This window comes from Buteo buteo, chromosome Z (genome assembly GCF_964188355.1).
Source record: "Buteo buteo chromosome Z, bButBut1.hap1.1, whole genome shotgun sequence".
NCBI lineage: Eukaryota > Metazoa > Chordata > Aves > Accipitriformes > Accipitridae > Buteo > Buteo buteo.
In genome coordinates, this window is record NC_134204.1 from 56,890,027 (window position 1) to 57,027,073 (window position 137,047).

Sequence of the window (137,047 nt, forward strand, 5' to 3'; positions counted from 1 at the left end):
CGGCCTCGGGTCTCCCCAGGTGCTTTCTGCCAGAGGCTCCAGGTAGGGCCATTCTCCCCAGCTGCAGTATAGAGCACGTTTTTAACATCTTGTCCTGTCCGGACTGGTCCAAGGGCTACGGCATGAACAATCTCCCTTTTAATTTGTTCAAAGGCTTGTTGTTGTTCAGGGCCCCATTTAAAATCATTCTTCTTCCGGGTCACTTGATAGAGAGGGCTTACAATCAAACTGTAATTTGGAATATGCATTCTCCAAAACCCCACGACACCTAGGAAGGCCTGTGTGTCCTTTTTATTAGTCGGGGGAGACATAGCTGCTATTTTATTAATCACATCCATTGGGATCTGACGACGTCCATCTTGCCATTTTATTCCCAGAAACTGGATCTCCTGTGCAGGTCCCTTGACCTTACTTTCTTTTATGGCAAAACCGGCATTCAGAAGGATTTGGATTATTTTCTTCCCTTTCTCAAAGACTTCTTCTGCCGTGTTGCCCCATATGATGATGTCATCAATGTATTGCAGGTGTTCCGGAGCTTCACCTTTTTCTAGTGCAGTCTGGATTAGTCCATGGCAAATGGTGGGGCTGTGTTTCCACCCCTGGGGCAATCGATTCCAAGTGTACTGGACACCCCTCCAAGTAAAGGCAAATTGTGGACGACACTCTGCCGCCAGAGGGATTGAGAAAAACGCATTAGCAATGTCAATTGTGGCATACCACTTCGCTGCCTTTGACTCCAGTTCGTATTGAAGTTCTAGCATATCTGGAACGGCAGCACTCAGTGGTGGTGTAACTTCATTCAGGCCACGATAGTCAACTGTTAGTCTCCACTCCCCATTAGACTTCCGCACTGGCCATATGGGACTATTAAAGGGTGAGCGAGTTTTGCTGATCACTCCTTGGCTCTCCAGTTGGCGAATCAACTTGTGGATGGGAATCAGAGAGTCTCGGTTGGTGCGATATTGCCGCCGGTGCACCGTCGTGGTAGCAATTGGCACTTGTTGTTCTTCAACCTTGAGCAACCCCACAATCGAAGGGTCTTGAGAGAGACCAGGCAGGGTAGACAGCTGTTCAATGCCCTCCGTCTCCAAGGCAGCTATACCAAAAGCCCATCCATACCCCTTCGGGTCCTTAAAATACCCCCTCCTGAGGTAGTCTATGCCAAGGATACACGGAGCCTCTGGACCAGTCACAATGGGGTGTTTCTGCCATTCCTTTCCAGTTAGGCTTACTTCAGCTTCCAATACAGTTAACTCTTGGGATCCCCCTGTCACACCAGAAATACAAATGGATTCTGTCCCTTTATAACTTGATGGCATTAGAGTGCACTGTGTGCCAGTATCTACTAGAGCCTTATACTCCTGTGGGTCTGACGTGCCAGGCCATCGAATCCACACAGTCCAATAGACCCGGTTCTCCCTTTCCTCCACCTGGCTGGAGGCAGGGCCCCTCTAATTCCGGTCAGAGTATTCAGTATTCACTTCTCGTAAAATTGGCTCAGAAGTCCCTTCAAGAGGATCGGAAATAAAATCAGCCCTTCTACTCTGTTTGGAAACTGGAGCGGCATTTTTCCTGGTAGAATCCCCTTTTGTGGTGGTTTTTCCTCGCAGTTCACGTACCCGTGCATTTAGGACCGAGGTAGGTTTTCCGTCCCATTTCCTCATGTCCTCTCCCTGATCACATAGGTAAAACCACAGGGCACCTCGCGGTGTGTACCTTCTATATTCTCTCTCTTGGGCAGAGGAACGCTCACTCCTAAGAGCTGAGACATTGGTCCTTACACCTGTGGAGTAGGACATATCCTCTTTGAATTGCTGGAAATCCTCAGACAGCTTCTCCACAGCTGCAATGCAGGCTTGTAGGGAGGAGGAGAGATTTTCTTCGTATTGACGGAGTTGGCGAGCCACTTCCTCCACTGTCGATGCCTCTTCATCCTTCCAGGCCATTATTGCCAATGCGTTGGCATAGGATGATGGTGCGCTCCGTACAAACTTCCGCCACATGGGTCGTGTGCATTGGACTTCATCTGCATCTTTGGGTAATTGTGGGTTGTCCGGGTCATGATGAACCATCTCTAGCACAGCTAATTCCCTCAGATATTGAATACCTTTTTCCATGGTGGTCCACTTGCTTGATTGACATATAACATCTTCCTTAAAGGGGTACCTTTCCTTCACACTTGACAGGAGTCACCTCCAGAGGCTGATGGCTTGTGTCCCTCTTCCAATTGCCTTGTCAATGCCACCTTCCCTGGCAAGCGATCCCAGTTGCTTGGCTTCCCTACCTTCTAATTCCAAGCTATTAGCCCCATTATCCCAGCATCGGAGGAGCCAGGTGATAATATGCTCACCTATACGGCGGCCAAAGTCTTTTCGCAAATCCCGCAGCTCACTCAAGGATAGGGACCGGGTTATTACCTCTGGTTCTGCCTCCTCCTCCGGTTCCCGTGATGACCCTGGTTCATCTTCATCCTTCACTAAGCGAACTGATTTTTTTGTTTTTCTGTACGGGGGCAACTGATGCTGGTGCAGGTTGGTCCGCTGGTTCAGTTGCAGTATCCCTCACCGGGTTTTAGATAACCGCAGTGTCTGTCACTGAGGTTTGGGTAGCAGCAGTACTCGTTGCTGGGGCTGGAGAGACCACAGTGCCCGTCGCCGAGGTTTGGGTAGCCCGAGTTCTCGTCGCTGGGGCTGGAGGGGTCACGGTGCCTGTCACCAAGGTCTGGGTGCCTGCATTGCTCCTTGCGGGGCTGGAGGGGCCACAGCGCCTGTTGCCAAGGTTTGGGTGGCTGCAGTGCTCATCGTTTTGTTATTAGATCCACAGACTTTCTCTTCCCCTTGAGGGTACTGAGTGGTGTTGAACAGGGCTCGATAGGCATGGGCCAGGCCCCAGCACGTTGCAGTGATTTGTATCTCTCTGGAGCTGCCGGGGTGACAGCATACCTCTTCCAAATATTTTACTAGCTCTTCTGGATCCTGCACTTGTTCAGGGGTGAATTTCCAAAACATTGGAGGTGCCCACTTTCCTAGGTACTTGCCCATGCTACCCCACACACCCTGCCACTCATAATTATCTAGCCTTGGGGCACATCTCTGGGTGATCTTCTTAAATAGCTGTTTAACCTTAAACAAGAGCTGAACCACATTCAGGAGTATGCTAATTCCTAGCAGTAGGGCTAGGACCATGCTAGTCCCAACATTCCAGGAGTATTCAAATTTTTCAAAATTCTCAAACACCATTGTAACTGGACTGAAGGAAGGGGACTGACTGAGGGGAAGAAAGGTACCCCACCCACAGACTGGTTTTCCATGGAGGAAAGGTAAATGGTATAATTATTAATAGTTTCCCACAGATGGCTCCCACAGTATAAAGGTGACAATGCTAAATGCAAATACCGGATTAATCCCACAGCCGATGACTTTATCATACCATAAACCAGAGTTATACCATACATCAAAGCGAAAACCTTAATCCACCTCCCACGGATGATAAGCTGTAGAAGAGGAACTACATACAGCAAGCGAGGAGATACATAACAGAGCCTTAAAAACCAGAGCAACAACTCAAAAAATACATAAATCAACATAATGAATGCTTAAAACAAATTTGTTTTAACAAGCTCTGGTCAGGTTTGTCGTTAGCTCAACCCTTTGTGCCCCACGTTGGGCGCCAAAAGGACTGTCGTGGTTTAACCCCAGCCAGCAACTAAGCACCACGCAGCCGCTCACTCACTCCCCCCCCACCCAGTGGGATGGGGGAGAAAATCAGGAAAAGAAGTAAAACTCCTGGGTTGAGATAAGAACGGTTTAATAGAACAGAAAAGAAGAAACTAATAATGATAATGATAACACTAATAAAATGACAGCAGTAGTAATAAAAGGATTGAAATGTACAAATGATGCGCAGGGCAATTGCTCACCACCCGCTGACTGACACCCAGCCAGTCCCCGAGCGGCGAATCCCTGCCCCCCCCTTCCCAGTTCCTAAACTAGATGGGACATCACATGGTATGGAATACACTGTTGGCCAGTTTGGGTCAGGTGCCCTGGCTGGGCATGAGAAGCTGAAAAATCCTTAACTATAGTCTAAACACTACTGAGCAACAACTGAAAACATCAGTGTTATCAGCATTCTTCACATACTGAACTCAAAACATAGCACTGTACCAGCTACTAGGAAGACAGTTAATTCTATCCCAGCTGAAACCAGGACACATACTTTCAAAATTATCCCTCCAGGTGTTACTAGTCAATTCATCATTAGTTTGCAGAATGTGGCATTTTTTCTAATACAACATCTTGCACTTTCTTTTGTATTCACTAAGTTGCCTCAGTGAGTGTATAAAAAGATACTTTCTCCTCTGTCAGGTATGAAATTCACTGCAGACTACATTTTTTAGCTACTGCTGTTTTTCCTTTGACATAATTTTATACACTTGTATACTGAGATAAAGGTTTGTATATTGAAATAACATTTTTCAAGATCTTCTTTAACAATGAAGGAAATAGTAAATCTTTACAAATTGTCAAGTTAACAAATATTTGTTAACTTATGAAGTACCAAATATAGTACTTGTCGTGGTTTTAGCCCAGCCGGTAACAAAGAACCACGCGGCCGCTCGCTCACTCCTCCCGCCCCCCCCTCCGGTGGGATGGGGGGAAGACGGAGGAGAGAAAAGAAAAAAAACCCTGGAACCTCGAGGGTTGAGATAAAGGCAGTTTACTGGGACAACACAAAGGAATTACAACAACAACAAAGGTACTAATAAACGAGTATACAAAAAGAGTGATGCACAGTGCAACTGCTCACCACCCGGGACCCGACGCTCCGCCACTTCCCCCACCGAAAGAAGGATCCACCCCCCCCGGCCCGCTCCCTATATATATACTGAGCATGATGTCACATGGTATGGAATAGCTCCTTGGCTAGTTCAGGTCAGCTGCCCCGGCTATGCCCCCCACCTCCCAGGTTCCTGTAAAAATTAACTCTATCCCAGCTGAACCCAGGACAGTACTTAATCCTCTCTGCAGCAGCATTCTTCCTAGTTATGAAAAGTTTTCTATAATTCATAGAGTCCTGAATCTCCCATGAATCACTATGTTGATCTCATAGTTATTAGGGCACAAAAGCGAAGTATCGTTGTTGTGGATACTCCCTTCAATTTTTGTAGATTCTAGATTACTTCTATTTTTAATTAACTATAATTTTAATTAATTAATTTTTAGTTGTGAAAAAAACCCCTTTTTACAATCCTGACCAGCTGTGTTTAATAGATTTTACTTCGCATTGTATCAAACACAGGAAAAAAAATTGGCAACTTATGATAATAAGAGGAGGGTGGGATGTGATACAAAGGAATTTACTGTAACATATAAAAATAGCTGCAAAGATTTAGGGCAATGCACATTTGTCTGATGAGACAGATCTTCTATTCAAACATGTCTCCCAGATTTCTGTTTAAATATGAAAGTGCTTTCTCCAAATCTACTTTGTTGTATTTTATACCTTTTTATATAATCTTGTATTTATCAAAAGCCCTGTAATTTGTCTGTATTTCCATTACACTGAAATTGCTTTTTTTCTTTAAGCAAATACTTTAAAAGATAGATACCTGAGTATGACACTTAAACTTCTATTTCTGCCTAATATAAAATACATATTTTATATTAGTTACTTTCCCTATACACTAAGAATTACGAACCAAAACTGGGCACATTGTTCTGAACTCTTTTGCAAAGCTGAATATTTAGACTCATATATTTGTTGAAATGAAAACAAGTGCTTTCGAGCATCTCTCCTAAGCAAAATCCTTTTTGATTTGCAAACTGCAGCCCAATATGAGTTGCAAAAGATTTGTTCATTCACCATCAGATAGCCAATGCTTGTTTACAGATGACCGATTTTATTTTGACATCAACATTACAATACTTTTGACAATCTTTTTACTCTATTAGGGTATATGCATGAGTATTTGATTCTTCCAATGATATTTTTTATGCAGAATGAATTGTCTCCTTGGTTAAAATCTTAAAATTTTGTTGGTTTTTTTTTCCCTTCTATTCTGTCCTTTTCCCTTTTGAAATATGACTAGCCAACTGTGTTACTTTGGAGTTTTGTAGTCCTAACTCCTAAACTAGTCCAGAGAAAAAGGATAGCTTTTGTTCCTAGGCATTATCCGAGTATTTCAAAGAGATGCTACATCCATGAGAATATCAACTCTGTTAATCTGGTTTTTTGTTAATTATCAGACCCTAAAAAATGAAAAATCTACTAATGCCAGAAAAAAAAATGTGGAAAAGCAAAACCACAAGGTAACACAGAATTAAATTGTAAGAAGCAGATATATCAGCCCTTTAAGACAAACTCTGCAAAGCATCTGCATATTCCTTCCCTACACCATGTAAAGGTTTCTTGGCTTGGTTTTCATTCTGCTTCTAGCACTGGTCTTGAAAGCAAATTAATTCTATCAAATTTAGCAGGTAGAATTATAGCCTTCTCATATTCACTTCTTTATTAACTGTTACTTCTTGTTTACTGTGTCACAGATATTTGCCTTTTGAGATAAAAGTCAGAGGGCATAATAATACCTGTCTTCATTTTTCTCATTCCCTTGAAAATGTTTCTGCTTTTAATTTGGCAAGCTAAATGAAAATGCTTTTTGATGTCTTTGATAGAGTCTGTTTGTGTCCACATATGTAATTAAAAAGTGATGATGTAACAGTAGTTTTAGAATGTTTGTATGCCTGCTAAGTTTTATTTATCTCTTACTAAGAAACTAGTATTTCTGTATAGAATTTGAAACCCTTTTTCTACACAGTCATTATCTGAAATTAAGACTAAAATAATTCAAGAATGTTGAATCACGCTAAGGACCAGAATTTGAGGCTGAAAAAAGTGAAAATAGTGATAACAAGTGTTTGTTTTGCACATGCATTAATTCTGTTTACATAGGAAATTGGGCACTTGTGTAAGTAGATGGGCAAAATTAGCTGTTCATCCACATAGGTAATAAGGCAAATAAAGGATATGCAGTATACATATGCAGCTGCAGCAATGACCATAGTCAAATCAGGTATGCAATTTCTTATGTATGATGTTGAAAATTCAGTATCTACATGATTTTTTACTGCTTGACATAGATCTATTTTCTAGTACTACTAGTACTGGTTTGTACTTTAACAACTGAAAGGAACTGATTGTAATATAAAAGCACTTCCACTTCTATGTATATGAGAAAAAACATCAATCATCTCACCTAGATTCTAGAAAACAGGAGATTTGGAAATACAAAATATTATTTCTTTGGTCTTTTTAATGTTCAGTAGAAATCTGTCAATACTGTAGCTGAAATTACCCTGAGCTAGGGAGGGCATGGCACTGTAGCTAGGATCAGAGATGTCTTTGTAGAGTCTTTAAGAGATTTTTTTTCTGACACATTGAAAGATGACGAGAAATATACAGAATCAGATAAATATATCTCAAAAAAAGGATGAAAGTTTTTCAGTTGACTGAAAATCTGAGTAGAAGAATTCATTCAGTCTCAGGTATTAAGTTTGTGCTCTGTGAATGTGAATGATTGTGTATTTTCATGTTTGTTTTATGATGGGGGTGACTTAATCTCTCTTAAAAGGACTCCTAGTGAGTTTCAACTGATAAGGAAGGATGTGCTAGACCTTGCAAGCCGAGAGTTGCACAAGATATGAACAACTCAGCGTGAAAGGCTCTGTACTGATAAGGAGCAAGGCCAGCGAGCCCTTGTCAGTCGCACAATAGCAGGATGCAGTGGCCAAGGGATACGCGGAGGGGGCCGGGAGAAAGGAGAAGTAATAATGAATTTTGTTGCTTAATTGCTAACCAATCATGAGCTCAGCTTTTGTAATATGTATTAGGTGATTAGCTGTTTTACCAATCAACTTAAGGCACATACTGCTCATTGTTTGTCTAAAGATATAAAAATGACTGTTGTAATCAATAAAGTAGATCCTGACTTGCATCAAGCCGGGTCTCCTTCTCTCAATCGCGGCAGTTTTATGTGATATACAGAAACAAGAGTCTTCAGCTAGGATCAAGCTCACCCCATTGTGGTGGGTTGACCCTGGCTGGGTGCCAGGTGCCCACCAAAGCCACTCTATCACTCCCCCTTCTCAGCTGAACAGGGTGGAGAAAATATAACAAAAGTCTTGTGGGTCAAGATAAGGACAGTTTAATAAAGTGAAAGCAAAGGTCGCGTACGACAGCAAAGAAAAACAAATTATGTTACTCTCTACTTCCCATCAGCAGGTGATGTCTGGCCACTTCCTGGGAAGCAGGGCTTCAGTACGCATAATGGTTGCTCTAGAAGACAAAAACACCCCCCTTCCGTCTCCCTTTACTTAGCTTTTATATCTTAGCTAATGTCATATGGTATGGAATATATGTTTGGTTAGTTTAGGTCAGCTGTCCTGGTTATGTCCCCTTCCAAGACCTTGCCCTGCTCCAGCCTACCATTGAGGGGGGGGTAAAAATGTTGGAGAGACAGCCTTGATGCTGTGCCAGCACTGCTCAGCAGTAGCCAAAACCCTGGTGTGTTATCAACACCTTTCTAGCTACTGATGCAGAGCACAGTGCTACGAGGGCTGCTATGGGGAGTATTAACTCCATCTCAGCCAGACCCAATACACCCATGCATCTAAGCAATATGCTAAAATTCAGTTTGAGTCTTTATAGCTATTTATGGAGAAAACTGCTGTTTTCTATCGTAAATTTTATTGGTGGTGTCCCTCCTTTCCCACATGCAAAGCTTTCTGATCAGTAGGCAGAATTGCAAGGAGGGACTCTTGACTCAAGCTTGGCATTATTTAGTAATTTTCTATCATGAATCTTGCTTGTAGATTCTTTGAGTATTACTTTACAAAGCATTATCTGCAAGTAGCTAAACTGACCTAATTGTTTTACTTAATTCTTTCTTTATGTCAGAGAGTAGAAGAAGAACAAATAAACCCCCTCCTTTTCAGTGACAGCAGGTGGTTCATTTGGCTCAGTTGCACTGTGGGTTTTAATTTTTAGTGTTAAAACTTGAAACAGATCCTGGGATTTCTAAATCTTTTCTGGTACCTGTATTTTGTGTGCAGAACTGTTGGTATGTCTGACAGAGTGACAAGCTTTGTATTGTCCTCCATAGTCGAGGCAGAGTATTCCAGAATGACAGCTGGGGTGGGAAATGAATGACAGCTGGGGTGGGAAATGAAGACAAACCCCTCCATTTCAGGCTGCATTCTGAGAATGTTCTAGAAAACTCAAAAGGGTATGCAGCAGGTATGATACTTCACTGATGGTTTTACAGAGCAATATTTTAGATCAGAGTGAACCTCATATGAAAATCAGGAAAAAAGTTAACAGATCTTCAGGCTGTATGGATACTAAAGAGATTATTGTATATTACACATCCTTTTTAGTCCTTAGAGATCCTGTTGGATTTAGCACAACTATAAAGATTACATATTTCTGCTACGTTCAGGAATTCTGTGTATCCTACTACCAGTGCATTCATTTGATACATCTATTCTTTGACTTGGCCAAATTCAGAGGGAGATGATACCCTTAAAGAATCAGAGCCCCACAAAACAATGATATGGTATATAACAGCACATTCAGCAGGTGGCTGAGGTGGAGTCCACTACCTTGCATGCAGCTGCAGTCACTGCACATTGTTGACTTTCTGTATGTGAAATACATGCCTAGAACACAAGAACAGGATTTGTGGATCATGAAGGCAATGTCTTGTTTTGGAGCAGCTGTACTGGTTCCTGCCAGCAGCTGTCTACCCATCCCATGGCAGTTGCTGATCCACTGCAGGTTACTGTCTGATGAGCTAGTATGGGTTTTTTCTTTGATATGACAGGCTGTAATTATAACACATCCAGTTGTTTTGGCACCACAGATAGGACAGTAGCCTGTGTTATGGAAGAATAGAGCAAAAGGGAGAAAACAAGCAATGAGAGATGGCTGAGGAGGGAACTCCACTATCTGGTGTGGCTGCTGAAAATCACATCTTCTGAGTTATGAAGCCATCCAGAATGCCTGGGATAGAGCAGTTTCAGGTCCATGTCTCCCAGTACTTGAACAGGTGCTCTAAACTTCCCTACCCATGCGTCAGAATAATGCAGCTCATCTGGAAGGCAAGGCAGACGAATGACCAAGATATATAAGCTGATTCTTGTCAGGCTTTTAGCTCAGCAGTCAGGCTTTGGAAAGCTGTATTATTCTTTTTATTTTGTGTATGATTTGTTTTGTGTAAATGGTATCACAAGCCACATCTTGCATCTAGCTATTATTTTTATATTGTTCCCTCAAGCAACAATTTGGTTTTCAGTTAGAAGTGTAAAAAGAGGGAGGAAATATTCTGTCTCAAAATCTTTCTCCTGAAATGCTAATGCATGTTAATATATTAGAGGTGAATATGAAACTTAAAAAAATTTTTTTTAAAATACTGCTTATGTTAATTTGAATATGTCAAAAGCTGATATGGATCTGTCACTGCGTATGAAAAAAGTTTGACATCCCTGTGCAGTTGCAAGTGTCTTCCTACAGATGTTTTCTTATGGTGAATTACATATATCTTCAGATACTTTAAACACAATCCTTCGTTTATATTGAAGTTATATGTATAGCCTGATACTTCATTTTTAACAATTTAAGTCACAAGAAAATATTTTAATGGGTATGTCATTAATATATATGTGTACACACACATGTATTTCTGCAACAGGTGTGTGTTTAGCCCATGTGGATGGCACTTTCCAAGATTTTAAAGCATAATTGAAGCCTTCCTCTGACTTGATTCAGAAATCCTCAGAATGCATGGGAATGCCAATTTAGTGTTTCAGGTTTGTAGGTTTTTCTTATATACATTTCTAAACTAATTATGTTAAATGAATTATACTTTGTAGCTTAAAGGGCAAATTTGATTTAACAATCACTGTTAAGCAAAAATAATAAGGAGGAATGGCTGCAGTACTCATTAGATCTGGCTTCTCTTGTGTAGGTATGTAACACAGAATTCTTGGATGTTCTCTTCAACCCATTTCCTATTAACTCATGTTTTAACGAATCGCTTCTTAGTATTTATACATGTTATGTTATATACTTACATATATATATGTTATACATGGTTTTGCACAAATAATGACTTTTCATAGGTTAGTGGTTTTATACTTTCTGATTTCACAAACACTTTAAAGGAATACCAAAAACCTGTTCAGATCCAAGTTCTCAATATTATATTTGTTAAATCTGATTAATTTTTCCTAGGGGGACCCCAGTAATCCTCTAAAATCTGCTTAAGCAGGACATTTATAGCAGCTGAACCAAAATAATATTATAGGCTTAGAAACATTCACGATAAGGAAATTTGAGACTTTCAATACAAACTAATGGATGCATAAACAAGAAGGGAAAAAAAAAGTTAGTTTATGCTTAAGGTTTTGGAGTAGAACTGCAGTGATTTTTTTACAATTCTTGATTGTGCCACAGATCCCCTGGGTAAGTTATTTGGCCTCTTTTTGTCTTTGCTTCTGCTCATCAGAATAGATGACAAGATTTACCTTCTTCCTATACCTGTTCTATTTAATTTGAAAACTCTTCACATTGATTGTAGACAGCTAGGTACGTAAGAAACTAATTTTGATTGTTTGCTCTGAGTGCTTCTGTCTTCAATAATGACAGCCATGAGTTTAGAAATACATGTTTGTTAATATGCCCTGTGTCATTCTGAATAACCTGATCTGTAAATCATACTTTTACTATTTATCTGCCAGTTTCTACAACGTCTCTAATTCTTTAAATTTCTGTTCTAAATCCATCAGGCAACAAAACACATATGAGTTCATTTGTGAAGGTGGTATCAACTTCAACTTTTAGAACTAGTTGTTGAACCAAATCAATTTACTTGCATCATAGCTCTCTGTTCAGGAAAAAAAGTCCAGTTTGTGTAAGTAGTATAACATTAATTCTAAAAACTAGTATTCTATAGCAATAAACTGAAGTACTAGCAAAATAAAGGAGATCCCTCTCCTAGAATATAGGGAAGATAAAGAACAAAATATTTAATAAACTTTGCTTCTCTGGGCTTGAAACAAGGACTTAATAACACCTAGTACTAAGATAATTAACTAGCAGCATTAAAATTTTAATTCATTTTCTTATGTTTAAAGTCTCATTCAGGAATATGCATAAGGAGTTTAATGGCAAAATTAGAAGCATACTGAGAAGAATAAGCTTCTTTATGTAGGAAACAGTGAAAATTGTCTTTAGAATGATCATCATAAAGTATTAATAAACACTTTAATTTTAAGCATCTATCTTGAATTTAAATAGTATTCATAGTCTACAATTCAATGTAATAGATACTGTGCAGAATTAAAAATATATTGTATATTAATTCCTGGAAATGAAATTTGGGAAATGTATTTTTCCTGTATAGTTATTCTTTTACTAACTAGCTGAGAAAGTAGGCAGTTGGTGCAGAATAGCAGAACTAAATTTTGGAGTGAGCCATGTAATAAGCTCATAATGCCAAATATTCTGTGGAAGTATTTCCTATGAGCAAAGAAAAAAGAAAAGACAAGATGAGGTTTCTGGTGAAAAGTGCTCTGAAGGATTCCTATTTTCTATTTTCAACCCTCTATTCAGTGCAAAGAGATAAATACTTTAATTATAATAATCCTTGAGTTGCAACCATGAACAATTGCATAAGGATCAGGAAAAAGCAGTGACAATATTTTTCAAGCACTTGCTAACACCATCTTGTCCAAACTTCCTGGTATGACAGTGTCACTTCTATCCTTCTTAGTGCTACTGTTCTATATTGTAAAGATTTTTGGCTAAGAAAAGTGAAAATCGGTTCACTCTTTAATAAACTCACTTCTAACAAAAGAGTACCTGTGGTGAAGCCAGTCTTATCTAATGAAATAGTAAATATACATATAACATATAAAAAGTCAAAGCTTCTAATACTCATGTAAAGTTTTTCTATTTTGAATGCTAAAAAGTGAAAAAAACCTTGATCATAATTCATGATTAACCCATGGAAGTTGTTGCATAAAGCATCATTAAGCAACAAATTCTCATTTGCGCTTTTGAACATCTTCACAAAGGTGTTTTGACTAGTGAATATGAAACACGTAAGATTAATCAAAACAGATTTTTTAAAATTATTTTTAAGAAAAGTGTTCTTTTGCTGAGTATAAACAACTGCTACACAGCATAAAGATCTGGGAGTAACAATTCAAATGCCTCAGGAAGTAAGACCTCCAGGGAGTAACTGGTTAAGAATGATGATTAAAAGCATACTACTGGGACAAATTTTAGTGTTGAAAGCCTCTGTCAAAATGGCCCATGCTGGCCAGTGCTGCAAACAGTATATCTGGCTAGATGGAACCATCAAAATAGGTGGGTGGGATAAAGCAGTGCGTTGGTTCTCGCTGACCTGCTGGTCTTGCAGGCACAACAGGGAATACATAGTCAGCAACAGATCACAACTTAGAAAAGCATCAGGAGAGAATTTCAATGCATGGTAAATTCAGTTTGTTGAGCACTTACTTTGGGGATTTTCTCAGTTTCCTTATTCAGAAAAACCTCCTTGCATTTGAGAAAATGGTTCTTAGAAAAGGGAAGTGCATGAAAAATGTGATTATCTTAGGTTCAACTCCTTCATTAGCTGAGCTCTTCCCATCTCTTCTGTTTTCCAGAAGCTACTGTTTGATGGGCCCACAAACTGTATGGGAAGAGAGAAGGGGGAATGGATTCCTGGGGCGAGAGCAAGCACTAGGCATTTTATGGTACAATAATAAAAGTCTTAGTGCTGGATTCTGGCAAGCTAATGGAACAATTCCCACCAAATTAGGTGAAACTGTATGCTGTCAAACACCAGGTCTCTGCAATACATCAGTGTAAATCGAAGCAGGCAAAACATTTCACCCGCATAGTTCTGGCTCCTGGGTGAGCATATAAACAGCTGTGAGATTTATGCATTTTAGGTGATGTGAGTGTTAAAATTTTCTTTTAGAAAATAAATTAAAATAAGAGCTAAGGGAATATGTAATAAAAGCTGTGTGATAAATTTATTTTATATGTATTTGTTAATCAAACCGGTTCTGTAGGCCTTGCATAGTGTGTTCGTTTTGCGGGGCAGTGCTAGCCCTTGCAGACAGGTGCGATTGGAAACATTGTAACTACAGATGATAGGTACATAGTTCCACTCTCTTTTTGCCAACCCAAAACCGGTTTTGTTGTTAGCTATCCAGGAGGATGTGTGTTTGGCCTCAGGGATTGCAGTGCTTGGGATCTTGATGGGCCATTTGTTGTATGCATTTGTTGAGGGGGAGGTGTACAGCCTTCATCCCTCGACTCCCCCAGCAACAGGGCGTGCAATCGCAGAAACAAGCCCATGTGAGCCCGGACCCTAGACTTTAACCTGGCAAAAAAAAAAAAACCTATAAAAAGGGAACTCGGGGGGGGGGGGGGGGGGGGCGCGTGCCGTTGGTAGAGCGGAGACTCCCCGGCCGCCCAGCGCTGTTTTGCCTGTTTGTCGCTTGCTTTAATAAACTTTGATTGGATTATCCGTGGGCTGGCGTACAATTTTTCGTCGCCCCTTATAACAAATTTGGTGCCGGGACTCGGATAAGGTTAACTTGGTTCGGAATCTAAACTCTGGGGAGGCGCCCCATCCTTGGATGGCCCCGGAGTGGACGATATCCTTTCCAAGACCCTTACCTCCGAACCCTAAATTTGGCAAGCAGGCAAAAGAATACTGCAGTACCCCATAATTTTTGTGCACGAAGATCCGGACGAAGGCTCCAGGTTAAGTGAGTATTGAAAGCGTTTCCCGTTCGGTCGGGGTGGGTTTCCCGAAGTGTGCATGAACGAGACGTCCACCGGGCTTAGTAGCTCACTGGGCGAAGTGAGTGCGGACCCTCTTGTAGTGCGGTTCTCACTGCCCGCGAGGGCGTGAGCCACGAACGAGGGGCGCGTGTGTTTGTGTGTGAGAAGGCACTTCGGAAGATGGGGCAGAAGAAAAGCAAGCCTTCTGACTCCATGGAGGGGGGGGCCGAGGTGAGGTTACCCGACATACCGGTAGATGGTCCTCTAGGATTAATGATTGCCCATTGGGATGACTGGCCGCTCAGTCAAGGCAAGAGCATAGAAAAAATGATATATTATTGCATGGAGGTGTGGGGTGGTAAACAAATCAGAAGAGATAGGGTATTTTGGCCTGTTTTCGGGACATTTGAGGATTGGATATGTCAGGCCTTAAACATATGTTATAAACGCTCGTGACAAATTGGAGGAGCCAATTTGTATTGGATAAAAAAAATCGAATTTATTAGCAAGCGATAAGAGAGCAAAACAGCACTGGGCGGCCGGGGAGGCAATGCTCCGCCACAAGCTCGCACCGAAACTGGGAAAGAGTCTCTTTATTTATACAGTCTTTTAGCCCCTGATACGTGACGGCTGGCTGGTATCTTCGGTATCTTGTGCCATCAGTTGTTAGGTGGTCGTAATCTGGCTTCTGGTGGTTGTTGGGATGAAGGCCGAAGTCTTCCTCAGCTGTTCTTTAGGTGACTCAAGTCCCATTCATGCTAATCATCAGTATGTAATTGTCTACTAAACTGGATACTTATGGTCTTAGATAAGTGAAGAACGTCCCTACCTTTACAGGTTTTAGATAAGCGAAGAATGGCCCTACCCCCACATGCGATTTCATGAACAAAGTTAACCCGTTCATTACAACATATATGTAAATTCTAAGGAACCCTTCAGTTTAGAAGAGAGTGAATATGCTAGTTTATGAATAAGATTAGATACCCGAATCCATGTGTTTGCTCTAAGTGAAAAGAACCATAGGAAAAAAACTAAAACCCCCGAGGAACTTCCCACACCTCCTCCCCCTTATGTTCCCCCTGCACTCGTGCCTGACCCCCCCCCCCCCCCTTCCTCCTCTCTCCCGACAGCCCCAGCCCCAGCCTTGTTCCCTCCTAGTTCCCCTGAGGAGATTCAGAGAATAACAAGGAGTCAGACTAGGAGGAAAGAGCAGTCAGAGGAAAGACTATACCCCTTAAGAGAAATAGCTATGGGAGGCCCACAACCCGGCATGGGATTTGTGTCAGTACCTTTGAATTCCGGAGATGTAAGGGAATTTAAGAAGGAGATGGGAAACCTTTTAGAAGACCCCTTGGGAGTATCTGAAAGTTTAGACCAATTTTTGGGTCCTAATGTATATACCTGGGAAGAGTTGCAGGCAATTTTAGGTATACTATTCACAGTAGAGGAAAGGGAAATGATTCGAAGAGCAGGAATGAGAGTTTGGGATCAGCAACACCAACATGGTCCAGGCGCAGATATTTAAATGGCCACTACAGTGGCCAAACTGGGATGACCAGAATGCAGAACATAGAACTCATATGGCAGATCTGCATACTATAATTGTTCAAGGCATTAAGGAATCTGTTCCCCGAGGACAGAATATTAACAAAGCATTTAGTGAACACCAGAAGAAAGATGAGACCCCCACTGAATGGTTAGAGAGATTGAGAAAGAATCTGCAGCTTTATTCTGGCCTGGATCCTGCCACTCCGGTGGGGCAAGCCCTGTTAAAAACTCAGTTTGTGGCGAAATCATGGGTAGACATTAGAAAGAAACTGGTAAAATTGGAAGATTGGCAGGAGCGAAGATTAGATGAGCTGTTGAGAGAAGCTCAGAAAGTGTATGTGAGAAGGGAGGAAGAGATTCAGAAAAAGCAGGCAAGGATTTTGGTGGCAGCTGTCCGAGAAGGACAGAGAAGAAAAGAAAGACCTCAGAGAAATCAGGGTGACATAAAGGATTTGAGACAGGTTGAGTGTTTCTACTGTCAAAAGAAAGGACACATGAAGAGGAACTGCAGAAAGCATATACAGGATGAACAAATGTTTAAGGAAGGTTAGGGGGGTCAGGGGCTCTATTTGCTGGGGACCTCCAGGAAAACAGAGCCCTTGATAAAATTAAAATTGGGTCCCCAGCATCAAGAAGTAGAGTTCCTTGTGGACTCTGGGGCAGAAAGATCTACTGTCCAGTTAGTGCCCCGAGGATGCACACTATCCTCAGAGAAAATACAAGTAATAGGAGCAAAAGGGGAACCGTTTCAGGTACCAATAATAAAAGGAGTGGAAATAGAAACTCCATCTCAAATTAGAATAGGATCCTTTTTGTTGATACCTGAAGCAGAATATAATTTATTAGGAAGAGATCTAATGATTGAATTGGGAATTAATTTAGAAATAGAAAACAAAGAAATAGCAGTAAAATTGTGTGTTTTGACAATGGAGGATGAAGCTAAAATCAATTCCGAAGTATGGTATACCCTAGAGTCAGTAGGATGATTAGACATTGCTCCCTTTGAAGTCACTATTAAGGACCCGGAAATTCCAATTAGAGTCAAACAATATCCTATGTCACAAAAGGGCAGATATGGACTACAACCAGTGATCGAAAGGTTGTTGCAGCAGGGATTATTAGAACCTTGCATGTCACCACACAATACCCCCATTCTGCCGATAAAGAAATTGGATGGGTCCTACCGTTTAGTACAGGATCTAAGAGAGGTGAATAAGAGGACTATTACTAGATTCCCACTGGTAGCCAATCCATATACCTTACTAAGTCAACTCTCCCCTAAATTAAAATGGTATAGTGTAATAGACTTAAAGGACGCATTTTGGGCCTGTCCTCTAAAGGAGAAGTGTAGGGATTATTTTGCCTTTGAGTGGGAAGATCCTGAGACCCATAGGAAACAACAGTTAAGATGGACTGTACTCCCACAAGGGTTTACAGAATCACCAAATTTGTTTGGGCAAGCTCTAGAACAAGTATTAGAAACTTTTGAATGAAACCCAGAAGTGACTTTAGTGCAGTATGTAGATGATCTGTTGTTAGCTGGGGAAGATCAAGAGGCTGTTAGAAATGAGAGCATTAGGTTATTGAACTTTTTAAGCCTAAAGGGATTCAAGGTTTCAAAGTCTAAATTACAGTTTACTGAAGAGGAAGTAAAATACTTAGGACACTGGCTAAGTAAGGGAACTAAGAAATTAGATCCTGAGCGAGTGAATGGTATTTTATCCCTCCAGGCACCAACAAGTAAGAGACAGATAAGGCAATTGTTAGGACTTTTAGGGTACTGTAGACAATGGATTGAAAATTATAGCAGCAAAGTGAAGTTTTTGTATCAGAAATTAGTAGGGGTAGGATTAATAAAATGGACTCAGGAGGACGAACAGAGTTTAGAAAGCCTCAAAGCTGACCTTGTAAATGCTCCAGTGTTGAGTTTACCCGATATTAGACGACTGTTTTATTTGTTTGTGAATTCAGAGGGAAGAACAGCCTTTGGGGTATTAACCCAAGAATGGGCTGGAAGAAAGAAACCCGTAGGCTGTTTTTCCAAATTATTAGATCCGGTTAGTAGGGGATGGCCTACTTGCCTACAAGCTATAGTAGCCACAGCCCTTTTAGTTGAGGAAGCTGGGAAAGTAACTCTAGGAGGAGAATTGAAAGCGTATACGCCTCATAACATACGAGGGGTATTACAGCAGAAGGCAGATAAATGGATCACTGACACCAGGCTGTTAAAATAGGAGGGTATCCTAATACATTCTCCCAAGTTAGAGCTTGAAACAACTAGCTTGCAAAACCCAGCTCAGTTCTTATATGGGGAACCAAGCGAGAACTTAATTCATGATTGCATACAATTAATAGAACACCAAACCAAAATTAGAGAAGATTTGGAAGAAGAGGAACTACTGAATGGGTTGAAATTATTTGTAGACGGGTCATCACGAATGGTAAATGGGAAGCGAAGGTCAGGGTATGCGATAATAGATGGGACCACCCTAGAGGTAAAAAATATCTGGCCCCCTTGATGCGACGTGGTCAGCCCAAGCTTGTGAATTATGTGCAGTACTAGGAGCCTTGCAGTTATTGGAAAATAAACAAGGGACAGTATTTACAGATTCTAAATACGCATTCGGGGTAGTTCATACATTTGGCAAAATTTGGGAAGAACGAGGGTTAGTGAACTCTCAAGGGAAAGGCTTAGTACACGAGGCCTTGATAAAACAAACTCTAAAGGCTCTAAGAGGACCTAAACAAATTGCAGTAGTACATGTAAAAGGCCATCAGAGGGGTATCAACAAAAAAGTAAGGGGAAATAATTTGGCTGATGAAGAAGCAAAGAAAGCCACCTTACTAATTGTAAGGGAAGTAGAACAAACACAGACTCAAATAAAAGCCAATGGTATCATGAGTTTTACCACTCAAGAAAAGGAGAAACTTAAACAAGCAGGAGTTATTGAAAAGGAAGGGAAATGGTTTCTCCCTGATGGAAGAGAAGTAATTCCAAAGGGGGCGGCATGGAGAATAATGAGAGAATTTCACAGGCAAACTCATTGGGGAATACAGACATTGGTAGACCAATTCGGAACTAAGTATATGTGTATAGGGATATATGATATAGCCAAGAAAATCATTGGGGAATGCCTAACGTGCCAAAGGGTAAATAAGCATCAGCTCAGGGAAAGAGTACCGGGAGGGCGTGAACTGGCTAAAAGACCATTTGAAAGAATACAAATCGATTTCACTGAATTTCCCAAAGTGGGCAGATACAAATATCTCCTAGTACTGGTGGACCATTTGACCCACTTTGTAGAGGCCTTTCCTGTAGCCCGAGCCACTGCAAAAACCGTAGTCAAGGTACTGCTAGAAAACATCGTACCACGATATGGAAACATAGCAGTAATTGATTCGGATCGGGGACCCCATTTTACCTCCAAAGTTATCAAAGAGGCCTTGGATCCCTTAGGGACTAAATGGGAATATCATACCCCATGGCATCCACAGAGTTCAGGAAAAGTAGAGAGAATGAATGGAGAAATTAAGAAACATTTGACTAAATTAATCATTAAAACTAAAATGAATTGGATAAAATGGCTGCCATTAACCCTATTAAATGTAAGGACACAGCCCAGAGCAGACACTGGGATCTCTCCTTTTGAAATGTTATATGGGATGCCTTATGACCTAGAAATGCCAATCGAACACCCAAAGGTAGAAGAAAAATTCTTACAGGATTATATCATTGAACTCGTGAAGAGACGACAAGAACTAATAAAGAAGGGACTGCCAAAAGAGGGTGGACTCATACAAGCAGAATCAAAGGACCAGTTCAGAGTTCTCACTGGGAGGCAACCAGAGACCCTGATAGTTTGAAAATTAAGTTCCGAAGAAAAGTGGATGAGTGAGACTATCTTTTGTAAAGATCCTAACTGTATATGTTATCCCTTTGTATGTTACAGGTGTAAACTCTGTAGAGAAAAGTGGTGGACACATTGCTCTTGTGGGTATTACGAATGGGAACATGCAGATGAACTGTGGCCAGAGTGAGGTGTGGAGTCTGGGCGGTGAAAGATAAGAGCTGGGAGAGCTGTAAGTCAAGGTTGACTAAATATGACAAAGGAGGTTCCCCTGAAGAATACAACTGCTGCCGAGAAGATGGTACACCTCGCTGCTCTAAGCAACAGAGTAGGCAGAGGAGAAGGCAGAGGCGTACTGCTGTAGGGATTGAGGTTGATGAACCACCTCCAGAAATGGCACACGAGGCCCCTTGACTCACAACTCCCAAACCCAATAACCTCAGGGCCACCCCGAAGTTCTTCATCTCCCTCAGGGAATAAAGCCAAAAGCCAAATTAAATGTATAGAAAGAGCAAGACCGCACCACTTTTCTCAATCTTATATATAGGTCAGTGGATAATAAGTCTGTTATATTAAATAGAATTGTTGGAATGTTATTAAGAAGGCAATGTGAGTACTTGGGGGAGGCCGGGGTTGTTGAGGGAAAAACTCCCAGTCTTTCTCTAGCTCGAGAAACTGTAGTTCGGTTTGACCAAGAAAATGATGAAAACAAAAAGGGGGGATTGTGATAAATTTATTTTATATGTATTTGTTAATCAAACCGGTTCTGTAGGCCTTGCATAGTGTGTTTGTTTTGCGGGGCAGTGCTAGCCCTTGCAGACAGGTGCGATTGGAAACATTGTAACTACAGATGATAGGTACATAGTTCCACTCTCTTTTTGCCAACCCAAAACCGGTTTTGTTGTTAGCTATCCAGGAGGATGTGTGTTTGGCCTCAGGGATTGCAGTGCTTGGGATCTTGATGGGCCATTTGTTGTATGCATTTGTTGAGGGGGAGGTGTACAGCCTTCATCCCTCGACTCCCCCAGCAACAGGGCGCGCAATCGCAGAAACAAGCCCATGTGAGCCCGGACCCTAGACTTTAACCTGGCAAAAAAAAAAACCTATAAAAAGGGAACTCGGGGGGGGGGGGGGGGGGGGGGGGGCGTGCCGTTGGTAGAGCGGAGACTCCCCGGCCGCCCAGCGCTGTTTTGCCTGTTTGTCGCTTGCTTTAATAAACTTTGATTGGATTACCCGTGAGCTGGCGTACAATTTTTCGTGGCCCCTTATAACAAGCTGTTTGCCAGAAAAGGATGGTATTTTCCCTAGTGGAACAAAAGATGTGTATTGCTGCTATGATCCCTCATAATGAAAATTTATTTGAGCAGTAGAGATGATTTTTCTTATCACTTAAGGCTTCCAAATCCATTTAGAAATACTGCTTTCTTTTCACAGTCAGGCACTGCAGTCAATATTGTGCAGTCAATATTGTACAGTCAATACACAAGCAAGTCAGGTACAGTCACTATCACACCATGTTTTTCTTGTGAACATTTGCCCTTGTATGCCTATAGGAACACTATTATTGGCTTTACCATAATTTTGAAGGCTTTTAATTTATTTCTGTTTTGTAATGCATTTGAAAGAGTGTAATCTTAACAGTTCAATATTTTCTGCTTAGAACATGATGAAAAGCATTGATTTTGGAACACCATTAGGAAACGCCCCTCAAGTTTATCTTTTATTTAGAGAATAATTTTTTAAAGCCAGTTCTCTGGTGACTGTGTAACTTGTAAAGTGTTAAATGCGATTCAAGAGTTGCCAGATCCACTGCCGAAATAAATTGGTATGATTCCATGACCTGATGTTTAGTTGGCTGACACAGTATGAGACATTTAGTTTGGGTGGTTTTTTGTCTTATTGTACATGACATGAGAGAGATCGATATCTCTCAGCAGAGATTGAGCTTCCCTACAGCAACATAGCTTTTGACAACCACATAGGAAACAAGCCCCTGCTGCATGCAAGGATTCTGCACACAGATACTGAGCAGACATTCAGAGGCAGAGTGAAGCTGGGAGGTAGATAGCTTGGTATTCCATCAGCTGTTCTCCTTGAGTGATGGAAATGAGAGTGCTGAGAGCTACTAGCCACTGTGCTTGGGCAGGAGGTGGATAGATTGAACGATCTACATGAACTGTTAAAAGTATGGCAGTCAAGTAGCTCATTTTGCACTGGGTGACAGCTGGTGTAGGTGTCATAATCTGGAGATAAGTTTTGAACTGCAAATAATGATTTGTTAGATTTGATTATTCCTAGCTGCCCTTCATCACAGAGTTAACAATTTTCATTACATCCTCATGTTAGAAATTTTTACTACGCTATAATGAAAATCTGAATTGCCTTCAAATTTATGTTTTTTTCTTTAAGAGAAGTCTCTGAATATTTACGATATCTCTCACTTTTACCATGGTTCTGAAATAGAAGAAAAGCAAAATGGAAAGTGGAAGATGCTTTTATATTACTCTGCTATTATACAAAGCTTTCTGCTGCTGGTAGTTGTTTGAACTCATTGTCTTAGCAACTTCAATGTCCAACAAACACCAAGAGATCTTTCATCCAGTCTCCATAGCAAGTACATCAAGATTCCAGTCTACTGCTTGCATATTATACAAATATTTTCACTTGTGTTTTGCAATGACTCACTGAATGTTCCAAGTTAATTTTACTAATGTGAGCTTGCATGGGTTCCATAAGTTGTTGGTGCAAATGCAAGATGAGTGTTTCCATACAAAACTGTAAATTAGATCTAGCACATTTTCTGGAGGTCCAAGTACTTGAAGCATTAGTTTAGATCTGTGGAAAGCAAAGGTTCTGAAGATCATTCAGAACAAAGATGATCTGCATTTAGATACTGAGGTGTGAATGTAGACACCTGCCTGGAAGGTCCCTATTTAAAATCACCCTTCTGATGCCCTTAAGAAGGGAAAGCAAGGACCCACATTTCACTCGATAGGTTTGTGCTTTGGTAGCTGATCATCCTTGATCTCAAAGCTATTTTAGCAATGCTGCTTGTAAGCAACAAAACCAGTGGGATTTCATTACATCCATTCAATTGGTAAGAATCATAAAGATGATCTGCCATTAATGTTTCTTACAATAGAAAAGTACAGGAACAAACTGGCAGGTATTGTGAGCTTAAGTGTTTCTCACTGTGCAAATCACTCCTTTATCGTTCATTCAGTAACTTGACATTTGTAATATTTTTACTGAAGTAATGTCTAATTCTGCTGTGAGTATAGACAACACAGTCTTGCATGTCTGTCTGTCTTTACCTGGAAACTACACTCACCACAAGTACAGGATCAGCTGAAAGCATGGCACCTGTGTCTTTGTACGTGTTTCTCAACTGTAGCTCTCTAGTAATGTCTATCACAGTATAGAAAGATTTTTTCTTTTTTCTTTTTTTTTTTTTTTTGTGTCAGTCAGTCTCTGTCAGGTACCTCTGGATCCACCCGTCAGAAGCGGTCCATCTCCATTAGAACCGAATCACAGGTCACCACGATAGAGTCTTTCTCGGTTAACGTTCTCCATGTAAAGTACAAACAGAGCAGTGCACAAGCCAACCCTACACTGCAGTCAGAAAAGAAGAAATGTATTCTACTTCTGTGTATGTTGTGGGGAGAAGAATTACCTGTCCAGATTAAAAAAAAAAAAATTACAGCCATGACTAGTATTTGTTAGCCTTACTTCTGAGACTATTTCATAAACTCAGAGAAGGTCTAGAAAGGATGGCTGAATGGGACAACAGGTTTAACCACAACTCATCATTTTTAGAGATGTGTCATTTCTTAATGGATTTTCCTGTCAGGAAACTTTCACCTTTACTCCTTAGAAGGTTTACAGATACTCAGTGATATTGGTGTTGAGCTTGGTTATGAATAAAATCTGATGTCAGCCAAGGGAGCTTGTCACTGCCTTGATGGGTGCAGTGTCTTGTGAGCACAGTAAACCACTGCTAAATATTCAGTAGATACACCCTGTACTTAAGATGTTCACTGTGCAACAGATTAGTACTCCCCTGTCAGGTACCTGCCATAATCTCAGCTCTGAGCTCAAGATAATACAGAACTCTGAGTGAGATTTCGTCTGATGCAGAGAAGAACTTTAGGAGCACACCAGGTCGTTCCTGCTGTAAGGGAGTTAGTATGTTGCACTTCTGGGAAGGTGTAATAACTTATTTGCTCTCTGCCCTTTAGAAGTGGTGAACAGTATGGCAAGATGCTGCCCATGATGAACACTGAACCCTGAACAGCTGGTTCTGCCACTAGCCAAATGCCCTGTTTCACTTGTCACATTTGTCTGTTTGGGAATTCCATCAGACAGACTTCAGTTGTGCCATCTGGAAAAACATATCTCAACTGAGAGAAACTACACAGTCTGTCTGAGAGCAAAACCCTTTGTCATCTTGCCAAGAAGACTCTACTAATATGTGGTAGAAAACATATGGTCACTGAGCTACAAAAACTGGAACTATTTTGTGCTGGTCGGTCAATGAGACAAAAGCCAGGCTTTTTTGATGTGTCCATGGGAAGGAAGCTCATGTCCAAATTTAAGAATAAAAATAATGACAAAAGCCACTATATAGTATTTTTACACCAAAACCTGTCTAAAATGACAAACAAGATTGTTGCTGTCCAATCATCCACAGTGCCTACTACTTCCATCTTTTAACAGCCATGGAAGAAAAGCATTGACAGATGTATGGTTGATTTTTTTTATTTTATTTTTTTTTTGTCTCATCCAGTTTTGGAAGATCAGTTAGTCTTTCTTTATGTGCAGACAAGCTACAGGCCCTGACATGCATCCCCAGGAACTGTGGAAAAGACATTTCTCCTTACAAAACAGGTGTGTCTCTCTCTCACTACCGAACTCTGCCAAGTTCACAAGAATCTTCAGTGCTTTGCAGATGCTTATCATTGACCCTTAGTTTTCCAAAAGCCCAGATTTTCACTTTGCAACCTTAGTTGCCCATGGTGTAAATCTGTCTGCTTCATGCCATTGATATCCTCCCACAAATACCCAAATACCAAAAGTTGAGACTGTTTTTTGCATAAGCAGCATGTTATTCTTATCCTATAGAGGCAACTGTTGCAAAAACATAGCTACGAATAAGTGGTCCACTTCTGATTCTGTGACAACATTTCTAGATCTTTATTTTAGAGCTCTTTGGAAACCCTCAAAGAAGCTATTGCTGATTTTGTGGTTATGTCAGAAGAGACAGAGAACACCTACAGTAGTTTTCTATACAATCAGGTTCCTGCTCTGTGGGCCAATGCAGTATATCCTCTGAAGGCTTCAGGAAGCTGGGTGCAAGATCTTGTCCTCAGGGTAGCCTTTCTAGATGGCCTAGGAATTTCATGCTGAACTTGATTTCTCTCAGTTTTAACTATGGGAGCTGCTCAGAGATATGAAAGAAGAGGCTGGCCCAAATTTGCTGTGTAGTACTTTATCCAAAGGTAATTTGGAATTAAAATCTAAAATTCACACAGCACACCCACTGAAAAGTCTGCTATTTGTTATTACCATTACATTAGTCTAGTCTATTTCTGGACACTTGGTTTCAATCTGCTGCTGTTCTTCAAGGCTAAGACTTCTGGGCAGTGGGAAGAACGTGCTGAAGCACGGCCCTTGTGGCCCATGTGGTAGTCAGCATCTCTACAGGCGATTTCAGGCGATTGCACTGCACCAATTTCCGAGATCAGGTCATTCCCTTCATCTGTCTGACCTGTCAGGGGCTACGGTTTCCCTTTCCTCTTTGAATAGCATGTGCTTAATGGTGCTTTCCCAGGCCTGTGGTCTAGCAGGTTTCTGACAGTAGCATTCCAATTTCCACTGATGTCACTTTAAGATAACTAGAGAGGACTAAGTCTCCAGCTGTCCTCCTTGTTACCACAAACACTACTTGCCTTTCAAACATCCCCTGCTGACAACCTGAAACTCTGGCTGTCTTTTCTGCTGATGTTACATCTGTTCATGCTGGCATGTGCTGAGTCACTTAATTGCAGAGCACATTCTTTTTAAATTCAGCAGCAGCAGGAATTTAGCAGAGAGATTTGGCAGTATGCAGTGGACACATCTTCAAAGGATACTCAAGGAACTTTGACAAACAGGGCATTTCAAATGTTGCATTTGGAGCTGGGCAAGTGCTTGAAATTCTGTATGCTACACAGTCCTAAAACCTCAACTTCTCCTGTTCAGGGTCTTGTCCACCCTATCACTAATGTAGAAACTTCCCTTTTGTCACTTCCACTTCCTTCTGCTTATTATTGTGTGCCTATGCTATGTAACATTAAGCACACTTCCACAATGAGAGTTTGACATTTGATTGCACATAATTATAAAATTGGAAGCTTTCAGAACTGGTGAAAATTTTTGTGCCTCATCTCTGACTTCCTTGTGGAGTCAAAGTATCTTAGGATTCAGAGTGCTGAGAAAATGCATTATAACAATATGCTGGTCATATGCAGAACTGTTCACATTAGCCATAAACATGTTTTATATTCTCAACTTCTCAACACATACCATGTGGCCTGTTAGATTCATTAAGGACTATTAGTTGCAAAGCTGTAGAAACAAATTTCAGTTTAGGAAGGCATAGTTGGATCATAGACATTATTGGTCCTGTTAGAAGTTGGATACTGGGCTAAAAGGGACTGTCATCCACCTCACTAAGGCTGTTTTAAAAGTACTTCAGATGGGCTGAACTTAGCCATAAACTTCTAAGTTTAGCAAGTATGATTTAAGTATGATTTAAGTACATGTTTTAAGTGTTAAATTTTGCAACTAACATTAACTAGAATGCTCAGATTTTATAGTCTTGGATCAAAAAAAGGTCACCTAAAGTCTTTCTGGTTCTCTAATTTTTCTTTTCCACAAGTATTTTTGACAGGTAAAAAAGAAAAAAAGAAAAGAACAAACACCAACATCCTATACAGAAATACATTTGTTTGCCCCAGAGTTCTGGGTCATGGGTGCCAGCTGTCTGTATTATTCTTCTGACAGGATGCCTCTTTTTCATTGCCCCTAGCTAAGAGGAAAAAGGGAGCCAGCAGCTGCCATTTTGGATAGTCTTCATGGCCTGACAGACTCTCCAGAGATGTAAAGGCCATTCTGCACCACTCTTGTATTGATTCTAAAATGAAAAATCTTGGGGTTTTTCTTAGAAATTAAAAAGAACCTTTTCTCAGGAAAAATAGGCATTTGTGAGTTTTGGAGGTACTTTTGACATTTGTTACCAGAGTTATCAAGGAGTAATTTTTCTTAATAAAATAAAACTGACAGTGCTAATCAATTAGAAATAAATTCTTAACTCCAGATCACATGTCATGTTTAGAGAGTTTTTCTTCAGAATGATTTCTAACTAAAATGAAATTTAGAATAATTTTGGTAAATCTATTTTCAGAGTTTCTGTGGCTTTGACCTTTTCCCTTCCTTCATGAACTTCAGTATTTTATGCTGAGTGCATTTTTAAAAATTATTTTTGACTGTGATGTTTTACTCATAGTTTCCACTTTTTTATGTTCTCACCAGTGGCCATGTCCTGAAGATAGTGTATTCATTCATGGGATGGTTTTGACTGCAAGTCCTTGGGATGATGAAGAAATGGTTACAGGATATGCCTTACCTAGGCAAATCAATCCATTGTTACCAGTGATCTATTTTGAACTGCAGAACTATGAAGGTGATCCACAGCAGTACCATTCAGCACTCTGTAAGTGGGGCCAGAGCAGGTACACTGTCAATCACAGGTAAGCATTTCTTTGAAATTCCATTTTTCTGTTCAAAACCTTCAGTTGTAAAATGCACATATTTAATGCACAAAAGATCAAATCTAAACCTTCCGTAGGATGTTGAATGAAAACCATGCTATAAGCATTTCCAAAAAAATCTCTTTATTTATGAGAAATACATATACTAGACCTCTCTCTCAAAACAGCTTAGCTGTTTCCCTGGTGTTAATCTCCAGGCGTTGTGACAGAAGCTGCTGCTGTGCATTATCCTAAGGACCCCAAGACGCTGGGAATGTCCAGTTTGGATCAGCTGACGACTCATTAGGCTTTTCAGAAGCACTGGGAAGGGTGCAGATGGTTTCGTTTCAAGATCTGTTTTCGCTGAAATGATTTATTCTAAGCAAATAATCCAGGGACAAAATTTGGTGAATGGACTGGAGCTGTATGCTCTTCCTGTAATACTGGTTTTAATGAAACTTGAATGCATAAAATCAAGGAAGCACACAATTAAGATGTATTAAACCTTATCAGTGTTGCTTTAGAGTTGGTGATAGTTAAGAATTATTTGTAAGTATACTAACTGCATTCACTGGTAGTGTAGCTACATTAAATAGTGAAGAAATTAATCCAAATAGCTTAACAGAAGTAATGGGATACAAAGTGATCTGTGAGGGCATGATTCTTTTCAACGACCAAGCATGTGGTAAAAGGCAAAAGTATATGTGAGACCTCCTTCCCCTCCATTAAAGAACTCACCTATGTGAGCCATACTGAGAGCTGCACATCGATCTTCTCAGTGACAAGGTGAGACATAAGTGAAGTTTAGAATTTACTGCACCATGTTAGACAAAGTGCAGTTGTAAGTATGAGTATGTAGAAATATGGCATACATTTAGTATAGTATTCAGTTTTGGACATTAGGACCGGTAGAACACAGAAGAATGGGAGTGGTGTTAAAGTTGCTTTGAGGACTTGCCTCATGGGGTCAGAGTTAAATTTTTATCAGTGTGTACTGTAACTTTGTACTTCATAGATTTCAGAAATCTGTACCTGAAATACCCTCAATCCTACTGTTTTTTTTCCTGGAAGTTTCACAAAACATCACAACATAAACTTTTTTTTGGCTCTTTTTGCTTGTACTTTTCATGGGGGGGTTTTTTGGTGTTATTTTTTTGTTTGTTTGTTTGGGTATTTTAAAGAAAAAAGGCCTTTTCATGCCTTTATTTGATGTGAAATTTCTGACAAGCAAACCCAGTGTTAGTTGTTGGCTTTTTAAAAGACACAACTCTGCAAAAATAGCTGAATATACAGCTGTAGTCTTGAGGGATGCAGACAGTTAAAGGATACTGGGATTCCTAAGCATACCTTCCCCTGATTAAATATGTTCTATCATTGAATGTAAATAATGGTTGTGCCTTGAAAATTTTGGAATGCAATGTCATGTGTCTAAAAGTCAAGTATGTCACAAATATGATCTTAAAAATTATTTTGATTAGAGCTCAGTGGACATCTCACTGTACTGTGTTGTGTATACTTTCACTTTTTGGTTGTTGTATAACCATGCAAATTATTTCACCAAAAATAATTTTCTATATAAGGAAATAGATACCTCTAAAGCCACATTGCCATATTCCTGTCCTTGGGCTGAAATTTAGATCCTGCTTTCTCTGATAAATGGATTTAAAAAACCAAAAAGGTATAATGCTTCTATAAGATAAGCATGTTTCCTGAAAATGCTAATCTTTAAAGTTCTCTTTTCTGCCATATTAGCTCTTTTTAGAGTTTACCATCAGAGTGACTGCACGTTTTTTTTTCCTAGTGTTCTGTCCTTTTCCCACATTCTAGTTGTATTTGCATTTATTTTGTTCAACACTTGTCTTGCCAATTTTTTTCCTTTAGTCAGACAAATCTACCTGGTCTGTGTCAAAACTGCATTTTACTTGGGAAGGTCTTCACCAATTTCTTCCATTAAATGAAAATCTACAGGGGCAAGGTGTTGATAGCCTGCATAACAAGTCAGAGGTTTCTGTTCATGAAAGAAATTGACTATATGTTGAAGCACTAGGAAACTTTTTCTTCCAAAATCATAACTGTGACATGATCAAGATCTTCCCAACATTAAAACTGTGTCATGATAAATGATCATTAGGACTTTAATTGCTAATAATGATCATGATTACCACCATAAATAATTTTTTTTACTGATACTGAGTCTGCTAATGATCTTGATGCTTTGCTTTCTCATATGAAAGGTGGGTTTTAAATGATTGAGTCTAGTAGATTCATTTATATGCTAGAGATTAACAAGAAGTGATAAAATATGTCAATGATACATTAGGGAAACCTAATTCTCTGTTATTGGAGGTTTAAGATTAAGCATCTGTTGAAAGCACTTTAGACACAGGTGTTCTTGCTGCCATAATGGGATAGGAGAAAGACTGTGTGAATGATTTGTATGATTCAACAGACTTGATAAGAAGTTGGAGTTAGAGATCTGAAGACCATCTTAAATGGTGACAGAAAGCAGTTGTGATGGGGTCTAGCTTTAACAGCTGTGGTATCAAATATAAACCCACGAGACACTTCTACTCTTGTCTGTGCAAAACCTGTACAAGTAGACCCTTTAGTAGCCTCCAGTTCATTCAACAAGAAAGAAAGGGAGCCAACTTTCTGAGCACCTGCTCTCTTACTAAATTGAAATTTGGAGTTTCATATGTTTTGTGTCCTTTCTGCCTTAGTCTGCATATCATCAAGAGGAAAAAAAAAAAAAAAAAGACTAAGAAACCCTTGTTTTGCTTATAATTCCAAACTGGATATATAATTCTGGGAAGAGGAAGTCTTCCAGACAAATGATACTGCTCAGCCCAGCCTCTTAACCCAGATATACTCTCACTGAGTGTTTTACAGAGTTTCAAATTTTTCTTCCAAATTCTGCCAAGAGGAGCCTCACAAAAGGGAAGGGATTTCAACTGGTTTCACCTCTATTTCTGTGAGGATTTCACAGTATTTGACACTCTTATTGACTAAAATCCCAGATTAGTCCTGTTCTTCACCAACATTCTTCTGATTTATACCATCCTCTTATCCTGTGCACATGGTAATTTAGAATAAGAAAATGGTTTTAGCTCATGATCCTCTACTTCTTTATTACAGTGTCTACTAAAAAGTTAATGTTCAATGGAAGAACTATGTACTGTAGTAAATAAATACTTGATATTCACTGTTGGAAGTTATACAGCCATATTTCTCATGGAGGCATAAAATAGCAAACTTTCAACAGTGACTAAAATATTCTAAAAATAATGGAAAACACATTGTTTCATGTATATCTAGGTACTTTAGTCAAGATAGTTAAGTCACTTCAAAAATCTGGTAACCCATCAGTCAAAGTTAAAATTATGTTCTTTGAATAAATCAGGACAGATTCTCATCTTATGCTGAATACCTCCATACCAGAAATCTGCCATGCCTTCTGAGAAATAAGCTACTCCTCAGCAAGAGAAAGTGCACAAAGATCTTTGCTATCATGTTTCCATGTTACTGGGGGACGGTAAGACCGTCACTCTTTATGTAACATTTGCTTGAGTACCTGGATTTTATAAAGGTTATTATGGGTTAGTGTCTTTTTGCCATTTACCCTTTGTAATCGATTTGGGAATTTTTCCTTCTTTTAGAAGTATGTGATACCTTGACAGATACTCCGTGACACTAACTAGTGGTGCCATGAAGAGCTGTGAATCAGTATATACAGACAATGCATCAACATTTCCAAGTGTACTGTTGTTCTCAGGAAAATCTTAAATGCATTCACAGTTTATTCTGCAATGCTCTGTATGTACAGAAAGTATTTTTCTGTGCCATTTCACACAAGGTCATTCTACTTGTGGTAACAGTGTTATTGCCTTCCAAAAGGCCAATTGACAACTGGATATCAAAAGGATCTGCCTTAATTTGTCATCTGAAAAAGTAAGCAACAAGTGGTTTCAATCCAGTGTAAGGACTTGTGAACTGCATAACCCTAACACAATTTGAGGTTTGCAACATTTCTGTAAGAGACAACCCAGCCCTGGCAATTTAACAGTAGAAGGTAGTAATCTATAAATGGAATTTTTTATTTGCACTGGCAAATATTTTTTCATAAAATAAAAAAGTGATTGAAATTAATTTTCCACTGTTGTTTTCAGACAGTTTCCATCCTCCTTCTGATCCTAAGATGTATGCATCCAGTTAAAAATACTCTTACACAACAACTCTGTGTTTCATGTAATGAAAAATGTTTTGCATTATTATGCTAAGTTATTATGACTGTGTGCTTTAACATTAGCTCTTATCTTTTTATCCTGTCACTGGAGATTACTTTCAAAAATGGAGATTTTCAAGAAGAAATATTAGTGGCCCTTGAACAAGAGTTCTAAAGTTCATTTAATATCCTGCATCACAAGCTGCAGAAGTAATTGGGTATTTAGGCTTTTTATCTACTGGTTGTCCCCATGACTAAAGCAATAAATTACAATGAGCATTTTAGCTGCTGTCCAAAGGTAAAGCCTGATATCACTAAACCAAACCCCCAGACCAGTTCTGTTGTTCAGTTAGATGTTTCTATTAGGCAAACCCCTCTTGAATTGCATTCTGTACCACAGCAAGGCCAATTTTTTAAATAGAGGCAGCAAAATGGGCAGGAGAAAGAAGCAGAGATGATGGGAATTTTCTCCTGCAGGCTCAGAAAGAGTTACTTAGAGTACTAATGCTCCTATGAAGGAAAACAAGATCTCTCTGAAATATGGATTGAATTTTCAGTAAAGGCTATAAGCCATTGTTAACCCTTTGAGCTGCATGCATGTCCTGGTTTCAGCCAGGATGGAGTTAACTGTCTTCCTAGTAGCTGGTACAGTGCTATGTTTTGAGTTCAGTATGTGAAGAATGTTGATAACACTGATGTTTTCAGTTGTTGCTCAGTAGTATTTAGACTATAGTCAAGGATTTTTCAGCTTCTCATGCCCAGCCAGGGCACCTGACCCAAACTGGCCAACGGTGTATTCCATACCATGTGACGTCCCATCTAGTTCAGGAACTGGGAAGGGGTGGGGGGCGGGGATTCACCGCTCGGGGACTGGCTGGGTGTCAGTCGGCAGGTGGTGAGCAATTGCCCTGCGCATCATTTGTACATTTCAATCCTTTTATTACTACTGCTGTCATTTTATTAGTGTTATCATTATCATGATTAGTTTCTTCTTTTCTGTTCTATTAAACCGTTCTTATCTCAACCCAGGAGTTTTACTTCTTTTCCTGATTTTCTCCCCCATCCCACTGGATGGGGGGGGAGTGAGTGAGCGGCTGCGTGGTGCTTAGTTGCTGGCTGGGGTTAAACCACGACAGTCCTTTTGGCGCCCAACGTGGGGCACAAAGGGTTGAGATAACGACAAACCTGACCAGAGCTCGTTAAAACAGATTTGTTCTAAGCATTCATTATGTTGATTTATGTATTAGAGTTGTTGCTCTGGTTTTTAAGGCTCTGTTATGTATCTCCTCGCTTGCTGTATGTAGTTCCTCTTCTACAGCTTATCATCCGTGGGAGGTGGATTAAGGTTTTCGCTTTGATGTATGGTATAACTCTGGTTTATGGTATGATAAAGTCATCAGCTGTGGGATTAATCCGGTATTTGCACTTAGCATTGTCACCTTTATACTGCGGGAGCCGTTTGTGGGAAACTATTAATAATTATACCATTTACCTTTCCTCCATGGAAAACCAGTCTATGGGTGGGGTACCTTTCTTCCCCTCTCCTTTCTCCTTCAGTCCAGTTACAATGGTGTTTGAGAATTTTGAAAAATTTGAATACTCCTGGAATGTTGGGACTAGCACGGTCCTAGCCCTACTGCTAGGAATTAGCATACTTCTGAATGTGGTTCAGCTCTCGTTTAAGGTTAAACAGCTATTTAAGAAGATCACCCAGAGGTGTGCCCCAAGGCTGGATAATTATGAGTGGCAGGGTGTGTGGGGTAGCATGGGCAGGTACCTAGAAAAGTGGGCACCTCCAATGTTTTGGAAATTCACCCCTGAACAAGTGCAGGATCCAGAAGAGCTAGTAAAATATTTGGAAAAGGTATGCTGTCACCCCGGCAGCTCCAGAGAGATACAAATCACTGCAACGTGCTGGGGCCTGGCCCATGCCTATCGAGCCCTGTTCGACACCATTCAGTACCCTCAAGGGGAAGAGAAAGTCTCTGGACCTAACAACAAAATTATGAGCACCGCGGCCACCCAAACCTTGGCAACAGGCGCTGCGGCCCCTCCAGCCCTGACAAGGAGCACTGCAGGCACCCAGACCTTGGCGACAGGCACCATGACCCCTCCATCCCCGGCGATGAGAACTTGGGCTACCCAAACCTCGTCGACAGACACTGCGGTTATCCAAAACCTGGTGAGCGATACTGCAACTGAACCAGCAGACCAACCTGCACCAGCATCAGTTGCCCCCGTACAGAAAAAGAAATATACAAAAAAAATCAGTTCGCTTAGCGAAGGATGAAGATGAACCAGGGTCATCACGGGAACCGGAGGAGGAGGCAGAACCAGAGGTAATAACCCGGTCCCTATCCTTGAGTGAGCTGCGGGATTTGCGAAAAGACTTTGGCCGCCATATAGGTGAGCATATTATCACCTGGCTCCTCCGATGCTGGGATAATGGGGCTAATAGCTTGGAATTAGAAGGTAGGGAAGCCAAGCAACTGGGATCGCTTGCCAGGGAAGGTGGCATTGACAAGGCAATTGGAAGAGGGACACAAGCCATCAGCCTCTGGAGGTGACTCCTGTCAAGTGTGAAGGAAAGGTACCCCTTTAAGGAAGATGTTATATGTCAATCAAGCAAGTGGACCACCATGGAAAAAGGTATTCAATATCTGAGGGAATTAGCTGTGCTAGAGATGGTTCATCATGACCCGGACAACCCACAATTACCCAAAGATGCAGACGAAGTCCAATGCACACGACCCATGTGGCGGAAGTTTGTACGGAGCTCACCATCATCCTATGCCAACGCATTGGCAATAATGGCCTGGAAGGATGAAGAGGCACCGACAGTGGAGGAAGTGGCTCGCCAACTCCGTCAATACGAAGAAAATCTCTCCTCCTCCCTACGAGCTTGCATTGCGGCTGTGGAGAAGCTGTCTGAGGATTTCCAGCAATTCAAAGAGGATATGTCCTACTCCACACATGTAAGGACCAATGTCTCAGCTATTAGGAGCGAGCGTTCCTCTGGCCAAGAGAGAGAATATAGAAGGTACACACCGCGAGGTGCCCTGTGGTTTTACCTATGTGATCAGGGAGAGGACATGAGGAAATGGGACGGAAAACCTACCTCGGTCCTAAATGCACGGGTACGCGAGCTGCGAGGAAAAACCACCACAAAAGGGGATTCTACCAGGAAAAATGCTGCTCCAGTTTCCAAACAGAGTAGAAGGGCTGATCTTATTTCCGATCCTCTTGAAGGAACTTCTGAGCCAATTTTACGAGCAGTGAATACTGAATACTCTGACCGGAATTAGAGGGGCCCTGCCTCCAGCCAGGTGGAGGAAAGGGAGAACCGGGTCTATTGGACTGTGTGGATTCGATGGCCTGGCACGTCAGACCCACAGGAGTATAAGGCTCTAGTAGATACTGGCACACAGTGCACTCTAATGCCATCAAGTTATAAAGGGACAGAATCCATTTGTATTTCTGGTGTGACAGGGGGATCCCAAGAGTTAACTGTATTGGAAGCTGAAGTAAGCCTAACTGGAAAGGAATGGCAGAAACACCCCATTGTGACTGGTCCAGAGGCTCCGTGTATCCTTGGCATAGACTACCTCAGGAGGGGGTATTTTAAGGACCCGAAGGGGTATGGATGGGCTTTTGGTATAGCTGCCTTGGAGACGGAGGGCATTGAACAGCTGTCTACCCTGCCTGGTCTCTCTCAAGACCCTTCGATTGTGGGGTTGCTCAAGGTTGAAGAACAACAAGTGCCAATTGCTACCACGACGGTGCACCGGCGGCAATATCGCACCAACCGAGACTCTCTGATTCCCATCCACAAGTTGATTCGCCAACTGGAGAGCCAAGGAGTGATCAGCAAAACTCGCTCACCCTTTAATAGTCCCATATGGCCAGTGCGGAAATCTAAGGGGGAGTGGAGACTAACAGTCGACTATCGTGGCCTGAATGAAGTTACACCACCGCTGAGTGCTGCCGTTCCAGATATGCTAGAACTTCAATACGAACTGGAGTCAAAGGCAGCCAAGGGGTATGCCACAACTGACATTGCTAATGCATTTTTCTCAATCCCTCTGGCAGCAGAGTGTCGTCCACAATTTGCCTTTACTTGGAGGGGTGTCCAGTACACTTGGAATCGATTGCCCCAGGGGTGGAAACACAGCCCCACCATTTGCCATGGACTAATCCAGACTGCACTAGAAAAAGGTGAAGCTCCAGAACACCTGCAATACATTGATGACATCATCATATGGGGCAACACGGCAGAAGAAGTCTTTGAGAAAGGGAAGAAAATAATCCAAATCCTTCTGAATGCCGGTTTTGCCATAAAAGAAAGTAAGGTCAAGGGACCTGCACAGGAGATCCAGTTTCTGGGAATAAAATGGCAAGATGGACGTCGTCAGATCCCAATGGATGTGATTAATAAAATAGCAGCTATGTCTCCCCCGACTAATAAAAAGGACACACAGGCCTTCCTAGGTGTCGTGGGGTTTTGGAGAATGCATATTCCAAATTACAGTTTGATTGTAAGCCCTCTCTATCAAGTGACCCGGAAGAAGAATGATTTTAAATGGGGCCCTGAACAACAACAAGCCTTTGAACAAATTAAAAGGGAGATTGTTCATGCCGTAGCCCTTGGACCAGTCCGGACAGGACAAGATGTTAAAAACGTGCTCTATACTGCAGCTGGGGAGAATGGCCCTACCTGGAGCCTCTGGCAGAAAGCACCTGGGGAGACCCGAGGCCGACCCCTGGGGTTTTGGAGTCGAGGATATAGAGGATCCGAGGCTCGCTATACTCCAACTGAGAAAGAGATATTGGCAGCGTATGAAGGAGTTCGAGCTGCCTCAGAAGTGGTTGGTACTGAGACACAGCTCCTCTTAGCACCCCGACTGCCAGTGCTGGGCTGGATGTTCAGAGGGAGGGTCTCCTCTACACATCACGCGACTGACGCCACGTGGAGTAAGTGGATCGCGCTGATCACACAATGGGCTCGCATAGGAAACCCCAGTCGCCCAGGAATTTTAGAATTGATCACAGACTGGCCAGAAGGCAAAGATTTTGGAATGTCGCCAGAGGAGGAGGTGACACGGGCTGAAGAGGCCCCACTGTATAATAAACTGCCAGAAAATGAGAGGCAATATGCCCTGTTCACTGATGGGTCCTGTCGCATTGTGGGAAAGCATTGGAGGTGGAAAGCTGCTGTATGGAGTCCCCTACAACAAGTTGCAGAAACTGCTGAAGGAGAGGGTGAATTGAGTCAGTTTGCAGAGGTGAAAGCCATCCAGCCAGCGTTAGATATTGCTGAAAGAGAAAAGTGGCCAGTGCTCTATCTCTATACTGACTCATGGATGGTGGCAAATGCCCTGTGGGGGTGGTTACAGCAATGGAAGCAGAGCAACTGGCAGCGCAGAGGTAAACCCATTTGGGCTGCTGCACTGTGGCAAGATATTGCGTCCCGGCTAGAGAATCTGGTTGTAAAAGTACGTCATGTAGATGCTCACGTACCCAAGGGTCGGGCCACTGAAGAACATCGGAACAACGAACAGGTGGATCAGGCTGCCAAGATTGAAGTGGCTCAGGTGGACCTGGACTGGCAACATAAGGGTGAGCTATTTATGGCTCGGTGGGCCCATGATACTTCAGGCCATCAGGGAAGAGATGCAACATATAGATGGGCTCGAGACCGAGGGGTGGACCTGACCATGGACACTATCGCACAGGTTATCCATGAATGTGAAACATGTGCTGCAATTAAGCAAGCCAAGCGGTTAAAGCCCCTGTGGTATGGAGGGCGATGGCTGAAATATAAATTCAGGGAAGCCTGGCAGATTGACTATATCACACTCCCACAAACTCGCCAAGGCAAGCACTATGTGCTGACAATGGTGGAAGCAACCACCGGATGGCTGGAAACATACTCTGTACCCCATGCCACTGCCCAGAACACTATCCTGGGCCTTGAGAAGCAGGTCTTGTGGCGACATGGCACCCCAGAAAGAATTGAGTCAGACAATGGGACTCATTTCCGAAACAACCTCGTAGACACCTGGGCCAAAGAGCATGGCATTGAGTGGGTGTATCATATCCCCTATGATGCACCAGCCTCTGGGAAAATTGAGCGATACAATGGACTGTTAAAGACTACATTGAGAGCAATGGGGGGGTGGAACCTTCAAACATTGGGATACACATTTAGCAAAAGCCACCTGGTTAGTCAACACCAGAGGATCTGCCAATCAGAGTGGCCCTGCCCAGTCAGAATTTTTACATACTGTAGAAGGGGATAAAGTCTCTGTAGTGCACATGAAAAACATGTTAGGGAAAACAGTCTGGGTTACTCCTGCCTCAGGCAAAGGTAAACCCATTCGTGGGATTGCTTTTGCTCAAGGGCCTGGGTGCACTTGGTGGGTGATGAGAAAAGACTGAGAAGTCCGATGTGTGCCTCAAGGGGATTTGACTTTAGGTGAAAATAGCCAGAATTAAACTGTATGATATTAGTTGCTATATAACCCTGCTACTGTATGTTATCATTACTATAATTGTTATATGCTATATCCATAGTACTATAGTAAGAATCACTTGGATCAAGCAAGAAAAAACTGTGATAAAACTAAGCAAAGCACCGTAGAGGTGGAACCAGAACTGACTCCAGCATACAACAATCCAACGGTGCACACCATCCTCCTGCTGCATCAAATGTCATCTGCTCATCACACTGCACAGAAGCCCAATTCTGCTCTACCGACTGAGAGGACTTTGCACCATCTCTCCTGCCCAGACAGACTGGTATGACAGATGGAGCCCAGAGTCAGAAACTAAATGAACTCAACAAACATTTTATGAACATAATCCATGAACTAAAGAACTGATATCTCTGTGTGTATATACTTTTTTATATATATATATCTCATTGTTCATATGTCTCAAAGGGATGGAAAGGTGGTGATGATTGATCAGAATGTAACTAAAGGTATGGAAACTGAGCATGACGTCAATGGTATAGAATAAGGGGTGGATACTGTCCTGGTTTCAGCCGGGATGGAGTTAACTGTCTTCCTAGTAGCTGGTACAGTGCTATGTTTTGAGTTCAGTATGTGAAGAATGTTGATAACACTGATGTTTTCAGTTGTTGCTCAGTAGTGTTTAGACTATAGTTAAGGATTTTTCAGCTTCTCATGCCCAGCCAGGGCACCTGACCCAAACTGGCCAACGGTGTATTCCATACCATGTGACGTCCCATCTAGTTTAGGAACTGGGAAGGGGTGGGGGGGCAGGGATTCGCCGCTCGGGGACTGGCTGGGTGTCGGTCGGCGGGTGGTGAGCAATTGCCCTGCGCATCATTTGTACATTTCAATCCTTTTATTACTACTGCTGTCATTTTATTAGTGTTATCATTATCATGATTAGTTTCTTCTTTTCTGTTCTATTAAACCGTTCTTATCTCAACCCAGGAGTTTTACTTCTTTTCCTGATTTTCTCCCCCATCCCACTGGATGGGGGGGGAGTGAGTGAGCGGCTGCGTGGTGCTTAGTTGCTGGCTGGGGTTAAGCCACGACAATGCAGAACTAAGTAATTGCAAGAAGCGCAAAAGCTAAGTGAAATACAAAACAGGTCACTGTAGTCAGGACCTCCAATAGCTTTTACATGCTTTTTCAAACATAACTCCAAGCAGTGTGATAAATTCATTGGCGTGATGATCTAATCTTACAGTTAAGAGGTAACATTCTTTAGAATGAAATCTCTACTTAAAGGGAACCATCACCACCTAATGGAGAGCAATAGTGGAAGAGCTTGAGCACCTTATGCTAAAAGAAATAGTTGCATATTCTTTCAGTCTGTAGAACTACGCTTCACCATCACCTTTTAGATGGAATTACTTTCCATTGAGTAGTAGCACCCTCATCTGCTTTTTTCTCTTTGACAGTGATGGTGGGAAGGATCCCATCATGCAGATATGGGAAATCTTGATTTTGGTTCACAAACACTGGAAGAACAGAAAGTTGAAAGTCAGTCAGAGAATATAATAGGTTGTTGTTTTCTTTTAGTGAACATTCAGAGAAGTGCTGCATTAGCCCAAAGAGGAAAGGTGTGTACATCAGACCATGTCCTTTTGTAGCTCTGCTGTGCTCAGTGAGCAAAATAAAACCACACAAACAGAGGTGTCATTCCCACCCACAGTACTGAGTGGAAAGAAGCTGCTGTTGAGAATGATGCTTTTTAGTCCTGATCTTCCAGGGAAATGGCATAACTGGATTATTTTTAATTAATATATAGAGATTACATCAGGGTACTTATGGACAGCAAATTGATAATAAGCATTGCTACATTAAAATAAAGCAAAGTGAAATTAGTCTTTTACACTCTCCTTTTAACAAAGCCATACTGACCCAGTTGGAAAGGGGACTGTAATAACAGAATTTTCCAAAAGTACTAATTAGTGGTGTAGACTAAATATGAAATCTGAGCCCAATGAAATCAGTGGCTAATTTCCTACACATTATGCAGAGACAAGATTTTTGTGCTAATTATACAGAGTTAGTGTTAGGTTGGCAACCTTGTCCCAGGAGATCAGGGATATTTCAAATTAAGTAGAGTTTCAAGATGACAGCAACAGTTAAGCAGCGGGAGAGCTAAGAAGGCACCATTAATGATATATATGATTGTCAGCATAGAGAATGAATTTTTTTTCCAACCTCACAACCAATATTTCCTAATTAAAGAGAAAAAAAAAAGTGATATTCTAGGAAAAATACATTCTGTTAACATATTTACTGAGAAAACATTCCAGTCAATGCACTAGTAAGAGCTAACATGATAATAGTTTATTTTCATAAATACAATATACAGGATCATAAGACTGTGGACATATGTCTGTCAAATCAGAGAAGTGAATGTCACAGCCACAATAAACAAAAATGGTAAACCACAAATATACTGAAAACAACAAAATGCTGTAAAGCTTATAGTCAACAATGACCATTTAAATTAATAACAGTATCTAAAAGTTCACAAATTCATAGTAACACATTGATACTAGTGTTAACTTGTAATATTGTAGATTTGAATTCTTGTCTATCATTTGTCACAGATCATGACATAAGTACACAGGGCACTAGTCTATGAAATAAGTAACAGAGCTCAATATGTTTACTATTCAGTAACTAGAATCACTAACATCAGGAATAATTACCTCATGAAATTATTTTCATCCCCATCTCTGTATGTTAGCACATATAAGTACACTTCTCTATTTGAGTTAAATTACCTAGCAAAATTACTGGCAATACTAACTTTTAAATTATCGTGCTCGTCTTTGAAATCCTTATGCAAAATCCTTTGAAACAGCTTCTATAAAATTTGGAGCAGACATGAGTATTGTAAATGTGCAAATGATGGCAAAAAGGGTAAATGCAACCAGGCATAATCTGTCTATGACAGCAGCTGCAAACTTCCACTCACTGCAGATCTCTTCACCTTCATCTTGTTTCCTGAAGCGCATTGCTATGAACTGAACTTCCTCCAGGATCTTCACAATCACTGGAATAGTATCCATTAAAGCTTTCTTTTGAACAAGCTCCATATCTTCTGGTAAGGGGCAAGTAATCTTTCCACTCTTGCTACCCAGATCATTCTTCTGGGGGCAGCATGGATTATCCATTGTGTGGTAGCTATGGATCATGTTGCCATTGCTGGACTGGTGCCCACGTAGAACATTCATCTCCATGCTGTTTACACTCAGATGGTCCTTGGGATAGCTGTATTTGCAAGAGAGAGGCTTTACTTTTTCCCCAGGTTTTTTCATTCGTAAAAACCAAGCACACCAATTCAGCAGAATGACACGGACCTGAAAGAGAGTGATCAAAATAGAAATAAAGGGAACTTTTCTGCATTTTAAAAGTTCCTGAAACATTTCATGACTATTGTAGTTAGTCTGTATGGTCCTTTAGAAAAACTGACTGCTCTCTGTGTTTTCCAGCTATCTGCTTTCAAATGGGGTTTTTGGGGGTCTGGCTTCTTCCTAAGAATGACCTTTTTTTGGATATGTCTTGAACATAGAGGTGTTCAATGCCCACTTAGCTTATAAAGCAAAAGCAATGTAAACTCTTACTTTACAATATGATTCTTGATCTTTAGCAAACAATCCCAGATCTCTGTAATTGAGCAGAGGGCACAAAATTGGCTTCATGATTTTCAACCATTTCTCAGATAGCATGGAAAGAAATACACTTAAATATTTCGAGGGCCAATGTTTAGATTCTGCTGGGAAAAAACCAATACAACAGACTAACAGCTGTTTTTAGCACATTCTCCACCTCCATCTCTATTATTTAAGTCTAAATAAATAGCCTTGGTTGATTTTTTTTTTTTTTTTAATTTGAAAGCCATTTGAAGAGTTCAGCCACATAATACAGCAGGCCTTTTTTCAAAAGAATAGTAGTAAATCAATTAAATTGGGCAGTTCAAAATCTGAATGCTATTATAAACTGCTGTCATTTCCCTGTGCTTTGGTGTACAACTGCTCTGGTGCATCATGAGAGCGCTCTAACCTGCACATGGCAGATTGTGCCCCATATATTTCTTGTCAAGGTCATCAAATGGGCTAACTTCAGAGAGCGCATCCAGCATTTTTTCCCCATGAATTGATCTTCAGATGTCTTGTCTGAAATCTGAGCCTGCTATGATTCTTATTGTTAACATTGTTTGCTGTGAAAGGCAGTAAAAAGGCTGTGAAATCAGTAACATCTTGTGTGAAAGGCAGCAACCTAAATCAGTAAAATCTTGTAATTGTAAAGTCCTTCAGGTACTGTATATACAAAATGGACATTTGCAATGTGCTTGTGAGAGTCCCTCTGATTGGTGGCCTCTTTAATGACTTTATTATTCTGGTTGCAAGTCAATCTGATGTCGAGGAGAGAACAGACATGGTCTTTGGTTTCAGTTCTGAGCCTTGGCCCAGGCTCCCCTGTGTGATCCTGCTCCAGTCACTTTGGCCATGTTTGACTCAGGACCACACTTTGCCTCCAAGGTTGTTTTAGAAGCGGGATGAATTGTCTCCTGTGTTTGCACAATACAGATGCAGGGATGGGGAAATTACAGCTAGCACTTTGAGTTGCTGCTGTAATGACAAGCATAATTTCAGAAAGGAGGCAGCATTAATTACAACAGGTGGGAATAATAATTGTAAAAGCAAAACCAATGACCAGTGGAAGATGGTTGCACAATTTTTAAATTCTGCAGTGTGAGCTCTTCTGGGTCACAGCCCCATGCCATTTTCTGTGAGCCTTTCTGCTGTTCTCCCACTGATGAATCTTTTCTTCTTCCTCCTGAAAGACTATTTTCCTGTGATTCATATTGTTCTCTTTTCACTGGGGTCTTTAAATATTTCATTATTTCCTCTGTGGTCACCACAGACAAATAGAAAATTATAACATAGCAGCCTAAAAAGTCGATCCTGTATTTAATTGAACTTACTTAATTACAATGTCCTCTGACTGCTTATGGACATAAAATGGAACATAATAAAGGTCTTAATTGCTAGGAATATTTCAACAGTGTCAGTGGCAAAAGGGAGAGAGACATTAATTCTGCAGTACTGTGAAATTCCAAGATACTAAGCCAGAAAAACTTTCTTATTAGAAAATCTTAATATGTCTACCTTAGCTCTGGAAGGAGATGTGAGGTGGAAAAGATCTGTTCTACAGGAATGCTACTTTTTCTTTCAAGACAAAGTGTTTATTGCTTAGGGAAATTACATTTATAAATACAGCCAAACCCATCTTCCATAGAATAATAAATACACAGAAGACAGCAATACAACTTTTAATTTGCTTGAACTTCCAAATGCCCTGTTTCCTTGAAAACACAAACACTCCGGCATCAATCTGTTCTTGTCACACCAATTAATTCAGGAGACAGCTGCAGCATAGGGGCTGTTGGAAAACAGCCCAGGCATGATGGTATGTTCTCACCTCACATATTTGGGTTTCTGTGAAGAAAGGACATAGGTACAGTTGCCCTCAGAGTTCAACATCCCAACCTTGGAGGTCCCCCCCCTAACCATAATACAGCTGTACTTCTAGCTCCCATCACAGCCACCTGCCTGTCCTAATCCAGAGGGGAGTCTCCAATTAAAGCTGTCCTGAGCAGGGGCATCAGCACCTGAGCAAATCTGTGCATGTCCAGGTTCAAAGCACATCAAAAGAAAAGCCTGAAACATAATGAACCTGATTTAGGCACAGCAAAGAGCCAGAGTACTCTTGCCTTTGCCCACAAAATTCTTTCTTCTCTCTATGCTTGGTGTCTCCGTATCTCTCACCTGTGCAACAGTCTTGGTTGTCAGCAGAGATAGGTTGATGGAGCTGTAACCCATGCCTGATGTTATCCACTCCCAAACTGCTCCTTAGCTGGACCTTCTTTAGTGCTCTTTTCCATGCTAGCTCAGAAGACATCATCAAAAATATTAAGTAGTCAGCAGCTCTCACTTCTCAACTGAGTAGCTAACAAATGGCCTGACAGAACACCTTGGATTTAAACCCTCTTGGAAAAAGTTGGCTTTAGTAAGTCATCAAAGATTAATAGAAAGGAAGGCACAATTTTCAGCAGTGGAGTAGGGGAAGAAATGAGCACCTACAGAGAGGCTAAATACTAATATGCACACGTCCTCCCTCCTCTGATTCAAAGGCCAAGCACAGAGCCCTTGAGAGGAAGGGAAAAGAGGCTGCTCAACTGTAATTAGTTTAGAAAGTGAGTGTTTAGGTAATGTGGTCAGTTAAATCTTCTAGGTCTGGAACTGCTCCCACACAAGCCCAATGCCTTCGCCTGCAACTTACTCCAGCAGCTAATTCCATTTAAGCAGGAGGTGAGAACAATCCTGTAACAATATCCAATTAATCAGGGTTAGCGCTTTGCAATAAACTAATGTCTGACTCTGCCAGTATAAGGAGGGTGTGGGGAGTAAGTAGGTGGTAGGGGTATCTTCTGGGACTGGCAACTGCAGAGAGCAAATTTCAGGTAAGCAATTTCCTTCTTTCTGCAGATGGCTATCTTGGATTCCTGGTTTTTATTGACCAAAAATTTTTCAGGGTGTCTCTGTATGAAACACCTGACATAGGTCGACAGGAAAAAAAAATTAAAATTAAGACTTTGCCATGAATCCTAATGACTGAGTCTTGCCTGTGCCTTGCAGAGGACTAGTGCCACTTTTGTGGGGTCAGCCTCTTCTCTACACACTTGGCATTCACCCTTTTTCTCTTAAGATTGCTCAGCCCTGTCAGCTTGCCTGGTCTACAGCTTTCACAGTCTGTCATCTACGCTTCCCAGTAATGCTTTGCACACTCTTTTCTTCCTGATGGTATTTTTTTAATGTATGCCGGTTCAGCTGACCAATCATTGAACAAGGTTCCTCAAAAATGAGAATTTGTTGCACGCTGTGTTTCCAGCCAAGACAGTAAGACACTGATAGAGAGCAGGAACTGACTTGCAGGGCCTGTGAGCAGATTTAACATATGCCATTGTGTCTAAGCTCCTCAAAAAGCAGATGAAACAATAAAATTGTCCATGGGGACTATTATGCTGCTGCATACGCTGTCCATGTAGACATCTGAAGCAAGTTTACCCAGATTTGTGCCCTCAGGTCCTGCTTACATGCAGGTTCATCCAGAATTCATGTGCTCTGCTGTCTTGAAAGTAAGATGATTTTAAATGATACAGCACTGCAAGAAATAATTGTTAATATGCTTAATTCTACTGGACTTCTTTTTTTAATTTGCATTGATGCTGCAGTTCATTTTTAGAGAGGCTAAATTAGAAAGCTGTCTGTACTCAGGCTGACATGATTCAACATCACGTCAGGATAATTGTCTAGCATGACAAATGTGGTGAATGAGATTCCAGAGGATGCTGTACAACCAGACTTCCGTGAAACCACGGTGGGTGGATAGTTGACTGGTCTTTGTACCTGCTTCTGCTTTCATTCCTGTTCTTTTTGTAAATACAAAGCATACCTTGCTTATTCTAAAATCTATTCTTAGGAAAAAGAGGGAAAAAAAAGTATCATTTTCTTCTAACTTGAAAATCTAAAGAAAACACGTTCCTTCTGAAAGTCAGCTGGCATTGGTGCCAGCCCTCACTGGGCTAACAGAGACTGCTGCTGTAGAGAAAAGAGGGAGAACACATGCTAATGCACTGAGAATTGATCAGATGGCACCAGATAAAATTGTTTTTCCATACAGACAAGTGGATGTGGCTTCAGCAGAAGGCAGATTTCCAAGTCAGGGAAGTCCACGGGTCTCCTCAGCCTGAGTCAGACTGAGTCCAAGAGCGTTGCCTTTCTTTTTCTGCTGGTGGTAAGCTCCAAGCTGTGAGAAGCATAGCTGGATTCAGCATTCAACACCCTCACTACACTGAAGTATTGGAGTTCCTAATCTTCCAGCAACTTGCGGAGCCAGTTCATAACTAGAACAGTTGCAAGACAGAAGTAAATTGGCTTCACGTCCTGTCTTTGTTTTGGGAGATTACAGCTCTGTCATGAACTGCAGTGAGAACCTCTGTAAGGGAACAAAGCAGACAAACTGCCCAGCAGAGACCGGTAAGTGTTTGTTTAGTGCTTTGAAATGTCACGATTTATCAGTACTGGTGTCTGCTGGATAAGAAATCAAAGGTGTTGCCCATGGGGTTAGCACTTGTAAAGTGGGTGCTGAGCAAGATTACTCTGCCATGACTCAATAACCCTATTGTAAGTTTAAATAAAAACCCCAAATATCAGATACTGGTTTTATAGAAAACCTAATTTAGTGCGCTTGTTCTTTCCCTCCAATAGCAAACCTAAGTGTCAAACATACTGTCTGTAGCTGACTCTTCAGATTAATGGGGAACAAATTCTGACCTTCATCTATAATTAGTTTACTATAGCTTTTAGATTATTTTTTTCTTTCAGTTGGCTGTTAAATATTTACCATCAAATCTGCTTACCCATTTGGGCATCTTTCCTCCTTGCGGGTCATGATGGTGAAACTGCAGAACCAGCACTGTTACCACCACAGACAGACCAACGATGACCATGATGCTAGCAAAATACTGAGCTGTAATTAAAAGGAGGACTTGGTTAGGAGGGAAAAAACCAAACAAAAGGCAAATAATATTCCCTGGCCATGCCTCAAGATCTACATTTGAGAAGCTCTGCATCACCTTCAAACATCCTTTTCTCTCGTCTTTCACACTGGAACATTTGAGGCCTTTGAGGTTTTCAGTGTAACTGCTCAGCTCCCTCCTCTCCAGCAAGGGAAGGGCTAGAACCAGTGAAAGGCATAAACTGTTTGGTTTTTTATCCCAGAGAGGAATATAGGGCCTGCTGCTAAGGACCAGCTCCATGTTGGCTGCCAGGACAGCAAGAAGCTGAGCTGACCAGACCCAGTGAACACCAGCATCACCAGTCCTGCGCCACCCTGCAGTACCAGCAAAGGTACTGGAGGGAAATGCTGTCCTCGTGGTGTCTCTGGACCCCCTCAGTGTCATCAGACCTCCTTCCTTGCCCCACCACTGCTCACAAGAGGTTAGGCATATTTTTCATCACCCTTCTCAGACCTCAAGACCACTTCTTTTAGTTCCTACGAAAGCACACTAAACCCTTGCTGAATTTAAGCCTGCCATGCAGGAAAGAAATCAAGATCTTGAAAGCCAGAACTTAGACTTGAAACCTTATCTCTGAAGTGGCAGTACAGCTTCCTCATGCCAGGATTGACGCTGATGCACTGGAGTGTGAAGCAGAATTACCCACAGGGCTAATGACATTTGAAGGCTGCTGTGGCAAAATACCAGGGAGCATTATTGTTGGCTGATACAAAGGGCCGATGTGGGAGAGCATGTGACACTGTCCAAGACTGCAGCCTCCTCCTACCCCATGCCCTCCCTCCTGCACCTTGCTGGAAAAGTAAAAAATTCAATACAAGCTCCAAGGCAAGTTTTGTTCCGGCTCAATTTCTTAATACCAATTCCTACTGCCTCAGCAGCAAAAAGCTTGTTAATAACAATGAGGTTCTCACACCTTCCTGAAACCAATGCTGCAATTGCTTCAAGAGGTAGGCATGGCTTTCTGTGGCAAAATGAATTATGCAGCTGGATTAGAAGAATAGTCCTGAGCGTGAGGTGAATTGAAAGGTCTCTGTTGCACTTAGTCATGAGAGAACAGAACCAACAGCCAGGCAGAAGCAGAGCAAACCAGGAGCTCAGGTTTCAGGGAAGCTGGCTGATCTGATTCCAGTATGCCCCATGTAAAAGAAACACAGCAGTGTTGATATCACTGCTTTAATTACTGACATAAGTCACTAAACAAATTCCATAAATTCTACACATTTTGATGCCACCAGACTTCAAAGGCCTGAAGTGGTCCATTTAAAATGGCTTTGGCTAGGATTTTTCACAGATCCTTGGAAAATTAGTCACCTGGCTGAACTTTGAAACAACTTGGTATCATCTGACTCAAGATCCCAGCCAATGATTTGCAGAGGAATTCACACTCTCAGTTTTTTCTGCTGTAAGACAAGGAGCAAAGGTCAGGAGACTGCCATGGAGCCCTGCTAGTAAACAGGGAAAACTGTTCTCTCAGGAACAGACTGGGAACTGTAGGGGACCTCTGGACCCATAAAGAAAGATGTTTTATGTTTTTGCCTGGTGATAGGCAAGAAAGATGACTGGGTGTGCATCACCTGCATTTTGTGATGGGGGGGTGCAGGGGGGTGCTTCTGTTCAAGGTACAGTAAGGTTTTCAATTGGAAAGTAAGGATGGAGGAAATAGGGCATAGTACTTCAGCCCTATTATCAGTTTCAGGCAATCAAATGTCACAAGATATCTGTGAAATGAGAACTGGCAGGTAGACTTACGCAGCCCTGGTAGGTGCAGGTGCAGTATTCATTTCAGGAGCAGAATGACCCAAAGCCCTGGAGCAGCCCAGACCTACTCTATGGCTGGGTTTTGCCAGCCCTGAAGAACAAGCAATGAAAGGGGAGAAAGGAAGTAGCAAAGGCTGGCACACCTGTCACGTTAGCTTTTCAATTCTCTAGTTGGAGATATGATGAAGGCTGTTGCCTCCTTTTCTGTGGCAAGACAAGGTAGACCTAATAGCCATTGTTTACAAAGGAATTGCTAGATCTTCTGGACATGGGACTCTTTGATTGACAACATGACTCTGTGCTTACCATCCAGATCTTGCACTGGGGCAGAGCCACAGGCAGGGATGGCCAAGACCTAGCTGGGCCTGGGTTCAGTGACAGTTCACCTGTAAGGGAAGGAAAGGCCCCAGAACTGAGTGGTAAGTCCATGAGGCAAAATGACCACAACTCAATCTTCTCCAGCAGCGCTGTGAGCAGAGGAGCATAGCTGCTGAAAGGATCAAGTTACAATGTGCATAGATAATACTTTCCTTGGAGCCATGGGACTGAAGTCTTCACTCACCCTACCCTAGCCCCACATAGCCCTGAATTAGCAAACTCTACTCCTGGGCCTCCACTGATGTTGCTGAGCACAGAAATAGGATGCTGTCCTGTGAGATGTGGCAGGGGAGACAAGCAGTGGAGTAAGAACTGAGCTTTGGTCTCCCAAGTGGCAGCCACAGCCCAGCTACCAGACTTTCTCTGACAGTATTTTAGGGCCCATCCTAAAGCCTACAGCACTTAGGCAGGTAGGGCTTTGAAGCTGCCACTCCCACAAAGTCTACCCCCACATGTGTCTGTTGGCAGGGGTAAATGGAAATTCTATTTTACGCAGACATTCAGCCCCTTTCATTTTCAGCTTGGAGGCTTTAACAAAATACTTCACCATGGGCAGTGTCAGGAACAGCAATCTCAGACTGGAGTGCATTTGAAAGAGCAGGGGCCCAATTGCTGTAGTCAGCTGCTCCAAGGCACAGCTGGGAAGCGACTGACCCCTTCTGAAGGGGAACTGGCTTATTCACACTCTCTGGAGTGTGAATGAGCCAGTTCCCCTTCAGAAGGGGTCACAAGCCAGGAAAAGGGACCAGAAGACCTGTGTTTGGAGCCCCTCAATGTGCCTTACACAGCAGCATTCCCCATGGATACCAAGGTCTGCACTGGTCACTGCTAGATGCTCTTCATGTGTTTTCAAACCTACATGCTGCTTTCTTCAGCAGTTCTGTGTGAACAGAAATGCTGTTTTGGGTGCTGGGTTGATCTCTTTCAAGTTGTATGAAGTATTTGTGCTTCTACAATTGATTTTCTTCCCATTGTTTGCCAAAGAAGGCATGATGTAACACACTACCTGGACAGCTGTTTTAACATCTGGGAGTTGTCAGCTTTTGTCTCAGCATTGTCAGAAGATGTTCAGGTCGTGTTGTCATAGCATATATGGATCTAATACAACCACAGATATCCAGTAAGTCTTTTTAAAAAAACAGTGGCAACAGCTATTTGTTCTTGCAGGCATTGTCTGGCATCACCTGTATCAAAAGGATGGCAATGACTTGCAATTCATAACCTGAGGGGCTTCCAGTACCATTTTTGGACCTTCTGTGCCACTATCTGGTGTTAGAGAAGCACCTTAGGGTTATTTTAGAGATATTTTGGAAGATCCACTGCTTGAGTGGAACTGGATTAACTTTAAGGACTGATTAGGAGAAGGGTAAATAAGACAGAAACACTGAGAGGAGCAAGACAATTCCAGATGAGTGCTTTGCTTTGTTGATTTTATCACAGAACACTGACTGAGAAAGCAGTATATTACCAAGATTTGTTAATACAGTTAATCATAGGAAAGGCAGAGCTTCTCCATTGTGACCAGTTACAGTCCTTTGTTCCTATGAAATAGTGGGGGAAGGAGGAGTGTGTTGGCTCAGGTATTCACAGTGATCAAGTTGGATACCTCCCATTGGTGTTCTTGTTTGTATTCCTTCTTTGCAGAAAATGTCAGATTTCACATGTGAAATGATGGACTGGTGTAGAGCTGCTTTAAGTCAGGTCATTTCAGCCATTCAGTGCTGAGTGCTTCTGGTGAACTCTCAGAAAATGGTAGAAATGCCCCAGAGCATGTACAGAATGAGATATTCACTGCTCCCACTTCTGGAAATGGTCCAGGTTAATGAACTGAAGCCTGAGGAGGATGCAGGAAACCTCAGACACCAGTAGAGGGGCTTCCAACCACACTTCTGTATCAGGAATAGTGTGGCCAGCCAAAGCAGGGAGGTGATTGTTCCCCTGTATTGGGCACTGGTGAGGCTGCACCTCGACTACTGTGTTCAGTTTTGGGCCCCTCACTACAGGAAAGACATTGAGGTGCTGGAGCGTGTCCAGAGAAGGGCAACTAAGTTGGTGAGGGGCCTGGAGCACAAGTCTTATGAGGAGCGGCTGAGGGAGCTGGGGCTGTTTAGTCTAGAGAAGAGGAGGCTGAGGGGAGACCTTATAGCCCTTTACAACTACCTGCAAGGAGGTTGTAGTGAGGTGAGTGCTGGTCTCTTCTATCAAGTAACTACTGATAGGACGAGAGGAAATGGCCTTAAGTTGTGCCAGGAGAGGTTTAGATTGGATATTAGGAAAAATTTCTTTACTGAAAGGGTTGTCAGGTATTGGAACAGGCTGCCCAGGGAAGTGGTGGAGTCACCATCCCTGAAGGTGTTCAAAAAACATGTAAATAAGGCACTTCAGGTCATGGTTTCATGGGCATACTGGTGTTGGGTTGACGGTTGGACTCGATGATCTTAAAGGCCTTTTCCAACCTAAAGGATTCCATGTTTCTATGATTCTTTTCTCCTATGACAGGGACAAGGGCTGGTGCTGGGCAGATGCTGTAGCAGTCTGCAGCAGGTGGTGGCAGAGTTTCTCAGAGACCAGGGAAACGGAAAAGTAGGACGTTCCCTCACTGGCTGATTTACTGTTGTACACAGACAGCAAAGAAATACAGAAGAGGACGTAAGCAGGAAAACAATTTCCACCGTTGCTGAGATTTGCTGTAAGATGGGACACCGTGTGCTGTCCATTAGCTCTCATTGACAGTAGAAAGCAAAGAGCATCATCTCAGTCCAGCTAGTCCTTCAAACATGAAATGTCTTAAAAGAGTGAGAGGCTTCAGGATTGGATGCTGTGTCTACATTTTGGTTATGATACCTGTAGAAGGCATGGGCAGTGTTTTCACAGTGTTTTCAAACTCTTCTCCTCCCACGTGCTTTTGAAGAATGGAACTGGGTGTTTGAAAAGTAAAACTGTTCTCTTTTTTTTGATAAAGAAACAGCATCCAAGACTCATGGCTTTGGGAAAAGCACCATTGATCACAGGACATGAAACTGTAAGAGCTGCTGCAAATGAGAACTTCTGATTCACGGAAGAGGCTGAGCAGGGTCCTGGTGCCAGCAAGGCACCAGGCAGGAACATGAAAGGGAGGAGGGGAAAAGCACTCCACAAAATCAAAAAAAGACAGAGCAAAGTGAAGTGGCAGCAGCTGAGAACATATAGGCAGATGACAGAAAATGTAACAGGAGATTAATCTCATTTTCTCTCTAGTCAGAACAACTAAAGCCTTATGCTCATAGCTCAATCTGTAACTCCTGGAGGTGGCAAAGAACCACATTTCTTCCTCGTCTTAGTAATTTGCAGTCTTGTTTGCTGTATGACTAACTGTAAGAAGTCACCCCAAGCATCTGCTGCAAATGTACACCGTAAAACCTTCATTCTATGGAAATAACATAGGCATGATAAAGAATGGCAAGGAGGGGACACAGCTGAAAATAAGTCATGATATTAGAGCCCCAAGCAGCAAGTAAGTTTTGTGATTTTTAGAGAAGCAAGCAGAGGAGCTCAGCAAAAGAAGAAAGAGAGAAATGCAGCTTTATTATCTGGAGGTGAAGATAACTTCATTTTTATTGTGCACCATTTGATATGTCCAGCCAAGGAGTCAAGCATCATCTGCATGTTAGTCATAAGAACTGACAGTTCCTCATATGCATGAGTCCCATGCTCCTCTTTCAGACACTCTCTGCACATGCCAACTTTCAGGTATTCCACACTTTCTGCTATAAAACTCCTCTTACAGCAAAATACGGATTCTTGATCCAAAACCAATAGTGTTATTTTGGAGAGAGCTGGAAGGAAATAATGATTTGCAGCACTTTGAATTTATTTGAGCATGGAAAAAAAATCAGAAATTATGTAGCACTTCTGTGCAAGGGATGCTTTGAATTTCCAGGTGTAAAAAGTGATTATGGAAGAAACAAATCATCTGACTGGCCTGAGAGGTCTAAATATTTCATTTCAAGATTTGGCTTTTGGGCAGAAGCATGCCTTATCTGCTTGGACAAAATACTTTGAAAGTGATGCAACCTTGAGAGCTAGGTGGGTTAGAGGGAGAGCAGCTAACTCAGAGCTTATTGCAGCTTTGATCTCAAGCTCAAAGCATCCTGCTGTGGGTGTTCCTAGCTGTTTCTCCATGTGACTGTACTTTCTGTGCCACCTGGGGCCTGAACTCAAAGATTGCAGTAGCTTTGGACTAGTACAAGACTAAAGAACTGGGTGGGGTTTTCAAAGTAAGCATTTTAGGGTCTGTCTCTGCACGGTGTCACCCCGTTCTCACAGCGGTGGGACTGCAGCACAGTAAACCAGAGATGAGTGCAAGGTGGATGTGGGTGGGTGGAGGAGGGACCCCACAGCCTGTGTCTCACTGCTGAGTGGAACAAGAGGTGAACCTGCTGCTTACTAGGGCTGGGGTGTTTTCTTAAAAAAGAAGCAGCCAGGATCATGGAGGGAGAGTGAAAAGTGGGGACAGCAACAAACTTTCCAGTGCCATGTGGCCCTGAATGTTTTCCCTCTCTGGAGGTGATACTGCAGGCAGGGAGAAAGAATAGTGCAGAAGCTGTGCGGGTTATGCTCATAACTGTGTTGCTCTCAATTTTCCAGAGCAATGGCTTTTGGCCATGTCTGACTTTTTAACATGAGCTGTGGATTGATCTGTCTTTCTGAAAAACTGGGTGGGTTTGGTAGTAACTAAACATTCCATTAGGAGCTGAATTTTTTTAAGCCCATGAGTCTGAACTAGCAGCTTATATTGAGACATTGATTTTTGAAGACACTCCTACAGCAGTGCAAGATGAATGAGATTCTGGTCACTGCTTTATCAGGTACCACTGGTGGTGGGTAAGCATAACCACCAACTGTGTAATCTTAAGGAGGGTCTAGTCAAAGGCTAGTCATGAAGGTGAAGAGTTACAGGTAGGAATCTGTCTTGAGTTAGGAGAACTTGTTCCTTAGTGACTTCTTAATGCATGATTTCCTAGCCTTAATTACAAGGTTGCTTTGAAATGCAAAACAGAGTTTAATGAAACAGGTCAGGGATATGGAGACTGTAATCAGGGAGCCACAGTGCTCTTTAAAAAAAAGAATTCAGGCATATGCTTATTGCATAAGGAAGGAAGTTATCCTTTCTTCAGAGATGGTCATAAACCCATTACCAAAACCGGATCTGATTATCCAGTGCTATTTACATGTATCACTTTGTCTTTATAGAAATAAAAAAAGCCCTTACAGTTTAGATCTAAATGCCTCAAATGTTGCTCTTGGATGAATTACCTAAGCCTTTAGTTTCAGTGGGCAGGACCTGAGCTTGTACAAAAGCTCTAATTGAAATAACAGTATTTGTTTAATTTTGATTTGGTCACTGAACCAGGAAATCAACATAGTGGGACATGAGTATTCCTTCTTACGTAATGCATGACACTGGGTGCAATGGTGTTCTGTGGTAGGGGTAGGAAGATGCATGAAATCCCCCTGAAATTATTGGCATTTATACTGTGAAACAAGTCTGTGCATAATTGCATAGGTTTTTAGAAGCAGGAAGAACAATTATTGTCATATACCTGAGGTGTTTCACACAGGCTTTATGATTTTACCCAGTGATTAGTGCACTCAAGCCAGTAATTTCAGGTGTGTAACACATCTGGAGTTCTGTGCATTTCTGTATATCCTTTCCTCAAGTAATGAACTCCAGCTGTCTACTTACACAGACTCTTGATAAAAGTATTTTTAAAGAGAGAAATTAAAAGTAAGTCAAATCAGAAGTGCAGCCAGACACACTTCCTGTGAGGCATGATTAAGCTATACTAGAAAGGGTAAGTTTAGGACACAGCTGCTGCTGTATAGTCATGGTCTGAAAGTCTTTTCAGAGCTAGCCTCTAGAGATTTTAAGTGCCAGGAGGGACCTCCAGGACCCTGTAGTAAAACAAGCCTTGTTCTTTTAGTTGACTTGTGTTGGATTCTGGCCAAACTGTTGTGTTTGTAGATGTCATGGGACTTCAATGCTTTTGATCCAAATGGCTGAGCTCATTTCTGTTGCTATGGGTGGTTAATGTTTTAAACAGAAACAGAGGCATCCTTGCTCTCCTTCCCGGTCTTCTCCTTTCTTTGGCATCACAGATGAGTTTGAAGAAGGGCAGGATTCAACTTTTGAAAGATTGTGGTGCCTTGCTCCACACATATGCATGCTTCTGAAAACAGGGCTTTGGAAATATCTTGTTCCCCCCTAAAGGGAGGCTCTCTTGGAGAAGGACAGGAGCAGATATGCTACTGGGCAAGGAGTGGCTAGTTACTGGTGTGAATGCAAGCCCCAGCAAAACCAAATGAGAGCAGGAGGCAAATGTGGTGACCAGCCTGTCCAACTGGAACATTTCTTGGCATGGAAAGGGGCTGGCTCATTGTGGAAAGGAAAGCTCTACCCACCACGCTGCAGTGTAGAGGAGCAGCAAGGTCCTTGTGTTCAAATGTGTTGAGCAGCCTGCTGCTGATTTCTAGGCCAAGCTTTGTTACTTGGTCTTTACAGAAAAGAATTTGGCTTGTTTTTAACATGTATTAACACAGCAGTCAGTAGGCTACATAGAAATGGGAGTCCATTGTCTGGGGAAGTTTCATGTGTGAAGTAAGTCTCTGCTCTGGGCAGCTTCGCGAACAGATAGACAATGCAGAGGACATATTAAGGAAGAGGGCAACCACTTTGTTTTTTTCTACCTCTCTTGCCCCACCTGCCTCCTTGTGATTATTTAGGCTGAGAGATGCTTCATTTACTGTAAATGTAAGTTGAGGTCAAGAGGGAGTGGCCTCAACTAGGAAGAATCAGGATATGATTTCCACATTTCTCTGCAAATATACCAGACCTCAGAAGCTAGTTCTTTTCTTGGTGTCATATTACACCAGCCTTCCTTTGCTCCCTCAACAAAGATACTCCAAACAGTAGCTGTGAGAATTTCCCATCTTATTACAGTTCAGTAGTTAAAGCTAAGGTCCGAAGGTGGAGAAACATAAGAGGTACAGCATATTAGGTGCTAGTGGTTTTGTACTAGAAAGGCTGGGACTGTTCATCCAGGTCCAGTTAGGTGTGGATGCATGTTTGTTCCTAAAAACCCAGATCCTAAGAATATAATGCAGATTTTTAAAGTTCATGGGGTCACGTTTTCAGAGCATCTCTGCTCCCACATGCATGAAGACCAGCAACAGTGGCTTTTCTGCAGACCAGCAATGGGTCTTACCACTTCAAGATCAAATTACTTGCACCCTTCTCAAACCACATGCTTTAGGAGATTTGTTTATTCCTGTAACTTGGCACTAACTGTGCTTATTCTCCAAAAATTGAACAAGCTGTCCAATTGTCCTCCTTTTCCTCACACTCATTCCTGAGGATTTTCAACTGAACAAGAGATCATACTGAAGAACTGTGATCATGACCTGGTATATCCAGTTCAGCAGCTAAAATACCCCATTTGGGATCACCTATAAGATCACTGTGGAGAGATTATGCTGTGCTACCCTGTTAGAGTAAGGATAAGGTTTTCAGAGCTCGAGATCATGCAAAACCACACAGCCCAGCTTTGAGCACTTCCTGAACAAGGGCTGTTTGGGTGCAGAAGCCAAATGGGTGAGCAGTCTTTCCCTGCCTATTTGGAGTGCAGCAAGGAGTTTGGAGCAGGCCTTTAAACTAGGAATACTGTGGAAGGGAGATTACAGCCCAAATTTAAATGGAGAAACAGTGGGCAATCATAGAATCATAGAATGGTTTGGGTTGCAAGGGACCTTAAAGATCATCCAGTTCCAATCCCCCTGCCGTGGGCAGGGCCACCTTCCATGGGCAGGGCCACCTTCCACTAGACAAGGGTGGAAAGAAAATAGTGCTGGGTGGCCAGAGCAAAAAAGACTTCAAGAATGGTGAAACAAGACAGAAGGGCTCACCTCCAGAGTGAGCAGATGCATGAAGTCTGGTAAATATGCAGGAGCAACTGGAAGTCTGCATGTGGTCGTGAAACAATAACATTGCTGGAACAACTGAGATGCGGAGGGACATCTCTCACTACTGGAGTGCTCTGATGCATAGGTACAAGCTCTTTAGGGGGAACGGACAGCGAAGACAAATGGGTTGCCTTCTATGTGAAGGAGCCACTTGGATGTGAGGGGCTCCTCTGTGGGATGGATGAGAGCTTACGGGTCAGACTCAGTGAAGAGGCCAATGAGGCTGATGCTGTGGTAGGACTGCATTATAGACTACCCAAACACAGTGGATATGAGGATGGGGCCTTCTTAAAACAACTCAGGGAAGCCTCTCTATCACAGATCCTGGTTGCCACAGGGGACTTGGACCTCCCTGATGGCTGCTGAAAAGGCAACACAGTGTAATGCAAGCAGTCAAGAGGATTTCTGAAGAATGTCAGCAATAACTTCTTGATACAAGTACAGGACAGGCCAACCAGAGGTGGTGCATAGCTGACTCTGCTCTTCAATAGCAAGGAAGAGCTGGTTGGGAACATGATAATCATTGGCAGCCTAGGCTGTAGTTATTAAGAAATAGTGGAGTTCAAGACCATGAAGGGAGTAAGGAATGAGCACAGCAGGCTGTAGACCTTGGACTTAACATGAACAGACTTCTCATTTTGGGGGGAACCAGTAGCTGGGATCCCACTGGAGGAACCTCTGAAAGATAAAGCAGTACAAGAAAACTGTGAGGACTTAATGTACAGCAGCCTCCAAGTGCAAGAGATGTCTCTTCTATTACTCAGAAAAATAAGAAAACACATCACGAGATAAGCGTGGCTAAGCCAGGAACTCATGGTGAAGCTCCAGTGCAGAAGAGGAAGGGATGCAGAAAGCAGGGACAGGCTGCAAAAGGAAAATTTGGAAGCATTGCCTGGGCATTACTGTTGGTGTCAGGAACATTAAAGCTCAGGAGTTGAGACTGCCAAGGGAGTCAAGGGCAACAGGAAGAGTTTCTACCACTACACAAACAGTAAAAAGCTGAACAATGAAAATGTGGGCTTGCTGCTGAATGGGGAGGATGACTTAGTGACAGCAGACAGAGATAAGGCCAAGACAGTGTGTACTGTGCCTCAGCTTTTGCCATCAAGGTCTCCTATGTCTCTGTGCTTAGAGACATTGTTCAAGGATGAGGAAAGCAACCAGCAGTGGATGAGGATGGACTTAGGGATTGATTGTGAGAGCTGAACCTGCCCAAGTCCACATGACCAGATAGATGTCACCAAGAGTCCTGAGAGTATTGTTGCAAGGCCATGGAGATGGGGTAAGATCCCTGACGACTGGAGAAAGACAGACAATGCACCCATCTTCAAAAAAGTCTAAAAGGACAATCCACAGAACTACAGCCCTGTCATTGTGACTTTGGTCTCTAGGTAAATTGGGGAGCAAGTCCCTGGGGAACATTTCTGGACACTTGAGGGAGAAGGTGGGGACTGCGAACAGCTAGCAAGGATAAATCATATCTGACCAACATGATTGCCTTCTATAATAAAATGACAATATTTGCAGACAAGGGGAGAGAAGTAGATGTCATTTACATCAGCTTTAGCAAGGCTTTTGACACAGTCTTCTACTTCCTGAGGTCCTTTCCAACATGAACTATCTTGTGATGCTATGAAACAGGAGATTCCATTGGATGGGAATGGTTGAGTTTCAAAGCATGCAGCCTCAGTGCACCTCAGTGTGTCAAGATTCTGTTTGCTTTTGGGCTGCAATAGGGAAGCATCAGATGACAGTAGCCACAGGATTGGTTTAGACATCCCTCATCTGGATACCTGAAGTCAGTCTCCAGGGTGTTACAAAGCATCCATGTGCAAATACTGTTCTTTTACAGTGTTTCACAATATAAAATTTGTCTAATGAACAGATGAAAGAAACAGGCTGTGTTTAACCTACATGACAACTTTGAGAGGTGCGTTTCTAATACATTTGATATGCTCTAATTATTTGGACATTAGGAAAAAACTGGCAACAATACATGCTGTTAATGAGGCATACTCGTGAGAAGAGAGTCCCTTATTATCTCCTTCACTTTGGGATCCAAACAGAGTGAAAAGATGTGAGAGGTTCTGATAGTTGAGGCAATATTCACCTGGAGAAGGGGGACTTGATACAAGGGTTCTCCACCACCACCACCCTTCACCCTTTCTTGACATGTGATGTTCACATAGCGATGCTGCGATAAGTAGAAATTAATCTGTTATTACAGCATCAAAAATCTGTAATAATACATAACTATCGATAGCTTTTCCTGTTACAAATCTTACCTTCTATGATAGGGGACTGAATCAGTAGAAACTGGTCTGCTTAAAGCTAGTGGACTGGGCATAGGCAAGTGCATTCCTTCACTAATTCCAAATGGCTTTTTTTATGTATTACACAGAGCAAAATTGTGTGAAGACTGGTCCAAAATGGTTTGTGCCTCCTTCCTACACACGAAGTTTCTCTTAAAATTGTATCTGCCTCTGTGGAGTCCTAAGTATATGTTCAGGGAGAGCTTTTGTTAGATTTTTGGAAGCTCCTGTGTGACTCAGAGGCAAGACTCCTGCTGACTTTCAATAAGATGATGAAGTTACTTGGAGGCTTTCAGAAACTCTTGCTTATGGGAGTTGTTGCCCTTAGTGTTGCATAGTCACCCTCCTTCCCCAGAGTTATGTCTGATGTTTTAATCCTTGAAGTGAGATAATGAGGTTGTCTAAGTAAATGCTCTTTTGTCCTATTCATGATATAACTTGTGTGAGGCTTTAATTATACAATGGTGAGGTGTACCTTCCATCAGCACCTAGATATATCGTTGAATATTTTGTTTGTTTCTACTGTCTGGAATGTGTACATCAGTCATGATTTGTATGCAAAGATAGACCTTAGCTCAGAAGATGGTAATTAAACAGGTTCTGAGTTTTCCTGTGGTGTTCATACTTCTTTATTTTGTAAACCAGAACAGATTTATTTTCTCTACCCTGCTATAAGGTCAGGGAATAATGTTTTCTCCAGTTTACAGTTGAGAAACTGAGGCCCCATGAGATCAAGGTAAGGGGATGGTCCTATGAGAAGAGAGGATGTAACAATGCCTGTCTGGCCCATGTTCCCAAGATGATAATCTGTCCCATAGTTTTCAGCATATGTTAAAAATGCTCCAGTGATATATCTGAATTTTGACTGTAGTATCCTGTGTTGCTCTTGGGGTAGAGAGAAGAGTAGAAGGTGGCAGCCAGGGAACAGACGCATAACAGCAGGGAGGGTGGGTGATGCGGAAGAATAAAAGATGAATTTTCTCCAGCCTGCAACACTGAGATCTTCAAAAGCTCTCTGTGCACACAGCTTCATCCAAAGTGCTGTTGAAGGGACTTTATGGACAGGTTCAATGAATCTAGAGCCAGGGGTCTGTCTATCCCAGTCTCCCACTCATGCTGGTGCACTGGTGGTGTTGGCTTTGTGCTTTGCCTACCCAAACCTCCATGCTGTGTGTTGATTTTGTGTTCCCTCAGTCCTTGCAGTTACCAGCTTATCTGATATTTCCAGAGCCTTTTTGTATCCCTCATGTAGGTTCTTTTCATACATGCAAACAGTAAAGCCCAGACAGAGATTTATTCCTGACTTTACTGAAATGCAAAACTATAGTAACAAAGAGTCAGTTCTCAAATAGGCTTTGGACAACTCTTGAGAATCATCATATATTGTGCATAGAGCAGAGAAAATCAACTTACCTATTAGTGGGACTGAGTCAGAAGTTGCAGGCATGATCTCAGCCACAAGCAGCATGAATACAGTCAGGGAAAGCAGGACAGTGATACCTGCAGGGAGTGAACATGGAGGGGAAGGATAAGGAGCATGAACTCTGCAGCTGCTCCTCTGATGTCTTTGCTGTTAAATATAACCTTGTCCTAATCTATGGCTAAGCCAAACCCATGATTTCATGTCTGTCAGTGCAGATGAGAACTTCCACAAAGGGAGAGTATTTTCAGATGCAACTTTATCTGCTGTCTTTTCACTTTTCTCAATTACACCCAAACCTTTGCTCCTCTTAAATTAATGGAGAAATCTTTCCTGCCGAGTGAAATGAAGCTTGCAGAACTAGTAAACTACATTGCTTTTCCAAAACATAGCGCAAACAAAGCCCAGATGGTTATTAAGTGCTAGGAGAGATTTGCACAGACATGAGTCTAGTTTTTGGTTATTGCATATTATATAGCACCCTGTAAAGAGCTGTAGTCTGTTTTTGAAGAATCTCTTTGTTCTATCTGGAAAGACTGTTGCTAAGCCTAACTGCCCTGGTACTGAGAAATCATAAGGTTGATACAGGAGCATTATCTCCTATTTTTGTGTTAACATTGTATTTCAGCTTAAATAACGCTTTTCCTTGTCTCCATCCTATCTTTCATAGACAGCAATTGTAACCCCCATAGCCTGTGTTTTACTTCTTGTAAGACAGGCTGCTCAGATTCCTGATTGTTCTACTAACACTGAGGGCACTTCACATGATTTAAAGGTCTCTATCCTGTTTGGAATGGTGCACAATTAACTCTTAGGGTCTCATCTGGGCCAGCCTAGTGTATTTCCAACTCTCCCCTGTCTTCTCTTGGAAACACACTTCCTGTCTCTATTGACACACAAAATGGTAAACCTCATTTAGCCCTTCCTTGGCTGTTACTGCTTTGTGTTCGGGGGGGACTCATGGCTTGGTGGTTTGGGAGCTGAACTTGGAAGGTGAAAATCCAATGCCCAGCTGCTGCTGCCTACAGCCCTTCACTCTCTCTGTCTTAGTACGTCCTATGTGAAAAACAGAGTTAATCAGCTGTGAAATGCATTGAGACATACTAAAGAACAGAACAACAGGGATGACAGAGTACTCTCACTGCTGCCTGTGCCAGCAACAAGTTCTACCTCATCCCAGGGTAAAATCCAAAAGATTTGAGAAGTGTTTAGCACAGGTTATGTGAATGCCATACAGAAAGCTGTTACCCTGGCTTCTGCAACCAAACAAGTGCTTCTATTGCTCCTCCAGGGAAATCTTTATTCATCAAGTGCCATGAGATTTTTTTTTTCCATTTTATAGGAAGTGCTTACAAAAGAAATTAATTCTTTAGCACTTACCTAAAGAAATCTTCTCCCCTGAATCAGCTGGCAAAAGGAAAACAAGCAGTGCCAAGCCAGATATGAGAACGCAGGGAATAAGTAAGTTCAAGCCATAGTAGAGGGTGCGTCGGCGCATGGTGATGGTGTATGTCACATCTGGGTATGGTTCTTTACAGCATTCATAGTACATCTCATTCCTCTTTCCTGGGACACCTGCACAGAGGAAGATCAGAGCAGTGGGGAGAGGTGCAGGACTCCTGGGTGACCCCTCAGAATGGGCCAAGAACTGATAATTTATGAGACAATGTGTGGCACCTCCACCACACATTGTTTGTTGAAGAGTGCTTTGAAGTGTACTGTGGCAATTGATAAGGGAGAAAAGACACCCCCAAATCAGTTGCCAGGCAAAAGTAATTTTCTGACACTTGTGGCCAATGATGCACACATGGATGAATAAAGGGGACAAGGACAATATGCTTCAGTTCAATGTTGTTTGAAAGCTGAAATACATCACTACAGGGTTAAATGAGCCAAGGTAACTTTAATGCGTCAGTGTCTTCAGCAATGTCTGAGGCGACAGTGCAAGATGTCTGCTGTTCCTAGTTCACCTTCTGTGTTTTCTAGGGATTATTTTCATGCCATCTGAGTCATTAGAACCTGGCTTAGCCAAGGAAGCTCATCTGAGCCAGATCAAAACTGTTCGGAGCATCCGAACCTCAATAAGAAAAGATTTGCAAGCAGTGGCCAAAGATTAACTCAGTAAAACATACATTCTGCCTTCCTGCATCCAGGGAATGGTGACAAAAAGCTGATGTCATGTTCTTTAGCCCATGCAGCAGATCTTCTGTGTGACAAGTATCACCAGTTCTTACTTTTCTATCATTCTCTTATACATATTTGATTTTTTTTTTGTCAGGAAAAACAAAGAGGATGTGGCTTAATTTTAAAAAGGGGTGTCAAGTTAAGTTTAAAGTCTGTCATATCTGAAGGTTAAGAGACATAATAGTCCAATATAGCTGTACTGCAGGGTTGGCCATGGTGACCCAGCTGCAGTAGACTGTCTGAGATACTGCATGGCAGGGACTGCAGCAGCACAGGACATGTCAGGGGATCTGGAAGAACTCAGCACCTTGTATCTTGCAGGCCACCATTGCTCACCTCTGTTTTTTTTCTGTGCACATGACAGATGTGACAATATGTACGTTTTGGCAGAAGCGTAGCAAAGTCTCCATAAAGGATATGGCCACAGCTTGCCTGAGGTGTTACTTAAAGCTTTTGCTATATGGCCTAGATAAGGGCCTGTTTTGTCCACCCCTGGTCAGGGTTGATGACAGATAAACCACAGGCCAGTCTCTTAACCAGATATGAAAAGTTATTGGACAGAAATAACCACTGTAAAGGAGCACTGTCAGTAGTGCTCTGAAATAGATGAGCTTTAGGAGGACTTCCCTATGGAGTCCTTCAGATTCTCATGAACCATTATGTTTCTTACTGTATTATTTCTCAGATGCCCTGAATGATAAAACTACTGCATGCAGTTGGTCAGTGACAGTTATTTCCTTTTCTGCATATCCAGACCAGAAGATGAAATGTCTCTTCTGCAAGCTCTCCTTAGGGTGGTCTAAGCTCTATCAATTTACATAGCATTGCTTCTGACTTACAGCTACATAAATGAGTTCAAAATAACTCACAAGATCTCAATCTGAATAACTAGTTCTGGACATAGATTCCTCTTTTAAAAATACAGGTATCTTCCAAAGCACGGAAGAGAAGAGAGACATACTGAACTGCAGTTATTCACAGTTATTATGAACTGGTAGACAGTTTGATGGTTTTCTGGGTGAGAGAGATTCATCTCTGTAAAAGCTCATTCCAGTTTTGCTGAAATAGTGGTTTTTACACCAATCAATTTTGGGCTGATGTGTTAGAGTAGATGTGACAGTAGTGTTCTGTGCACCTACATGAGACACATCCAAGTTTAGTGCTGATAAACTGCTCGGATGCATTGGGACCAGTAGATTTCTTTTATGTACACAGTTGCAGACAATTGCTTCAGAACACAGTGTTTTCAGACACAGTTCAATGAGTGCGGCTGAAAGGTTGCCTCTGAGCTGTGAGGTTGTTTTTTTTTCCTGCTTCTTACATAGAAACTTTTAATGTCTGTATTTCATGTCCCAGTGGGATTGATAATTTTCTATATTTTTGGGGTTTGCCTTTGAAAATTAGACTAGTGAAAATTTTTAGGCCAGATGATTTACCCACTAAATCCCATTCTCCATTTGAGATATAGTTGGAAATATCAGCCTCAAGCATCTGCAGGTCAATCAACCAGCCACTGTGAGTCCAGGAGCCAAACTTCAAATCACACTTCTGCACATCAAAGGGGAACCAGCGGACGTCAATGTAACATGTACTCTTCAAAATGCCTATGGAGAGAAAACAGTCAGAATCAAGCATTTGCAGGGCGCCATTCACCTCTACCCTTATCTGTCCAATCAATTGTGAGCAACTTTCTTCTCCAAAGCTCTGTGTGATGTAGTCACGGGGTAACCAAACAAGTGGTGCAGGTGGAAGATGCTGCCATGAGTGGAATAACTTCCCTTCCTGGGGCACCAGTGAAGATCCTTCTGTCTTTCACTGCATCCTTGAGGTAGTTTGCCCAGGACACTCTGGCTACCCAGGAGCAGCCCAGCCTGTCTCCTAGTGCTGGCTGGCCCCACCAGATCACAGGCGGTGCTGCAGGGCCTGACAGGGTGTAGAGTACATAGATGTCCATGCACTGTGGCTGGAGGTACTGTGACAAGCTCTTTGAAAGGAGTTCTTTGTCAGGCCCTGCATTAGACCCACAAACCCTTGAAAATACATTATTATGCTAAACCTTGCATGGTGCTGGCCATTATCTTCTGTATGTTAAGCTGGGCCTTGAATTTTACTCTGGATGTGTCTAGTCCACTATCATCATGTGTGATTTTCAGCAGCTTAAGAGATTAATACTTGTATATTATTGCAAACTAATTATTCCCTCTTTTTTGTTATTGAGCTGAGAAAAAAAAAACAATCTAATGGATGCTCCAAACTTTTTTCTTGGGGCCATAGCTGTGGCTGTGGGGCTTCCCCAGCCGTCCAGCAGCATGGAGGGCTTGGAGAGTGGGGAGGATGACCTGCGCAGCCTGCATCACTGGCAGCTGGTGGTGAAGCATAGAGGTCATCCCTGCAAACCCTTATTCCCATGGGCCTTCGGTTTGCAGCCTTCACCTTACCTCACCAGCTCACTGCGTGCTGTCCAGTTCGGAAGCACTATGTGAAGGAGAGGCAGCTTCTGCTTCACTGGAAAATTATCTCCAATACTGCACTTAGACTACCTGTTTGCAGTAATTGTTTCTGTGTGCTCCCTAAAACACCAGCTAATGTGAATCCCAGCTCTGTGTCACCTAACTCAGCAGAGTTTGGTGTTTTGCAGTAAGTTCTTGAGCTATGCGTTTTGAAGATAATATCCCCAAAACAGAGATCCTTGGTTACTGTCTTTGCCTGCTGCTGTGAAGGCTGAGGGCATTGTGGCATAACCATGTGTGCAAGACCATGTCCCTGCACAAACACTGCTTCTCTGGGGTGGCTGGGTTCCCTTCATTTGTCCCTTTACATTGTGGGAGGTCTGACTCCCACCATCATGGCCATTTTTGGATGGGCTACATGGAGGCTTTTCTCCCAGTTTTTCCTTAATCTTGGCTCTGCTCCTTTCCTTAACAGCAGACAGCTGTCCCCTTCTTGTCCCTTCTCTCTCTTCCTCCACCTATCTTTTTTCTCTAATGGAGAGCAGCAGTGGGTACAGCCTGCTCTCAGAGTCATGGGAAATAAAACTTTCATGAAGCTTTGGAAACACCATCTTTTCCACTCTTTCATGCTTTCCAGTGTCTTGATTAATCTAGCTGCTTCTGCGAGCCCTTGTTGCCAGTCAGTAGCCTGATTATCAACTTTTTCCTTCTAAAATTTTGCAAAGTAGTTTGGTAGCAGTTAAATCCCTGTAACAAAGGATTTCTTGTGCTTTACAGAAGAGATTTCTGTTATTACTTTTTCTCTCTTTACTCTTTCCTTGGGTTCTTGAGTAACCAATTCACTATGGAGTTTGTAGATCACCAAGAGATGAGCAGGACACCAGATCTGCCCATATAGGTACCCTCTGCATCACCTCCCTACCTGGAGGGATGGAGAAGGCTCTGCTCTGGTACATGCCAATTTTATTCCTCTCTCATGTTGCTCCCTGGAGAGCAACATTACCCATGGGTCTTTCCCAGTGAAACCACAGGAATGCTTTAAGTGTCTCAGGGATAGGGATCAACAGAGGACCAGCCATCAGGGGAGACCCATTTGTTCCCTGGTGGGCCGTGTGGACTTGCTTGGGGTAAGCCTGCCAGCAGCTATGACAAAAAGTTAGAGCATTTCTTGTCCACCACAGTGAGCAACTGTGGAGATAGCATGGGTATTTACTGGTAGGTCCTGGCTGCTGGCCCTACAGGCACTGAAGCAGCAATACAGCCGGAAAGCAGGCTGAGACTTGGGTCTGGCTGGCTGGGACTGGACTCAGTTTGTCCTTTCACCTGGAGCTGTAGCCTCAGCCTGGCAGGGAGGACTTCACGGCAGAGGGAGTGCTGCTCTTGGATTCTCCTGTGGTCACACACCTCTCTACTCTCAAGAAAGAGCTAATTGGATTGCACATGAAATGTGATGTGAGGATGCACACCACCTTGTTTTAGATGACACCTCAGCTGGGCCTCTGAATGTTCTAAGCAAACTGCTCAGGAGACTGATTTACTGATTTGTGAAGTGGAAGTACGCCACTAATAATGGACTTAATTATTTCAGTGAGTCTGTCCCATAATTACACAGCTTGCAAAATTTCCACAGACTGCTTCTAAACACCTTGATTTCATTCATGAACGAGAACTGCTTGTACTTATTTGACTTAAAGCAAACAAATGCTCTCTGTGCCCTACCTGGAGGAATATATTGGCAGGATCCAGAGTAATTCACCAGCACATTTGTGTGAAATGTCGCATCAAATCTTTCATCCGCACTGTAACACAGTATAAACAAAACAAAGAAAAAGCAAACTGATGTTTGAGGTAAGATGTAGTAACTGTCAACATAAAAATAATCTTTTGGCTGAATTTAATGCACAGAATGTCTGAGTTAAGGCCCTACACCTGGATGAAGAGTCCACCCTCGATCACTATCTTGGCTTCTCATAGACAGTGTTGGCCTGCACCCAGGCATGCTGGTTGCACGCTGCAATCTCCTCAAAGAAGTGAGAGGCAGAGCTGTTGGATGTCTCAGAGCAAAGGCAGAGGTGAAAGGAGCAAAAGCATCACAGTAGCTGTACCCAAAGACTGGACAGTCAGGACAATGAGGCTCTTCTGGGGCTGCTGTCACAATCAAGCAGGTCACAGTGTAAATCAAGATATCTGTTACCCAGATATCTGTTGTAAAAGTAATGGTGGCCTGAGGCAACAATTCTGCAGTCTCTTAGAATGCAGAGGGGCCAAGGGTTTGCTTCAAGTGATGGAGGAAGGCACTGGGGAGAAGTTCTTTTAGATTTAGGGCTTGTAGGAGGAGATTCATTGAGACTCTGTGAGCAGAAACTAGTTGAAAGGGATCAAGAAAAGAGAATTTCTTTAAGATTCCAGCAATTCCGAGAAAAATAAGGGAGTAATGAGCTGGGTGAGGACAAGAATTCTTCAAGGGAGCAGGCCTGGGGGCTTGCTCCAGAGGGTCTCTTGGGAAGAGATTAACTATGGAGGGTTCCCTTGGCTGATGCTGTAGAGCCTTGCCTGTCACAGCTGTGTGCAGGTCTGTGTTGCACGACTACACCATCTTACACACCCTGTCTCACAACCAGATGTGGAAAATTCAGAACCTCCACTCTTCATGTGACTTGTTCTTTACTCAGATCTGAGTCCTCAGTCCTTAGTATTGTCCCCAGCACAAAACAAAGGGGAAAAAACTGAGAAGGCTAAGTGCAGATTGAGTGTTAACTGTCAAAGGACATAAAAGGCAGCAAGAAAGGTTTTTTATAAATGCAAGGAAACAAGGAAAAGACAAAGGACCAGGTAGATCCATTACTTGCTGTGGACAGAAAGGAAACAACAGGGTGCAGAGAATTGCAGTATCCTGCACCTTCTGTGCTTCACTCTTCACAAACTGTGGCTCACCACAGTTAATTCTCACACAGTGGCAGAAGACCAGGGCAGAATAAGGGAGGAACAGGTTAAAGAAGTGTAGATAAGACAGATTCCAGTTGGCAGGGCTGATGAAATCTACTCGTGAGAACTGAAGGTAGTGGCTGAAATACTCTCTGAAGCATTAACAATTATCCCTGAGAGCTCATACAGGACTGGGAAGGGCTTGGTGAATTAGGGAAGATCAAAGAGAATTCTGTTGTGTTTTTTGTAAAGGTGAAATTATAGACACATCAACCTAACTTCAAAGATAATGAGGTGGAAACAGCTGGCATAGATTTGTCAAGGGCCAACGGCATAAAATCAATCTAATTTTCTTACTGACTAACTGAGTAAGAGGAGGCAGGTGAGGTATCTGAACTTCAGAAAGCGTTTGCCACATCATGTTCTTATGAACAAGGTACAGTAATATAGCCCAGGCTATAAGCCACCTTTTTAGAGACTGAAAAGGAATAAAGAGACTGTGAGGAGTAAAGCTGAGGTAAAGAAGAACACTTAAACAATCCTGGTCACTCCAAGACTCCTTCAGATATCTCCTGGTGAGGGCTTAGAACAGAAAATGGATCTTGAGGCACTGGGGAAACCAACAGAATGAAATTCAATCTAGTTGATTAGAAAGTATTACCCTTAAAAATGTCAGTGAAAGACAGATCAGTGAAAATCTAGTAAGACAGCAAGGCTGAAGTACATTGTCTGGAGTTTGTGATAGATCAAAAAATAAGTCCAAGACTAAGATGTTAGTCAGAGCAAACCAAAAATCCCCTCCTCCTGGAAAGCATTAAGGAAACATCTGTCTAAATAGCTTCCACTCCATTCAACGCTGCAGAAGTGCTGGCTAGAGAGCTGGATTCAGCTCTGGAGGAGGAAAAACAGATTAGAGAGTGTTCAGATGGGAAAAGGAATGATGAAGAGGTTTATAAAATATGAGTGATGAGGAAAGCGAGAAGAAAATCTGTTTGTTTAGTTCAGGCAGGAACACTATGGCAGAGCCATGATAATAATTTTCCAGGAGAGCCATGGTAATTATAAGGAGAATATGGATTGTTTTCTCTCTGCATTCACTGGGAAATGATAAGAAGGCATCTGCAGAACTACAGCAAGGGAGACTTAGATTGGCTATTAGAAAAATCTATTAGCTGGCACTTGTTTGCTTTTATTGTTACTGTTTCAAGAGTAAGAGCCAAATCCCCAGATGGCAAAAGCCCCATAATATCAGTGAAGTGTGGCTGATTTCCAGCACCTAATGCTCTAGTTAGGCTCCCACCAGCTGTTGCACATCTTGCTTACCTGTTATACAGAAGAATGTCTGGTACCCAAATCTGGTTGGCTGGAAATCGCAAGTTCTGCACCCCTGGGTATTCATACTGATCCCAAGACAAGTAAACGTCAACCCAGTACTGTTGGCAAATACACACATCAGATTATATGAGCTGGTAAAAGTCTTCTAAGTTGTCTGCAATATTATGGGAACAGAATGGATTTTGCCAGTAGCAATAGCAGAAGTATGATAATAGTTTAATGCTTGGCTTTAATTATTAAGAAATGTTGGCATATATACTGAGGGATCCAGAGTGTGATGACTGAATGCTGTGAGCTGTATTTTAATTTAGTGTCTAATCTCTTCACCTTGTGGCCTGAAGCCAGGCATCCCAAACCTTTTCTGGTGGGCTGGCAGAAACACTGGCAGTAGGCACCTCCATGAGGCATGCTGGTTCTAAGCTGAGGTGGTTTGAATGACTTGGGTATCATAAGTGGTATATGGACCATGGTCTGAGACTCCCTGTTTGGTGGAAACAATTTAATCTGTTACAAAGGTTGGGTGATTCTTTTAATAACCACCTTGCTATGAGAGGCAGGCAAGTGAACTTGAATATCCCAAGGGGTTGTTTCTCATTCCCTCTCCTCTACCTCAACACAAATAATTAATTCAAGAAAGGTGCAGGCACAGCTTTTGTGCTGAACCTGGTGACTTAGAGCAAAGCTCTGTGGGAGGGTTGCAAGGGAAACAGTTATAGGTGCTATAACTGAATAACCCCTCTGCAAGGGACAGGACACCCACAGGCTCTGTCCTAACAATCCTGTAGTCCTATAGGTTGGTCTGGGTTAGTTTTTGCAGTAGAAAACAACTAATTTCTGCTGCAAATCCTAGCAGGTAGCTGAGGAAGAAACAGCCTATTCAGCTGCACCCATTAACATGAGGTAGTGTTTGGCTGCTAAAGTCAAAGCAGAATTGGTTCAATCATTCAAGTCTCCCACAGCTTCTTCCCTGCAGAGCTGCATCTTTACTGAGCACAAGTCATTAAAGAGATTGGTTTACACACTGTAAGAAAACACTGTATCTCTTGCTGTATGCAGTAAGCAGCAGACCTGACAGGAAAGTCCCTCCCCCAAAGCCCTCAGTGAAGATCAGTCTTGCTTATCCTGCGTGACCAGTGCAAGTCACTCCTCAGCTGGAGAAGGTTGCAGAAGAAGGAGGAGGAAGGTTTATGGATGAGGTTTGTAAAGCACAAGGGAAGGCAATGTTCCCACTGACATGCGTGGTCACTGCCAGCAGCAGCAATGCAGCATGGGGCTGCTTGCAGTCCCTGGCTACCAAACCACCCAGACCAAGTAGTCTCCACATGGTCCAGCATAGCTGCATCACTTCTGTGTTTGGGGGCAAGTGCAGGGGTTCTTTGTGCCCTGCCTTCCACAGGGGCACCCCTGGCTCACCGTTTCAGACAGAGGTGGGGATTTTCCCAGAAGCCATGAGTGCAGGGGTGCCCAGATCTTACTGGGTGTCTGGCTCCTTCACAACAACCCCCTTCACTGGCCTTGGTGAGGACCTTGAACCCATTGAAGAATCTCTCCTTCAGCTACAGTAAGACCCTAACTTTTGGCTGTTACTAGGTCTCTACCTCCACTGGCCTAACAACACGGTTGTTTTCACCCTTCAAAGGTCAACAGGTCTGCTCAAAGAATTAATGTAGTCTCCTGTGTTTCATTTTCAATGTTAAAAGGAGCACTAGAGTAATTTCAAAGGGCTCAAAATGCCTGCTTGTTTCACATTATAGACAAGTTAAAAGACAGGAGTCTTGCTTTTCAGCTAAGAAATCACATTCAGTAGTTTGCTATTAGAAAGGGGTTTTTTTTCTTGACACAGGTTACTCACCATCTGCAGCCAAGCATTTGTGATCAACACTTGATTCTTCTCGTCCTTTGAACAAAAGCAGGAAGGAAAGGGAAGAGAAGAGAAAAAGGGATGAGACTCAAAGTACGGTTTGATTACAGATGGAAGAGTTTCTGCTTCTTTTAGAAAACCCTGACTCTTGGGGTAAATAAACACAAACTATGGAGAAGATTGTGAGCTCAGTGCAAAACCACTGAACTGCGTTATATGGCCCAGACTCTTATCTATCTTTTAAACCTACATACCTCCTGCATTTATCGTAACTGATCAACAACAAAAGTGAACATAATAGATAATCACTCTTATTTTGCGGGCACAGACATCTTACCAAAAGCACAAATTTTTTCTTCTAGCTAGTTGGTCAAAACAAGATGATTTCCAGTACCACACAGCATGCAATAGTTGGACAGATTTTACGTCGTATTTGCTGCCACTGCAGAACAATGGTGAAATGGTGCTGGCAGTGCTGTTCCTTTGGAGTGTTGGCATTATGCAGCCTAGCTCTGGCTGAAAGGGAAGGAATGGCCATGGGCAAATGCTAGCACATGGCGAAAGGACACAAATGCTGCCTGAGAGGGAGCTCATGTGGTGCCTACACAGAGCAGGAGTCTGTAGGTTCAGACACCTGCATGCTGAGGCCACAGGGAAGAAGCTTTGACTCACAACAGAAACAAAGAAGCCCTCACCTAGCTGGTCTCCAAGTGCTTTAAGGAGACACAGGGTGCCCAGCGTGCTGCAGTTAGCCTGCAGGTGCAGGACCCTGTGGTGTTACTGCCACAGAGAGGATGGAGAAGCAGGGCTGCAGATTTACTGTGGTGCAGATACTCAGATCCACACCTCTGCCTGGCACAGCTCCAAATAGCACCACAGGCATGCCCTGCACTTCCCAGGAGCTGTGGATGAGGTACTCAGTGGGACTGGCTCACTATATGCCCAGCTGTCTCCACACCGTGGGGAGGTGTTTCTTCTTCCTCAGAGCATCACCTGTGTTCAACTCTTACCTCTCCAGAGAGCACCTAGCTTTGAGGTGCATCCTGAAGCTTGCTTTTGATACTGTAGCTGGGGGCAGGCCTGACTAATGCAGCCACATTCTTGGCCAAGAGGCATACCAGGAAGAAACACTTTCCTTCTCTGATTCAGCTCAACTCTCTTAGGCACATGTTGGAAGGCACAGCTTTGGCCTGGCCCAGGTGACTCACTTGTCCACAGCAAAAAGTGGAATACCTTCAACCTGTTTTCTCCTGGATTGCCACACTATGGTGCATTGACTTGACTCCTGTTCCTACAGATAAGTTGAAATAAACTATGATTTGGGCCTCTGAAACACCTCTCTTCTTTAATTACAGGCAAATTTTTGTTTGATGATTTTCTTCGCATTCTTCCACAGACAAGGGGAAACATAGCACTCATGCAGAGACCAAAGATTAGCTACATTACAAAGAAGATAAAGACATCTCTGAAGGACAGAGGTCTGATGTTTTAGCATCAAAGCCGCCATGAAACTCTGCAGCAAACCCTGCAAGCTGCAGCCCATCATTGCAGGGCTGCAGTGATCAAACCACAACACAGAAGTATGGGAACATGGAGGCACCAACAGGATGCAAACACTCATGGCAATTATGCTGTAAGAACAGCCAGACAGGGAGCTTCACCAGGACACAAGATGATGTGTTGGCTTATGTACTGGGTTCAGCTGGGATAGAGTTAATTTTTACAGGAGCCTGGGAGGTGGGGGGCATAGCCGGGGTAGCTGACCTGAACTAGCCAAGGAGCTATTCCATACCATGTGACATCATGCTCAGTATATAAATGGGGAGCGGGCTGGGGAGTGGGCTCGACTTTCGGTGGGGGGAAGTGGCGGAGCGTCAGGTCCCGGGTGGTGAGCAGTTGCACTGTGCATCACTCTTGTTGTATACTCGTTCATTAGTACAGTTGTTGTTGTAATTTTTTTTTTGTGTTGTCCCAGTAAACTGCCTTTATCTCAGCCCTCGAGGTTCCAGGTTTTTTTTATTTTCTCTCCTCTGTCTCCTCCCCATCCCACCAGAGGGGGGCGGGAGGAGTGAGCGAGCGGCTGCGTGGTTCTTTGTTACCGGCTGGGCTGAAATCACGACAATCCTTTTTTGGCGCCCAACGTGGGGTACGAGGGTTGAGATAACCACAGATCTGTCCAGAGCGTGTTGAAACAAATTTGTCATATGCATTTCTTATAGTAGATAAATAGATGTTAGTCACAATGTTGTTTCATTTGTTTACATGGTGGCGTTTTGTAAGTTCTTATATGCTCTATGTATTGCCTGTAGTTGCGTATCTCATCTCTGGGACAGTGATTGGGAGTATTATTTTGCTGTACCGGGCAATGTCGACTTGTGAAATGATTACATCACTGGTCATGAGGTTAAGCTGGTGTCTGTATGAGGCAGTGATATCATTTCCATACTTTGGGCACCTTCTGTCAGATTTTATTGGTAATTACACCCAATCCATGGGGAAGTTGGGGGGGGGATACTTCCCCTCATCCATTCGCCTCCCTTCTCTCCTTCCGACTAATTACAACAGCTTTTGAGAATTTTTAATATCCTTGGGATGCGCAAGCCAGTGTGTTGTTAGTGCTATGCCTCCTGAATATGTTTCAGGTCTTGTTTAGGGCTACAAAAAGGCTCTTTAAGAGTACCACCCAGAGATCTGCCCCAAAGCACCATTCATGGGTGGCATGGCATGTGGGAGGATATGGGCAGGTATCTAGAGAACTTCTCACCTCCAGTGGCTTGGAAGTTCACTCCTGAACAACTACAGAACCCTCATGAAGTGGTAGAATATTTGAAAGAAAAATGCTGTGGCTATCCCAGAGACACACAACTCACTACACTGTGCTGGGCCCTGGCCAGTATCTACCAAACACTGCTTGATATTAGGCAGCACTGTCAGGGGGAAAAGATGGAAAACAGGACAACATGCACCGTGGCTAGCGAAACCCCGACAACAGACACTGTGGCTACCCCAACCCTGACAACAGGCACTGTGGCTACCCAAACCCCGACAACAGGTACCGTGGCTACCCCTACCCCGGTGACAGATACTGCAGCTAAACCAGAGAACCAACCTGTGCCAGTATCAGTCGCCCCTGTACAGAAAAAGAAACACACAAAGAAATCAGTTCGCTTAGTGAGAGATGAAGATGAACCAGGGTCATCGCGAGAACAGGAGGAAGAGGCAGAACCTGAAATAATTATCCGATCTCTATCCCTGAGTGAGTTGCGTGACATGCGAAAAGATTTTAGCCGCCACCCAGGTGAGCACATTGTTACCTGGCTGCTCCGATGCTGGGATAAGGGGGCTAGTAGTGTGGAATTAGAGGGTAAGGAAGCCAAGCAGTTGGGATCTCTGTCTAGGGAAGGGGGCATCAACAAGGCGATTGGGAGAAAAGCACAAGTCCTTAGCCTCTGGAGGCGACTTCTGTTAGGTGTAAAGGAAAGATACCCCCTCAAGGATGAAGTTACATGTCACCAAGGCAAGTGGACCACCATGGAGAGAGGTATCCAGTACCTGCGGGAATTAGCCGTGCTGGAGGTGATTTATAATGCTCCAGAAAATGGGCAGTCACCCACAGATCCAGATGAAGTCCAGTGCACACAACTGATGTGGCGGAAGTTTCTACGAAGTGCACCACCAACCTATGCCAACTCATTGGCAGTAATGTCCTGGAAAGAAGGCTATGGACAAACGGTGGATGAATCGGCTGTCCAACTCTGGCAATACAAAGGAAGTCTCTCTTCCTCCCTACAGGCCTGTGTCTCTGCTGTAGAGGAATTGTCCCGAGAGTTCCAGCAATTCAAAGTGGATATGTCCTCCTCCTCACCTGTACAGGCCCGCATCGCAGTTATTAGGAGTAAGCATTCCTCTGCCCAAGAGACAGGAGAGAGAAAGTACACACGATGACCTAACCTGTGGTTTTATCTGCATGACCGTGGAGAGGACATGAGGAAGTGGGATGGAAAACCTACCTCAGTTTTGGATGCACGGGTACGGGAGTTGTGAGAAAAAGCCACCAGAAAAGAGGATTCTTCTTGGGAAACTGCTGCTCCAGTTTCCCGTGAGCAGTCCCCTGGACACAGTAGATGGGCTGATCTCGTTTCTGATCCTCTTGAAGGGACTTCTGATTCACGTATGCAAAAAGTGAGTAACGGATATTCTAACCAGGATTAGAGGGGCCCTGCCTCCAGCCAGGTGGAGGAGAGGGACAACTGAGTCTACTGGACATTGTGGATTCGATGGTCTGGCACATCAGACCCACAGGAATATAAGGCTTTAGTAGACACTGGTGCACAATGTATCCTAATGCCATCAAGTTATAAAGGGGCAGAACCCATCTGTATCTCTGGTGTGACAGGGGGATCCCAAGAGCTAACCGTATTGGAAGCTGAAATGAGTCTAACCGGGAATGAGTGGCATAAACACCCCATTGCAACTGGCCCAGAGGCCCCATGCATCCTTAGTAGAGATTATCTCAGGAGGGGGTATTTCAAGGACCCAAAAGGGTACCGTTGGGCCTTTGGTATAGCTGCATTGGAGACAGAGGAGATTGAACAGCTGGCTACCCTGCCTGGTCTCTCCCAAGACCCCTCGGTTGTGGGGTTGCTGAAGGTTGAAGAACAACAGGTGCCAATTGTTACCACGACGGTGCACTGGCGGCAATATCGCACCAACCAAGACTCCCTGATCCCCATCCATAAGCTGATTTGCCAATTGGAGAGCCAAGGAGTGATCAGCAAGACTCACTCACCCTTTAACAGTCCCATATGGCCCGTGAGGAAATCTAATGGGGAATGGAGACTAACAGTAGATTATCGTGGGCTGAATGAAGTCACACCACCGCTGAGCGCTGCTGTGCCAGATATGTTAGAGCTTCAATATGAACTGGAATCAAAGGCAGCTAAGTGGTATGCCACAATTGACATTGCTAATGCATTTTTCTCCATTCCTTTGGCAGTGGAGTGCAGGCCACAGTTTGCTTTCGCTTGGAGGGGCGTCCAGTACACCTGGAATCGACTGCCCCAGGGGTGGAAACACAGCCCCACTATTTGCCATGGACTGATCCAGGCTGCACTAGAAAAAGGTGAAGCTCCAGAGCACCTGCAATACATTGATGACATCATCGTATGGGGCAACAGAGCAGAAGAAGTTTTTGAGAAAGGGAAGAAAATAATCCAAATCCTTTTGAAGGCTGGTTTTGCCATAAAAGAAAGTAAGGTCAAGGGACCTGCACAGGAGATCCAGTTCTTAGGAGTAAAATGGCATGATGGGCGTCATCAGATCCCTACGGATGTGATCAACAAGATAGCAGCTATGTCCTCACCGACTAATAAAAAGGAAACACAGGCTTTCTTAGGTATTGTGGGCTTTTGGAGAATGCATATTCCAAATTACAGTCAAATTGTAAGTCCTCCCTACCAAGTTAACTGGAAGAAGAACGATTTTAAATGGGGGGTGGAACTTTCAAACATTGGGATACACATTTAACAAAAGCCACCTGGTTAGTTAATACTAGAGTATCCGCCAATCGGGCTGGCCCTGCCCAGCCAAGACTTCCACATACTGTAGAAGGGGATAAAGTCCCTGTAGTGCGCATGAGGAGTATGTTAGGAAAGACAGTCTGGGTTAGTCCTCCCTCAAGCAGAGACAAACGCATCCAAGTGGTTGTTTCTGCTCAGGGACCTGGGTACACCTGGTGGGTGATGCAGAAGGATGGGGAAGTTTGATGTGTACCTCAGGGAGATTTGATTTTGGGAGAGAATAGCCAGTGAATTGGGCTGTATGATATTTAACTGCTAAATAACCTGCCAATGCCTGTCATTGTATCTATAGTGTCTATATGCCATATCAAGGGTATTACTGTAAGAATTACCCAAATGACTGCAGGATGGACTTTGAAACTGAGCCAAGTACAACAGTGATAGAACTTGAACTGGCACCCAGCAATTTCCTCAAGATCAACAACTTTGACCTGCAGATCAAGGGCATGGGTTGCACCAAATATACTAGCCACAAGTTCCAGAGGCAGCATACAAGAACCCAACATCTCACACCATCTTTCTTATCCTGAAGAACTGTTACAACAGACAGAGCCCCAAAGTCATGGACTAAATAAAATTGATGGACACATTAGAGGGATGGCCCACAGACTAAAGGAATACTATTTGTGTGTGTGTGTGTGTGTGTGTGTCCATATACTTATATATAAGACAAGGAAAGTGGTAGTGGTTGATGGAAAATGTAAGATCTGGGCATGATGTAGATGGTACAGAATAAGGGGTGGATAATGTCCTGCGTTCAGCTGGGATAGAGTTAATTTTTACAGGAGCCTGGGAGGTGGGGGGCATAGCCGGGGCAGCTGACCTGAACTAGCCAAGGAGCTATTCCATACCATGTGACATCATGCTCAGTATATAAATGGGGAGCGGGCTGGGGGGAGCTCTCTCGACTTTCTTTCCGTGGGGGAAGTGGCGGAGCGTCAGGTCCCGGGTGGTGAGCAGTTGCACTGTGCATCACTCTTTTTGTATACTCTTTCATTAGTACCGTTGTCATTGTTGTAATTTTTTTTTGTGTTGTCCCAGTAAACTGCCTTTATCTCAACCCTCGAGGTTCCAGGGTTTTTTAATTTTCTCTCCTCCGTCTCCTCCCCATCCCACCGGAGGGGGGCGGGAGGAGTGAGCGAGCGGCTGCGTGGTCCTTTGTTACCGGCTGGGCTGAAGCCACGACAGCTTAGCAAATCTCTAAGGAGAATCCCCACTGCCTACCCATGGGTCCAGGCTCAGGCTGTCTCCTGATCAAGTTACTTCCCAGGCTCCTGATGATAACTAGCTCCTCTGGAAGGCTGAGCTACCTAGCTATGTGTGTGTGTGTGTTCATGCCCTAGGAAGCACATATGGTTGTCTGCAGTGTTTGGAGTGGGACATGTTGCACTTGCAGATTGCTGTGGCAGGCATTTAAACCTTACAATGTACCCTGGGCATGCAGGCCCTCCCTGGATATGTCCTCAATGTAAAAGACGAGTTAGCATGTGCTGGCCATTTTCCTCCATGCCAAATGTCTATCTGACTACCACCTCTCCTGCTCCACATGAGTCCATGCCACTTCTACTGTTCATTGGCATCCAAAAAGCCTGGTCTCCAATACCACAAGTTAAACCACAGTCCTGAAGTAGCCTGGGCTTTTTGATTCACTCTGATCCTAAATTACACTATTTTTTTGCAGTACTTATTGGCTAACAAGGTAGCAAAGCCAAAACTGCCTTATTCAAACACCGGTCTGCTCACCTGCAGTTAAGTTCATGCTCTTTTTCCTCCCCTCCTCCCCTCCAGAGCTACCCTCACAGTATATATGCAAAGAATCTACCACAGAAACATCAGAAAAGATGTGAGCTACTCAAAAGCAAACTGCATCATCTCACACTGAGCTGCATCACTAGGTGTGTGCTTTCTTCTGTGAGGCCTCTGGGTTTACTTCTTGTCTGTCCCATGCAGGAACTGCACACTCTCCGGCTAATTCATGAAGCAGAATTGCATGGAGAAGCCTCCTAATTACTAATTCCCCAGCACACAGGATACTGGACCACTGGTACTGCTGAACCCCCAGCATGAACCTTGTCTGTGTCATGATGTCCTCTCTTCTCTCACTTGGGTTGTTGGAGCTGCAGAAACACCCCAACCTAGAAAAGGAGACATCAGTGATTGGGAGGATTCCTGGTTGTTTTGGCACTGTGGGCAGAGTTATCCTCTACAGCCAGGCTCCCAGTCCCAGGAAAACCAAACTTAAGGCATGAAACAGGCCTTTGTCATAGCCTTCCACGCAAAAATGTCTATTGCACTACCTCCCCTTCTGCTCCTCTTGAGTCCCCTTGAGACCTGCCTAAACTGCTTCTGCTGCTGGGAGATGCCACACAAAAATCAGCTGGGATTTTATATCATGTTATACTGTTCATACATTTCCCTTTCACCTCTCTGCTGCTCCCCAAAGTGTGGCAGCAAATATGTGCCTCTCTTTGTGCAATCTACAACCTGCCTCGAGAGACCCTGTCCATCTGCAACTCACTTTGTCCCCTTGGTTGCAATTGCTAAAGCAGTTGTAAGAAAGTCCACAAAAAAATAAGAAAAGAAAAAATCACATGCAGGACTAAGCTTGTTGAGACATGTTTTTTAGATGCTGAAGGATTCAAAGGGCTAAACACCAACTGGGAAAGGTATAAAATCCTAAAGTGAGAAAAAACAGAGCTGGTAATTGATTGGGTCATCAGAGTTATTTGTGTCAACTGACCTGGGAAATGAAAGCAACCCAGCAACACAGAGGCTGTGGACCAGGAATCCTCAGTGGCCAGCTCTTCCCCATCTGACTGATGCCTTCCTGGCCACCAATGACTCCTCAGATGTCTTCTAGGGATGGTGAGCATGATGTTCATCTGAATTGCTCATTAAATCTTAGCAATATTTTATGTTGCTAGCCAATCAATATTTGCTTTATACTTGTAATCTGCACATGTCCTCCTTGCAAAGTCTTTCCCCACCTACATTGCAACCTATAGGGAAGGGCAGGAGGGGGCCTTCCTCTTTTTGTTGGCTGAGAGCCACAGGGAGATGCACTAAAGTGCAATGTAGATCTGGGTGCCCTATGGGTTTCCTACATGTGGAGATGCCTCCTGTCAGGAGCCTTTTATGTGTGGCTCTGGATTTATGAGAAAACTCCCTTTTACCTGGCATAGTAAGTTTATACTTGACAGAATGCAAAGGAAGACATCTAGGGCTGACTCCTGTATTTCACAAAACAGTCTGTTGCCCTTACCTGCTGCTCTGTCACACCTCTATGAGCTCCTTGTTCAAAGTGAGATGCTAATGACCTTGATAATCAGCTTTAACTCCAAACAATTCATCAGCCATGTATTTCTGGTAGTGTTAAATTTATTACCTTGGGTATGCTTTGCCTCCTTTCACAGGGCTACTGTCCTTACCATGTTTGTCCTGCTTCTCAGATTTGTTTTGCAGTCAAGGAAAGCTTGTCTATTAGAGTTCTCACAGATTTATCTACAGTGTAACCATGCCCTGCATGGACTTCCACGTCTTGCCTTTTGATAACAGCAGTCAGCAGGAGTGCAATGTCTAACCAGGGCTTTGGGCTGCTTACGTCTCTCTCAGCTTGGGGGAAAAAAAATGTCACTTCAGGATGTTTTGATGGCCACTCAAAGTCTATTCTCATCCTTGCCTTCAGGCTGTTGAGCTTTCATAGGGTGTTTGGCTCTATGGGCAGCAAAACACAGAAAACGTTATTACCATATTCAGCACTGATCAACAGATCCAGCCTCATGGGTTGGTCCTTCTTATCGCAGGGTGGAACAGAAAGTTTTCCAGACAAGGATTTGAGTTGCTGGAAGCGCCTGGTTTGCAGGAGCAGCAAAGCTCACTTTACACTGGGCAGGCATTTGTCCAGGTGTAGCTCTCTTGCTAAGCCCCTTCTAGAGGAGGACCCAGAGGAGCCTGTCCAGGGGAAGAGTGACTGCTGGGGCTGCCCAAGAGGTGAGAGCTGTGGGAATCTAGAGTCTGAATTCATCGTCTGTTAGGGCAAGAGTCTTTTAAGGGAAGAGGTGTTTATGGAGCCTTCCATCTTTGCAGGTGTGGTCGTTTACTGAGCCATGTATCCTGTGAGGAAATAGTTTGGCCTTTGGAGTTGGCTGGTTGCTTTGCCTTTCCAGAGCTGCAGAGGAATCACAGCTCCTGCTGTCTTCACTATGACCTGTAGACTGTGTGCATCTTTAAGATACTTGGGCACAGGAGGGACTGTAGTTGTCTGTTACAAAGATAGTTACAGACAACCATGAGAGTGTGTGCCTTACTCTGTCCCAGGAGGTCACTGGCCGGTACTGCTTTGCCTAAGAGTTGGGCAGTGCTGGAGGCAGTTCCCTCACTGTGTGTCATTGGTTTGTGCAGAGAGATTTAAGGTTAGTTGTGAGGATGACTTTCCTCCCAGGAGAAAACACGAACAATTGATCACACTGCTTTTCCTATGCAAGGTTTCTATCTCACTTGGCACTGTCAGCCTTGGGGATGACCTTCCGTCCACGTTTGGCAGGGTCTCAGCTCCTGGCTCTCCCTGCAACAAAGCAACCAAAGCAGCCATTCTAAGGTCCCAGGTGAGGCTGGAGATGACTAGCCCCCAGAGATGCTTTTCCAGCAGTCTTCTGGCAGTTCCTCTGGGCTGCAGATGTTCAGCTCAGACAAATCGGTTTGCTTCTGGTATTCAAAAATGCTGGAAAAGCTAATTCTGTGGTCACTAGCTAGTACAACAGTTGTCCTCTAAATCCTTCCTGACTTTATCTGGGTCAATTTCTACCCCTTCTATCTCCAGCCTGACCCCAGTTAATCCTTTGCCCTAGATATCTGCTTATTCCCACAGCCACCTTTGACCCATGGAGAGTGACAGAGTTAGTCTGGTTTGTTCCAGTGCACATGTGACATCTGAATGCTTTAGTTTGGTTTTCTTTTCCTTGCTCTCAATCCAAAGCTTACAATGTATGTATGTCTGCCTGCCTTTTGCACCACTGCCTGTCAGCAGATTCTCCCTTTCCAGGCCAACACCTGGATAAAATATAACTGCCCTCAGCCACATAATTACCTGGGTCATAGCACATGGACAAAAAAACCAAAGCCCTTCCTGGTTTCATAGTCACATCATATGGTAACATGTCATCTCTGTAGCAAAGCCCTTGTTAACAGGTGACTGACATGTATCATCAATCCTTGCCCTCCCACAGAGCCACAAAACTGGGAGTTGAATCAGCTATTGATTTATTGCAAGACACTGATCAGAAAAGTCCCAAATTGAACAGGTAAATCTCAGAGGTCACCAAAGGCAATAAGTAGCCACTTTCATTAATTTCTTTCTTTTTTTTTTTTTTTTGAACACTGTTTTTGTGCCTGAATACGAGGGATACATTCAAGAGACATGGAGACATTGGCATGGAGACTTGGAAAGTTTTGTTAGCAAAGGCATTGGTTTCTGCATGGGATTTTGATCAAGAGTTTCAAAAGGAATCGATGAGGCTTTCAAATGCTTGTACGCTCAGTCTATGACTGCAGCAGGCAGTCCTTTCCATTGCTGAAACAGCCATCTGCCCACACCTTCAGCTGATTAACTAAAACTTAGCTTAGATGCATTGTATGGTTGAAGTCCCACAAAACCAGACAGTTTGAGGAAAACCCAAGGTTGCCTTGGCAACATTGAGTAAGTGTCGCTGGACAGACTTTGTATTTCAGGGTCTCATTAAAAAGTTGGAATAAATGTTGCCATGGTAAGATCAACTTTGAAGAGATACCTGAAGTTCAAGTACTTCATCTCAATACCTTTAACAAAGCACCCTCAGGAGGAAGATGGGAATCAGAGGGGATGGCCCAGAGTCAAGGTGAAATGCTGGGGAGAGATACAAAAATAGACTTGAATAACGAAGGATGAACAAACATCCACCAATGCCTGCTGAGCATTTCTTTGCCCATCAGGATGGAGATGCATCCAGGCCAGTGTTGTGAAGCCAATCATAGATCACAGAATCATAGAATCACAGAATTGTTTAGGTTGGAAACGACCCTTAAGATGATCGAGCCCAACCGTCAACCCAACACCTCTATGCCCATGAAACCATGTCCTGAAGTGCCTTGTGTACATGTTTTTTTAATACCTCCAGGGATGGTGACACCACCACGTCCCTGGGCAGCCTGTTCCAATGTCTGACAAACCTTTCAGTAAAGAAATTTTTCCTAATATCCAATCTAAACCTCCCCTGGTGCAACTTGAGGTGATTTCCTCTCGTCCTAGGAGGATATAGTTACCCAAAGAGTTAAGAGCTCATAGCTGAATACCCACACCCTCATGCTTTTCTTATTTTGTTGTTTGGGCTTTTTCTCCTATGAATGATTGGAGGTGATGTCTCGTAGGTGTTTTTCACCTAAGGTTGAGCCACATTCCCATCTGTTGCCACTGGCTTCTCCTTGAGATCATGCCTTTCTTGGTCGCTCTCCTGTCTTGGAGAGGTACATGTCCCTTCACCGTGGGCAATGCAATCTGCCTTTGGTCTTTGCACTGGGTAGCAGCATGAAGCTGCCTGGTCCCACTACCTCTAACCACCCACAGTGTTCTCCTCCCCAGAAGAGCATCACTGCACCCTATCTGCTGCTTACAGCAGCCCTATGCACACTTGATTTTGTAGCAGGAGCTTTACATGTCGGAGGGTCCGGCCACTGTCAGATCACACTCCTCCACTTGCAAACCCCTGGAGCCAGATGCAATCACTTGTGGTGAGAGTGAAGAGTTTCAGAGAACCCTGTACTGGGAGGCGTACAGAGTTCAAACAGGGGCTCTGTGAGGACAGCCTGCAAACACTGGGATGCCAGCCATGTTCCTCAGGAAACGTAATGCATGGCCAACAAAGTCTGTGAAAGGTGTTCCTTGTGAAGGCCTTGACTCCCTGTATGTCAGAGACCAACTAGTTGCTTTGGTACAGATGTTAAATACAAAGGCCTGGATGCAAAAGCTGCTGCTGGAAGTACTGAACCTGTGCATTCCCCAAAGGCAAGAACAGGAGGAAGGAACATGGGAAGAAAATGCCAGTTTCTGCTACCAGCCAGGGTGTCAGAGGAGGCAGCTCTCCCACTCAGTCCCACAACTGGTGACTGAGAGTCTGCCAAGCTCTGCCTTTTTGCCCACATTTTCCAATTCACACTGCCACTGTGGTGAAAAAAGGCACATTTGTTCTTGCCCTGCACATGTAACATGACCTTCGACTACAGCCTGGGGCTGTGGGTACCTGCTTTAGGAAACTAATTTTACTTTTCCAAGATGTAGCTTCTCAGCAGTGCCTGAAGATCAGGACTGTTGTGAAGTGTGTCACGTTATAGACTCCAGCACTGGTTTTGAGACTGTTTGACCTCAAGCCCTTCAACAAAGACCTGCAAATTCCAGGGACTCCCGATCCCCACACTACTATGGGGTCCTGGGGAGAATGAAGTCACCAGCTTTGTCCCACTGTTTCACATATGCTTCTCATGGAAACCCCAGGAGCTGAGTCAGAGGGCCTCACATGGCTTTCCAGCACAGCACTACTTTCTGACTGCTTGGATGAGCTAACATACCTGCTTGGTTCCTGGGAGAAAGGATGTTATGTCACCATCCAAAAGCAGACAGTCCTCCATTAAAATCCCAAGTCATCCACACATAGCATGTAGGTGGTTTGTATATTCTCCAGGGTGGATACCTCATCCTGAAATAGACACCCCTGTGTTTTGGGCATAGTGGGCAGGTGTTTCAATAAACAGGACTAGACAAAAATAGTTATTCCAAGCTATTAATTATTCATTGCCTTTTTCAGCATTTGAAATCACAGGGAAAGCAGTGGGAAGAGGGTTGAGAAAGGTCCCAAAGAGGCCAACCCTGAGTACCTATGAGGGACTCACACTCAGGCTGTCTGCAAGGTTGCCTTTGATTTTTCTTCCTGTATTTGCACACTGCTGTGACAGCGCAGCAAAGGGGACATAGGCCTGTTCCAAACTTCAACTGAGCTCTTAAAGCCTGTGATCAGGGATGGAGAATGGGGGGGAAGGTTTTCACTGAGAAGCTGAAGTCACTGTCTCTCAGGAGTTACACTCAGAGAACACAGTGTTAAGATACTAACCTTCCAAACACTGAGAAACTAAGAACACTAGGTTCAAGGCCACCCCAACATCTTTTGTTTAACTGCTTTATTGCAACTGGTGGGTTTAGAAATGTGACCATTTGCAGTGCCCCTGCCCCATGACAGCTTCGACAGTCCCCTGGCAAGAGTGAGGCATCACCAGGAGAGGTCTCTGATTTCTGGGGACCCTGCTGCCTTTCCTGGAAGGAGATGTGGAAAATGTTTTCCATTTCAAGCAGCAGAGTACTTCTCCAAAGGATGACTTTCTTTCCCTGCCACTGCTATTAAGTTCCTGAGTGATAATCAGAAAACTCTTACTTTAAATAAATTTTGCTCCTGTGCACCTTGGGGAGCTGATGTGAAAGTACTAAAGTCTCTTAAAAAACCTTGATGGCTCAAATTAGTTACCCAAGATTAAGGAATATCCATGGGCTCAAGATTTAAATTCCCACATCTTCAAAGAGCATAGTACAGCCTTTTCACCAGGCAGCCAGAAAATTGGTTAGTTATTGTGAAATGACCAAACTGGATAACCACCACTGGAAACTGCAGAAGGAAATCAGCCATTCTTTTGCTAAAGCCACAGACACCAAGTACAGCTTGGGGAACCATGCTGAGGGAAAACAAACTATTGAATTGCTGCTCACTAAGTGAGCTCCCTCCACTCTTTGCCCTGAGCCAGGCAGAAGCCAATGAAAAAAAGCTGTAGGTAAAATTCAGGTAGTTAAGGCTTCATCATAATGCTTCATGCAAGTGTGTGCACAAAGTGGTATTAGATGGGAAGCCATAATAGCCATGGTGCCTAACTTTATTGTGCTAGCAACCTCACACGTTGTGTTTAATTGGTTTAGTGAGACTGACATTTTGATAATGCCTGGCACTTAGAAGGCAGCCAAAATAATAATTCATGGCTCAATTAGCCCTGGCTTTCCTACTTTTCAAGCTACTTCCATGCTAATGAAGAGGCCAATCTATTTAATTTTTCTTCCCAGAGTTCAGAACTGGTCATACTGAGTTTTATGACCAGGAGAGAAAGTCTGGGATTTAACTTTAATGAATCTGTTGGTCTAGCAACCTTTCTGTAATTTTTCTGCCTGGAATTTTAATGACTACTATTCATGATCACTAATTACTGATTTTCAGCTTTTATAACGATGTCCAGTCTGTTTTCCTTCTCAGTTACACAATTTTGCATCAGTCTCACTGCTCTGATCTCACTGAATTTGCTCTTGCAAATTGGGGAAAAAACTTTCTGGAAAAATATGTGGTTTGGTAGAGTAGGTCTATACAAGGAGAAACAGAGCAAATGTAGCTCGCAAAGGCTATGCAGGAAGCCCACAAATAAATGCAAAGGCATTAGTAGGAGAGGAAAAAGAAAGATGCTTCAATCTAAAAGGGTTGAAAGAGTCAGTTTCTCTCTCTAGCACTTATCCATGCTTTGTAATTAAATAAAATTCAGAATACCTGGTTCATAATCCTTTCTTTATTACTTCTGTCTCTTTCATATACTCTGTGTTTCAGTCTTGAGTGGTCAAGCTTACATGGTTGAAGTTATCTATCCATAAAAGATTTGTACAGGATGTACTATCAGGATTATGGTTTAATCTAGTAAATACTGATACTATATTGGGAACAATATGTGAACAGGTGCTTATGTGTACTGGCGTATTTATATTTGTTTTCTTAAATCACTTCTCTGTTGATCTGGGTTTGCTACGTAACACCCAGTGCAGAGATTTGGACATGTGATGGTGCTGGGATGAAGGGTGGGAGGGGATGCTGTAAAGTCAGTTTAGGAAGGGAGTTGTGAATTAGAGCTAGAAATTTAACCCTTCAACTTTCTGGCTGTTCAGTTCACCTGCAGAACCAGACCTAGAAAGCCTCTGTCCTAGAGGACAGGATGGTTAGGAGGCTGATAGCCTGGCTTGCCCAGCGGCAGCACCCGGGGCCAGCGCACCTTGCTACCACCCTCCTCTGCCCCACTGGCAGGACCACTGCCAGCACTGTCTGCCTTGCAGCTCTGTGGCACCTCTTGCCTCCAGTCACACCTTGCAAAGGGGGAAACAGTGCCTGCGCTACATTAGCGCTTGCCGGAATTAATAAGCACCTATTCAGATGAGAAGGCAGAGTTGTTTTCACAAGTTGGTGGAGTTTAACAAGGCCCTTCTCTATCTTGTGGCTTATGAAACAAAATCACTTAAAAGCAAATAAATCAACTGCTAAAGGCATTCATACCTTACAGACACTACAAGGGCTGTGTCAGACAGAAGGTACCACAGGGTTGGGCATCACCTTCCTTCTGCCTTCTCACCTTCACCTTATGGCACAGAGTCTACTGACAGGCAGCCTCTAGCTTTGGCAATTCTCACTCAGATGGAGAACTCTCCAGCAAGGACCTTGTTGCACACCAGCTTTTGTGGACTGAGTTCGAGCACCCTGCTGATTAAGGAGCAGATCACCCAGAAACTGAGGAGGCTGATGAGGGCGTCTCTGATGTGAAGAGATGCCTGCATTTAAAAGTTGTTCTCTCACCAAACACTTCCTCCCAGCCCCCGCCCCAACCAACCCAAAATCAAAAGCTCGACCCCAACAGTTTGATAAGTTACTGGTAGAGAAGATCAAAACTGCTGTGTGCTAAGCTAGTATGCTGCTTATAGTGGTAATGACTGCATCTGAAGGCTCAGGGAAAGTATGCGCAGAACTTTTCCCCTGGTTTCCCTTCACAGCAAGGCACAGACCCAGTTTTCAGGAGAAAACCTGAATCTTTGTTCTTTGTTACCCACTAAACTCTTCTGTTACTTAGTCTTGCTGCTTTCCAAACATGTCAAGAGCTCTGACACACTGCAGCAACAAAATCTATAGTTTAAATGAGACTATTTGCAAGCATGTGATCAGGTTTGGCATGATCCTTCAGTCCCTAGGATGTACAATCATTTTACACACTGTTCAAATCAAAACAGTACATACTAAATTTTCCAGATATAGCATTTGTTTCAGGTTTGCAGCCCAAAATAGAGTAAAATGATGTATTTTTTGGCTTTTGGAAGTGCAAAATGACTCATGGGTGGTTGGGGTTTTTTTCACTATTTTTGTGGCTTCCCACTGGGAACTCACAGTCCTTTTTTCTAGTCATTATGCCCTCTGAAACAGGAGGAAATTTCCACAAGAGCACCTGAACAACCGTGTGGCATTACATACTCAGACAACCTGTCAGCTCCTGGGGTGGTTTGGGGGGTCAGTGGCAGCTGGAAGGTGAACTTGGAGGAGAAAAGTACTACAGGACTTTGCCATAAGCAGGGAGCTGATCAGCCAGACCTTCGGGGTGACTCTGCAGAAGACAACGTTATCAGGAGCTGCATGGTGGCTAGGCCCTCCTTCCTGCACGAGGCTAATGAGTGTGCTTAGCAGTGTACAGCCTCTGAAAGCCAACAACTCAGTAGCTACTGGAAACTTCAGAGGTGTGTTTACTTTTGGAAGGGGATTTTGAGGCATTTATTATCTCTGCAACATTGTGCAGCCACCTTGTAGCACTCTTCTTAAATTAGAATCTTTATTTAGATGGTTTTACAAAAATGTATGATAAATTTCTAGTCTGGCCATGTTTTTTTCTTCATACTCTTCTGCTGGTTGACTGCTTGGTTTCTTTTTCTCTTTGTACATTTAAACTTGCAGTTTGAGGAAACATGCAGGCTAGAGAGCTAATAAAACAAGCTTTTCCTGTGGACACCAAGTGCAGTGAGGCTATTGTTGCAGTGGTACTGCTGCACTAACACATAGACAATGGTAAATAGTATCACTAGCAGAAAGAAAGCTGGAAAATACTGTATTTTTTTTAAATATCTCACCAGTGCTTCCACAAGAAGGATGTAGACCCCTTCAAATAACGTCCCCTGCAAATGCCAATAGGAGCAATGAAAATCATCATTCATGATGACATATTGTTTCTACCTAGCAGGCTCCTATCACATTAAGCCAAGGGAAAAATATTTCCATTTCCTTTGCTGTGAAATATGTCTTGCCTCATTTCTTAATTGGTCTAGACTGATCAACTGGCTGGGCTCTTAGACAAAATAAGAAGAGAATTCTTGTTCCAAGTACTCTTGGATGTGGTCTACACTTGCTTGGGCTGGCAGGGCTTGCAGGGCCTGACAGTGCTCTGAGGGAAAGATCACCAGCCAAATGCCCTGATGATGCACGAGTGCCTGGCTTCTGCCAGGGAAGGGTGGAGGGCAGGCTCCAAGCAAAATTGACGCTCAAAAACAGCATACACGTGAGAGAGCTCAGCATGAAGTTGTCTTTAGACATAGAGGACAAGGCAAACTGAACTGAGTCCTACTGCTAAAGGGGGTATAAACTGTTTGTCTTTCTGCTCATTTGTTTCCTGGCTGTAAGAGGCCTGTCTTGGCTGTAGTTGTCAATTAACATAATTTTGGAAAAAGTCCTAACCCTAATGACAAGGAATCCTTCACTTGCATTTGTCTGCCACAACTGTGACAAACAGAGAACATGTTTTTCATGGCTTTGACTGTGATGGCTGGCTTTAAGCACTAAAACCCACACAGATCCTGTGCAGGCAAAGACGTGCTGGTAGGAGCAGAAAGCCTTATCCAAGGTAGTCATGCTTTGAAATTTTCTTTGAATGGATGTGAGAAAAGGAGGTGAGATTTTAAGTAAAGTCACTTGTCACTATTATTTGGCAAACTACAGGGACCTCAGAGCTGTCTTTCCTCTCTATGTAGCAAAGTGAATCTAGATTGTTATCAATGCTGTCAGAATCATAGAATCATAGAATCACAGAATCATTTAGGTTGGAAAAGACCTTCAAGATCATTAAGTCCAACCATCAACTATACCCACTAAACCATCCTCTGGAGTACCCTGTCTACTCGCTTTTTGAATACCTCCAGGGATGGTGACTCAACCACTTCCCTGGGCAGCCTATTTCAATGTCTGACAACCCTCTCAGTAAAGAAATTTTTCCTGATATCTAACCTAAACCTCCCTTGCCACAACTTGAGGCCATTTCCTCTCGTCCTATCTCCAGCCACCTGACAGAAGAGACCTGTTCTCAGTAGGCTGGCTGCAGATGATGAATTTAGATTTTATTACATTATAATACAGTATGTGTAGGAAATAGACTTATGGAGGCATGTCATGGAGCCTGTCCCATGTAGAAGTGCATTAGATGTAATGCCAGTTCTTGGCAAGGGTAAGGATTGAGTTGCTGTGAGTCTTAGTGGCAGACCCCTTCTTCTTTCCATGCAACAATAAAACAGGACACTTATTTTAATCCTCTTTACATAATTTCCTCCTGCAGAGGAACCAGTCCAGTGTCCACTGTCTCACACCCATTGCTGTGACTACTTGCAAAGCATCCCAGTGAGTCCAGCAGTACTGTTGTATGCCTTGGCACACCATACTCCCCTGAGCACGGAGTCCTTGTTGCCTCCCCAGGGAGCATGGTACATGAAGTCCCCTCAGCCTGGAACCTTGCCTAGCACCCTGCTCTGTTACGGTAATGGAGCATGCTGGACACGCAAGTCCTCAGAAAGAGCAGCTTTGTGCTTTGTTAGTGTGTACACCATTGCCAAGACTGTGATGCTGTCTAGCCCTTTCCCTGAGCAAGAAGCAACTGTGCTCCAGTTGCTTTGTCTTGTGCCAGGTGGGGCAGCTGAGGAGGCACAGTCTGCTCACACCTGGCCTCCCATCTGAGTGAAGAGAGACACATTTGCTTGATTTGCCTTATGGTGTGTCAGCTAATAGAGGTTACCTCTCCTTTGCACCTTGCCTGCTACTCTTTACATCACTGTGGCTATCATGACCCTCCTTTTAAGCAGACATTTTCTTCAGCAGCTGGAGCATCCAGAAACTGCAGTCTGTCCAGCCAGGTATGGAGGCTGAGGGCCTGTGTCCATGCTCACAACCTGCTTGTTGCTGGCATATTCCTGCATTGCTTCCTGATTTAGGGACCCATGGGAGCAGTGTTTAGTGGATTTTCAGGCCAGTTGGTTTAGCCACTGGTTGATGCCGCAGTGACCTTTCTATTACAGGGACTTGACTGCCAAGAGATTTTCTGTCCCTCCCAAGAGGAGACAGGCACCTTTTTGCATCATGCAAGATAAACACTTCAGGTGACTCTGGATGGTTTTTAAAATCACCATGAGTGCAGTTTGCAAGATCATGAGCCTGGGACAAGTCATTAATATTCTGGAGCTGATTAACTTCTAGCATCTGTAGTGTGTGTAGAGATGGAGGGAAGCAAAACTTTGTTTCTGGTATGTATGACCATTTAGATTATCTCTTTCCTATTGTGGACAATCAAAAGGGAAGACTGGAATTAAATTTGTTGTAATGGACATTGATATAATGTAGATAAAGTGCTTAAAGAAATGTTGATTTCCTGAAAGGATGGGTTTCTCCTCCTGACTAACTGACTCTGAAAATGTACAGTCACAGTCCTAAGGCTAAAAAGTCCCCTTTACCACCCCTAACCTTCAAACTACTACAAGTAAATGCCATCACAAAAAGAAGGGCTGGAGCAAGATCTTTGGAGCCAAGATGCCTCTGCTAAACCTGGAATTGCTTGCTGAAATTTACTTGAAATTAGCTGGAGGATTTCTCTGCTCTTTCATTCATGAGGAGGACTGTGAACTCCTGCCATGAATGAGTGACTTTAGTTGAGAGCACTGATGTCCTCTCTCTTCCAGCTCAATGCAGTTGCTAACTTTTCAAAACAGAAAGCTGCTTACCCTGCCTGACTGGCTGTTGCCTGCCTCCAGGAGCACTGCAACTGGCTGGACCTGCCACCTGTACAGCATGATGCTGGGGGCTATACTTTCAGACTCCTGCTTACCCCTCCAGGGAGAACACTGGGTGCACTATGCATTTTCAGAAAGATTGTGAGAGCTTTAAAAAGTTTCAATATTTGAGGCCTCTGTCAAATTGGTTTGCAATTGCACAAAATTTTGCACATCTCTCTCCCTGTTCCTTGTTCCCTCCATGACAGTGATGGTTTATTGGCAAGCAGCCCATAATACTGACTATGGAAACGGTAGGATGAGGAAAGGAGCACTACTGTGTTCAGCAGTTTGCTGTATTGACAGGGTGAAGGTGGTCAAATTTGTTCTTCTGGCTTGTTTTTTCCATGTAGATGAAAGAAATTCTCTCTATATTTCATGGTTTATCATAGAGAATCCTCTTCATGATGAAAAAAGGGAATTGGATTATTATGTTAAAATTTTCCATGGGTCAAATCTCCAATTCTGAAAAAGCATGTTGCAGTCAAGACAATTAGAGGGCTGTGCCTCCAGGTTTTGCTTTTACTTATTTCTAACCTCATCTCAGGGCCGGCTCCTTCAACTGCAGTGCATGGTAAAGACATAATGGGAGAAGAGGCCAATGCCATTATAATGTCTAATGAAAAAGTGTAAGTGAGTGCAGTGATGCTAGCTTTGAATGCTGCATATCCTGCATAGCTCTGAGAAGAGTGTATTATTAATAATTTGTAGTAACACATGGCTTCTAATTTACTGCATTCTTTTTTCTGTTTAAAACAGATGGAAAAAACTACATAATTAATCTCCTTGCCACTCATGTTGTATCAGAGATGGCTGTGCTTTTAGGGGGATATTCCTCCAAAGTGTCAAAGCATGTACTCCAGCACTTAGGGAGGATGCTTAGCCAAAGACAGTCTGCTTTCACCTCTGATAGCCTGCTTAAGAGGAATAATATGGTCCCTACACAAGAGATCAGATTTGTTATGCCAAATGGGTAGAGAACAGAACAGCAAGTAACTTACCACATCAATTATCTGCAGCAAAGAAAGCTGGAGCTCGACTACAAGGGGTTGGGAGTCATTCACTACTGGTCGTTCAAGACGATTGTAGTTTCTCAGCAGTTCTCTGTACAAGCGTCTCTGGCTTTCGCCCTGCTGAGAGACTAGTGAAAAAGAAAGAAGGCATCTGTCATTTGGGCTGGTCACACTGTCCCCATTGTCTGTTTTGCTGAAAAACCCCACTTAATAGGTTTGTAATTTGAAAGCAATTCCCCCCAAAGTTTTCAAAATTCTGCACATGGGTGTGACAGACACAGCTTTTCTGCATACATGACTGATGAGCTCTTAAAAAAAATTAACCACTAACACTCTAACTCATTATTAGCACTCAGAATCTACCGAACAGCCTTTGCGGCTCTGAGTAAATGTCCCCCTTCATTGGTGCCCCTCCTGCTAATGGTAAGTGGAGATGTGGCTCCAAACCCACCAGACAGCTTCCTGGAAGGCAGTCAGAGCACTTTTATTTCCTTGCTCTTATTTCCTAGAGACTGGCTGCTGTAAGCCAGTGCTGATATTATTTGGACATATAGTGTGTTTACCCAGTATGAGTAACAGGTATTACTTTTTGGACCTGATGTATCAGCCCCTTTTCTGTGCTCAGGAAACAGTAACAAGCCTTCATACCCTCTTCAATTTTGTGTGGCAGTCTTTCTGGGCTTAGGGTTACTTCCCTTGCCTTTTTTCCTTCTGATGGAAAGGATTGCACACTTTGTTAACACCTAATGAGGTGGTGGTATGAAGACTAGAGTATTTGACAGGTATGTATAATGATATTGAATTTCTGGTGTTACATGCTTAACTGTTACTGGAAACAGCCTCAACACAGAAGCTGTCATGCAAACATATGAGCATGTTAAAGGCTAGCAGAATTTCAGTCTATGCTTAAATTGCAAGATGCCCCTGTTCCCCAGCTTTGGGGTGGGTATGGAGAGCATCCATCTAACCTGTGTGACCAGGTTTCCTTGCCATAACAACCATGCATGGGGCAGGGTAGCAGTGATGGCTTGGGTTTCTTCCCACAGGAAGGTGAGTACTTTGCTGGGACACTGTCCAGGTGCTTGGGTCCCCCAAAACAGTGTAGGCGTTGGTGCTCTGGGCAGTGGCAGCCTGAGCTCTACCTAAAAGCTACATCTAACAGTGTGAGGGTCAAGGGCTGCAGGTTCCCTGAGGCCAAACCAGTCCTGTCAGCATGAGTGCGTATTCCCTGAACTGTAGAAATCCAGTTCCTGGCAGGGTATCTGCACTGTAAATTATTATTACTTTGGACTGAAGCATTTTTTATGCACTGCAGCTCCCAGTCACTGTGTGTGACTTTTTTTAACTCTTGAGTACAGCTCTGCACATTGACACCAGGACTCCTTTCACAGTGGTTATGATTAATATCTTTTTGACAATGCAAACAAACCATAACAACAAGTTCTGCCTTCCCCAGACTCTTACTGTGCTCAGCAAACCTTGCAAGCCTGGAACAAGCTGCTGTCCAACACAGCAGCCATGCCTTTTAAAGCTAATAATAAATTTAGTTTATGAACAGTTTATAAGTCTGTTTAATTTGTGTTCTCTTCAGTTTTCCTGATACTAAAGGGAGCTTTGTGGCTTTCTGGTATGACAGTGCCTGGTGAACAAGAAAGAAGAGTACGTTTGTTTATTTTGGTAAGTTACACCAACACATCATCTTCATGGGCCCTCTCTGCTCTTGCCTAATACACTACATGCTCATGGTTGAGAATGCTGTAAGCACTGGTTCAATAGCCCTTGCTGACATGTCAATATTGGATGCTATGTTTTCGCCATCAGCAAAGACAAGCTCTGGCCACAGTATCTCTCCTTCACCAGCTTAAGTAATCTTCCCTGCAAGGCAATGATTTAAGAAGTCCTCTGTTATGGCCTTAGTGCTTGCTTTCCAGTGCCTCAGCAGATCCCAATTTCCTTGTAAGATCCTTCTGTGGAAAGGAAACCAGTGAAAATCACTACACATTGCTCTGTGGAAAGAGACTCTGTGTTTTGAGCAAATTTGCTGTCCTTCCACTCACCTGCTCACCCCCCCCTTCCACCCTCCACCATGTTCCTGTGCTTTAGGGAAGATATGACTGCCTGCACTATTGCTGTCATCTTGAGTACTTATGTAATATTTGCCTTTAAGCTTCCTTTTAAACTGGCTGCCTCATCTTTTACAAGGGAAAAGTGCCCTTCACCACTCTCTGGAAGTTGACTGGGCTGCTAGAGTGCCCTAGCACCATCGCTGTCATGGTGCATTAAAGCAGCCCCCCCATGAGACGTCTGAGCATAACCCTTTGCTGTGTGCTTCCGAAAGCTGTCTTTGTACTGTGTGCTCCAAACATGCTGAAGCCAGGCCCCCTTCTCTGTTAAACTTTGTGAGCTGAAGTAGCCCGGTACTGCAATTTTGTGCCTGGATTTCGACCCGTTCTTCAACTCTCCCCTCTGTAATGTAATTGTATTACTTTGCGATCTCTTGTATCCAAAACTGTTAACATAGCCTTAGCTGATCTATTCTTAGCCTGCTGAGTTGGCATTGGTAACCACATATTTGTGTGCTGCATGGTTTTGCTCATGAAATTACATAGATTCAGAAGCAGTGGAGCCTTGGGGTGTCCTGGCAAATAGCTGTGGCAGCTGTTGGTACCACAAAGACCTGGCTAGGCTAGTCACACTGCCATCTCTCTGCTACAGCTGCTTTGGAGAAGGAACCAAGGTGGATGACAAGTCAGACTTATATTTTCATAGACTTTTTCTTTAAATTGTAATCTTCAAATACTTAATGTTTCATACTCCAGAGAGATTTCTACTTTTTTCCCCTCTAATGCTTGTGCTAATGCATTGTGACACTACAACTCTATGTGCTAAATGGAGTGTTAGCTGGTGATGGGGAAGTCTGGATCTCTCAGGAGTAGTGGTAGAATAAGTTTTACCACTGCCTATCCCACAGTCACAGAAATCTAACTAAAAGCAGTGGCACTGTTTTGTCTTTTAAACTAGGCTGGAAGCTGGACATCAATATTTTGAGGTTGCCAGGTCAGTCTCCCAAAAGCAATGCCAGACTTACTTGCCTATGCATGTTACAGGAAAGTACTGGCGAAGGGCATGATCCTTTCTAGATAAAGGATCTTTGAGCAATAGAGAGCCTCTTATGTCCCACTGCCTCAGACAGTGTCCCCCTTGTTTCTGGATTATCTTTGAAACAGTAGGAAATTACAATCTCAGTACAGTCTGAGGGCAGAGCAGTGAATGATGTCTATCTCAAGTTTAGCAAGACTTTTGACGCTGTCTCCAAGAACATCCTCATAGACATTTGTCTATGCCTTACAGGCTAGATAAATGAACAGTGAGGTGGATTGAAAAGTGGCTGAATTGTCAGGCTCAGAGGGTTGTAGTCAGCAGCACAAAGTCTGGCTGAAGGCCAGCCAGTGCTGGAGTACTCCAGGGGTGGATACTGGGGCCAACACTGTTCAACATCATTACGAATGATGGAGCAGAGTGCACCCCCAGCAAGTTTTCAGATGGTACAAAACTGGGAGGAGTGGCTGATACAGGACATGGTTTTGCTGCCATTCAGAGAGAGGGACCTTGAAAAACTGGAGAAATGGCTGACAGGATCCTCATGAAGTTCAATGAAAGGAAGTGAAAAGTCCTGCACCTGAGGAGGAGTAAACCCTGGCACCAGGATAGGCTGGGGGCCCACTGACTTCAGAGCAGGTTGGCAGAAGAGCCCTGGGGGTCCTTCTAGATACCACGCTGACCATAAGGTGGCAATGCACCCTTGCAGCAAAGGCCACCAGCATCCTGAGCTGCATCAGACAGTGCCTCACCAGTAGGTCAAGAGTGGTGATCCTTCCTCTCTACTTCAGCACTGGTGAGACACACTTGGAGTGCTGGGTCCAGTGCTGGGCTCCTCAGTACAAAGGAGACACAGAGTTACTAGACCAAGGACTAGATTGTCCCTCAAGCTTTACTTTCTGTATAATCTAAAATGGTTCCCTAAACTGCTCCTGGAGTTTGCAGGCAATTGGGAGGCACAAGGCAAACCAATCCTCTGGCAGTTTTGTGAAGAGCTGTGTGGACAACAGAGGTATTTGTGCACTACATTCAACTCTTAAATACCTTTCTCAATCTCCTTCCATGTTTCTGCATGTGCAAAGAAGTCTGCAAGAAGCCCACTGATTGATCAACACAACCTACAAACTGCTACCAATCTCTTGGGAATACATGCTATAGCTGAACTTCATCTTTCTTTCTAGGATGGAATTTCTGAGAATTGCACAGGAAGGTAACCTGCCCAGGAGTTATTTCTCTATTGCAGAATGCTACCACCTCCCCTCACAGGAGATACAAGAAAATGTCGGTCCCTCCAAATGCATTGCTGTGAGTCCAGGGAACTTCCCAAGTAGGGTGGTACTGTGTGGTATCCTCTGTGCTGGATCAGGGAGTCCTATGATGTGAAGGAAGAACCTGCAGCAAGAAAACAGAAGATGGCAGGTTCCCTAAGGTCTTATTTCTGAAATGTATCTGAAAAGCTGTCCTTTGCCTCCTTTGTTTCCCTGCATCATCCTTGCCTTGAATTATTTCAGCAGGAGATAAAGCAGGATATCTTGCTTGTTAGCTTACACTCTGAGCTCTGTCTTTCCTTTCACATGCATAGTCTGCATGTGAGATTTCATCCTGTTTATTAAATGCAGACATGTTGCAATGTCCCAGACAGGTTAGGCCAAGAGACTAGGACTGAAACATGGGATAATTGTATATTAAAAAAAAATTTGCAAAGACCTCCTCAGAGCAAGCCTAGAAGCATGTTAATAACTGCATCCATGTATTTGGACAAAGTGTGGGTTCATAGCTAGAAGCAGAGAGGCACCTCTGTTGAGGCTTGCACAGATGGTGTCTCACCCTGACTGTGAACCTTCGTGATATCTATAAAGGGGTTTGAATTCTCTGAGACATTGCAATTAAATTAGATCAAGCTGGTACTTGCTGATGTCAGCTCCAAGTCAGCAGCTGTGCATGCCCAAGCTCAAGCTCAGGCTGAACTCATGTCCTATTGCCAGCGATGGCAAGGAGAACTGTCTCAATTGGTCTGCATGTTTTATGGTGACTTAACACATGCTGATCTTGGTGTAACTCAGATATCTGCTCTGGCTGCAAAGCTAAAAATAAAACAAATACCCCAAAACTCTGGGTAGGGAAAAAAATGAAAGAGAAAGAGAAAAATAAATAAATAACAAACACAAAAATAAAAATAACAAGAAAGAGAAAGAGAAAAATAAATAAATAAAAATATAAATAACAAGAAAGACAAAAGAAAAAGAGAAAGAAAAAGAGAGAAAAAGAAAAAGAAAAAGAAGAAAAAGAAAAAGAAGAAGAAAAAGGAGAAAAAGAAAAAGAAAAAGGATAAGAAAAAGAAAAAAAGAAAAAGAAAAAGAAAAAGAAAAAGAAAAAGAAAAAGAAAAAGAAAAAGAAAAAGAAAAAGGAGAAGAAAAAGAAAAAGGAGAAGAAGAAGAAAAAGAAGAAGAAGAAGAAGAAAAAGAAGAAGAAGAAAAAGGAAAAGAAAAAGACCTGACTAAAACTAGCAAAACCCTTCCTCCTTCCTTGTGTGCTTCATATCGTTTCACTGGTTGCACTGGTTTATTCCTTTAGAATTTTACTTGGCCCATTGAGGAGACACAGGGCTCTAGGCATATGGCTGCAAGCTGACAACAAACCTCTTCCACCTTCTCTGTCTGGGTGGGATCCTCTGGGTATGGATTGCCTCTTCCATGCTTGATCATCATCCCATTCTCTCCTCTGTGCCACCATAATATTTCTTGTTTCTTCTGTGGGTTTGGGTTCAGGTCCAGGGAAGTGTTTGTTGGGGTTGGAGGCTGTTCAGTGTCATCTGGTAGGAATGGCTGTCAAAATTGCAGCTAGCTCTGGACAGACTATCTATATGCCATCCCTAGGAAGGCAAGATGCTCCCTCCTTTCCTAGGAGCGGTGCTGTCATGTCTGGTCTTGGCTGGTTGATCCCCCTGCTGTTTTGCATGCAGAGCTCCCTGAGCTACAAGGTAAGAGTCCAACCTTTGCCTGTTCCCCAGGTTTGCTCCAAAAGTGGTCAGCTCCTTGACTGAGCATTCCTGGTGTGGGCCACATTCTGGCTTGCTGTGCACAGTAAAGAATAAATAATGAAATATTAATGAGAGGGTAGGTGGAACGACATGGATTTCCAAAAGGTTTTCAGCCATGGTACCTGTATTTACTGACCATTCCACCTCTGGTTCATAGTGATCCCTGATTTTATTTCCATAATCTTTGAACTTTTTGTTGGGCCAGCTGCTAGCTGAATGTTTTCTAGCTGTTGCTCATTTCTTTTGGCAGAGGTCTGAGCCTTACACACAAGTTATTACTTTATTTATACAAGATTATGGGAGTTACTGGTAGGTAAAGGACCAATGGTTTTCAGACCAAATATCATATTCTTCCAATATCACTTTATATTCACACATAGGTATGGTAACATGTCTCTGAATTAAAAAACATGCCTTTTTTTTTCTTCCCTTCTTAAAAACAGTTCCTAGAATCATTTGCACATACAACCTTTTTGCAGAACACAGTAAGTTAAAATCAACAGCATATTCCTGGGCCATCACATTGTTGCTTTTAAATATTTTGTCCCCTGCTACTTCATAAAAGGACCTAAACTGCAGCAATAATGTGGTTGTGGTAGTTATTCACCCCCCTTGTACTTCCTGCAGGTGTTTCACCACATCTATGTCATTTTTTTCTCCCTGTATTGTTACTTTGCCATGTTCCCTCTGTTTTGGTTGGTTGGTTTGTTTGCCTGTTTGTTTTACTGTTTCCTAAAACAAATTGAGTGGAGTTCTGGCCTTTTTTGAAAAACAAGGTCATTATACTGAGAGGTATTGTTATATTTTTTTGTGTAATGTTTGTATACAATCTTGTTATAATTGAAACATTTACAGAGCAAAAAGCCTTTAGGAAAACCTATGGGTATCAGAGCTAAATCCTAAAACTTCCAAGTATTTTCCTAACAACCTGCAGACTCTTCTGCCATAGCTCCTCTAATCTTATTTATTTCCTTTTTAGTTTATAACTGTACTCTTACAGGGATTTTTAGCTATTTCTTTGGGAATGCAAATAGAACAATCACAGGAAGACACACAGACACACTCTATTTGCAATTATGAATTATGGGGGAAGTAACAGGAATAGTATCAGAAAAAAAAGCAGGTTGTTTCACAGGCAACTTCTTTGGCATAAAGAATTGGAATGGCAACAGCACTTATAAAAATGTGGCATGTTCTAATGCTTTGGTAGCTATAAAAAAACCACTCACCTTATTTTGTATATTTTGCAGATTTCAGAGAATGTAAAGCATGTCATTGCGATATGTCCCTTAATCCCCAGAGACACAGATGTGTCCCATCTGCTTTTGTTCTTATGTGCAGTGTTGTTGCTTTTATCTGTGGCTGCAAATGCATTATTTCTTTCAATGTCCTTTGATTTAAAATGCATGCCATCACACCTTCAGGAAGGAGTAGTCATATGAGAAACAATGGAATCACATCAGCTGCCTCAACCCTGTGTGTGTCTGTGTCTGTGTGTGTGTGTTTGTGTGTTGTGTATTTGAATACCTCTTTCATTTAAAACCTCTTTTTAATCTACTTCCCTTCTGGGTAATCTTTGACTCTAATCTTTGGCTCTCACTATGCAGATTGTCTCTGCATCTTACACACAAAACTCATCAGATACCCAGAGGACTGTGAGAAATGCCATGTTTTCATAAGCAAAAAGGACCTAATCTTCCTGATATTGGTCATTTCTGTTCTTTCATAGCAGATAAAGAGCTCCCAGCAGAAAGGGTTATTAAAGGGTATGCTAGGAAAGGTTTCATCTCAAAGATTTTAGGCACATGACAGTATGCTAAAAAGAGAATATAGGTCATTACATAATGAAAGGATGGGATTATATTTTTGGTCCTGCTGGCTTAGTGCAGATGTTTTAAAGGCTGAGATATGTGTGTAAGGTGAAGAGACACACACTATGATATTAACAGTGGGATACATCTCAAATGTATGATAGTTATCTAAACTGCCTCATTACTCCAGGTCAGAAACATAACTGGCTAGTTAGTTTAACTGGCTAATTAGTGTAATGCTAGTTTACATTAACTCCGTGCAATATAACTGTAATTATTACAATACTCTATGTCAAGGGAGCACAGGAGGAGGGAGTTGGAGCACTGGTGAAGAGGGGGACTCCCCTTGCTAGACATGTTAGAGAGAGCTGTGGCTGTCTGAAAGTGACTTTTGCCAGCCATCCTGGGATTTGTGGGGAGGAGTAATAATGGAAGCCAACAGAAAGAAACAAAATTGTATGACAAAAGTGAGATACCAGTGATATGGTCATCAGTGTACTGGAGTGGGCTTCTGGATTCCCCACTCTCACTGGCTTGCAGAGCAGCTTGTTACATCCCTTCACCTCTACATGTTTCAGCACCCAAACCAGTAAACCAAGGGAAAGCCCTTCTTGGGAAACCACTATGAACTTCACTAACCAAGTGCTGTCAATGAGGTAGCCATGGCAATCAGCACGGCATTCACAGACAGCTCTGAAAAGGGTCACAGGGGATCTGCAGCTCCCCATCAAAAGCCCACTCAACAACATGCCAGGCATACGTGGAGAGCTCAGATCTGGGAAAGCCGTATGTGAACAGACAGGTATAATAACGATAATAACAAAGAGGCAAGTCTAGTTAGGGCTGAGAAGAAAATAGGTAGGAAGAAGGTGTTTTTCCTAAACCCAGTGCAGGTAATAGCAGTGATAGAGGCTGCAATGAAATCTTCAGTTTACTGTGCAACACAGTTCTCCAGGCTCCACTTCCCACCCCAAAAATGTTCCAATATAATGATAAAGAAGCCCATACCAGGGTCAACAGGACCCTGGAAGAGGAGGAAGATAAGTGCATCCCTTAGGAAGAGAAATTTTGTCCCCAAGACATGAAGAGAGCAAAGATAAAACCCAAAACTTAGTTCTCCCAAGTGCTATTCCTTAGTCACAGACATGCCTTTACCAGGCAGAGAAAGCTTGTTCCTTTTTTCATAGTTCAGAGGGGATCTTGCCATTGCCTCTGTGTTGTTACCGAAGAGCGGTGATATTAACTTCTCTGTGCAATGCAGAGGACAGGTTGGAGTGGAAATGTAACAGACAGTAATACCGTGGAAATGAACCACCCAGTATACCCAAAGACATTGCAGTGATTCTTTCCCCTTCTCCCTCTGCAGTGCTGGTCAGTGGCAATAGTTATGATCCCAGAGATGGCTAGTTTCCTGAACAATGAACTTTTGCCTTGCCAGCCTGCCAGCTGTACTTGCATAGCAATGCTAAGCAGCAAAGGTACTGAGGATGCAATTGTCAAGGCTAGTGATGGTTCCTCCTGCACTCTTCCCGCATCTCTCAAGCCTCAGCTGTTGCCTGTGAGCAAAGTGAGAGCTGCCCTGGCTGCAAGGCACAGGCAAGGCATGAATGTCCAAAGTCAACATGGATCTGGGAATGCAGAGAAAGTTGCAAGTTTGTCTTTCCAGTATCTGAAACACAAATGCTGGATGATGTGAAACATGATGTTAGAGCCCAGTGAAAGGGATATGGACTACCCTGATGGAAGTTGTGACTGCGTCTTGAATGGCTGCTTGTTTGTCCTCCTTTTCAGTGCTTAGCACCTGAACTGGGAAATGTGAAGATACATTTTCTCCAAATCTGAAATAGTTTCCCACTTGGGAAGCAAAACTTACATGAAACATCTATAGATGAAACTCAGCCATGTTTTAAGCAGCACTGCTGAGCTTTCACTAGGCCAGGCTAAATTTGCTGCCCATCTATGTGAAAGATGCTGTGCTACTAGCTGGCTGGTGATAATTTATAGGTTTTGGCAGCAGAAGTGGTTGCTATCAAGGGATTTTTTCCAAGGGAAAGAAGTCTGAGGCTTTGGTGGTCCAGGTCTTCAAAGACACAGGGACCTGTAAATAGAGGCATGAAAATTCTCAGCAGGGAGTCTGAATTTATTCCACACGGAAGACAGAAGCTGCTTCTAATACTGTCCTGATGAGGTAAATGACTGGCTCTGAGCAAATTAGACTTGACACCAATCAAAGGTCTGTGGACATCTAACCTAGGACACTTGACAAAGCACTTGACAAAGTGCTTTCTTTTGGCTGAGTGAGCCCAGATTTGCTTATGTGCATATGAAGTGGCTGAGCATGGTCTGTGTCATGAAGTTTACAGGTGGGTTTTTTTCCCAGACTCTGAATGTCACAAGGTCTCAGGGACAGTTGAGCATTGTTTAGCCTTGATCTGTCTGTTTTCAGGGTGCTAGATGCTATTGCCTTTTCCTCAGGCACAGGCCTCGAGTCCTGGTTTTGTTGGGATCAGTGGGGATATGAAATATGTGGCTCTCCTTGCTGCACTCTGCCAGCCAAACCTGCATTGCCTGAGTCACTGATCCTGACTAAGAGCAGAAATGAACTACAGTGAAAATGAGGTACTTCCAGACAATGATGATCTGGGGAGCCTGATTTTGTCTTAACTTTACTCTGTTGATCTAAATCTTTGGCAACTTCAATCTAATGCTCCTGAATTATGTCAGTGCAAACAAAAATACTTGAAACAACATTGGTGCCCCACATGTCCAGGTGGAGTATGGCTGTCATCTTGTGATACAGTAGCAATGCCTGTGGATGCAGGATGCTTGGTCTCTAAGAGAGACCAAAACTAGCCTGAAAAGCAGAAAGCGATCCTGTGCTGTCTGGCCTGCCCTCTTGTATTCCCCAGCATACAGACTTCCTGAGTCCGCTAGAGCATTTTGACCCAAAGGGGAAATGGTTTGCCCACTTATGAAGAGGCCTCCTCTGGAGAAGGATGTCTCCTCTCCTTACCCCCAGACCTTTTCCCATGTGATCTATCTTTTCTCTCTCATCCTGCCCTCTCATTGTCATTGTCAGGCAACGTGTAAGTAGATCTGATGATGGCAGGAGTGCTGAAGTGCTTGAGCTGAGATATCAATCCAACAAATTTGAATTATAAAGTAAATGGAAACTGGGGACCCTAATATATTTGGAGACTATATTAGAAGACTTAGACCTTGAACGAAACACTGCTGCAGACAGCATGCTGCAGGATAGCTGTTTGGCTATATTAGAAAGGCAAGTCTTTTGCTTAGAGCTCTTGAAGCTGTCAACAAGAATGGGTGCAAATCAAAGTTGCTGTCCATTTGCCACTTGAAACACTGACAACTGCAAACCATCTAACAACTATTTATTTCATTTTTTATCTCCTCTCCCTATTGTTACAGAAGCTCAAGCTAGATTTCAGTTTGCTGATGACTTTTCTAAAATTCCACAATATTCAAGGGAATGTACTCCATCATTTGTCATGACTTGCTCAGCCACTTTGCAGACTCAAGATGATGAAATTCTTAAAAAAGAGCACAAGATGGCTAAGAAGTACAGAATGTATTTTCTGCATCATTATATGACTTCCTAAGTTTTTTTTTTTTCCCCCCAAACCTACAGACTCAAAGGTGATGAAAACACTAAGCAGCGATCTCTTCTAAAGCCAGCCTATAATCAACATCAGTGAGACCCACTGCATGACACAGAGTTAGCTCTGTGTCTAATAAAGCCACCCCACGGCAGCACAAGATATACACTGACCCTGTGGAGTGAGTCGAGTGGAGGCCACTGAGACAAGGGGCTGCTGGAGCACAGCATGTCTGATGAGACATGGAGAGACATGCCTTTGATGAGCTTGGGGATGAGAAAGCAAGGGGGAGCTCTTTTGGCTGTCTTCAGCTGCCATGAGGAAGGGATCTATGATGAAGGAGCCAGACTCTTCTGTGAGGTGCACAGGGATAGCACTAATTAGACATAAGTTGCATTATGGGGCATTGCCAGGGTATCAGGGAGCCTTTTTTTCTCTGAAGGGTACTCACCATAGGGACACCACTGTCCTTGGAGATCTTCCCAGCTTGACTGCTCAAGAAGCAACATAATAGAGCTGTCCCTGCTCTGAGAAAAGGGATTGGACTGGGCAACCTCTGGAGGACCCTTCCAACCAAATTATTCTACCAGTCTATGAATATGTATAGATCAGATCCTCTCTCACCTCAGCTACCACAGACATATCTTTCCCAATTTCCAATTTAATTTTCTCTCTTGGCATGGCGGAAAACTAAGTGACCGGAGATTCTTTTCCACATAGCCACAGCTGAGCTTCAGGGATCACAGCATACAGTCTTGTCAGCCCAGTCTGCAATTTGGTTTTAGGCTGTTTAGGTCCTCAATGTGAAATGAGATCTCCTCAAGCCTGCCTCTTTCCTCCAAGTCCTTTTTCTGCCCAAATCTATGTTGCATTAAGGACAGAAATGAAGACTGTGGCTTTCTCTGCAACATTCTGGAATGCAGTAAGTACTGAAGACATCCATTTCTGGAAGGTGATAAAGATTGCAGACATCCATTTCAGTGCTTTGGTAACCACCGCTTCTCTAACTGAGCAAAGCCAATTGATAGCAAGGCAGGACAGAGTCACCTGCACCTCACTGTTGACATGCATAAGTACTCATGCTGACTACAAATTATCTTTCTATTGCAGTTTACTGATTTAATTGCAGGCCCCAGGTGGGAAGACTGTTATTTCCAAACACATCATCTGGTTCTGGTTTCAGCCTTGTTATCACCTGCTTTGCTCAATGCAATATAAGGAGTTTTGCTGATAAAAACTCTTTCTTCAAGCCATATTTGCTCAGAGTGTGTCCCAAAACAGCAATAAACTCCTGTCTAGCTTTTTCATTCCCATGGATGCTACTGATTGTCAGTGCTAGCCCTACCTGTATCAGGCAGATTTGCTCTTTTTCTTAGATTACACAGGATCTCTAGGCAGTACGCATCCTCAACCAACCATGTCAGGAGTTATGCAAAGGGTTTTGATCTTCTTTAATCACACCCTAGAACTGGAGAGACTTTATATCTCCCTTTTTGCTTGTGACATAAAAATGAAATTTTGTACTAACCCTTTGTTCAGGATGTACAATAAAATCAAATGGTATTTGGGTAGACATGTTCCCTTGAAAATCACAGCCATCATGTTCAGTTGGAAATACTTCCTGTTTTGTGACTGATGTAACCCATTCTTAGACTCTGGAAAGAGTTACTTCAACATGCAGGTGTGAGAAGGGATGCTGCTGGTCAGTGTTCTCACTGCACCACAGAGACATAAAACACCTCTTTCACTGCTTGGAACTTCACAGTTGCTGACAAAATCATCCAATATGTTACTGCCATTACTAACTCATGTTGTCTTCCACATGTCTTAGGAGAATAAACCAGATGGAGAAAAAGGGTCTGGAGCTGTCTTTAGGACTGAATCCTGTGCATGGAATGGGAACTTCTGCTCTGAGACCATCGGAAGGCCCCTGCACTGGAACAAGGCTGAAGGCTCACAAGGCACCATCTGGCATCATCCCAAAGACCAGATGGGTGCTACTTTCTCATGCACTGTATCTGCTTCTGGATCCCCCCCTACATGCAGAATGCTATAGCAATATGTGCATATAACAATAGGTGCTGGTGAAGTCAGGGCCCAGGTGCTTTTTCTGGACCTTCCTACTTTTTCTAGTGAGATTTGAGGAGAGTTAACAAAAGAAGATTTAGCCCAGATCACTATCAGCAAATGTGCATGGAAACACCTCCATCTTTCCTAGAGCCTGGTGACTTCTCACAAGCTTGAGCCAGCTCCACAGTTGCAGCTGTGCCTACAATAACACAGAGCAGCCTTAGAGCTGTGCCACTGAAGACACAAAGATTAGCAATTGAACATGAAGTCTGGTTCATTGAACTGAAAAGTCAATCTCAAAAGGTAAGCATGTACAGCAAGTTACTGTAGCAGACAGTAACTCACAGGAAATAATGAGAGATTTGCCTAGGACTCTGCCTGCCCGTCTTATATGTGTTAACACATGTTTCTGCACTAGCGATCTTGATCACAGAGTGACACCTATAAACAGACATGTGTTATGACAAGAACATTTAATCCCATCTGACTCCATATTTGTGTGATGCCTTAGCATGCTCTCAGTATCCAGAGTGACCAGACTTTGGTGTCTGTACTCCCAGATATTGTAGTAATGGCAGGCATCTCGCAGTAATTTCCAATCTCTGCAAGGTGCACGTGTAGCATCTTTTTAGCCAATATGCAAGAAAAGACCTACTTGTACAATCATAGAATCATAGCATCATTTAGGTTGGAAAAGACCTTTAAGATCATCGAGGCCAGCTGTCAACCGTGCCCACTAAACAAGCAAAGGTCTTCCTCATATCTTTTCTATTTTAAACTTGCATCGGCTGCATTGTTATCTTTGAAACTTGTCGTGGTTTAACCCCAGTCAGCAACTAAACACCACGCAGCTGCTCACTCACTCCCCCACATCCAGCGGGATGGGGGAGAAAATCAGAAAAAGAAGTAAAACTCGTGGGTTGAGATAAGAACAATTTAATAGAACAGAAAAGAAGAAACTAATAATGATAATGATAACACTAATAAAATGACAACAGTAGTAATAAAAGGATTGAAATGTACAAATGATGCACAGGGCAATTGCTCACCACCTGCCGACCGACACCCAGCCAGTCCCCGAGCGGCGAATCCCTGCCCCCCCACCCCTTCCCAGTTCCTAAACTAGATGGGACGTCACATGGTATGGAATACACCGTTGGCCAGTTTGGGTCAGGTGCCCTGACTGGGCATGAGAAGCTGAAAAATCCCCGACCATAGTCTAAACACTACTGAGCAACAACTGAAAACATCAGTGTTATCAACATTCTTCACATACTGAACTCAAAACATAGCACTGTACCAGCTACTAGGAAGACAGTTAACTCTATCCCAGCTGAAACCAGGACAAACTGTATATCACTCAGTGGAGTGATACAACTCAGAGCATCGACATAGAGAATGTGGGGAACTGAGGTGAATGCAACCTTCAGACCTCAAATTAAGAGTATGAAAGATTCTAAAGGATCTGACTTTAACACCTGGTTCTAGTCTGGTAACATTTATGAGATCTAAAGGTGGAGCTTCTTCACCAACCACCTAAATTACCAATGACATTACATTGTACTCTATTAAGGCACAGGACTTCTCACATCTGTTCAACAGTGTCTCTTTGGAGTAAACCAGATTGATTAACACAGCTCACTGCAGTTCCATCAGTCCTACCCAGCTAAGGCCTGAAGTTTAGACTCCATATATAGGTATTGAAGTACCAGGCTTGGTTCTTCCTGCTACAGAGATCTCTAAACTCGTGTCACCTCAGTCTAACTAGCTCACATCAGAGAAATTGTAGCTTGGCAGCAGAATCTGGCCTTTTGAGACTGTCTTGCCAATGCTACTGCTGCTGCAGAAACAGCACCTGCTTGCATGGAAGTGAACCAAGAACAGTATCTTTGTGAGGATTTGGTCCTAGAGATCACCAGTTGTATTCTGACTTGATCACTAGAGCTCATCTAAATCAGCAAATCTGTGAGAAGGCATGAAATGAGTGTAGCGCAGCAATTCAACTCTGTATTGTAAGCCAATGAAAAGCTGCTTTGCACCAGCTGGGTATACCAAGTCAGGCTGAGTTACTTCATAATTTACATCTTTTAGCTGGTTAGCTCGCTTGCAGCATCCCCTGCCATAGGATTTGTCCCATACTGCTGAGCACTTACATTCCCACTGGACAGCAGAGGAGGGGCTCTGTCCTCAGCTTGCCTTTGCCTTTGCTAGGCTTTTCAAAGCCACATGGCCAGAGTATAACCCTGATGTCAAGCTGCACAGAGCAAACAAACTAAGAGGTCTGACTCTGCTCTGTGCAGCATGTGTGGCACTTTAGTGGCCTCACTTTAAAAAAAGGGACATAAAAGCACAGTAATTAGAATGCATGGGTTGACTAGAGACTAGGAAAGTGCACGCTTAACTTCCCTGGATATTCAAACCTAGCAGGTGCCTGTGCACTGAGCTGAAGGTAATGCTCCTCAGAGAGGCTAGGTGCCCATGTAGTCACCGGGACACGTTTCTGAGGAGAACTCCCTTGCAGGGTCATCTGCAACCTGGTTCCCAAACTGCACCATGCTCTGAGAAGGGAGCAGGAGTGGGTCTGACCCCTCCTTTCCAATCTCTCTCTGGAGCAGGGGTTTTGAGTCCCTCCACCTGAGATTGTTATGTAGCTGCTGGGACCCACAGGGTCCTTCCATCCTCTGGGTGGTCCATCAAGGATTGCACCTATTCTGGAAGGGACATCTGGCTCTGAGAAATTTCATCTGGGATCCAGGGAGGCTAAGAACCAGTTTCCTGATTTTTCCTAGGGCCTGTGTCCCAGGAAAGCATCACTGGCTCCAGGCTTTTCAGGAAGGAAGGCTTCAAAGACCTAACATGAATAACATGTCTATCAGGGCTCCTAGCAGTAGTGCAAGCAGAGCCAAGTTGGAGAAAAAGTTGTGGAAAGGACTGGAAAAAATGATTGAGTTCTTCATGTTTTGTTTTGTTTTGCTTTTTTACCTAGTCCTTGTCACAACTTTCCTGTTAAACAGCCCTGAAGGATTTTTCAGTAGTTGAGAAATTGTTACGAACTCTGTTGAAACAGCTCAGCACTATGTGAGAGTGATGTTAGTTATGATGGACTTGCTGTGACTTCCATGTGGGTGCACTGAGGAATCCTGGGGGAGTTCATTTGGAGCTTACTGTTAAAAGGCTCTGCTACTGGTAACATGCTAAGATCATCTTGACTTTTTTCTCTTCTGACCCAACTGCACAATCCCTGGGGCTTTTTTTTTTTTTTCCTTTTTTCTTTTCTTTAAAAAGAAAAAAAAACTATCCACAAAGCAGAGGTCAAATACAGACCACCTTAATCAGAGGTTCATTTTATCCTCCTTTAGCACTTGTCTGTAAAAGTGCGTACTTGTAAACTGCTGGTAAAAGCACCTAACAAAAAAATCTCTGAATTATTTATAAAAGCAGTTTGTGTCTTCATGTGCCGCTCAGAGAAACTAAGCATCCCCTCTGATGAATTAGTGATTAGTCAGTATTTAAAAGGCAGTATTTACAGGATACACAACTGCTTAAAATTGGACTGCACACGAAGTGAGTTATATTGTAACCAGCTGCCATCACCTGCCTGTTACTTCAGCTCCTGAAGTAGCACAGAAATGTCTTACAAAGATAGCAAGGTTCTTAATATAGCATGGTGGGGAAATATTTTTCTGCAATACTATTACTACGTTAGGTAGCTGAAATGTGGAGCTGTAATAATGAAATGCATAGATGTTTTGCAGATTCAGATAAACTAATGAGGAATTATTTGCATGAATAGTCTGGTGCAACATCACATATATGTAAGTTTCCTGTGCCCCTGTGCTTCTGAAATATGTGGACCACTTTCTCTGTTTCAAAAATATAATCCTCCTTTCTCTATGCATAAATCGTGAGTAAAATGACATGGCCCCTCACACCTGGAATACTCAGTTTTAGAATTTATAGTTGCTGCAGACATGTATATTTCAGCTGTTAGGGAGCAATAAAAGCATATTTTGTGTAGAACCCTGAACATCTTTCAGAACTGTGGCTACTTCAACCTCCCTTCTCATTTAAAAATTCTTTATTGTTAGCTTTGCAATCCTCCATGTTTTGGAAGAATCACACAGTTCCTACTTTGGTTTCTAACATGCTGAAACTTCAGAAGATAGCTTGTTCACAGGTGACACCTTAGACTACAAAAGCCCATTATTTTTTATATTGCATGTTTCCAACTTATACCCATAACTGCCTGGAAGGATTCTTATCAAACATATGAGAAGTTAGAAGAGAAAAACAAACCAGAAATAGTAAATTTAGCTATTTCTGCAGCTATAAATCTTCCCAAATGATGCATAGAAAGTAAACAGTTAAGAATTTTCTTCTGGTCAGTTTTCTTTGTAGAGCAACACCATTTCACTCTCACACTTACAGGGTTTTCACAGCCATCCTGCTCAGCCTGGAGTTATAATCTCCCATTCCCAAAAAACCATAGATAGGTTAAATTTTTAAAGGAGAGAAAGAACATACTCCTTTTGAAACACAATGATTTCAATTCATTTCTGAAAGTGACAATTACTTATGTTTCCTTAAAAAACCCTCACACCTTTTCCTTTCTTAAAAGAAGGTGCTCAGCACTGTAAGATCCACAAACTTATTCAAACTGATTACAGAACTCAATGGGACTAGCACTGGACCCTAACAAAGTTTAAACTACAAGCAGATACAAGTCCTTCTGAAAACAGAGTTGGGGTAGGATGTGACTAGTGTTTAGAAAAAAATAAAAGAAAACCAAACCAGCCAAACAAACAAAAACCCCAAATTGGACAACCACAGATGAGCTTACCTTTAAAGAAAGACAGGAACAAGGATGCCCAGAGACATAGTCCAGAATAAACAAATCCCAAGCACTTTTCTGTGAGCATTGTCAAAATAGGCTGACTATCCTTCCTGAGCAGAGGGAGAAAGAGGATGAAGTCTTGGAGACAGCCTGCAATGACTGATGGATTTGGCAATTACAGTAATAAGGCATCAAACCAGCTTCCCACCAGGACAGAGAAGTACGTTTGGTTGTGTGCTTCTCCAGTCCCCAGGAGCCAAATCATCTCTGTGCTGGGTCAGTAAATCCAAACACAAAGGGGCTGGTTACTTTGCTTGGGACTCACATTCCCAGGCACTCTGGGCCTTTTCTTGGTCAGAAACAAATGCTAGTGGTTCCAGCACACAGCTGTGTATGTACTGCAAGAAGGGGGAGCATGCTGCCTGGGAGATGCTTTCCACATCCCCACAGACTGTACCTAACTCAAGACAGCACGTCTGCAGCAATTCCAGTGCTTGCACTCGAGTGCCTCTAGAGCTGTTTCCCAGCAAAATGAGTTTGTGTCCCTCTCTGCTCTCTCTCAGCTGCCAGTGCAACTTGCAGTAAGCACTTGTGGCATGGTCCCTCTACCATGTACCTGCCCTTTCTCCCAGCAGCAGTGGCTGGGAAGCTTCAATAGTGCAGAAGCTGGAGAAGGTGAAACTCACCAGTCTCCTGCTCTTTTTGATGCATCCCTTCCTGCAATCACTTTCACCAGAAGCAGGGAACTGCCCCGAGTGCCCTCTTCCCAAGCTGCCCACTGCTGCTGGCTCCCCACTGTGGAATTTTGCACACATACTGGCTCCTCTGGGACAGCTCCTCTACCTCCCCACTCTAATTTATTCACCAGCCAGTGAAAGGCAACGCAAGGCGAAGGCTCAAATACATTTCATGACATTCATTTTTTGGGCCTTTTTTCTACTCTTTTGCCTACTCTGCACACTCACCCACTTCTCTTCCACTGAAAAAAGGTGCAGAACTTTGCGCTTCCCCTTGTTGAACTTCCTGGGGCTCCTGCCTTGGCAGGGTACAACCCTAGGTTGATGCAGAGAGCAGCACCAAGTTGTGACTTTGCACAGGAGGAGGGATTTGGCTGCTGCTGTAGCGAGGCTGCACCAGGCAGTGGAGGCTGGTAGGAGAGCAGAGCCCTGTGACATGGGGGCAGAGGGTGCGGTGAGGAGGAGGCTAGGCCTGGGGTAATGAGCAGCGGGACACAGGTTGGCCCTGGAGACCCCCAGGCTGCAAACATCTGCCCTTGGACCAGCTGCAGAGATGCAGACCTAGAGCTGGGCAGAACCTGCTTTTGGGGGGGAACAACAATATATTACCTGGCACACGTAGAAGGACCCATCAGCATCAAAATCCCACCTCTCCTGACCAGGGGCTGCATCGCTGCACCCCCTCCCTCACAAGGCTGTCCCCAGCGGCCATAGGGCCCAGCAAACATGTGAGGAAACAGTAGCTGTAGCACCAGGAAAAGGGGGGGAAATCAGCACAGGTGCAGTTAGCAACACCACCAGCATTGTTAATATTAAGACTTTTCCCACAGTTTTCATGCTTTCATTTTCTTCTATTAAGTGCTAAATAGATTTGGGGTCCAGGACCACAAGGGGCTGGTGTGTGCCCCAGCTGGCCCCTGAGGCACCCTCCCAGTGTCACCAACAGCGAGGTGGCTTCCTGGGGGGCTGGGAAGGGTCCTTGGAGCTGCTGGCCCTCCTCTTCAGGGCTCGCCAGGGCCCCCCACGTGAGCGTTTGCTGCCCCGGCTGCGAGCGGAGAGCCCTGGCACAGCCTCCTCTGGGTCTTCTTGCTGCTCTTCTTGCTCCCTATGGGTGGCAACAGGGGCACAGGCAGGACTGCTGGCACCCCCATGAAGGGCTGGGCTGGGGGCATGATAACCTCCTCGGGAGACAGCAGGGCTGGGGGCAGCCGCAGGGCTGTCCTCCCACCCACCGGCAGCATGTCCATCCCCCAGGCCCATCTGATGCTGGGCCTCCCCACTGCACTGGCACACAATGGTGTCAGTCAGCTGGTGGACAAATCTCCTGGTGCCCCTGCCCAGGGAGGCCTGCAGCAGCTGGATCAGAGCCTCCTCATCCAGGCCAAAGTATTGGAGGCTGGATGTGACAAGGCTTTGCACTGCTGCTGCTTCCTGGGCATCTTTGAAGAGCTGCCCCAGCTCCTGATGCAGCCAGGGCAGCAGGGGATGGAGGACAGTGGGGTAGACACGGAAAAGGAATGCCCAGACATAGGCATGGAAGCCACCTACTGGAGCCCCCAGCAGAGGCCCTGTGGCTACTGACCAGGGTGCTGAAGCATGATGGAGTCTGTGGGTGGCTGGGTGTCTGGGACCTCCTCCTGTCAGGTGGACAACAACTGACGGTGCCGCAGGTGGTGGGGTGATGTGCTCCTCAAAGTCGTTTTCCTCCCGCACTGAGTGCAAGATGGAGCTCACCCTCCCTTTGCAGAGGGGGCAATCGGGCTTGCTCTCAGCCCACCGCAGGATGCAGGTGTAACAGAATTGGTGGAGGCATGGCATCATGTAGCTGGCCTCCTCCCAGCTGTCCAGGCATATTGGACAGTGGTTCTCCAGCTCCGTGGCCATGCTCTCCATGTGCTGCGGTGGGCTGGGGGGAGCTGGGAATAACAAACCTCTCCCTCTCACTGCCGCTGCAGCAGCGGGTGTCATGCTAGAAAAGGAAGACGGGCCACAATTGTTGGCTGGCCTGATGAGGGGTGGAAGAAATGCCCAGGTCCCTCAAGAAGGAAACCCTCCCAGCTCCCCAGGGTGAGGTTTCCTTGCACAGCTCACCTCTGCTGCTGCAAGCATGCCTCCTGGTGCCCTGGCTGCCTGAGTGAGGAAGGGCTGGGGAAAATCCTCTGATGGCTCTGGGGTCAGGCACTGAGAGCTGCACTCAACAACTTCCCGGCCATGACCTCAGCACCAACAACAGCCTTGCACGATGCTCCAAACCTTGCATACTCGCTCAGCTGGAGTGTGGGCATGAGCCGACTGGGTGAGATTCGGCACCCAAATACAAGCAGCAAGGGATGCAGCATCACAATCCATTGCTCAGGGATGTCACAGTCTATCACTTGGAGGTGTCACAGCCCATCTGTCAGTGACATCAGAACCCATAGCTTGGTCATGGCACTGTCCATCTCCCCTCTATTCACCCATCTCTTGCCTTGTGCTCAGCATTGCTGTTTCACGCCAGTCACCAAGGCCTCAGCCGTGTCTTCCCAGGGCCCTGTCAGGTCACTCTGGCTGTGGCAGATGTCTCCAGGCACATGCAGCAAGAGTGTTAATTGGATAACACCTTGTGCCTCCCTTAGTGACTGCAGTACAAAGTCCCACAGGCTCTTCCAACAACCCAGCACTGCTTGAGAGCCCTCTGGCCTCCCCTGCTTCCTCCTATGGGCAATCAAAGGCAGCATTTGGCTTGCTTTTGGGGATTTTCTACTTGTTGAGCCATCAAACCAATGCCTCTAGCTCCAAGCTGTGGGTGTCCATTTGCCAAAGGTGGTTGCCCTCCTCATCCCTATGGAGACACCACAGGATGCAGTCACTTCTCCAGATGGGTGTTTGTGTTCAGCTCCTGATGACCCTTGGCCAGGATGGACATAGTGCTTGGGCCCCAGCTCAGATGTGGGGCTGGATGGTGTCCAGCATCCCCCCTTTGGGGTTTGCAGGGTGATGGGGTGAACACTGATAATAATATTACTGACAGACCTTGGGCTGCCTGGTTGTCTGAGTTGGAGGACCATGACTGCAGGAACAGTGAATTTCCATTTGTGGACACTGAAATTATAAGGGACCAGTTGTATCAGTTGAATGTTCCTAAGTCTATGGGGCCAGATGGGATTCATCGCAGAGTACTGAAGGAGCTAGTGGATGTTACAGCAGGACCCCTCTCAATTATCTACCAAAGGTCTTGGGAGTCTGGCAAGGTCCCTGCTGACAGGAAGCTAGTCAGTGTTATTCCAGTTTACAAGAAGGGCATGAGGCAACACCCAGGAAACTACAGACCCATTTGTCTAACCTCAGTACCTGGAAAAACTATGGAGAAGGTCATACTGGGTGCTGTTGAGAGGCATTTAAAGGACAACGCAATCATCAGGCACAGCCAACATGGGTTCACAAAGGGAAAGTCCTGTTTAATGGATTTGATATCCTTCTATGATAAAGTCACCCACCTAGGGGATGAAAGGAAGGCAGTGGGTGTAGTTTTTCTGGATTTTGGTAAGGCTTTTGATACTGTGCTTCACAGCATCCTTCTGGACAAGTTATTCAACTGTGTGATAAGCAGATACATGGTGCACTGGGTGAAGAACTAGCTGAACAGCAGGGCTCAAAGTGCTGCAGTGAATGGGGCTACATCTGGCTGGCAACCAGTCATCAGTGGTGTTCCTCAGGGCTCAGTTCTAGGGACAGTCCTGTTCAATATTTTTATCAATGATCTGGAAGCAGGAGCACCATTAGCAAGTTTGCTGATGATACTAAACTGGGAGGTGCTGTTAACTCTCCTGAGGGATAAGAGGCCTTGCAGAGGGATCTAGATGGCTTGGAGTCCTGGTTTCAGCTGGGGTAGAGTTGATTGTCTTCCTGTAGCTGGTACAGTGCTCTGTTTTGAGTTCAGTATGAGAACAATCTTGATAACACTGGTGTTTTCAGCTGTTGCTAAGTAACATTTAGTCTCAAGTCAAGGATTTTTTAGCTTCTCATGCCCAGCCAGCAAGAAAGCTGGAGGGGCACAAGAAGTTGGCACAGGACACAGCCAGGGCAGCTGACCCAAACTGGCCAATGGGGTATTCCATACCATGGGACGTCATGCCCAGTACCTAAACTGGGGGGAGTGGGGCTGGGGGATTGCCGCTCGGGGACTAACTGGGTGTCGATCGGCAGGTGATGAGCAATTGCACTGTGCATTATCTGTACATTCAAATCCTTTTATTATTACTGTTGCCATTCTATTAGTGTTATCATTATTATTATTAGTTTCTTCTTTTCTGTTCTATTAAACCGTTCTTATCTCAACCCACAAGTTTCACTTCTTTTCCTGATTTTCTCCCCATCCCACTGGGTGGGGGGGGAGTGAGTGAGCAGCTGCGTGGTGCTTAGTTGCAGCTGAGGTTAAACCACAACACTTGGGCAATGAGTAATGGGATGAAATTTAACAAGTCCAAATGCTGGATTCTGCACCTGGGATAGAGGAAGGCCAGGCACAAGTAGACATTGGGAAAAGAGTCGCTGGAGAGCAGCCCTGCAGAAAGGGATCTGGGGGTGCTGGTTGGCAGCTGGCTCAGTATGAGTCAGCAGTGTGCCCTGGCAGCCAGCAGGGCAAATTGCATCCTGGGGTGCATCACAGCATAGCCAGCTGGTCAAAAGAGGTGACTGTTCCAATGAATTTAGTGATGGTGTGGCCTCACCTTGAGTCGCTGTGTGCAGTTCTGGGCCCCACAATTTAAGAAGAATGTGAAGGCACCTGAATTTGTGCAGAGGAGGGTAACAAAAATGGTGGAAGGGCTGGAAGGCATGTCCTGTGAGGATCAGCTGAAGACTCTGGGTTTGTCTAGCTTGGAAAAAAGGAGGCTGAGGGGCGACCTCATTACTCTCTGCAGCTTCCTAAGGAGGGGAAGGGGAGAGGGCGGTGCTGATCTCTTCTCCCTGGGATCCAGTGACAGGATGTGTGGGAATGGTTCAAAGTCGTGTCAGAGATGGTTCAGACTTGACATTAGGAAACCTTCTTTACTGAGAGGGTAGTCAAACACTGGAACAGGCTTCCTAGAAAGGTGGTCAATGCCCCATGCCTGTCAGTGTTTAGAGGCATTTGGACAATGCCCTTAATAACATGCTTTAACTTTTGGTCAGAATATTCTACTTCTATTCTACTCTATTCTATTCATTGCTATTGCTCCATGTGATACCCCAGGGCTCACAGTTCATCCAGCCTGGGAAAGCCACCACCTCCTTCCCCACATACACACTGCTTTGAATAAGACTGTGTAGGAAAAAAAAAAAAAAAGAAAGAAGAAACCACAGCTTTTCACTATGTGTTGATGCTCAGAGCCAGAACTGCAAGGATGTACTGACAACCGTGCATGTACAGAGGCTGTTCCCTGCTCTCTAGAGCAGGCTGAGCCAGTAGTGAGGAGACAGTAAATGTAATCTCTTCTGGCAGGCAGAGCCTTCTGCTGCCCGGGGCTGTGCTCTCCAACACTTGTTTGACATTCAGTGCTGAGCAGGGTGCAGGGACAGTGACTTAGGACCAGTTCTGTAAAGGGATTACGCTTGGCATTTGGCACTGAAGAACTGTAGATATCGGTGTACTGTAAGTTGTATTTGCTCTGGGCACAGCTTTGTACAGCAATAAACACTCAGTGGCACTGGCACAAGCTTAGAAATTGGCTGTGCTGAGACTCTCCACAGCTACACCTCAGGAGCAGCTGCCAGTGTCAACCCTGTGCAGAGCCTTCCCAACCTAAGCAGTGACAAGAGAGATGTGTTTCCAGGAAATCACATGCTTCCTCACTACTAAACTTCCCTAGAAAAGGAAGAGTTTGGCACAAGGACATGGGTAATGTGTATTTCTAAAAACAAATGCAATGTATTAATCAACAGTTTTATCCAGCTTTATCTAGTAGGTCAATTACAATATCACCAGTTTGGTAAACCACCCAGAAAGTTGCCACAAAAACACAAACAAAAAGATGAAGGCAATACCCATTGACTTGAAGATCACTGTTGATCCTATCAAGTTCCATCATAAAGCAAATCCAAAAAGTTGCATCAGTAAAACTGTGAGGCATTAATCATTTCCTGCTGGCTCAGCCCCAGGTTTTTTACCCATTGTAGGTTTGGGTTCTACTTCCTTTGTGTATATTTGATGTAAACACAGTGAAGATTGTTTTATGATCAGAAACTTCAGAAATTTCCTTCCTTTTCTCCACTGAGTCTAGTTCAGAGACATCCTGTCGTTTCCCTTGTCTTTGGGCTTTTACTCTGCAAGACACCATAATATGGCCCACTTCTCAGTTCTAAGCAGTTTTAACAGTCTTGATAGTCTGTAAGTTGCAAGGTGGAAGACAAATAAATAGGCCAAATGAAGGGCTGATGGAGCAGCTGAAAGGCTGTTGGTTCTCCATACAAACGTTTCCAAAAGTCATAACTAGGAAATTGTACCTTGACTGATTCCTACTGTTTAATTGCCTCCTTTGAAGCTGAGTGACTTGCTTTGACAGCCCCTGCTTAGTTTTAGTCACTACTTCTACGTATATCCAGCACTGGCCAAACTTAAAATGCTGATGAACTGCAGGAGTCAGGACAGGGAAGGACATCCACTCTGCCTGCAAGCAAGTGCACCAGATAAGCAGCCTTGCTTGCTCATAAGACCATTTAAAAGCAAGTTACAACATGTAGCGGGCTCTCCAGTTCATAGAATCACAGAATGATTTTGGTCAGAAGGGACCTTTAAAGATCACCTAGTTCCAACCCTTCTGCCATGGGCAAGGACACCTTTCACTAGATTGGATTGCTCAAAGCCCTATCCAACCTGACCCTGAAAACTTCCAGTGATGGGGCATCCACAACTTCTCTGGGCAACCTGTTCCAGTGTCTCCCCACCCTCATCATAAAAAATTTCTTCCTTATATCAAATCTAAACCTACCCTCTTTTAGTTTAAAACCATTGCCCCTTACATTTCTGGACTTACAGTTCTCTGAAATGTTTCCACCTTTCTTCTTAGGTGGGTTTGGCACTGACATACTACAGCCTGAACACTACAGAATTTTGTGTGTTTTAACTCCTCATTCTCCTTCCCCAACATAACACCCTATGAATAGGCCGAGTACAGCCTTGTAAGAGGCATAGCCACATCCATGGACCTCTGCGCAGGACAGCTACACAGCAAGGTTTGGGGAGAGGAGATATTTTTCACTAGTTTGGATTGCTCAAAGCTCTATCCAATCTGACCCTGAAAACTTCCAATGATGGGGTATCCACAGCTGCTCTGGGCAACCTGTTCCAGTGTCTCTTCACCCACAGCATAGAAAATTTCTTCTGTATATCTAATCTAAATCTACCCTTTTTAAGTTTAAAACCATTGCCCCTTGTCCTGTCACTACAGGTCCTGCTAACAAGTCTCTCTGCATTTTTCTTACAAGCCCACTTGTATATATTGAAAGGCCACAATAAGGTCTCCCCGGAGCCTTTTCTTTTCCAGGCTGATCAACTTCAACTCTCTCAGCCTTTCCTCATAGGAGAGGTATTCCATCCCTCTGATCATTTTTGTGGCCCTCCTCTGGACCTGCTCTAACAGGTCCGTGTCTTTCTTTTACTGGGGAACACAGAGCTAGACACAGTACTCCAGGTGGGGTCTCATGAGAGCAGAGAAGATGGGGAGAATCACCTCTCTCGGTCTGCTGGCTATGTTTCTTTTTAGGCAGCTCAGGTTACAACCAGTTTTCTGGGCTACAAGCACACATTGCTGGCTCATACCTAATTTTTCATCTACCAATATCCCAAAGTCCTTTGCTGCAGGGCTGCTCTCAATCCATTCATCCACCAGTCTGTATTGACAGTGGGGATTGCCTCTAGGTGCAGGACCTTGCTCTTGGCCTTGTTGAACTTCATGATGTTCACATTGGTCCACTCCTCAAGCCTGTCATGGTGCTTCCGGGTGGTATCCCTTCCCTCAAACATATCAACTGCACCACTCAGCTTGGTGTCATCCACAAACTTGCTAAGGCTGCACTCAATCCCACTGTTTAAGCTGTTAATAAAGATACTGAACAGTACCAGTCCCAGGGCAGAACCCTGAGGGACCCCACTTGTTACTGGTCTCCATTTGGACATTAAGCCATTGACTGCAACTCTTTGGATGCAGCCATCCAGCCAATTCCTTATTGATATACCAGTCCATCCATCAAATCCATATCTCTCCAATTTAGAGGCAAGGATGTTGTGGGGGACCTTATCAAAGGTCTTTCAGAACTCCAGGTAGATGACATCTGTAGCTCTTCCCTTGTCCACTGATGCAGTCACTCTACCATAGAAGGCCACTAGATCAGTCAGGCACAATTTGCCCATGGTGAAGTCATGTTGGCTGTTATGCAATAGTACCACAACAAGAGTAACCATGCACTCTGGACAAAGCCTTCATGCTGCTGCTTGCAGCAATGCCTCAGAAGGGGAAGATAACACCATGTTTGGGGGGTCAGATCCAGAGAGAGATATAGACCAAATTCATTACCATAGGACTGCAGATTAGCAAGATGGTTTTTTTGAACCTTTACATGAAAAAAGCTACAACTCCCAAATTACATATTCAGACCTGTTGTGGTTTAACCCCAGCCACCAACTAAGCACCACACTGCCACTCACTCACTCCCCCCCGATCCAGTGGGATGGGGGAAAGACTCAGGTAAAAAAGTAAAACTTGTGGGTTGAGATAAAGACAGTTTAATAGGACAGAAAGGAAGAAAATAATGGAGATGATGATGATGATGATAATAATAATAATAATTGGAATATACAAAGCAAGTGATGCACAATGCAATTGCTCACCACTTGCCAACCAATGCCCCGTTAGTTCCTGAGCAGCGATCTGCGCCCCCCAGACAACTCCCCACAGTTTATAATACTGGGCATGACATCACATGGTGTGGAATATCCCTTTGACCAATTTAGGTCAGCTGCCCTGGCTGTGTACCCTCCCAACTTCTTGCGTCCCTCCAGCCTTCTTGCTGGCTGGGCATCAAAAGCTGAAAAATCCTTGGCTTAGTATAAACACTACTTAGCAACAACTGAAAACATCAGCGTGTTATCAACATTATTCTTGTATTAAATCCAAAATGTAACACTATACCAGCTACTAGAAAGAAAATTAACTCTATCCCAGCTGAAACCAGGACAAGACCAATGGGTTACTGGATCACAGTGCATTTTTACCCTCATCAATATCTGGAAGGATGGGATTCCTTTGCGATGTGACATGCTGAGCAATCCCAACATTGCTAATAGAGGTGGAAGAAAAAGGATTTTTGCTACTCCGAGAGAGACACCCTGCTCCTTTCATCCAGCCAAGACTCCCAAAGTGTATTTAACTTCTAGTACAGCTATGGACAAGGCCAAATCTCTTTCCTCCCAACCTCATCATCAACCTTTAAGTTGCTGAACGCTGTGGATGGTGTAAACCTGCAGCACATTCCCTCCCATGGAGACTGGGGGATGTTTCCCATTGGTGGCATGCATCCATGGCTTATTTGAACAATTAAATTATTTTGCCAGAGCAACGAGTTGTCAAAAAGCTATGCTTTCAGCTACTTGCAGCTAATTGATTTCACCCATTTTGATCTAGGCTTCCTCATCTGTTCATTTTTCAATAACTCCTCATCTCTGGACAGAAGGCCAAGAGTTTAATGAACAGCCTAGCGTGATGAACCTTTCGGGGACAACCCTTGTGAAATGTGAAGGCTTACTTGTGCATGAAGATGTCAGACCTGGTCCTTGAGTGTTTACAGCTTGGGGATGTTAGAAACAGGCCCATACCTGGCCACAAACCCAAATCTTCAAGGGCTTCCTTTACCAAGAGTAGCACTATGTAGTGACAGGGTAAGGTGTCCCCTAAGACAAGCCAAAGTGGATGCAAACACAGTTACAGGCTAGGGCACATGTTGTCCCTGGGGTAACCACAGCCTGTAACCACAGCTGCTAACACTACACCATGAAACAATGCTAATTGAACTACCATCCCTCCCCAGAGCTGCTTGCTAATTCTGATTCCTCCACTGTCGCAGGGGATCAGTGCTCAACTCACATGGCTTAAAACCTGCCACAATCAAAGCGGTTTACTGGTTTCTCAATTACATGCAATGAACTGTCAATCAGCTTGTACTTCTAGTCTCCTAAGAGGTCTTGGGCTGCAACCGAGGAGGGCAGTTGGGCAGGCCATATCTTAATTTGGGTCTCAGAGCTCTCCCAGAGGGGATCAGCACTCAAGGCAGAGCAGAAAGTAAAAGGCAGCTGCAGATGCTCCCTGTGGCAGGAAGAGAACAGCCTCATCACCACCCTGACTGAGGACTAGGTAAACCCAAGCCACAGTGAGACAGAAAAACACAGCCCTGGAGTATTATTTCCCTTCCAGGTTTAGGGCCACAACATGTGACAACTTCACTCTATGCACCAGGCACATCTGTCTATGCTCCTGGAGATGAGAGTCATGAGATATTGCCTGCCTGGGGGGATGGGAAGGGTCCTCTGTGTGTTAGAGGAGCTGCAAATACCAGGCTCCTGGGCTCGGGGTGGGCATGCAGGTGATGAGCCCTGGGGACTGCCAGGACAAGGTGGGCAACAGAAACAGGCAGCTCAGCGAGGGCAGGGAGGGTGCAAAGGGCTGCTGGGGACAGACAGAGCCAGTCCTGAGCCTCTGCCCACATAGGAGGCATTTCTTCCTGTTCCCTGCCCCACAGCAATCAGGCCTTTCTCTGCAGGCAGGTCTGGGGCATCCAGGTGCTGCAGAGCCCCAGTGAAGTCCCTGGGAGCAGGAGGGCTGGGAGTTGGATAGTGGCCCTGGAGCAAATCCCCAGCACCAGGATGCTGAGCTGCAGGTGCCCCTCAGCTGACGTGGGAGGCAGCTCAGCAAAGCCCCAACAGCACCATGCCCTGCCTTGCCTTGCCTTGCCTTTGGCTCTGTAAGGGCAGGGGTCCTCTGGCTTTGGGGAGACACACAGGGGCCTCCTGGCCCCTGAGAGCCTGAGACTCTGCAGGAGCCTTATGCTTCAGACCTGTTAGGAGGGCTCACCGGGAGGCAGCAACTGTCACAGCAGCTCTGAGAGCACTGGCCAACCTCGGGCCCAGGCTACAGCATGGGCGGCATTTTGTAGCTGGAGCCAGAGTCCTGATGCATGCCTGGCAGCAGTACAGACTTCTTGTGCACCACAGCCAGGCATTTGGTGCTTGCAAGCATGAGAGTTTTTATCTGAAATTAAATCACTTTCCCTCCTGTTTGCCACCCGCCATCCCCAAATAGATCTTTGCTACACTGTGGCCATGCAGCAACCATCCTTCCTACCCCCTGCACTCTGCTGTTGCAAGATGTTCCTCTTGTTGTGGTCAACGGTCTCTACACTGCACCTGGAAGACTTTGTGGTCCTTCATACTTCCCTGTCTGCACATAGCCTTAGCTGCATGAAGGGTCCCCCTTGCTTTTAATAGCTTTCCTTATCTTGTGAACCGGAGCCATTGCTAAACCTCTGTTCCCATGCTTTGAGCCTTTCATCCCACATGCCTTTGCACCATGCCTCCAGCACGGGGTTGTCTACTCTTCACAACACGGCTGGAAACCACTTTTCCTCTCCCAGAGCCAGGAAGCCCCATTTTGAAACTGACTCACAGAAGGTGGGCTGAAGGGGTGGTTGGTCCCTCAAGCATGGCAAATCCATCTACACCGTGGCTGCCTGCAGGCAAGAGATCTGGTGCTACATTTTCCCACTTGAACCTGCAGATGCAGTCAGCTGGGATCCTGGGGCTTTGCAGTCCAGCTTTCTGTGCTCCTCAACCCTTAACCACATTCCAAAACTAGGCTACAAGTGAATCCTTGGGAATGCCTGGATTGCTTTGTCCCACAGCCATTTAACCATGCCAGGTGGCAGAAATGAGCATGTCTTACTACCAGATATACACCCTGGACCCTAGAAAATCATACTGAAAAATCATCCTTTCTGACCCTGGGAGGCAGTGGTGGACAGGTACCTATGGATGCTTTATCACATGCTTGGGGAAAGGGAAGCTGAGGGCCAGTCCTGGTGCCACGGAGTCCAGCTGTGAGCAGGGATGGCCAGCTTCAACACAGGGATCCTGGCAGGCCAGGCAGGTGGGGACTGAGGATAAACCATGAACAAGTTTTCTTCTTTGAAAATCATGAGAAGGCACTGGCGCTATGAGGCAGAGCATGTAATTTACTGCACTCCTGAGATGGAGCCTGGCTCCTTGTCAGGCTCATTGTTCACACAGGCTCTGTCATCAGTGCAAGGGCCTGGAGGTGTGGTTCCCTGCTCACAGGCTGCTGACAAGAAAGGAAACAGCAAGAGTGAGCTCATCGTGCAGTCTGTGTTGCTCCTCCTCTCTCCTGTTCATCTGAACTGTGCTGCCGCTGCAAAAGGCTTTCCAAGAGATTATAAAACCAGGCTTTTCTGGCTGAGATCCTACAGGAAGGATGCACACCTGCACCTCAGCTATGTCTAGGTTAATTTCTCCGCCTCCCCCTCCTATAGAAGCAGATTAAATTAATATAGAAATCAAGAGTTTCCACCAAAGACCTCCGAGGCAAACATTTTATTTCACTGCCATTTCCTTCTGTGAAAAACTGGGATAGACCACTGCAGTCTGGGGCTTGCAGGTGCGGGCTGTGCTCTGACTTCATGAAGTTATGTGACTTATTCCTCCTCTTGGGATCACTTCTCCTGCTGGTCACAGCACTGCACCTCAGCAAACTTGGCACTGGGCATCCCTCCTCTAGAGACGGGTATGCCTGCAGGTGGGCCAGCTCTACTTCTTCCACCACCTCTCCCAAAGGTTGCTGTGGAGTTTCGCCAGTCAGCCCCTTCCAGCATTGGCTTGACTTCCAAGCCGAACCTCAGCACCTGAGACTGGGAGTCAAGACAGATAAAAGACAGTCACACTTAATAGCCAGGCAAGTAGAAAGGATGATGAAGAAAGCACTTGTACTGAAGGCAGCGCTGCAAACTGCAGCTGCTGGCTTTTGTCAGGGAAGAGCAGAGGCACAAGACCCTCTGCTTTGGTTCCCTGGAAAAGACAAGCAATTGTCTTGAATCTTCAGAAGAGCCTTTGATTTTCATAAAGCTGTTTTTCCCCAAGAATGGTTTGGGTCTGTTATGAGTGATTTTGGGAAGTCTGGCAAAGGTGTCAAGTGCTGGTGTTGATGTGCTCTGCAGTGCTCAGTAATCAGCGCATCAGTAATGTCACCAGGGTTTCCCCATGCATGTCAAGCTGCACAGTCTACTCATTGGGTTCAGCTCCTCGCCAAGGAAAGTGGATGGCAGGCCTGTGCTGAGATCCCTTTGACACAGCAGGGCATGCACGCACAGGCTGAGCAGCCTTGCTGGCAAGGCTGGGGATGCTGGAGGGGGACAGGAAGGCACTGCAGGATGTGAATGATCTGGCTGAGGTCATCCCAGTGCTGCTGGGTGCTGGGGCACGGGAGGCTGGAGAAGTGTGCGATGGTGACCCCCAGTGCTGGTGCAAAGGGAGGCAGATGGTGGTGGGAGGGTCTGCATGAACTGGGGATTTCATGTCTTCCCATTACTGCAGGCAGCAGAGGCCCCAGTGGGTGGCCAAGGTGGTGGTGGAGCCGCTGCTGGAGCTCTGAATGCTCCAATGGCATATGGAGCACAGCTGCATGACAAAAGCAAGGAGCAACAAGCTCCAGCAGTGTCAGGCAGGTGTGCAGTGGCCGCTTGTCCCCAGGGGCTGAGGCTCTGACATTTCAGCCCCTGTCCTGTCGTTTTCCCACACAGGAGGAAGAGAAGCAAGGGGTGCAAGGCACCACACCAGAGCTTGACGTCCCCTCCTCAGCCCATGTGCAACGACCAGGGCAGTGACTGGACCTCACCCCTGTCTCTGGCTCCTCTTCCCAGAGCCACAACCTGGCCCAGTGGTACCAGAGCAGGCACCAGGAGCTCTGGAGGCTAGAGGTGCTGCTGCCACAGCTACAGCTGGAGGTAAGGACCTCCCTTGTGCCCAGGGGTCCTTCTCCCTGACCCCCAGTGCCTGCAGAGCTGGCTGGCAGAGGTGGACCCAAGTGTGAGGGCAATGCCCAAAGAGATGCACTAGGGGAAATGCAAGGACATCATCCCAGGCAGAGGTCTCACAGGACTGCCATGCCCCTCTCCCCCACTTCCCCCATGTCCTGCTTGGTGCTCGAGTTGCCTTCCTCTCCAGCAGGAGTACTTGCAGTCAGCAAAGGAGGAGAGAGCCACTAGGCTGAAAGAGCTGGACAAGGAACAGGGGTGAAGCGGATGCATCCTGGCAGTGCCATGGATGGGGTGTCAATGCTGGGACCGTGCACCCCAGCAACCTCAGCCAGCAGTGTGGCTGGGGAAGGCATCAGTTCCAGGGTCCATCACTTCCCTGTGCCTTGTGAGTCCACCACCAGGCATCCCTGAGCCCTGGAGCAGGTGGGTAGGTAATGAGTGGGCACAGTACCAGGGTTGGAGAGGGTCATATATCCCCAGGTCCCAGCCTAGCCACCCTGCACTCTGTGCCCATTGCTTTGCAGGAGAAATAGGGCTCACCCCAGCCGGAGGAGCAGCTGGGGGGGCAGGAGGAGCAAAGAAAGGCCATGCCAAGGGCATGGGGAGGTGCACACTGGCATGGAGGCTTTGGAGGAAGGCTGCAGTGGCCACATGGGCCTGGACCCTTCTCTCTCCCAGGTGCTCCATAGCCCAGTGAGTGGGGACTGGGGACCCACTGCCCAACACAGGTGGCCAGGATGACTGTGCAGCATGGGCCTGGGGAGTGCTGTGCAGTGGGAAGACCCCCTCGTGATGGAGGTACTCATGCAACCAAGCCCTGTGGACTGCAGCAACAGCAGATGGAGCAGGAGGCCAGCGGGCTGGGGTCTGTGCTGCTGGGGATGGTGGAAGTGCAGCCGGTGAGGGGGCACTGCCAGCCCCTGCCCCAGATGGCAAGGGTTCACTGGGGATAGGGGTTTGTGCAGTGCCCAGCCAAGATGGGGGCTGTGCTCCTGTTCAGTGCAGAGGCAGGGGCCCTGTACTGGAGTCAGTGCTGGCTGTCCCGGCCACGTGGCAGGGCCCAAAAAGCATCCCTGCTCTCTGCAGGCCTGCGGGACAGGGACACACCACCCAACATGCTGCACCATTTTCTGCTGCAGCTGTGCTGGCCTCAAGCTCCATCCCTCCCTCCTGGACTGGCCTGCCAAGGGCAGCTGGAGAGACAGCTTCCCCCAATGTCTGTGTGGGATTGTGAAGAGGGAAGGGGGTCCTTGCCCTGGTTTGGAGGGGAAATGGGTGGTGAGCCCCAGGACACAGTCCTGGAGCACGTGCTCCAGAGGGACCCCCAGATTGAGGACTTTCTCTTACCTGTCCATCTCTCACATTCTTTCCCCACCCCAGTATCCATCTCCCTCTGTCCCTCTTTCCTGCTCCCCTTCCCTTTTTTCCTCTGCTCCTCTGTTCTGGTCGCATCCCAATTTTTCTCTCTCTATCCCTCTGCCAGGACCTCATACTTTGTTTCTTTACCCTTTTGCTCGGCTCCTCATCCCTGTTTTTCCCTCCCCACCTGTCTTTCTCTATCCCCATCTCACTTTTGCTCTCCCCACTGCCTCCTCCACTCTTTGTCCCTATTTCATTCCCTCTATCCCACTTTTTGTCTCACGATCCCTCCTCTTCTCCTGGTCCCTCCCTCCCACCGTAGGTCCCAGCGTCCTCACTCTGCCCATATTTCCCACTCCTCTGTCCCTCCCCTGATCCCCCTCTCCCTGGCTCCGCTGCTCTCGCCCTCTCACTCTGGTCTGCTTCCCGGCGGGCAGTCCTGTCCCGGGCCAGGGTTTCTCCCTCCCTCCCTCCGTGCCTTCGCCTTCCCCGTCCCCCGGGCTGGGGGCCAACGCCGGCCCCGCTCCTCCCGCCGCCACATCACGCATGCGCACGGCTACACCGACCTCAGCATGCCCGCACAGCTAGGCGCATGCGCACTACCCCTCGTGCCGTCAGTCCGCGGGACTGCGAGCAGAGCCGTGCGCACAGCCCCAAGTTGCCCTCAGCACCACGTGCAAGGTAGGCGCATGCGCACTGTCCTCATTACCCTCATCCGCAATACTGCGGGCAGACCCACGCGCATGCGCACTGCCCCCCTTGTCCGCAGCGCTGCGGCCGCAGCCCACCGCATGCGCAGCGTCCCGCCTATCCTCACCACGGCAAGCATAGCGATGCGCATCCGCGGCGCGGCGTTCTGCACTCATCATCTGGGCACTCGCCGCCCTCCCCCGGGGCTATCCCACAGCACAGCCGCCACCCCCTCCCGCGGGCCCGCTGCGACAGGGCGTGTCTCCTGCCTCCCGGCGCCTTGGTAACAAAAGAAGTGACCGGCCGCGGCCGCCGTCCCCGCTACTCGCTGACAGGCAGCACAGCATTTCTGAGGATCGGTGTCACCGGGGAGTGAGTGCGGCCCGCAGCTGCTCTGCGGTGCCTGCGCACTACTACTGCCACTCTGCGGCCACGAGCCTCCCGGAGAAGGACAGGGCGGCAGCGAAAGCAGCTCCGCGGCGCAGCGGACGGCGCAAGTGCGCATGCCTGAAAGGCGGTTCCCGCTCAGCCTCGGGAGCACGTGAGCTGTTGCCCCTGCGCACCCCTACTGCTGGCGCAGGCGCGGTGGCGGTACCAGGTCGGCGTGCGGGAGCGGGTTGAGGCGCAGGCGGTTGGGCGCTGATGAGGCGGGCGCCGGCCTTCGGGGTGTCTTCTGCCTGTGGGGACCGTCGCTGCCGGGAGCCGGGGGAGCGGCAGAGCCACCCTCGAACGTGTGCCAGCAGTGTTGAGCCAGACCTTTGCTGCACTTACTCGCAATTTAAAAAGACTCTCACACCTGCCTCAGGGTCAGGGTACTCAGCGGTCCCTTGAACGCACCCAAACCGGCCCCAGGGCATCAAGTACTCAGCTTCAGAGTCCCTAGTCCCTGCCTTACTAACCCCAAAGACCCTGAAGTTGCCCCAGGGCCCTAAAACACCCCCAACCCTGCTTCAGCCACCCCCCCCCCAAACCTTCCTCAACAGCTCTCACTGCCCCCCCCCCCGCCCCACACCCTGCCTAAATGCCCCAAATACTGTCTATGCCAGTAGCCCAAAACACCCTAAGCCTTGCTCCAGGGTGCACCCATTTACCTCCACATCCTACCTGAGTATCCCCAGTACTTTCCAGTCCTGTCACAGTACACTCCCCAGACCTGTTTCAAGGCCCCCAAATACCTCCAAATGCTCCTCAGAGAATGTCATGTATGTATCATGAATACCTGTGAACCCTACCCAAGTACCCCCAGAGTCCCCCAAACCTTCCTGACAGCCCCCCAAAATCCCAAACCCTGTTTCTGAGCCCCTGAAGTTCCTCCTCCAAAGACCCACAGACCCTAATTTCCCACAAAGACTCCACAAACCTTTTTTCTAGGCCACACAACATCCACGGGTCCTTCCCAGGAGCTGCCAAACAACTCAAAACTTGTCCTAGGGTCCCCAAACCCTGCCTCCGAGACCCCAAAGACTTCTCCCAAACACCCTGAAACCTTGCTCTTGGGCCAGCAAAACATCTCAAATCAAATCCAAGTGCCCCCAAAGACCCACCTAAAAAGACTCAAGTGGCCCCAAACACCCTAAACCCTGCTTCCAAGCTTCTCAGATCTCTCCCAGGCCATGCCAAAGGATCCAAACACTGTCCCAAAGCTCCCACCAAATCCCATATACCCCCAAACATGCCATAGTTCTTGCTGGCTCTAAGAGACCCTGTACCCTGCCCAATTTTCCTCAAAGAACCCAAAATTTGCCCCAGGCAAGTTCAGGACACTCAGAAACCTCCCCAAAACCCTACCACAGGACCCCAAATGCTGCCACAAAATCTCCTAGCAATGCTGAAAGCCTCACACCCTCCCTGAAGTGACCCTGAAGACTCCAAACCTGCCTCATGCTCCAAAATCCCCAAAGTGTGCCCCAGGAACCCCAAAATGCTTTCAGTTGACCCCCACCCCAAACCCATGACCAGGGCTACTGAAGACCCTCAAGCCATGACCAATTGTCCCCAAAGATCTCCAAACCTGCACTAGGGACCCCAAACACCCCAAAGCCCAATTCAGGTCTTTCAGAGACATTTTCCAGCCCCCAAATCTTGTTCCAGGTTCCCCCAAAGCCTGCCAAAATGCCCCAAGGACCCTAAAACCTAGCCCAGTGCTGGAAAAAAAAACCACAACAAACCAAAACCAAAACAGTTTCACAGGCTCCTAAGATCTCTTCCAAACACCCCTGAACCCTGTCCCAGCATTCCCAGTCCCCCCAAACTGTACAATTTCTCCCCCAAAGACTCCTGCATCCTGCTTTAGGTCACTTTAAGACTTCCCCAGAACCCTACCAAACTGTGCTTCAAGTACCCTATTTGCTCCACACAGTGCCCATATATTCCCAGCATCGCACAGTCCTGTCCAAGGGCTCCGAACTACCACCAAAACCTGCTTCAGGACCCTAAAAGACCTGAAACCCTATCTCAGAGCTGTCGCCGTACCATGGACAACCCTAAACCCTGACTGCATGCCCCCACAATCCCCCAAAACCTATTCCTAGGCCACAATACAAATGCTGCTTCTAAGCTTCTCTGCCCCAAAGACTCCCAGACTCTGCCACAGAGCCACACAGCCCCCACAAACATGGCCTAAGTGCCCCCAAATACCTCCACACCCTGCCCCAGGGCTCCCAAAGGTCCCCATGCACTCTGCCCAAGTACACACAACCCCTTCCAATCTGGTATCAGGGTCCTGAAACACCCTGATAACTTATTTCAGGACCCTCAAAGTCATCAGTCCCTGGACTCTGTCCAGCTGTCACCAATAAGCTCCAAACCCTGCCCCAGGGCTCCCAAAACACCCCTAAATCTAGCCCAAGTAGTCCCTACTGCCAAACCCTGCCCCAGAACCCCCAAACACTGGGAAATCCTTCCCAAGAGACACAAAACACCCCCAAACCCCAAAACACCCAATCCTGCTTCACAGTCCCTAGACACTTCCCCCAAACCTGTCCAAACCATATTCCAGGCCCTGCAAAGATCCCAAATGATGCTGAAGTGTCTCTAGATGTCCAACCCTGCTTATTGGTCACCAAGACCTGTCCCAGGGTCCCCATATCACCCAAAACTCTTCTTCAGGGCCCTCAAACACCTTCCTCTGAACCTACCCATAGCCTGCCCAGCTGCAGTGTCCTGCCCTCCTGGGATGCTCACACCAACCCTGGCATCCCATACCTACGTCTCCCTGCAGGTGTGCCCCAGGAAGGGCTAGCAGTGATGAACTCTACCACAGAAGAACCTTGCTGCCTTGCAGGGGTCATGACTATATGCTTTCTGGGCCAGGTTTGGTCTGACGCTAGGCTCTTAGCCTGAGGGGTCTCCAGGGGGTCCTCCAGCACCAAGAAACTCCAGTCATATGGGTTTTGGGACTCCCCTTTGTGGACGACAGCATGCCATGAGCTTGGGGGTTTGGAAGGGAGGGAAAAGATCCTTCTGGGAGGGCAAGGGCAACGAAGGCACCTAGAGACAGGAGGGGAATACCCCAGAGACTGCCCCCAGCTGCTCTGGCTGCCCTGGACCTCTTGTCTGTGCCTTCTCCTGAAGTGACCTCTGCCATTGCCGCAGCATAGTCTGAGGTGAGCCCTGGTGTGAGACAGAGCAAAGGCTGCTTGAGGGCCTGAACAGCATGAGCACTCCAGAGCCCCCTGGCTGTAACACTGGCTCTTTGGGCAGGGCATGGCTTTGCAAATCGTCCCGAGGGGGACACCCAGCATCATCAGTCTTCTTGCCAGGCTTTGCAACCTGGAAGGGCAATGCATTTGAGAGTTGGGCATTCCTGCCAAACCCCCAGAGCTGGCTGCCTTTTCATTTTGGATTAGCTAATGCTGAGTAATTAGAGTCTGGGTTTTGCCAAAAGATGAGATCTCAGTCTTCTCTTAGTAGTGTGCAAGAGAGGAGAATTGCTGAAAGCAGCCTGGCAAAGCTTTGCATGTACATGGGGCAGGTTGCAAGCAGTGATTAGAAGCTGCGGTTTCTTGCAGGGCCAGGGAGACTGCACGACAAGAGCTTAGTTCAATGCCCTGCACTAGTGCAGAGTTCCTGTGGAGGCAGCAGAGGGGCAGTAGGGTAGATATCCAGTCTACACCAGTCGTTTAAGAGCACTGCAAAGAGCAGCAGAGTCTGAAGGAGTGGATTTGTGCCACATGTAACTCTGCTTAAGCTTGAAGTCTCTCCATCCTAGAGCATGTGCAACACCTGCCTTCCCTGGACTTCAAAGGGGGTTTGTCTGAGAGGACTGCTTTCAACACTGTGTGCTGCTTTTCCACAAAAACGGGGTCACAATGGCCATAAAGCTTTACAATTACCTGGCAGATTCTGTGGCACTTTTCCACAAATTTTATACGTGATCACACCTCCCTGCAGGGAAGACCACTTGGGCAGAGCCCACTTGGCTACAGCAGGGATCCTTGTTCTTGCAGCCAGTTGTGCTGATTGGAGAGCAGCTGTACCAAAATTTCTCCTCCTCTTTTTCTCCTCCTCTGCTCCCCTCACCTCCCCACAGTAGTGTGACATGGACGATAGCTTTAGCCATGCTTTTTTGTTTTAGGTTTGGAGGTTTCAAAAATGTCTTTAAAAATGAAGGCATTCACCAGTGGGCACAGCTTCACAGATATTGCAGTTCTTGTAGCTGTACTCACTTCCAGCCACTGGAGATGGCTGTCGTCCTGCTTTCTGGCTGGGGACAGCAATGGCCTTGACGATAAAAGCCTTTGGGATGCTCTGTCTGGCCCACAGAAGTGCAGCTACCACAAGGTCTTGAAATTACTGCAGAGTGATGGAGTGATAGGCTTAGGCAAGGATGCTTATGCTATAGCTGTTTAATTTTTGGATGTGTAACTTGCTAAATTTTATTTAAGTCTTCCTCCTCCAAGCAAGGTGTCATGGCACCCATTTTGAGGGAGGCAGGGGGATGAGCTCCCCACCTGTGTAGCATGCCCCATCCTTGCCACATCCGGAGGACTGATGGGATTGTGCAGGGGGTGCACAGTCTGTGTTCTTGGTGCAAATGGAAGGCACCAAGTTGGAACAGGTCTAGGAAGTGCTGCCTGCTCTCACTATTGGCAAGCAAGGGCCATGGGGATGAAGAGTGCTGGGCAGTGCAGGGGGAGGGAGGAGAAGCACTCGACATGCAAGGGCTACAGATCCAAATGGAGGGGCTGCTGCTTTGGCCTCAAGAGCTGCCTGCACTGTGACAGCACGAGGGAGCCCAGGAAAGCCTGGGGACTGATAGCAGAGGAATAGCTTTTTATTGCCTCCCTTGCTGCTTTGTAGGCTCGCTGGTGGGACTGAGCAGGGAGCCAAAGTCCCCAAAGACCTTCAGAAGACTGGCCTCTAAGCTCCTGCACCCCTGTGAGGCCACCACCTCAGGGAAGAAAGTCTGTTTGGGGAGCAGAGCCCCTTTGCCCCCTGCCCCAGCTGGAGACTCTGCCCTGCTGCAGGTGAATAGGCCACATCTCCCTGGGTGAAACTGGGAGGTCAAGGCCTGCCTCCCTCATGGGGTCCAGCTGACTTAAGAAGCCCCAGTCTGAGTGCCTTTGGGTTGTCAGTGCTGACACCAAGGACTGACCGTTGGCAACCCTTCCTCTGCCCCCTCCATGTCTCCCCCTTGCATATCGCGTGCTCCCAGAAACAGCAGCCCTTGAGCAGGATCTTCCCTTTTCTCCTCACAATGCTTGCCAAGGGGAAAGCAGGCTAAGGTGAGAATGCATGATGGGCACAGCGGCACCTCTCATGGCTTCTTTTCCTCTGTGTTTCCTCAGTGCCAGAGGAAACCCAGTGAAGGCTGTCAGGTTTCCCAAACTTTTCTGAGAACATGTCCTGCAGTGACCTCCCAAGGGAAGAGACGTGGAGACCTGTGAAGGAAAGCTTGGAGTGAATCAAGCAACCCAAACCAGGACTGATGCCTGAGTACAGGCTTGAATACATTTGTCTATCAGCTGGGGAATTTAATATCTATTCCTTAACAATGCAGTTCTTGCTAATGATTCATACTTATGCGATATTCATCATCCTCTATTCATTTGCCACCCTGTGGGTCTGTAGCTCTGTGCTCAGTAAGCTGTGAGTATCATGGAGCTGATGCCATCTCTTTAGCACGGCTTCTGAGTGGCTTCTAGTCACAAAGGGAAAGGTGGTGAGGCTCAAGATCTCTTTGAGGAGAGAGGTCAGGACTTAAATGAGCTTGTCTTTTCTCTTCTGATTTTCCTTCATCATGCCTGATGTTTTTATGTTATTGCCTCTCTCCGCAAATGGGGCAGAGGGCTCCTCTGTTTCTCACACTGATTATCTTTGTTTTGGTTTTGCTACTGTGTATTCAGAATGTTTCTTATTTGCAGTTCCTTGGTCTTATCTTCTGGCAACATTTAGCTACTTGAAAACCTTCCTTCTGCACCTCCACCCATCTTTGCCAAAGAGACCAAGGGGGCTTTTAACTTGAAAGAGCAGCTTTTGAGTAGGGAGGGGTTGGGTTTTTTTTTTTTTTGGGGGGGGGGGAGGAGTGGGGGAACACAAACTAGAGCAGGTCACTTTTTAAAACTAAGAGTTAAGGCAGAATGGACAGGATGAAGCAGAGCCAAGTTTCTACAGAGTTTCTTCCTCCAGGCATCCTGTGTTATTCCCTCTTTCTCCAGGGGGATGCACTTGATTAAATTACTCTCTTCTATTAAAGGACCATGATGTAGCAAACTAAATAATGCCAGTACTATCCATCATATATTAATAAAGCCTGCAGTTCCTGAAGTAGGATGACAGAGTGTGTACATAAGGGAAATGTATCCAGGCAGAAAGTACTATAATAGATGTTTCAGCTAGTTAATATTTTTCCTACCACCCTTCTGGGATCCTTTCCACAAAACCTACCAAGAAATCTAGTTTTGTTCCCATTTTGTAGCACATGTAGTTCCAGGATGTATTTTCTTCCATCCAATACCACCATCTGACTTGAGCCAAAATGGTTGAGGGAGCTGTCTGCAAATCAGGCAGACATGTGAACACATTGCAGCTACAAGTAGGACCACTTGTTTTAAACCTGTGATAAAATTTCCCTGGGGAATTTTAAAGCACTGGTTGCTTTTGGTGTTTATTTTATTTAAGGTTGCAGAGTATCAGGCAGAACTTGGACATGCTAGCTGCTGCTTTACATACCTCTGAAGAGCCCCAGCCTCACAGAGCTCCAGAAAGCTAAATTGGTTTGCTTTCACTGTTAGGCCATGAAATCCTTGTGACAAACTTGATCCAAAGAGAGGTGTAGGTGAAGGTGAGGAGTAGACAACAGGTCTTGAGGCTCTGGGGGTTGGAATAAAATAAATCTCTATTTCAGAAAGGCATGAGGCACAAGAATTTTTTCTGTAGCCCCAAAGTATAATTGCTTTTGACTTTCAGCCTGTATCTGTCCTGCTTACTGAGTCTCTTTGCTCAGGGCTAAAGGTGTTTGAACACAGTGGTCCTAAAAAGGGGCAATAACAGCTGACAGGATGGCTGCTCCAGCCATTGTCATAATTTGTTTTTTTCATGATGTGTTGCTTCCACTGCCAGCTCCAATCACTTCAATGTTTTTATATCTATACAGTTTATACAAGTGTTTGGGTTTTTTTCTACAGTATTTTCTTTCTTTTGAGGAAGCAAAAAGTATCTTCTGTCTTAAAGTTTCCCTGGATTTGTTTTTAACATTTTGATGACAAATCTGCTTTTACTTACTTAAAAAGACAGCAGGAATGTTAGTTTGGTTTGGTTTGGGGCGGGGGGTGGGGGTGGGGGGGTGGGGGGGTGTTACAGTGTAGACAATCTTCACCTCAATTCACCAGGGTGACCCAATCCTGTATAGGCAGGTGTTCCTGTGCTGGTGTGCAAACACCTGTGGAGTCAATCCAGACTTTGCTGATATGTCTACTGCCCCCTGTGAGAGGTGCAGCATGGCAGTACCAGACACTGACCCAGTACTCATCCCATGGCAGCACAAAGGATCTCACCTGAACCTCTCTAAAGGTCTTTAATGAGGCAGCTGTACTCACAGGAGCATCCTTGGGGCTGCTTTTCTCCAGTACAGCCCCTCCCCATTTTGCCTTCCTGGCACTGACAGCCAAGTCTGGCCAGCATAGGACACGGCAGGCACGAACTGCTTGGTCATCAGACTGCAGCATACCTCACCCCAGGGTCA

At 44.6% G+C, this 137,047-nt stretch overlaps 1 protein-coding gene across 1 annotated transcript; it reads right to left on the bottom strand.

Annotated features, from left to right (window-relative positions):
- Positions 1–41,601: 41,601 nt before the first annotated feature.
- LOC142027443 (neuronal acetylcholine receptor subunit alpha-7-like) lies at positions 41,602–112,109 on the bottom strand. The gene is made up of 10 exons (XM_075021654.1): positions 112,031–112,109; positions 93,542–93,681; positions 72,021–72,065; positions 70,157–70,266; positions 67,628–67,707; positions 64,895–65,062; positions 62,655–62,849; positions 61,268–61,354; positions 47,250–47,359; positions 41,602–42,123 (listed from the first exon to the last, which is right to left on the bottom strand). Exons 1-10 carry the CDS (start codon positions 112,107–112,109, stop codon positions 41,602–41,604), a joined length of 1,536 nt encoding a protein of 511 aa, XP_074877755.1.
- Positions 112,110–137,047: the final 24,938 nt, after the last annotated feature.

What these genes read in the sequence shown, in the direction of transcription:
- LOC142027443 (XM_075021654.1), bottom strand. Translation starts at nt 112,109, where the DNA reads ATGCTCACAGAAAAGTGCTTGGGATTTGTTTATTCTGGACTATGTCTC. An exon ending in AGGGGAGAAGATTTCTTTAG is followed by an intron (nt 61,355 to 62,654) that starts GTAAGTGCTAAA and finishes CACTCCCTGCAG; the next exon opens with GTATCACTGTCCTGCTTTCC. An exon ending in TGACTCAGTCCCACTAATAG is followed by an intron (nt 47,360 to 61,267) that starts GTAAGTTGATTT and finishes TTTTAATTACAG; the next exon opens with CTCAGTATTTTGCTAGCATC.